The sequence below is a fragment of the Ranitomeya variabilis genome, chromosome 4 (assembly GCF_051348905.1).
Source record: "Ranitomeya variabilis isolate aRanVar5 chromosome 4, aRanVar5.hap1, whole genome shotgun sequence".
NCBI classification, from domain to species: Eukaryota; Metazoa; Chordata; class Amphibia; order Anura; family Dendrobatidae; genus Ranitomeya; species Ranitomeya variabilis.
Genome location: NC_135235.1, coordinates 712,244,409 through 712,388,587, shown reverse-complemented (window position 1 = coordinate 712,388,587; position 144,179 = coordinate 712,244,409). Strand labels below are relative to the sequence as shown.

General features: G+C 45.6%; 1 protein-coding gene across 2 annotated transcripts; it reads right to left on the bottom strand.

Annotated features, from left to right (window-relative positions):
- Nucleotides 1–42,613: 42,613 nt before the first annotated feature.
- On the bottom strand, nucleotides 42,614–127,174 carry LOC143766550 (uncharacterized). 2 transcript variants are annotated; one of them, XM_077254323.1, is made up of 7 exons: nucleotides 127,015–127,174; nucleotides 89,354–89,501; nucleotides 89,045–89,224; nucleotides 88,838–88,961; nucleotides 88,657–88,754; nucleotides 76,250–76,340; nucleotides 42,614–45,411 (listed from the first exon to the last, which is right to left on the bottom strand). In XM_077254323.1, the coding sequence occupies exons 2-7, from the start codon at nucleotides 89,429–89,431 to the stop codon at nucleotides 43,886–43,888; spliced, it is 2,097 nt and encodes a 698-aa protein (XP_077110438.1). In that variant the 5' UTR covers nucleotides 89,432–89,501; nucleotides 127,015–127,174; the 3' UTR covers nucleotides 42,614–43,885. The 2 variants fall into 2 exon arrangements, with proteins under 2 accessions (XP_077110438.1, XP_077110437.1); XM_077254322.1 differs by having other exon boundaries at nucleotides 42,623–45,414; nucleotides 127,015–127,135.
- Between the last annotated feature and the right edge of the window lie 17,005 nt (nucleotides 127,175–144,179).

Here is a 144,179-nt window from a genome sequence, read left to right as displayed (position 1 = left end):
CTGTCCATAGAGTCCATACAAGGTCCAAAGCCAGTTGACACGAGACACCACCTCGCTTATCTGACCATCTCCATGGAACCAGGTGACCAGCGGGTCCCAAACCTGGCTTTCTCTAAACATATCCTTGGTTCAGAGATGGTCACTGGATCAGACCTGTGTCCTTCCAACCAGAGCTGAAAACCCCTAGGTTGTTTCCTATAGAATCATAGATCAGTGTCCCTCGTGATGATGCCATGATTAATTGGCTGCAGTCCTTTCTCTTGTCTGTTGGGTGGTTTGCAGAATGTCTGGCTGGTAGCTCTGTCTTACTTCAGTCTCCAATGATGTGATCTCTGAGTCTTTTTATACCCAAGGCATGTAAGCTATTTTTAGAATTACCCAAAAAAATCAATATATGCGGAAATAGCATATATATGTATTCGCGCTGATTCTAGCCCTTATGGGGAAAAAGACAATGTGCAATAAATGTAATTAAATACGCACTCTGACATAGATCCAGAACGTTTTTCCTGAATAGAATGAACAGCACAAGTAAAAACAAGAGGACTCCTGCTATATGAATAAAGTTCTTACCCTACCCGGAAGTCCATGCAGGTGCAGACAGTCTCATTGAACAAATGTCGATGAAATCCAATGTCCAAATGTCAATCGATAGCTGCCCCGGCTGGTGGCAGCATATCGCTCCTCTAAACACAACTTGCGGCGGCGTGCCGGCCAGCAGGCGTCCCGCCCAGTGTATGAGTAATCAGAGCGGCGCTCGCGAAGGACCTACATGCCGGAGTGAGCAGTGTGACCGCGCATATGACTAGAGGCAAAGGTACGGATGGCGATAGGGACCAGAATTACCGACGCGTTTCGGACACGTCTGTCTCCTTCTTCAGGGATGGCCCCTACTCCCAGCAGCAGTCCTTATATCCGCCATCTGCAAATTGGGATTATTGGAAGCCAAACAATTCAATTCCACTGTTCAATCCCTTAGGAGTAACAGTGTCCAGTACGAAAATCCACTTAAGGTACCTTCACACTGAGCGACTTAACAACGATATCGCTAGCGATCCGTGACATTGCAGCGTCCTGGATAGCGATATCGTTGTGTTTGACACGCAGCAGCGATCTGGATCCTGCTGTGAAATCGTTGGTCGGAGCTAGAAGGCCAGCACCTTATTTCGTCGCTGGATCTCCCGCAGACATCGCTGAATCGGTGTGTGTGACATGGATTCAGCGATGTCTTCACTGGTAACCCCGTAAAGCACAGCGATGACGTCACCGCTCTGCTGTTAGGGCCGGTGCTGAGACAGTGCAGGGAAGCTGACGGCGAGGGGACAGACACCGGAATGTATGTACTGTTTGTTTTTTTTTACATTTACAATGGTAACCAGGGTAAATATCGGGTTACTAAGCGCGGCCCTGCGCTTAGTAACCCGATGTTTACCCTGGTTACCAGGGGACTTCGGCATCGTTGGTCGCTGGAGAGCTGTCTGTGTGACAGCTCTCCAGTGACCACACAGCGACGAAACAGCGATGCTGCAGCGATCGGCATCGTTGTCTATATCGCTGCAGCATTGCTTAATGTGACGGTACCTTTAGTCTCTGCCCTCGACACATATTTAATATAATTGCCTCCTCTCCAATGTGGGTGTATTTTTTCAATGCCTGCAATTTCCATCTGTTGAATCTTTCCATTATGATATTCAATAAAATGTTTTGAAAGGGGGTGACCCAGAAACTTTTTCTTGATGTTTTGAATGTGCTCACCAATTCTCATTCGTAGGGGTCTGAAACATTAACTAAAAAATTTTTGGAAAAGGGGTATGATGAAGAAACATTGGGGGGAGCTAAGAGAGCTGCCTTTTCTAAACCCCGCCCAATCCGATAATTAAATCAAAGGACAATTTAGATTTCACTCCAATTATTACACAATTTAATGCCAATGCAAATATTCTGCGTAGAATAGTAAAAAAATACTGGCATATACTCAAGGATGATAAGGTCCTGGGGGAGAAAATGCCTGAATATCCCCGCTTTGTGTATAGAAGATGCCGGAATCAGGGCAATTTAATCGCCCCTACCGTACAAAACAAATCCCGTTTTACACAAATCACTCTCTCGCAGGACACTTTGAAAGGTTTTTTCCATGCCAGAAATGCAATATGTGCAAACAAGTTCAAACGTGCAAACAAACAAAGATCATAAAAGATGACACCGAGTTTTTGATTAAAGAATTAATTACTTGTTCTACTACAGGGGTCATCTACACTATAACATGCCCGTGTAAAAAGGTGTACGTGAGGCACACTAAAAGACCCCTACGAATGAGAATCGGTGAGCACATTCGAAACATCAAGAAAAGGTTTCTGGGTCACCCCCTTTCAAAACATTTTATTGAATATCATAATGGAAAGATTCAACAGATGGAAATTGCAGGCATTGAAAAAATACACCCACATTGGAGAGGAGGCAATTATATTAAATCTATGTCGAGGGCAGAGACTAAGTGGATTTTCGTACTAGACACTGTTATTCCTAAGGGATTGAACAGTGGAATTGAATTGTTTGGCTTCCAATAATCCAATTTGCGGATGGCGGATATAAGGACTGCCACTAGGGGGTAGGGGCCATCCCTGAAGGAGACAGACGTCTCCGAAACGCGTCGGTAATTCTGGTCCCTATCGTCATCTGTACCTTTGCCTCTAAGTCACGTGTGCGGTCACGCTGCTCACTCCGGCACGTAGGTCCTTCGCGAGCGCCGCTCTGATTACCCATACACTGGGCGGGACGCCTGTTGGCCGGCACGCCGCCGCGAGTTGTGCTTAGAGGAGTGATATGCTGCCACCGGCCGGGGCAGCTATCGATTGACATTTGGACATTGGATTTCATCGACATTTGTTCAATGAGACTGTCTGCACCTGCATGGACTTCCCGGTAGGGTAAGAACTTTATTCATATAGCAGGAGTCCTCTTGTTTTTACTTGTGCTGTTCTTTCTATTCAGGAAAAACGTTCCGGATCTATGTCAGAGTGCGTATTTAATTACATTTATTGCCCGTTGTCTTTTTTCCCATAAGGGCTAGAATCAGCACGAATACATATATATGCTATTTCCGCATATATTAATTTTTTTTGGCATTTCTTAACAATACAATCTGAGGTGGTGATTGTTGTAGTCGCAGCAGTTTCAATTAGCCCTGCAGTATTCGGCGACACTCTTATTTTCATTTTTTATATTTTTAGAATTACCCAGGGTCCTTCAGTCCAACATCAAGATAAGGTAAACAATGGTGATGGGATCAAGTAGCACTATTAGCATATCAGCACACATCAATAAACAAAGCTTAACACACCCTGTGTACAGTCACTATTATAGACTTAGGCCATGTGCACACGTTCAGGATTGTTAGCGTTTTTTTCGCGTTTTTTCGCTATAAAAACGTGATAAAAACGCGAAAAAAAACGCTTACATAAGCCTCCTATTATTTACAGGGTATTCCGCATTTTTTGTGCAAATGTTGCGATTTTTTCCGCGAAAAAATCGCATAGCGGAAAAAAAAGCAACATGTTCATTAAAAATGCGGAATTGCAGGGATTCCGCACACCTAGGGGTCCATTGATCTGCTTACTTCCCGCACGGGGCTGTGCACACCATGCGGGAAGTAAGCAGATTATATGCGGTTGGTACCCAGGGTGGAGGAGAGGAGACTCTCCTCCACGCACTGGGCACCATATAAGTGGTCAAAAAATAAGAAATAAAATAATAAACAGTCCTATACTCACCCTCGATGTATTCCCGCCTCCTCGCACGCTGCCGTTCGGTTCCTGTAGCTGGTGTGCGCTGAAGGACCTCGCCGAATGACGTCACTGTCCTGTGATTGGTCGTGAGCGGTCATGTGACCGCTCACGTGACCGTGACGTCACGGGAGGTCCTGTGCGCACAGACCAGCTAGAAGAGGAGCCGGACGGCCGCTGAGGAGATGTCTGGGTGAGTATAAGCATTTTTTTTATTTTTTTTATTATTTTTAAACATTCTATCTTTTACTATAGATGCTGCATAAGCTGCATCTATAGTAAAAAGTTGGTCACACTTGTCAAACGCTATGTTTGACAAGTGTGACCAACCTGTCAGTCAGTTTTCCAAGCGATGCTACAGATCGCTTGGAAAACTTTAGCATTCTGCAAGCTAATTACGCTTGCAGAATGCTAAAAAAACGCGAAAAAAACGGAAAAAAAACGCAAAAAAAAAATGCGGATTTCTTGCAGAAAATTTCCGGTTTTCTTTAGGAATTTTCTGCAAGAAATCCGCAACGTGTGCACATACCCTTAAGGTACCGTCACACTAAACGATATAGCTAGCGATCCGTGACGTTGCAGCGTCCTGGCTAGCGACATCGTTAAGTTTGACACGCAGCAGCGATCAGGATCCTGCTGTGATATCGCTGGTCGTTGAACAAAGTTCAGAACTTTATTTGGTCGTCAGACCGGCGTATATCGTCGTGTTTGACACCAAAAGCAACGATACCAGCGATGTTTTACACTGGTAACCAGGGTAAACATCGGGTTACTAAGCGCAGGGCCGCGCTTAGTAACCCGATGTATACCCTGGTTACCAGTGTAAAATGTAAAAAAAAAAAAACAGTACATACTCACCTTCACGTCCCCTGCTGTCCGCTTCCTGCACTGACTGAGCGCCGTAAAGTGAAAGTGAAAGTACAGCACAGCGGTGACGTCACCGCTCTGCTGTTGGGGCCGGCGCTCAGTCAGTCCAGGAAGCGGACGGCAGGGGACGTGAATGTGAGTATGTGCGGTTTGTTTTTTTTACATTTTACGCTGGTAACCAGGGTAAACATCGGGTTACTAAGCGCGGCCCTGCGCTTAGCAACCCGATGTTTACCCTGGTTACCCGGGGACCTCGGCATCGTTGGTCGCTGGAGAGCGGTCTGTGTGACAGCTCTCCAGCGACCACACAGCGACACTGCAGCGATCGGCATCGTTGTCGCTATCGCTGCAGCGTCGCTAAATGTGAAGGTACCTTTACACAGTATGTTAGATAGTATATCAGTTGGCAAGTCTTCTTGACCCACCAGACATAAACACTTAAATTTACAAGCCAATATACAGATAAAAAGCCAATTCCTTTGGTTTGCAAAAACATGGTTGTCTGGGAAATTAAGATACAATTCCTCACAATCTGCGGGTGTCATGTTGCATTTTAAGAGCCCCTGATGTACCTAAACAGTAGAAACCCCCCACAAGTGACCCTATTTTGGAAACTAGACACCCAAGGAACTTATCTAGATATGTGGTGAGCATTTTGAACACCCAAGTGCTTCACAGAAGTTTGATGCAGAGCCGTGAAAATAAAAAATCATTTTTATTCCACAAAATAATTTTTTAGCGCCCAATTTTTTTTATTTTCGCAAGGGTAACAGGAGAAACTGGACTTCAAACGTTGTTGTCCAATTACTCCTGAGTACGCTGATGCCCCATATGTGGGGTAAACCACTGTTTGGGCACACGGCAGAGCTCAGAAGGAAGGGAGCACCATTTGACTTTTTGAGCGCAAAATTGGCTGTTGTGTTTGGAGACTCCCGATGTACCTAAACAGTTGAAACCCCCCAACCCTAACCCCAACACACCTCTAACCCAATCCCAACCCAATACAAAATCCTAATCATAACCCCATCCATAACCCTAATCACAACCCTAACCTCAAAACACCCCTAGCCCTAATCCCAACCGTAACCCTAATCAAAACCCTAAGCCCAACACACCCCTAATCATAATCTCAACCCTAACCTCAAACCTAACCCTAATCCCAACCCTAATCCCAATACACCCCTGTTGTGAACTCTGTTTTCGGGCTCCCTCTTGTGGTCACAGGTGGTACTGTGTGTTTTCTTTTTGGGCTCCCCCTGGTGGCTCTGTTTGTTATCCTGCGGGTCTGTGGCTGGGATCAGCTGTCTCGTTATCCACTAGGGAGGTTTCCTATTTAGCTCTGCTACACCTTCACTTGTTGCCTGCTGTCGATGTATTCAGTGCTATTCTGATTGCTCCTGACTATCTTCGTTTTCAGTCTCTTCTGTTGTGAACTCTATTTTTGGGCTCCCTCTAGTGGTCACAAGCGGTACTGTGTAGTTTTGTCTTTCTGCAGGTTGGCTGCATCAGCTGGTTCGTTATCCTTGGTTGGTTTCCTATTTAGCTCACCTGGATACTCAGTTCCTTGCCTGCTATCAATGTATTCAGTGCTCTTCAGATTCCTTGTGACTACCTTGCTCCCAGTCTCTCCAAGACAAGCTAAGTCCTTGTTTGTTTACTTTCTGATTATCAGCATTCATCATGTTTTTTTGTCCAGCTTGCTAAAATGTGATTTCCTTGCTTGCTGGTTGCTCTAGGGGACTGAGGTTCTCCCCCCACACCGTTACTTGGTGCGGGGGGTTCTTGAAATCTCAGTGTGGATATTTTGTAAGGGTTTTTTACTGACCGCATAGATCACTTTTCTATTTTCTGCTATCTAGTATTAGTGGGCCTCATTTGCTGAATCTGCTTTCACCCCTATGTATGTGCCTTCCTCTTACCTCACCGTTATTATCTGTTGGGGGCTTCTATATCTTTGGGGATTATTTCTCTGGAGGCAAGAGAGGTATTTCTTTCTCTCTAGGGGTAGTTAGTTCCTCAGGCTGGCTCGAGACGTCTAGGATTTCAGGCACGTTCACCGGCTACCTCTAGTGTGTTTGGATAGGTTCAGATTTGCGGTCAGTCCAGTTTTCCACCTCCCTAGAGCTTGTCCTATGTTTAGTCACCTTGCTGAGTAACTTGTGATCCTCTACCACTAAGGATCATAACAGTATAGCAGGCCAAAAAGTGTTTTATGCATCGCAGAAGTGGGATAAAAAGAAGACCTGAGTACATTTTTTTTTTTTCTTTTCCTCCCGCTTTCCATTTGCTGCAGTCTGTTTAGCTTCTTTCATCCCCTTGAACTCTGGGTGGTTTTGAGCTCAGCTGCAGACATGAATATTCAGACTCTGACTTCTGGTGTGGATCATCTTACTGCACGGGTGCAAAGTATTCAGGATTTTGTTATTCATAGCCCTATGTCAGAACCTAAGATACCCATTCCTGAGTTGTTTTCTGGAGATAGATCTAGGTTTCTAAATTTTAAGAATAATTGTAAGTTATTTCTATCTCTGAGACCTCGTTCCTCTGGTGATTCCGCTCAGCAAGTTAAAATTGTTATCTCCTTGTTGCGTGGCGACCCTCAGGATTGGGCTTTCTCTCTGGCGCCAGGAGAACCTGCATTGCTTAATGTAGATGCATTTTTTCTGGCTCTTGGACTGCTGTATGAGGAGCCTAATCTTGAGAATCAGGCAGAAAAAGCGTTGTTGGCCCTCTCTCAAGGTCAGGATGAAGCAGAGGTGTATTGTCAAAAATTTCGGAAATGGTCAGTGCTTACTCAATGGAATGAGTGTGCCCTGGCTGCAAATTTCAGAGGTGGTCTTTCTGAAGCCATTAAGAATGTTATGGTGGGGTTCCCCACCCCTACCAGTCTGAGTGATTCAATGGCTTTAGCCATTCAGGTTGATCGGCGTTTGCTGGAGCGCAAATCTGCTCATCCTTTGGCGGTATTTTCTGAACAGAGACCTGAGTCTATGCAATGTGACCAAACTCTGACCAGAATTGAGCGACAAAGTCATAGACGTCAAAATGGGTTGTGCTTTTACTGTGGTGATTCTACTCATGTTATCTCAGCATGCTCTAAACGCTTAAAAAAGATCGCTAAACCTGTCACCATTGGTACTATACAGCCTAAATTTATTTTGTCTGTTACTTTGATTTGTTCTTTGTCGTCCTACTCGTTTATGGCTTTTGTGGATTCAGGTGCTGCCCTGAATCTGATGGATTTGTCGTTTGCCAGGCGCTGTGGTTTTGTCCTGGAGCCTTTGGAATTTCCTATTCCTCTGAGTGGAATTGATGCTACGCCATTGGCTGAGAATAAGCCTCAGTATTGGACGCAAATGACCATGTGCATGACTCTCGTTCATCAGGAGGAGATTCGCTTTCTTGTTCTGCATAATTTGCATGATGTTGTCGTTTTGGGTCTGCCATGGCTGCAGGCTCATAATCCAGTTTTAGATTGGAAAGCTATGTCTGTGTCAAGTTGGGGTTGTCAGGGAATTCATGGCGATACTCCGTTGGTGTCTATTGCTTCTTCCACTCCTTCTGAGGTCCCTGAGTTTTTGTCTGACTACCAGGATGTATTTGATGAGCCCAGGTCCAGTGCCCTGCCCCCTCATAGGGATTGTGACTGTGCTATAAATTTAATTCCTGGTAGTAAATTCCCTAAGGGACGACTTTTTAATTTGTCTATACCAGAGCATGCCGCAATGCGGAGTTATATAAAGGAGTCTTTGGAGAAGGGACATATTCGCCCATCCTCTTCCCCTCTTGGTGCAGGATTCTTTTTTGTGGCCAAGAAGGACGGTTCTTTGAGACCTTGTATAGATTATCGTCTTCTGAATAAAATCACAGTCAAATTTCAGTATCCTTTGCCACTATTGTCTGATTTGTTTGCTCGGATTAAGGGTGCCAGTTGGTTCACCAAGATAGATCTCCGTGGTGCGTATAACCTTGTGCGCATTAAGCAGGGAGATGAATGGAAAACAGCATTTAATACGCCCGAAGGCCATTTTGAGTACTTGGTGATGCCTTTTGGACTCTCTAATGCTCCTTCTGTGTTTCAGTCCTTCATGCATGACATTTTCCGAGAATATCTGGATAAATTTATGATTGTTTATCTGGATGACACTTTGGTCTTTTCTGATGATTGGGAGTCCCATGTGAAGCAGGTCAGGATGGTGTTTCAGGTCCTGCGTGCTAATGCTTTATTTGTGAAGGGCTCAAAATGCCTCTTCGGAGTACAGAAGGTCTCCTTTTTGGGTTTTATTTTTTCTCCTTCTACTGTGGAGATGGACCCAGTCAAGGTCCAGGCTATTCATGACTGGACTCAGCCCACGTCTGTTAAGAGTCTTCAGAAGTTCTTGGGTTTTGCTAATTTTTACCGTCGTTTCATCGCTAATTTTTCTAGCATAGTTAAACCTTTGACGGATTTGACCAAGAAGGGTTCTGATGTGACTAATTGGTCTCCTGCAGCCGTGGAGGCCTTTCGGGAGCTGAAGCACCGGTTTTCTTCGGCTCCAGTCTTATGTCAGCCAGATGTCTCTCTCCCCTTCCAGGTCGAGGTTGATGCTTCTGAGATTGGAGCAGGGGCTGTTTTGTCGCAGAGAAGCTCTGATGGCTCTGTGATGAAGCCGTGTGCTTTCTTTTCAAGAAAGTTTTCGCCTGCCGAGCGAAATTATGATGTTGGTAATCGAGAGTTGTTGGCTATGAAGTGGGCATTTGAGGAGTGGCGACATTGGCTCGAAGGAGCTAAACATCGTGTGGTGGTCCTGACTGATCACAAAAATCTGATTTACCTCAAATCTGCCAAGCGCCTGAATCCTAGACAGGCTCGTTGTTTTTCTCCCGTTTCAACTTCGTGGTCTCATACCTGCCTGGTTCGAAGAACGTGAAAGCTGATGCACTATCTAGGAGCTTTGTGCCTGACTCTCCGGGAGTTTCTGAGCCGGCTGGTATTCTCAGAGAGGGAGTGATTTTGTCTGCCATTTCTCCAGATTTGCGACGAGTGCTGCAGAAATTTCAGGCGGATAGACCTGACCGTTGCCCACCAGAGAGACTGTTTGTCCCGGATAGATGGACCAGCAGAGTTATTTCCGAGGTTCATTCTTCGGTGTTGGCGGGTCATCCTGGGATTTTTGGTACCAGAGATTTGGTGGCTAGGTCCTTCTGGTGGCCTTCCTTGTTGCGGGATGTGCGTTCCTTTGTGCAGTCTTGTGGGATTTCTGCTCGGGCTAAGCCTTGCTGTTCTCGTGCCAGCGGTTTGCTTTTGCCTTTGCCTGTCCCGAAAAGGCCTTGGCCGCACATTTCCATGGATTTTATTTCGGATCTTCCAGTATCTCAGAAAATGTCTGTCATCTGGGTGGTGTGTGATCGTTTTTCCAAGATGGTCCATTTGGTGCCCTTGCCTAAGTTGCCTTCCTCCTCCGATTTGGTTCCTCTATTTTTTCAGAATGTGGTTTGCTTGCACGGCATTCCTGAAAATATTGTGTCTGATAGAGGATCCCAGTTTGTGTCCAGGTTTTGGCGAACTTTTTGTGCTAAGATGGGCATTGATTTGTCTTTTTTGTCGGCCTTCTATCCTCAGACTAATGGCCAAACCGAGCGAACTAATCAGACGTTGGAAACTTATTTGAGATGTTTTGTTTCTGCTGATCAGGATGATTGGGTGACTTTTTTTGCCATTGGCCGAGTTTGCCCTTAATAATCGGGCTAGTTCTGCTACCTTGGTTTCGCCTTTTTTCTGCAATTCTGGTTTCCATCCTCGTTTTTCCTCGGGTCAGGTTGAGTCTTCTGACTGTCCTGGGGTGGATTCTGTGGTGGATAGGTTGCAGCAGATTTGGAACCATGTGGTGGACAATCTGAAATTGTCACAGGAGAAGGCTCAGCGTTTTGCCAACCGCCGCCGCGGTGTGGGTCCCCGACTTCGTGTTGGGGATTTGGTGTGGCTGTCTTCTTGGTATGTTCCTATGAATGTCTCATCTCCTAAATTCAAGCCACGCTTCATCGGTCCTTATAAGATCTTGGAAATCCTTAACCCGGTGTCTTTTCGTTTGGATCTCCCAGCATCGTTTGCCATCCATAATGTGTTCCATAGGTCTTTGTTGCGGAGGTATGTGGTGCCTGTGGTTCCTTCTGTTGAGCCTCCGGCTCCGGTGCTGGTCGAGGGCAAATTGGAGTACGTGGTGGAGAAGATTTTGGATTCTCGTATCTCTAGATGGCGACTTCAGTATCTGGTTAAGTGGAAGGGCTATGGTCAGGAGGATAATTCCTGGGTTGTCGCCTCTGATGTTCATGCGGCTGATTTGGTTCGTGCCTTCCACGCGGCTCATCCTGATCGCCCTGGGGTCTTGATGAGGGTTCGGTGACCCCTCCTCAAGGGGGGGTACTGTTGTGAACTCTATTTTTGGGCTCCCTCTAGTGGTCACAAGCGGTACTGTGTAGTGTTGTCTTTCTGCAGGTTGGCTGCATCAGCTGGTTTGTTATCCTTGGTTGGTTTCCTATTTAGCTCACCTGGATACTCAGTTCCTTGCCTGCTATCAATGTATTCAGTGCTCTTCAGATTCCTTGTGACTACCTTGCTCCCAGTCTCTCCAAGACAAGCTAAGTTCTTGTTTGTTTACTTTCTGATTATCAGCATTCATCATGTTTTTTTGTCCAGCTTGCTAAAATGTGATTTCCTTGCTTGCTGGTTGCTCTAGGGGACTGAGGTTCTCCCCCCACACCGTTAGTTGGTGCGGGGGTTCTTGAAATCTCAGTGTGGATATTTTGTAAGGGTTTTTTACTGACCGCATAGATCACTTTTCTATTTTCTGCTATCTAGTATTAGTGGGCCTCATTTGCTGAATCTGCTTTCACCCCTATGTATGTGCCTTCCTCTTACCTCACCGTTATTATCTGTTGGGGGCTTCTATATCTTTGGGGATTATTTCTCTGGAGGCAAGAGAGGTCTTTCTTTCTCTCTAGGGGTAGTTAGTTCCTCAGGCTGGCTCGAGACGTCTAGGATTTCAGGCACGTTCACAGGCTACCTCTAGTGTGTTTGGATAGGTTCAGATTTGCGGTCAGTCCAGTTTTCCACCTCCCTAGAGCTTGTCCTATGTTTAGTCACCTTGCTGAGTAACTTGTGATCCTCTACCACTAAGGATCATAACACTCTTCACTAGACGCTAAGTTTTCTGTTTGATTATTTTTTGCTCATCAGTCTGCAATATGATTTCTGTGTATGATGAGTTTAGTCCTGCTTGCTAATATGTGATTTATTGCTGCTGGTAAGCTCTGGGTTACGGAGTTGCTTCCCCCGCATCGTTAGTTGGTGCGGGGGCTCGAGCTATCTCTGCGTGGATAATTTGTATAGGGTTTTCTATTGACCGCACAGTTCCCTTCCTATTTTCTGCTATCTAGTGTTAGCGGGCCTCATTTGCTAAATCTATTTCATCTCTACGTTTGTGTTTTCCCCTTAACTCACCGTTAATATTTGTGGGGGGCTTTTCTATATCTTTGGGGTCATTTCTCTGAGGCAAGAGAGGTCTTTGCTTTCCCTCTAGGGATAGTCAGTTTCTCAGGCCGTGAAGAGACGTCTAGGATTTCCAGGTAACGTTCCACGGCTACCTATAGTTGTGTGCGGATAGGATCAGGCTGCGGTCAATCCAGTTACCACATCCCCAGAGCTAGTCCTCGGTTTAGTTCCTTAGCTAGTCAGACTTGTGATCCTAGCCACTAGGATCATAACACACCCCTAATTCAAACCCTAACCTTAACCCTAATCCCAAACGTAACCCTAATGCCAACCCTAACCCTAATCCAAACCCTAATCCCAAGTCTAACCCTAACTTTAGCCCCAACCCTAACCCTAACTTTAGCCCCAACCCTAACTTTAGCCCCAGGTTATATGGGGAAATGGTCTAGTATCTCCAATCCCTAGTGGTGGGTTTTGAAGTAAATGGGGATCTTTGTTTATCCACCCCAACCCCCCGTATTATCAGAATTACCACTGGAGCCGTTTCAGAGACCAGGATGAACTGATGCACATGAACCCGGGTGAGATCGTTCTATTACATTACACAGATGTCTTTTTTGTTCACAGGTTTATAGCTTTTTGATATTGGTCATTGTGCCATACAGTGATAAAGGCTACTGCTGTGGGATAACTCAGGTTGCGCAAGTCAAAGGCTACTGCTGTGAGATTACTCAGGTTGCACAAGTCTACTATCTGATAGACATAAATGAGGAATTGAACTTGGGCAATCTGGTAGTTGACCGATATTTACAAGATTCTGTGTTTTGGCCCTTTTGGCGTGTTTTTGTAGTGTTTGTTGTGGTCTTTGTCAATATTCGGAATTTTAAAGTATTATTAATAAAAGTATTTTTTATTAGTTCACCACTACCTTGCTGCATTATCAATACTGGATTGGTAGATATCGTTTAATCCAATCCCAAACCTAACCCTAATCCCAAACGTAACCCTAATGCCAACCCTAACCCTAATCCCAACTCTAACCCTAACTTTAGCCCCAACCCTAACCCTATTTGGAAAATGGAAATACATACTTTTTTATTTTATTGTTTTTTCCTAACTAAGGGGATGATAAAGGAGGGGGAATTTATTTTTTCTATTTTGATCACTGTGATAGGATCTCACTGTGACCAAAGTAAAACAAAAGAAAGAATCTTCCTCTGCTGGCCGGCAGATCACAGCGAGCACACTGCGCATGCGCCCATTTTCTTACCGGAGGAAGAAGCCGGCGGCCAGGAGGGGACGCAGGAGGACCCAGGGACACCGGTAAGTATAACAGGGTCCCCGATCCCCCTTTTTTTCTGTCCTCTGATATGCGATCACATCAGAGGACAGAGAATGACAGACATCGCTTTTTTTTTTTGCAGTCGCCGGTAAATGGTTAATTACTGGCGATCGCAAAACAGGGGTAAAAAAATGACCCTGATCATGTTCTTTGGGGTCTCGGCTACCCCCGGCAGCCGAGACCCCAAAGATCTGCCGGGTGCCGGCCGGCAGGCGCACTGCGCATGTGTCCGCCATTTTTTTCTCGGAAGATGGCGGCGCCCATCGGGAGTCACGAGGAGCACCGGGCGACACAGGTAAGTATCGGGAGGTGATCAGGGACAACATTTCTCTGTCCTCTGATGTGCAATCACATCGGAGGACAGAGAAATGACATGGGAAATCACGTTTTTGTTTTTGCGGCTGCCGGTAAACGGTTAATTACCGGCAATCGCAACCCGGGGGTGGGTAAAAACCGACCCGAATCATGTTCTCTGGGGTCTCGGCTACCCCCGGCAACCGAGACCCCGGAGAAAATCCAACTCTGGGGGGCGCTATACACTTAAATACCCTTAACTGCCGTCGTTAAAAGTCATATCGGCGGTCGTTAAGGGGTTAACAGGACCCCTAACACACATCCCTTCCCCCTCCAATGGGTCAGGTAACAAGCTCCGACGACCACTTCTGCTAGAACGGTTACCTTTTTCACCAAAAAATAGCTCCAAAAGTAAAAAAGCGGTGTACTTTAGAGGGGGAGGCTCAATAGGGAGTATGTTTATATTGATATGAAATCATTCATTGCTTGCAGACCATTAACAGGGAAAAATAGCAACATTTATCCCTGACATCCTGCAAATAAGTGTCAAACCAAAGGACAGTCATGGGAACTAATATTACTTAACTGTAATGGGGGCCATTTGGTTACAAATAGGTGTGCAGCACAGCATTTGATGGGTAATCCAATGGAGCTAAACAGACCCCATCATGCAACAAATACAGTTTGCAACTAAGTGGATGGTGGTTTTGGTGCCATATTCCTCTATGGATAGTGATTCTGGTGTCATATTCATGTACTGATGGCAATAGTGGTGACCTCTTCATGTAGTGATAGTTGTTCTGGTGCTGTATTCATTTACTATTGATGATTCTTGTGAGGTATTCATGTAATGGTTCTGGTTTTGGTGCTGTATTCATCACCAGAACCATCATCAGTAGAGATGGGTGAACCTCAACAGTAAAATCTGGCGTCAGCACCTAACACCTACTGTTCGGGTACGGACACCGAACACCTACTCTTTGGGCACGGACACCGAACACTGACTTCACAAACACCGGGTGTCATGCACATGACAGCGCAGCAAACACTGCTTCTGATCAGTGGTGAAATTATCCCCGCTGGTCAGAGAGCCACAGTTCCCACACTGTCAAAATACAGCGTGAGCACTCAGCTGTGATCGGAGGTATAAAGTTTACCTCTGGTCATGTTATATTTATTTCGTATATATTTATTTATTCAGGACTCTTTACCAGATGCGATAAAGATGATTTTTCTTATAAAAAAATGTAGTGATTTATTGGATTATCCTCCAAAAAGCATCATTGTAGCAAAACATAAAATAGGTGAAATAATTACAAAGAAATTGTCCATTTGTCCATATCAAAGTTTGTCCATATCAAAGTTTGTTCCCCATCTTTCCTGGGATCTTGAATGGTAAATGGAATCTGTTTCTGTCAAGAGCATGGTTGAAGAAACACATGTTTAACTCACATATCAGCTGTCCATCTGATGTCTGTGTGAAGTGTGAGCGAAGTGTCCGAGGAGAGCCAAGAGACCTCCCTTCTTGTGGGTCATGTGTTATATCTGTCCCACAGAGCACGTGTTCTGTCTATATGGTGTCACCATTTACTCTGAGCTAAATATACAGGAATAAATCAGTCCATAAATTCAAATGCTGATAAGAAAAGAAAGTCCATAGATGAAATGTGGTTGTAATATCTGTGCAGTGTCACGTTTAGAGACCTGGACTTACATTGGCTCGCCTTGGATATTTCAGGAATCCTCCATGTCATCCGCATTGGTCTTGGAACAGATGTGACGTATTTGGTCAGCACAGCAACGGTTAAATTGACTCTTCCTTGCTAAGCATAGCACCATAACCAGTCCTTAGTCCTAATGCACAGTACAAATATCAGGGTTGTAGCTTCCTGACAATTACCTTATTGTTCACCAGCTTTCCTGGAAGCTTTAGGCCATGTTCACACTTTGCGGTTTTTACCGCGGAACCGCCGTGATTTTGCCGCTGCGGGTCCGCTGCAGTTTCCATTGCATTTATATTTACATGTAAACCTATGGAAACTGCAAATCGCTGTGCACATGCTGCAGAAAAAAACGCGCAGAAACGCAGCGGTTTACATTCCGCAGCATGTCACACTTCTTTGTGCGGAACTGCAGCGGTTCTGCACCCATAGACCTCCATTGTAAGGGTCAAACCCACAGTAAAACCCGCAGGAGAAAAAATATCTGCGGGTTTTCTGCGGTTTTGGGTGTAGAAACCGCTGCAGCAGGAAGTGCGGGGAAGCGGGAGGAAGTGCATGGGCGGAAGTGCGTGGGCGGAGTTTGGCTGTCAGCATGGAGGCATATCGTCGCATGGGGATCGATGTCGGTCGTTTGATCGATCTGGTATGTATGTGTGTGTGTCTGTCTATGTGTGTGTGTCTGTGTACATGTGTGAAGTGTGTGTGTGTGTGTGTGTGTGTGTGTGTGTGTGTGTGTGTCCCCATGCGACGATAGTGCCACCCAATTGTGCTAAGTCGCCGTATGGGATTACTACTCCCATCCGGTATTAGGATGGGAGAGTTGTCCCTGTGTCCGGCGACTTAGCACAATTGTTAGTAACACACAAAACACAAACACATACAATACACATACAATAAATGTAACATACATGACACACAGTACATACAACATAGAGTATATACTCACCATACAGCACACTGGTACGCGAAGCCCTCGTTCCCCTAGGAAAAAAAACCCAAAAAATAAACCAAATCCATACTCCCTGTCCGCAGAATCCAAAACCGAGTGTCCCACGCCGATCGCTTGCTCTACGGCGATACACTACCAGGAGCGAAGCTCCTAGCAGTGTATCGCGTACTTTACCGGAGTTCAGCGGCTCCGGCGTCTCTATTTACGGCACTAGAGCTGCGTGTGAACCTTTCCCACGCAGTAGTGCCTTAAAGCGAGAGTACCGGGGTCAATGAACGCCGGTAAACTCTCGCGCATGCGCAGTAACACAGCGGCAGGTGCCGGAGCACCTGTCAGTGTGTTGCTGCAGCCGTGGAGAGCAGACACATCTCCGGATGTGTCTGTTCTCCATGGCAGATCGTCGTGGGACCCTCGTTATGGGATTTCTGCAGACAGGGCCAGGGAGTATGAATTTGTTTTGTTTTTTTATTTCTTTTGCAGGTCGAGGGTCTTCAGATGGATTGAGCGCATAATAAAGGAATTGTCAAAAAGTGTGTATCTTTATTTCATTAAAATATTTTTTCCTAGTCTCTGTGTTTTTTTTAACCATTTAATAGGATTAATAATGGATAGGCGTCTTATTGACGCCTCTCCATTATTAACCGGGCTTAATGCCACCTTACAATAGCAAGGTGGCATTAACCCCTCATTACCCCATATCCAACCGCTACACGGGAGTGGGAAGAGAGGGGCTAAGTGCCGGAATTGGCGCATCTTTTTGATGCGCCTTTTCTGGGGGGCTGCGGGCTTCTATTTGTAGCCATGGGGGGGGGGAAATATCCATGGCCCCTTTCCTAGGCTATGAATATAAGCCCACGGCTGTCTGAGTAGCCTTTCTGGCCTCAAATTATAGGGGAACCCCAACACTTTTTGGGGGAGGCACTCCCTATATGTGAGAGCAAGAAAGGCTACGCAGACAACTGTGGGCTTAATATTCATGGCCTGGGAACAGCCAGGGGTATTTTAACCCCTTCCCAGGCCACAAATATTGGCCCACAGCTGTCTGCCTAGCCTTAAAATATAGGGGGACCCTACGCAATTTTTTTTTTCGGGGCACGTGTGTGGGATCCGTATGATGACAGTGTGTCTGCTTCTGTGTCTGTGTGCTGTGCGTGTTTCCGTGTTCGTATCCAGCAACAATTTTTAAAATGTTAACACTATGACAAGTAAAATGCACACGGACAGCACACGGATGGCACACAGACAGCATCTGTGTGCGGTACGTGTTCACACGGATCCATTGACTTTATGGGTCCGTGTGATCCGTGCGCTCCCACAAACACAGACATGTCTCCGTGTTTTGCAATCGGACACGGTGCGTGATATCACACTGACATCTGCAGAGACACATTTATTTTTATGTGTCTACGTGTTTCATTGTCTGTACGTGAGGAAACTGTCACCACACGTACCCGAGCCACTGATGTGTCAAACTGGCATAATTTCGTGTTTGCCTTGCTTGTTTGACTTTGGGTTAGGGTAGGGGTGATGTTAATATAGATCCAAATTTCTGTACATTTTGGCTGTAAAAGGTAACCTCAAACCTCCAACATGGAAGTAGAGCAAAGCCCACTGGCATGTGCTTATCTACCCATTCTGGTATACTGTAGCTAAGCCCCCCATTGTATCCTCAAAGATGATTAAAAGAGGTTAGATTATACACACCCAGGGGCGGTACCGGTCCGATGGGCGTCGCGGTACGGTCCAGTGCCTCCCATCTTGTTATGATGACGTCCTCCTGTATTCACGCTGCGGCTCTGGCGCAGGCGAACTTTATCTCCCTGTTGAGGGCACAGCAACGTACTGCAGTGCGGAAGTGCTGGGCCTCTCTGACCTTTCCCGGCGCATGCGCACTGCAGTACTTTGCTCTGCCCTCAACAGGGAGATAAAGAATGCCTGCACCGGAGCCGCAGCATGAAGACAAGAGGACGTCATCACAACAAGATGGGAGATGCTGGACCGGACCGCGATGCCCATCGGAACGGTACCGCCCCTGTGTGAGTATACTCTAACCTCTTTTGATCATCTTTGAGAATACATCGGGGCTTATCTACAGCATTACAGAATGCATTCCAGAATGCTGTAGATAAGCCCCTGATGCTGGTGGGCTTAGGTCATCTTCGATTTTGTGGGTGACAGGTTCCCTTTAAGATTACTTAGCAGTTGGATATAGTATGTAATGACACTATTCTATTCATTGTAGGTTCGCGATACACCTGCTATATGGGATGCCGCTGTCCTACAAGGACAAATATTTCCATGACCATTGCTGGACCAAGATTTGCAGGGACCTTTATCCGGAGTGGGATTCCCTGTCCATTGCCAACCAATTGGAAATTGGTAATTATAATGTTACCGATTATTATTAGAGTTTATTATAAATTTACTTTGACTATATATATATATATTATTTTTTTTCTTAGAAAAACATGTCAGGCAAAGATGGAGGTCAGTTCGGGACTGGTTCAACAAATTTATAACTTCATGTGACCGGAGTGGATCATCACCAAGCCGCAAAACCTTTCCATTTTATGATGAGCTGCAATTCCTGCTCACAAGCCGGACTTTGCGGAGGTAGATTATAAACCACTAATATATGTAGCCTCATCAATGTTGCCATGTGGTGTAGCACAGTTGGCTGCGTATTGAACGCTGTGTCCTGCCGCAGCGTTCAATACACAGCATCCAGATGTTATACCATAGTGAAGAGAGGATTTTCTGAAATCCTGTCTGCACTATGGTTCCATAGATGGAGTTGAGAGAGCTATGGCACCACACCGTGTCTATTTTTCTTGTGTTGGCACTTTGACTGCGCAAGATAACTAGCACATTGTTTGGATAGCATGTGGTGATAACGCATGTCTTAAATGAAAACATGCATTATCAGCACAAATGCAAAAAAGTGAACAGCGTTTTGGACTAAGCAGCCTTTATGCTGTTCCAAAAATGTTGCTCCTCCGCAGCGGTCATAATTAATTATTTTTTTCCTTTTCTCACACAAGACTGAGGGAAACCTTTCAAGCCCGCCTCTTGTGGATGACAGCTCTGAAGATGGAGCAGGCACTGATGGAGCAGGCACTTCCTCGGGAGCAGGTGTAATAGGGTGCAGGGTTGCATATGTCACCACGGAACAGACAGACCAACTGTTGAAGGGGATTAACAGGGGTAAAATTCTCCTCGCAGGGAGTAAACAGGGGGTTAATAGAGTAAAACAGTTAACAGTTAAGCAGAATCGAAAGGGTTAACGAGTGTTCTTGTAACTTATCAGCCCAGGGAGGTCCTGACTGGAGGGTCCTTTTTCCAACGTGGATACAGTCACCAGCAGAGCTTGAGATCCTGAAGTCTCTTCTGTGTCTCCTGGAAAGTCCGGGGTTAAGCCTCTGCAGCCTGTTCTTCTCAAAGTGAAACTGGAACCAGGAAATAGCACAGTCTCTGCGTAAGCCTGGCAGCTTCTATGTAGTAACGATGTCACACACACACTGGGCAGTTACTTATCACACTCAGGGATCTTTGCTTGTCACTGCGGTCACCAGGGCTGCACTGAGTCACTGTCTCTGCACTGTCAGGGGAAGAGTCTTCTCAGATTATGGAGGCTTCCAAGTCCCCACTCTCACTCCAGCCTTAGTGCCCTCATGGGGAGCACTCTGTCATGGGGAGCGCGGCGCTGCAGCCTGCTTTCTCTCTGGCACGCTGTCCCATCTCTGGCGCGCTCTCTCTCCCACACTTTTCTGACCACTGCCCTCTCTTTTCCCAGCAGTCACCACGTCCCCTCTGTCCAGGGCAGAAAGTCTGCCCCCCAACCACCCAGCTGTCTGACTAAGTGGTTGCAGGCAAGGAGTAGGGAAAGCAACCTCCTTACATTCCCCCTCTCTTAAAGCTCGCCATTCCATGGGCGAGGACTTTTCGTGCTTCTTTTTGTTCTTTGGAGGGGAGTCAGATACCTGCGATTCTCGCATCTCCTTCTGCCTTTCTTCTTGTACATACTCCCAGACTAAATGGTTTAGGAGCTGCTCATCAGTCAGGTTGAGATTTGCTTTCTCCGCTTCATCAACAACTGCTGTCTTCTTCTTTTTCTTCTTCTTCTTAGCTTTGCGCTAGCAGATGTCTGCGTAGATGATTCATCCTCTTCCTTGTCGTTATCGGAAACTTTAGGGACTTCTTGTTCGGGCTCCTCAGTTTGGGGGCTTAGTACAAGCAATTCTTCTCCATAGCTCCCCCTCTCTTTGACAGGAGCATTCTCGTCAAAGCTTGAGTCAGATGAATTAAGACCATGCAGGCCGGACTCTTTGTCATCTGTGCCGGGCTCTGCGGGCATCATTTCCCAGGGTTTCTCAGCCACATGCCCTGTCTCACACAGCTGCTCCATTTCCCCTGTCCGATCAGGAACTGGTGAGCTGACAGCCAGCACATTCTTCACCTCAGGGGACGACATCAGTGGTTCCTCCTTCTCATCGGCTCGGACCTTGAAAACGAGTGTCGCAGGAACACTTGGCACTTTCTCTCCTTCTTCAGGACCTCGTGCTGGGCAGGGTAGTAAAGCACTTTGGTGGTCCTCTCGAGTGAACGTCACTTTCTTCCCGCCGGACAAAGTCTCACCAACAAAACCTTCAGACCCAGGCTGTAGATCCACCAGGTTCACCTTTACGTGTTGGGACAGCGCAGTCATTTCACCAGAGATGCCTGACACCTTCTCCACCTCTCCTTGGTGTCCGACATTGTGGTACTGTCTTGCCCTAGGTGGAACTCTTCTCTTCCTGCCATAACATTCCCTCCAGGGGCGACGTTCCCTCCAGTTAGCAGGACCCTCAGAGGGGTGAGCGGATCTCTGCCACCGCTCTTCTCGGGTAGGGCAATTTCTGGACATGTGTCCCACCTTTCTGCACGACCAGCACTCACGTCTGCGTCTGTCTGGAGGGCGCTTCAGTCTGGATCGTCGATCTCGGCGGGGGACATCTCTCATCTGCGGTTGCTCTTCACCCCAGGGTACGGAGTTACACTCTGGGGCCACCACTGAAGCATTCTTCATGCTGCGCACCTCTCCTCTATCTCTTTCTGGTGGCTTCCTGCTCGTTACCTCGGGGTATGCCGCTGGTCCCCAAAATGGCAGTAAGGGCTTTCCCCAGACTCTCAATCTCCTCCCAGATTCTTCTAATCTTCAGCTGGGAATCTCGGGTCCACATCGCCTCTTCTTCATTTTGACTGGGTGCTCCGCAGTTGTAGCATCTAGGCAGTCTTCTTTGCCGAGCGGCACTAGTCTCACTTTGGGGGGCGGTCTCTCTTTCTCGCACCGAAGGGCTGTACTCTGCAGCAGGGATCTTCTTATATTCAGCCACCTCCTCATGGACTCGCTTAACCTCCTTCTTCAAGTCTTCTACCCATTGAGGGGCTGTTACCTCCCTGCTCCATACCTTTCCCACTGGCCCTACCACCCCTTGGTCTTGCTCGCGCGTGCGTGCGTGCCTCACTCCCGACCTCAGAGAAAGTCATATCTAGCTTTACGTGCATGCGCTCTCGCAGGGCCTGTTCCATCAACACATCTCGCAAGCCTGTCACCAGTTGGTCTCGCAGCACGTCAACTGACCCCACACCTACGCCGTCCTTCCGTAAAATGGCAGTATAAAGCTCCTGCAGTGCGTTCATATATTGCGTCATGGTCTCCCCCTCTCTTTGCACTCGGCAGAACAGTCGCATGCGCAGCTCCCCTACGTCAGTGGGGTCCCCATGCGTCTCCTCAAGTATACGTAATACTTTGTCCAGGGTATCTCTCGCCTGGGGGGGTCTGAGCATAAGAGTCCTGTGCATCCCCCTCTAGGGCCATCACAGCTATTTCCGCCTGCAGAGCCGGTGTCATAGGATGCATCCGCATCATCCCTCGGATGCGCTCCATCCAACCCCACAACATGACATTACTCCCTGAAAATTTTGGCAGGTTAGCTAACATGGCTCCCAGGGAGATGCTAGTCTGGGACCTCCCTCAACTGCTTGGTCTGCCCCTTCCGCGCTACCATGTGACATCCTGCCGACTAAGCCAAGTGTAATAGGGTGCAGGGTTGCGTATGTCACCACGGAACAGACAGGCCAACTGTTGAAGGGGATTTATTAACAGGGGTAAAATTCTCCTCGCAGGGAGTAAACAGGGGGTTAATAGAGTAAAACAGTAAACAGTTAAGCGGAATCGAAAGGGTTAACGAGTGTTCTTGTAACTTATCAGACCAGGGAGGTCCTGACTGGAGGGTCCTTTTTCCAACGTGGATACAGTCACCAGCAGGGCTTGAGATCCTGAAGTCTCTTCTGTGTCTCCTGGAAAGTCCGGGGTTAAGCCTCTGCAGCCTGTTCTTCTCAAAGTGAAACTGAAACCAGGAAATAGCAGTCTCTCCCTCACTGCTGCAGGAGTCTCCGTAAGCCTGGCAGCTTCTATGTAGTAACGATGTCACACACACACTGGGCAGTTACTTATCACACTCAGGGATCTTTGCTTGTCACTGCGGTCACCAGGGCTGCACTGAGTCACTGTCTCTGCACTGTCAGGGGAAGAGTCTTCTCAGATTATGGAGGCTTCCAAGTCCCCACTCTCACTCCAGCCTTAGTGCCCTCACGGGGAGCACTCTGTCATGGGGAGCACGGCGCTGCAGCCTGCTTTCTCTCTGGCACGCTGTCCCCTCTCTGGCGCGCTCTCTCTCCCGCACTTTTCTGATCACTCCCCTCTCTTTTCCCAGCAGTCACCGCGTCCCCTCTGTCCAGGGCAGAAAGTCTTCCCCCCAACAACCCAGCTGTCTGACTAAGTGGTTCCAGGCAAGGAGCAGGGAAAGCAACCTCCTTACACAGGCACTTCCTCGGGAGCGGGAGGGACAATTTCTCCATTACCACAGCTTCTGCTGGTGCCACATCAACTGCAGCAGCTGTTGGATCATCTGGTACGGCAGAAGCTGTGGTAACGGAGAAGAGAGCTGCGTGTCCGGTGGCAGGAGAGTCCAGTAAAAAAAAAAAAAAAAAGAATGAGGATAAAACTGAGAAGATCGCAAGTGACACACTCGATTTACTAAAACAATCCTCAACTGAGGATCAATGTGATTTTTTTGCCTTGACCATTGCCCGAAAGGCACGCTCACTGCCACCGGATAGGCAGTCTCTCTTTATGTCTCTGTGCCAACGTCCCTCACTGCTCTGGAGGACCCTGCTCCAATTCAGTCATATCAGGATGTATTGACAGGGGTTTTTGGACTCTTTCGCCCACCACTGAAACCCAGAGAACCTCAATCTATAGCGTCTTTCTACACCCAACCAGGATTACATTTTTCGGGAGGAGGAAACACAAGCCTGGGACTATCTGCAAGTCAAAATTTCATCACAGACCCAACTAGCTCCTATGGGTATTCGCAGGAATACACCTACTTGCATTAAGATCCAATTGTTTGTCAAAAAATTTATAGTTTCACTGGGCACGTTGCCACCAAATTCTGTTTTTCATATTGAAAAAATCTTTACAACTGTTTGTCAAAATTTAGTTGCTTGTTAAATAAATTAATGTTGATCAAATGTCATCTCTGATTTTTATATACTTAACGTACTTAGCGGACAAGGCCTCTATGTTTGATGGTGTCATGGGTATAAGGACGCAGGACTATGGGATGGACATAGTGTGATGGGTGTATGGGCACTGGACAATGGGATGGAGAAGAATCAATCATTAAAAATTTTCTAAAAACTACTTATTTGATTGAAAAATAACCACATTAAAGTAACAATTTTTTTTATTAACTAGAAATAAAAATTAATAATTTTTTGGTTCCCCAAAAAAATTACAATAAAAATTGAATATCGATCTTGAATTAGATCAATAGGGATCTTGACTTCTTCTAGCTTTTGGTATAGATCGTGGCATCTTTTATTGGTCGGTTAATGTTCTTCCATCCTTCTCTGCTGCTCAGGCTGCCCAACACCAGCACAGGAGTATTGCCAGTGCACGGCACCCTCTGGACTCATAGTCAGTGAAGGATTCTCTCACACGCACACCCGAGTTGGACGGCCTGCCCAGACCCACGTTGACCACTGGATTAAATACTGGCTGCTGGTACTCCACATCTACGTCAGTGTTGTACTCACGAGCATAGTTGTGGAGTACACAGCAAGCCTTAATCACAGTGTCAATGGTGTCAGTATCCAGCTGGATGGGTGTGTGAAAGATCCTCCACTGACTAGTCATGATCCCAAAGGTGCATTCCACATATCTGCGTGCACGACTCAGCCGATAATTAAAAATCCTTCGCCGGGCATTCAGTCCCCTTCGTGGGTATGGGCGCAGCAGGGTTGTCGTTAAGGGAAACGCCTCATCCGATACCATCACAAAGGGCACTGGATGTGTGGAACCCGGCAAAGGTCTTGGGGCTGGGAGCATTCCGCCATCTTGAAGAATTTGCATCCCAATCTGTGACGTTCGCAACACCTGAGAATCCCCAGTACTACCATAGGCACCAACGTCAATGGCAACAAATTTGTAATGGGCATCAGCCACCGCCAGGGCCGGACTGGCCATCGGGCACTTCTGGCAAATGCCAGAAGGGCCGGTGCCAGTGGTGGGCCGCTCAATCCGCCGCCCCCGCCGTCGCATTCAACTATACCGGCGTATAGACGCCGGTACAGTTGAATGCAATGATGGAGGAGAGAGCGTCTACAGACGCTCCTCTCCCATCATTCCCCGCTCTGCCTCTGACACTGCGGGTGCGCGATGATGTCATATCATCGCGCACCTGCTGTGTCCCGGGCAGACTGCAGCTGCTGAGACAGAGACAGGAGCAGGAAGGCGGAAGCAACGCTGGCAAGAGGAGAGGTGAGGAGAGTTTTTTTTTTTTCTGGACTGTGGGGCCATTCTCGGAGGAGGTGAGGGGAGGGGGTGGAGGAAGAGAAGAGATGTGGGCTGTGCTCTGTGCTGTATACTACTGTGCTATATATAGTACTCTGTGGCTGTGCTCTGTGCTGTATACCACTGTGGGCTGTATATAGTTCTCTGTGGGCTGTGCTCTGTGCTGTATACTACTGTGCTATATATAGTACTCTGTGGCTGTGCTCTGTGCTGTATACCACTGCGGGCTGTATATAGTTCTCTGTGGGCTGTGCTCTGTGCTGTATACTACTGTGCTATATATAGTACTCTGTGGGCTGTGCTCTGTGCTGTATACTACTGTGGGCTGTATATAGTTCTCTGTGGGCTGTGCTCTGTGCTGTATACTACTGTGCTATATATAGTACTCTGTGGGCTGTGCTCTGTGCTGTATACTACTGTGGGCTGTATATAGTTCTCTGTGGGCTGTGCTCTGTGCTGTATACTACTGTGTGCTATGTGCTGTATCTAGTACTCTGTGGGCTGTGCTGTATCTAGTACTCTGTGGGCTGTGCTGTATCTAGTACTCTGTGGGCTGTGCTGTATATAGTACTCTGTGGGCTGTGCTGTATCTAGTACTCTGTGGGCTGTGCTGTATCTAGTACTCTGTGGGCTGTGCTGTATATAGTACTCTGTGGGCTGTGCTGTATATAGTACTCTGTGGGCTGTGCTGTATATAGTACTCTGTGGGCTGTGCTATATATAGTGCTCTGTGGGCTGTGCTGTATATATTGCTCTGTGGGCTGTGCTATATATAGTACTCTGGGCTGTGCTGTATATAGTACTCTGTGGGCTGTGCTGTATATAGTACTCTGGGCTGTGCTGTATATAGTACTCTGTGGGCTGTGCTGTATATAGTACTCTGTGGGCTGTGCTGTATATAGTACTCTGGGCTGTGCTATATATAGTACTCTGGGCTGTGCTGTATATAGTACTCTGTGGGCTGTGCTGTATATAGTACTCTGGGCTGTGCTGTATATAGTACTCTCTGGGCTGTGCTGTATATAGTACTCTGTGGGCTGTGCTGTATCTAGTACTCTGTGGGCTGTGCTGTATATAGTACTCTGTGGGCTGTGCTGTGTATAGTACTCTGTGGGCTGTGCTGTATATAGTACTCTGTGGGCTGTGCTGTATATAGTACTCTGTGGGCTGTGCTCTGTGCTGTATACCACTGTGGGCTGTATATAGTTCTCTGTGGGCTGTGCTCTGTGCTGTATACTACTGTGCTATATATAGTACTCTGTGGCTGTGCTCTGTGCTGTATACCACTGTGGGCTGTATATAGTTCTCTGTGGGCTGTGCTCTGTGCTGTATACTACTGTGCTATATATAGTACTCTGTGGCTGTGCTCTGTGCTGTATACCACTGTGGGCTGTATATAGTTCTCTGTGGGCTGTGCTCTGTGCTGTATACTACTGTGCGCTGTGCTCTGTGCTGTATACCACTGTGGGCTGTATATAGTTCTCTGTGGGCTGTGCTCTGTGCTGTATACTACTGTGGGCTGTATATATTTCTCTGTGGGCTGTGCTCTGTGCTGTATACCACTGTGGGCTGTATATAGTTCTCTGTGGGCTGTGCTCTGTGCTGTATACTACTGTGCTATATATAGTACTCTGTGGCTGTGCTCTGTGCTGTATACCACTGTGGGCTGTATATAGTTCTCTGTGGGCTGTGCTCTGTGCTGTATACTACTGTGCTATATATAGTACTCTGTGGCTGTGCTCTGTGCTGTATACCACTGTGGGCTGTATATAGTTCTCTGTGGGCTGTGCTCTGTGCTGTATACTACTGTGCGCTGTGCTCTGTGCTGTATACCACTGTGGGCTGTATATAGTTCTCTGTGGGCTGTGCTCTGTGCTGTATACTACTGTGGGCTGTATATATTTCTCTGTGGGCTGTGCTCTGTGCTGTATACTACTGTGGGCTGTATATAGTTCTCTGTGGGCTGTGCTCTGTGCTGTATACTACTGTGTGCTATGTGCTGTATCTAGTACTCTGTGGGCTGTGCTGTATCTAGTACTCTGTGGGCTGTGCTGTATCTAGTACTCTGTGGGCTGTGCTGTATATAGTACTCTGTGGGCTGTGCTGTATCTAGTACTCTGTGGGCTGTGCTGTATCTAGTACTCTGTGGGCTGTGCTGTATATAGTACTCTGTGGGCTGTGCTGTATATAGTACTCTGTGGGCTGTGCTGTATATAGTACTCTGTGGGCTGTGCTATATATAGTACTCTGGGCTGTGCTGTATATAGTACTCTGTGGGCTGTGCTGTATATAGTACTCTGTGGGCTGTGCTGTATATAGTACTCTGTGGGCTGTGCTGTATATAGTACTCTGTGGGCTGTGCTGTATATAGTACTCTGTGGGCTGTGCTGTATATAGTACTCTGTGGGCTGTGCTGTATATAGTACTCTGTGGGCTGTGCTGTATATAGTACTCTGTGGGCTGTGCTGTATATAGTACTCTGTGGGCTGTGCTGTATATAGTACTCTGTGGGCTGTGCTGTATATAGTACTCTGTGGGCTGTGCTGTATATAGTTCTCTGTGGGCTGTGCTGTATATAGTTCTCTGTGGGCTGTGCTGTATATAGTTCTCTGTGGGCTGTGCTGTATATATTACTCTGTGGGCTGTGCTGTATACTACTGTGTGGTCTGTGCTGTATACAACTGTGTGGTCTGTGCTGAATACTGCTCTGTGGGCTGTGTTATCTACTACACGGGCTGTGCTATAGTATGCAGGCTGTGCTGTATACTATGCGGTTTGTGCTATATAATATGCGGGCTTTGCTATACACTATGGGGAGTATATTATATTCTATACTATGGGGGGCTACATTATATATTATGGGGAGGTGAGCTGTATTATATTCTATGGGGGTTACATACTCTGGGGTGGCTGCATTATACTCTGGGGTGGCTGCATTATACTCTGTGGTTGGTGTATTATACTCTGGGGTGGCTGCATTATACTATATGTGGGCTGCATGATACTGTATCGAGGACTATGGGGAATACGTTATACTATATGAAGAACTATGGGGTGCATTATACTATGGGAAGTGAATTGTACTACATGGATGACTGTGGCGGTGCATTATACTATATGGAGCACTATGAGGAGTGTATTATGCTATATGGAGGACTATGAGGAGTGTATTATACTATGTTGAGGACTGAGCAGTGTATTTTAATATATGGAGGACTATAGGTAGTGTATTATACTATATGGAGGACTATGGAGCACATTATAATATATGGAGGACTATGGGGTGTATTTTACTAAACAAGTAAAATGCTGCATATTCAGATTGTTTTTGCTGGAACAAAAAGCCTTGTTGTCAGCAGCACATTGCCAGTGTAAACTGTAGATGTGCTGCTGAAAACATGATACTGTATGGTGATCTGTTAGTGATCTATTAGTGATCGTTCTGTCCCATCATTATTCCTCAGCTGGTGGAAAGAGGCCGGGAAACAAGCGTTGAACAACTTCCGTATTGTCGATCAAACTCATTTAGCGGCCTGAACTCAGCGCACGTAAATACAACAGAAAGGCTTCTGTGTGATGTGGAATATGTTAGCTTTTGGGGCCCCATTTTAAACTTTGCCTAGGGCCCCACTTTGCCTAAAACCGGCCCTGCCTACAAGTGTACAAAGATATTATACAGTCACCATGTGACAAGTGGGCCTGTGTAACTTCAAATGCCAGGGCTGAATTTTAGTCCCAGTCCGGCCCTGGCCACCGCCATCAGTACCACTGAAAAATACTTCTTATAATTAAAGAAGCGTGATCCTGATCGTGGTGGCTTCAGCACTCTCACATGTTTACCATCGACTGCACCTATGCAGTTTGGGAAATTGGCCACAGACTGAAAGCCTGCTGCAACCTGCAGCCAAGTCTCCTCGGATGGGGAAGGCATCACCATGGGCTGCAACTTCTGCCAGGTGACGGTACATGTGCACCTCACAATTTTAGAGATGGTGGATTTACCAACCCTAAATTGGAGGTGCAGGGATGTATAGCTCTCTCCTGTGGCCAAAAATCTGCAAAAAAACAAAAATGAATATTAGAAATGTCACACAAAAATACAATGAAACATGTCAGCAGTTATGGTCGCTATAATATGCGTCCAGCAACTTTCATGTTTTATCTAAAGCATTCTATAATGCTGCCCATAGCAACTCGGCACTACACAAAGGGTATTAATAAATAAACCGCCAGTCACATCAGATGGGACTTGCAGGTCCGTGTCTAGCCACTCCAATGTTTAGCCAACGCCGCCGCCCTCCTGCTTGCTTCAACGCACTAATCCGGCCTGTTGAGGGCAGAAGTAAGTCCTGCAGTAAGTGAAGACAAGGAAAGGTGAGAGGCCCAGCGCATGCTCATCTGCGCACTTAGCTCTATCCTCATCAGGACAATAAAGTACGTCTGCGCAGAAGAGTTGAATCGCAAGAAGGGAGGCGCAGGACCTGGGCACAGCAAGATGGGATAACATTACACGATAGCACCCCACACACGGGTATGATCTATCTCCACTGACCCAGGGCCTTAATTATAGAATGCTGTAGATAAGGCGTAAAATACAGTGGGCACATCTGCTAGCAAGCAAAAATGGTTACAGTTTACTGGTGTGTTTTAAACATGATATATCCGGTACCGTAAAACACAGTACCTGAGATATCCATGTGTGTGTGCGGCCCATGTGCTGAATCCTTCCCGTACGGATGGCTAGCAGGGATCAAAGCAATACAGTAAGCGCAGTTAGTGGCGGCAGGTGATGAAGACAAATCCCATTCTTCCCGGATGGCGCTGAAATCATGCAGAGCAGGGAAGAATGCTGACAGCATCTTCATCACCTGCCGCCAGGGAACAGCGCTTCCTGTAGCACTTCTTCACCAGTGCAATGCGTGTCACACAGAGGACATTTAGGTGTGTTCTCCGTGTGCACGTGTGCGGGACACTTTGTTGAACATGTAAATGTAAAAAAAGGGCATGGCCGCGTGTTTTGCCCGCAGTCATATGGCAGACGAAAACGCACTGACATGTGCATAGATGACTGTGTCTAAGTTTGTCAGTGTCTCCGGGACATGTGAAAACTTTCATCTCACATACCGGACACACTGACATGTGAAAGAGCCCTAATGACATTCAACCCAAAAATGAGTTACTTACCGCAAGGTGATGAGCAGCCTTTCCTCAGCAGAGATGGCCTTCCTCATAAAAGTGTCATGCAGTGTGAGATGGGGCGAAACTATTGCCAGAAGTCGGTCAAACGCTGGGATCGGTAGACGGCAGAATGATATGAACATTTCAGGGTATCTGAAAATAAAAAAAGAAAACAAATGCTTAAATAAAATATCATAACATTTGTGGACAAAAATTATTTGTCTTTTCATGTATTTCAACTTACTTCCTCAAATCATTGTAAAGGACATAAAAGTGGCCCTTTTTTGGACGTTCGGCGACAAGCGGGTGCACCCAGAGTCTTTTCCGTTGACATCTTCTCTCCTGCCTCTAAAATAAAAACAAATATATATATTTTTTAGAACAGAACACTGAAAAAAAACAAACAAACAAAAAAACCGTTATAGCTTACCTGCTGTCTATGATTATTCAATATTTGCAGCAGCAACCCCAGCATAAGTATACGGTGTGGCCTGCGGAGCTGTATCTGCGGCATGCTGTGGTTGCTTCCACTCATTATATTTTCACAACATGGAGGATGAAAGAAGAAGGGGTTGGACAAGGAAATGACATTTCTTTGTTTTTTGTTCATGAAGATTGTCATGTTTCAAAAGCTTTATTTATGTCAAAAACGCAGACAATCTGCTTAAAAAAACGCACTGAAAACTGCACTAAAAACGCACCAAAAACTCACCTGCGTTTTCTGCCAAGAGCTGCGGATTTAGTGCAGAAAAATCCACAGGGAAATCTGCAAAGTGTGCACATAGCCTTAGAGTCCCTCACAACCTCGGTGTTCCGGCTACCAGTAATCTGCGCCAGCCAGGGAGGTAGCTAATTCACTGCTCTGCTCCACTGGTATCACTTTCCTGTGCTTTGGCTCTCCTGCACGATCACTGCAATCTGTTCTGCCTTCGGTATAATCTCTGTCCAGGAGCTGCAGCACTTTCTTGTGGCTGCACGGCCCCTCATATGTTCTTCCTGCCTCAGACTGCTCCAGTCTGCTGTCCGGCACTATCTGACTCACTTTTCTTGCAATCCACAATATATATACAGGGGAGTCACCTAGAAATAGGATCAAAAGCTCCCCCTTGTGGCCTGGAGTGTGAACATGTTGTGTGTATTGTGATTACCTGATAAAAGATATCCTTCATCGCTTCCAAGTGTGACATCACTCTCCCCATGAGGAAAGCAATGCCACTGTAACAACCAGGACCCTGTGGTGTTACACCCCCCCCCCCCGTTAAATCCAGTGTTCCCGGACTGGGAAAAGAAGAACAACAATATAAATTAGCAGAAAGACATACAAATTGTTACATGCTGTAAACAGATGAAACAAGTTAATGTAAACTTTGGCTTCCCTTTATGGGAGGATTTGATGCTTGAACGATGCTAAACATATATACATTGTATGCATACTTTCAGAAATAGAACTTATCCTATAAATGGCAACTACCCTTAACAGGTATACTATCTAGATTTCTCTTTACTCAAAGTGCAAAACTGAACATTAGCTTTATTTTCAATTTTTAAACTTTTTGCTATAATATTTAACCCCTTCACCCCGAAGCCTGTTTTCAACTTCCTGACCAGGCCATTTTTTCAATTCTGACCACTGTCACTTTATGAGGTCATAACTCTAAAATGCTGGTGATTCTGAGACTGTTTTCTCGTGACATATTGTACTTTATGATAGTGGTAAAATTTCTTAGATTTGACTTGCGATTATTTGGGGAAAAAATGGAAACTTGGCGAAAATTTTGGAAATTTTGCAATTTTTAAACTTTGTTTTTATGCCCTTAAATTAGAGAGTCACATCATACAAAATAGTTAATAAATAACATTACCCACATGTCTGCTTTACATTACCACAATTTTGGAAAAAAAATTTTTGTTAGGAAGTTATAAGGGTTAAAATTTGACCAGCGATTTCTCATTTTTACAACAAAATTTGCAAAACCATTTTCTTTTAGGGACCACCTCACACTTGAAGTGACTTTGAGGGGTCTGTATGACAGAAAATGCCCAAACGTGACACCATTCTAAAAACTGCACCCCTCAAGGTACGCAAAACCCCATTCAAAAAGTTTATTAACCCTTCAGGTGCTTCACAGGAATTTTTGGAATGTTTAAAAAAAATTGAACATTTAACTTTTTTTCACACAATTTTAGCTTCAGATCCAATTTGTTTTATTTTATCAAGGGTAACAGGAGAAATTGAACCACAAAAATCATTGCACCATTTGTCCTGAGTACGCCAATATCCCATATTTTGGGGTAAACCATTGTTTGGGCACATGGCAGAGCTCGGAAGGGAAGGAGCGCCATTTGACTTTTCAATGCAAAATTTGCTGGAATTGAGATAGGACACCATGTCGCGTTTGGAGAGCCCCTGATGTGCCTAAACAGTGGAAGCCCCCCACAAGTGACACCATATTGGAAAGTAGACCCCCTAAGGAACTAATCTAGATGTGTGGTGAGCACTTTGAACCTCCAAGTGCTCACAGAAGTTTATAATTAAGAACCATAAAAAAAATCATATTTTTTTCACAAAAATGATCTTTTCGCCCCAAATGTTTTATTTTCCCAAGGGTAAGAGGACAAATTGGACCCCAAAAGTTGTTCAATTTATCCTGAGTATGCTGATACCCCATATGGGGGGGGGGGGGTAAACCACTGTTTGGGCGCATGGTAGAGCTCGGAAGAAGAGCTTGGAAAGAAGACCCCCTAAAGAACTTATCTAGATGTGTGGTGATCACTTTTAACCCCCAATTGTTTCACTAAAGTTTAGAATGTAGAGCTGTGAAAATTAAAAAATAATTTTTTCTTTCCACAAAATGAACTTCTAGCCAGCAATTTTTTCCCCCAAGGGTAACAGGAGAAATTGGACAACAAAAGTTATTGTCCAATTTGTCCTGAGTATGCTGATACCCCATATGTGGGGGTGAACCACTGTTTGGGCGCACGGCAGAGCTCGGAAGGGAAGGAGCGCCATTTGGTCTGCAGGCATCACGTTTCATTTGCAGAGCCCCTGATGTACCTAAACAGAAGAACCCCCCCACAAGTGACCCCATATTGGAAACTAGACCACCCAAGGAACTTATCTAGATGTGTTGTGGGAACTTTGAACCTCCATATGTTTCACTACAGTTTATAACACAGAGCCGTGAAAATAAATTTATTTATTTTTTCCACAAAAATTATTTTTTAGCCCCCGGTTTTGTATTTTCCCAAGGGTAACAGGAGAAATTGGACCCCAAAATTTGTTCTCCAGTTTGTCCTGAGTACGCTTATACTCCATATGTGTGGGTATGTGTGTGTTTGGGCACACGGGAGAGCTCGGAAGGGAAGGAGCACTGTTTTAGTTTTTCAACGCAGAATTGGCTGGAACTGAGATCGGATGCCATGTCGCGTTTGGAGAGCCCCTGATGTGCCTAAACAGTGGAAACCCCCCAATTCTAACTGAAACCCTAACCCAAACACACCCCTAACCTTAATCCCAACCATAACCCTAACCACACTCCTAACCCTAATCCCAACCCTTAATCCCAACTGTAAATGTAATCCAAACCCTAAAGGTACCGTCACATTAAGCGACGCTGCAGCGATATAGACAACTATGCCGATCGCTGCAGCGTCGCTGTTTCGTCGTTGTGTGGTCGCTGGAGAGCTGTCACACAGACAGCTCTCCAGCGACCAACGATGCCGAAGTCCCCGGGTACCCAGGGTAAACATCGGGTAACTAAGCGCAGGGCCGCGCTTAGTAACCCGATGTTTACCCTGGTTACCAGTGTAAATGTTAAAAAAAACAAACACTACATACTTACATTCCGGTGTCTGCCGTGTCCCCCGGCGTCCGCTTCCCTGCACTGTGTAAGCGCCAGCCCCAAAGCAGAGCGGTGGCGCTCACAGTCAGTGCGGGAAGCCGCCGGCGGGGGACGTGACAGACATCAGAAGGTGAGTATGTAGTGGTTTTTTTTTACATTTACAATGGTGACCAGGGTAAATATCGGGTTACTAAGCGCGGCCCTGCGCTTAGTAACCCGATGTTTACCCTGGTTACCAGTGAAGACATCGCTGAATCCACGTCACACACACAGATTCAGCGATATCAGCGGGAGATCCAGCGACGAAATAAGGTGCTGGCCTTCTAGCACCGACCAACGACATCACAGCAGGATCCAGATCTCTGCTGTGTGTCAAACACAACGATATCGCTATCCAGGACGCTGCAACGTCACGGATCGCTATCGTTGTTAAGTTGTTCAGTGTGAAGGTACCTTACTTTAGCCCCAACCCTAACCCTAACTTTAGCCCCAACCCAAACTTTAGCCCCAACCTTAACCCCAACCCTATCTTTAGCCCCAACCCTGACCCTAATGGGAAAAATGGAAATAAATACATTTTTTAAAATTTTATTATTTTTCCCTAACTAAGGGGGTGATGAAGGGGGGTTTGATTTACTTTTATAGTGTTTTTTGGCAGATTTTAATGATTGGCAGCTGTCACACTAAAAGACGATTTTTATTGCAAAATAGTTTTTGCATCACCACATTTTGAGAGCTATAATTTATCCATATTTTGGCCCACAGAGTCATGTGAGGTCTTGTTTTTTGTGGGACGAGTTGACGTTGTTAATGGTACCATTTTCGGGCATATGACATTTTTTGATCGCTTTTTATTCTGATTTTTGTGAGGCAGAATGAACAAAAACCAGCAATTCCTGAATTTCTTTTTTTGGGGGGGGGGGGGGCGTTTATACCATTCCACGTGTGGTAAAATTGATAAAGCAGCTTTATTCTTCAGGTCAGTACGATTACAGCGATACCTCATTTATATCTGTTTTTATGTTTTGGCGCTTTTTCCCAATAAATACTATTTTATGTAAAAAAATAATTGTTTTTGCATCGTTTTATTCTGAGAGCTATAACTTTTTTATTTTTCTGCTGATGATGCTGTATGGTGGCTTTTTTTCTGTGGGATAAGATGACGTTTTCAGTGGTACCATGTTTATATCAGTCTTTTTAATCGTGTGTTATTCCACTTTTTGTTCGCCGGTATGATAATAAAGCGGTTTTTTACCTCGCTTTTTATTTTTATTTTTTGTGGTGTTCACTGAAGGGGTTATCTAGTAGTGGGATAGTTTTATAGAGCGGGTTGTTACGGACGTGCCGATACCAAATATGTGTACTTTTATTGTTTGGTTTTTTTTTATTTACATAAATAAATGGATTTATTGGGGAAATTTTTTTTTTTTATTTGGGGATTTTTTTAATTTTTTTTTATATACATTCTATATATTTTTTTTTTACTTTATAACATTGTCCCAGGGTGGGACATCATTATATTAGATCGCTGATCTGACACTTTGCATAGCACTGTGTGAGCAGGCGCCGGCTAGCCATTTCACTTCAGGACCCGGAAGGAGCCCCGCGGCCATCTTGGATTCGGGGACTCCTTCCAGAACACCGGAACAACGCGATCTTCAGGTCTCTGTAAACAAATCAATATTCAAGGCAACATTTGAAACAGTTCTTTTAAAGCTTCTTTGTAAAACCAGTAGAAAGCACCTAAATAGGTGCCAACTATATACAATAAAGTTTGTGAATCATTCACTGTCCATGATTCGAATGTCCTTTAAACAATTTAACTCTTTAGTGCAAAAACCTTGGCCAGGTAAAACGAACTTTCAAACAGTTAACTTATTCACAGTCATATTCAAGCTTATCTATTTTGGCTGCTTTCAAGGCAACACTTGGCACTGATTACTTCCTGGCCTGGGAAGATCATAAGTCAAGGTTACGCCTGGAGACAGGTAGACATCATGTGTCTTGTATTCGTGTACAGTCAGGTCATGTCCTGCAATAGGAGTTTGCATGGCCTGGGTACGCGTGATCACTGGTACTGTAGCCACTGCTGTTTCAGTTGTGGTAATGGTACACACTGTGGTCTTGGTGAAGGCTTTAGGGGTTGGTGTTGAAATTGGAGCAGTAGTGGTGACCACTTTGGCTCTAGGTGGCACTGCTGGTGTCTTAGGTTGGGTACCCTTTAAATTAGAAGCTGCGTCTTTGTTTCCTTACGTTTAAGGCATACCATCACTTGTCACCAAAATGCTGAGTGAAAGTTACAATGTCTCCTGGATATAAGTCCCTGTCCGGGTGTCCTTCTCCGAGGTGAGATTCCACATCTCCCCGGTTGACAAACACCTCAGCATACAAGCCTGGCTCCTTGATGAACCCACAAACTCTTTTTAGCTTAAAGGCCACTACAGTGCCCTGCCTCAGCGGGGGCCTGGTTAGTCTGTTTGTCCTTGCAGGCCTGAGCCTTAGCGCATAGATCTTTCATCAAATGCTTTGCGACCACCCTGGTACGCCTTGTCCTTTTCCTTCCACTTATAGGCGAGCTGCTGCGGATACTCCTCCCAGCTATGGACCTCCATTATTTCTCCTTCTTGCCTTTCTGCCCCAGGGAACCCCATTAGACCTGTCCCAGGGTTCTTCCAGTGATACACTGTCTGTTCGGCTTATTATCTCACCTGGCATACTGGTGGGTGGGATCGGGGCTCTCACAAGGCTTTCCATCCCATTGGCTTGGTCCCATTCCCCCAGGATATGAATCCGTCACGATCCATAACATGGTGGTGCAGCTAGCGGGCCCACTAGGAGTTCCTCAATGAATCGGTCTCCTTACCTGCTGCTGTGGTGTCTCTGGTGCCGGTCTCCTCCGCTGTCATCAGGGGCCACCGGATAGGACTCTGCTCCTACAGTTTAACTCCCAGCGCCGCCTTCCATTTGGTCTTGGCGCTCAGCTGCATCCGCAGGAGTTTGTCGCTCAGCTCCTTCACCTCCTCTTTCAGGAACTCTGGGACTTCAGGTGACAGCTCGCCGCGGCTTCCATCCTGGTGGCTGGGGGAGTCCTCACATTCCACCCCACGCTCCGGGTCCGGTCTGCTCGCCATGTCGTCCTTCATGTTTCTTGCTGCGTTCTCATCTGGTTCCTGCTCTTTCCATTGGGGGCGGAGCTTCATCTTCCTCCTGCCATTCAGGATCAGGAGGCGGATCTCATTTGCTGACAGGCATGTCCTCATGGTGCAAAAGTATTTGGAGTGGGCGGCCATTGCTTTCGCTCCCCACAGCTAGTCCCCCCCCATTATGGTGCACCTTTCTTCTCCAGCGCTCCTCGTGGCGCTATAATGGTGGCAGTTTTGGCAGCAATTCACAATTAACAGTCTTTCAGCACAAGTCTCTTAGGCACACATGACCCGATTCTCAGGGTTGGTCCATCCTGTTCGTGATGTTAAAATAAGTAACCCTCCAGGGCCTTGGGGTACCCGTTACCGGGTCCGGTGTTCACAGGGGGATGTCACGGTGGCGACACAGTTCGTGGCCCTGGGCGCCCATGTAAAAGGGAAATTGATTAAAGTTCATATTCGTGATGCCACCTGTGGTATTCTGTCAGTGGGCACCAACGCTGCTTTAAGGGGTCCTCTGGGGTGATGTTAGGGCAGCTAGATGGTATAACTTCCCACAGGTGAAGTATTCCCCAGGGCTCCCGGTGTGTAGATGGAAGATGGTGAATGGTGCAGTAAAGAACGAGGACACATGTTTGCAGTCTCTTTACCTGGTTTACTGAAGACTTCAGGCAGCCACAGTCCAGGGCACCAGATCACAGGACAGGCAGGGTCCCACTGGCTTGGAAGCGAACAGAGTCCCCTTTATCAGGTGGAGTTAAAAGCCTTCCTCATAGCGCGGTGGTGGTGTAGTCCCTTACTGCCTATGACTTCTGATAAGGTCCTCACAGTTCTCTCTGTCCTCCATGAAGGTGGGACATAAACCCATATGGCAGGTGACTCGAGTCTTTTTACAGGATCTCTATCATGACCCGGGCTCTATGTGTCACTGTGCCTCCTGGGTATTAGGGCGAACAGGTGATATATAATCCAGCTGTCCTGCCGGTTTCTGCTCTCTTAGAGTCCCTCACAACTTCGGTGTTCCGGCTACTTGTAATCTGCGCCAGCCAGGGAGGTAGCTAATTCACTGCTCTGTTCCACTGGTATCACTCTCCTGTGCTTCTCTCTCCTGCACTCTCACTGCAATCTGTTCTGCTTTCAGTATAATCTCATTTAATCCCGTAGAATGTAAGTCCGCAAGGACAGGGTCCTCTCCCCTCTGCACTAGTCTGTCATTGTAAATTTGTTTACTGTAAACGTTATCTGGAACCCCTTTTCTCATGTATAGCACCATGGAATTAATGGCACTATATAAATAAACAATAATAATAACCTCTGTCCAGGAGCTGCAGCACTTTCTCGTGGCTGCACGGCCCCTCATATGTTCTTCCTGCCTCAGACTGCACCAGCCTGCTGTCCGGCACTATCTGAAAATCATCATGATGACTGTTATTTCTGTGCAGTGCAAGTGCAAGGATTCAATAAGCATAAGAAACGAAAATGGGAGTAACATGGAATCTGCAAGAAGGCCTGTCCCTCATTGTGAAGATGTGCCTGTACCTGTGTTTACCATAAATAACAGTCATCATGATGATTTTTTGGCTCTCTCCACACCATTGGAACACCAAATTTGAAGCTTTTTCTTTGTCATTTGCTCCATTTTCGTAATAATTCGATACATGCTTTGCACACTATGTGTGGTGCCCAAAACTTGTCTTGGTCCCCAAGCATAACCCCAAAATAGGCAAAATACACTTTTTTTACGAAGTCTGTTATGTTTCTTCTATGTTTTGGCAGTGTGTATTCACCACAAATGTAACAGAATGAGTCTGGACCGTTAAGACAACTTCTTCTTGAGGAGTTCATGCTTTTCACTGAAAAACAGACAACAACATAAAGTTAGTGCAAAAATCAAGCTATGAACAAACTTTTAGCACACTAATTAACACAAAACTATATTGAGAACTGCTCAGTTCAAGTACTAATCCAAAGAAATTAATGAGATGATGCGTCGCATTTACCAACAAGTGCTATAAATAAGATACCAAAAATCTCAAAAACTTGAGCCAATCTGGCAAAACTGATGACATATTCAGAATCAGCACCCCAAAAATACCCTAAATTCGATGAAATATCTTTGGCACCAAAAATGCTGTTGACCAGTGTAATGTACAACGTGGGGGACAGAGGAGAGACTGTTGGGGATAAGGGAATACTCTAATTTTACCCCATTATGGCAAAATCAGCGACTGGTGGACTTTGACAAATTTACTGGTTTCAGAGGTTGGGAATCAAGGGGAATTCAGACTTTAGATCAGTTAGTAGGAAATGGAACACTTAAAAGCTTTAACAAACTACAAAAAGAGTTTGCATTGCCTCACAGCCTCTTCTTTCGATACCTACAACTTAGATCTGCATGCCTAACTCAGTTTAGTGCTGTGGCACCGGATATACTAAATAAATATTTACTAGACTCAATAGCAGCGACAAAATACACGACCGGCTTAATTTCAAACATCTATCAGAAACTCTCTCAGTCTCACATGGGAGACCATCCCCTGACCGCTACATTAAAATAGGAAGCAGATGTGATGCGGATTATGGAAGTTTTGAATCCCCAATGGCTGTAGATCTTGCGCGAACATTGTATCAAGCTTACAAACTTATTGCACAACATTGGCCAGATGCTCAACCACCGACAGTTAATGAGTTAATACAGGGGTCAGGAACCTTTTTGGCTAAGAGAGCCGTAAACGCCACATATTTTGAAATATAATTCCGCGAGAGCCGTACAATATGTTTAAAGGGCCATTGACAGATCAATTGCTCCAATGTTCACTTAGTACAGCAAGGAATGCTCCTCCCTGCTGTATAAAGCCACAACTGGACTGAAACAATGGTAATTAGCAGTAAAAAAATTAAATAAATAACTTACATTGTGAGCTTGCGATGCATGACATCAGTCCAGCAGTCTGGCTTCTTTTTCCTGCGCATGACTGGAAGCTGGCATTCTTCCCACCTGATGTTGAGAGAATGCCAGCTTTGAGGCATTCGCAGAAGAAGCTGGAATGTTGGACATGTCACACAACGCATTGTCAGTTATGTCAATTATCTATTTTATTATTTTACAGCGAATTATTGTTTAGGTCCAGCGGTGGCTTAGTGCAGCAGAGAGGAACACTCCTTTGTGTACTAAGTGACCGCTGGAGCAATTGTATCTGTCAGTGGCCCTTTTAAAAGTGTTGGTCTTACAGAAAATGAACAAAAAAAGAGAGGCTCAGACCCATAGGGAACTAAAGCATTTACTACTTAAAGTGGTACATATGCGCTGATTTTATCTGCTATCCATAGAAGTCTATGGAGACTTGCGGATTCTGCATCCATGCCACAGTTGCAGAATCTGCTGCGATTCAACCTATTGCAGTGTCCTATATTTGGCGGAAGTCCCATAGACTTCTACGGGGCTGCAGATTGCATTCCCGTAAATATAAATAAGCATCAGCATAATGCAGTGAAATCTGCATAGAGAAAATTTTGATTACGGCAGATGTTATCTGCCGCTGATTCAGCGACAGATAAAATCTGTTCTACAGTGTGAACATAGCCATTTCCCCAAATAAAACCTCTCCCTCAGGACTCCCCTGGAATTAAAGGACTTCTGCCACCTATATTTCATGCTTGGGGGCTTTTAAATCATCTCTTGGGGGTATAAGAAACTGATTTAAAGCCCCCCAAGAGTGAACTAGCAGCGATCGGTACCTGCCGAATATGTAGTTATATTCGTTGTGCTCTGCAGCTCCGACTACCGGGTTGATCCCTGCATCTTACGTCACGCTGCTCCCTCTCTCAGAGGTAAATGGAATCTGCTGGCAGCGTATGCGCACCAGTGGCAGCACGACGTAAGATGCACGGTTCAACGCGGAAGTAAGAGCTGCGGAGCACAACGAATATAAATGGAGGGGGTTATGAAGCTCATGTCTCCTCGGTTCAGCAAGCGCCGAGGAGGCAGAGCCGGCGGCGCATGCGTGCTAGAGTGAAAGTATATGCAGCGATCCCACACAGATCATCGGGTGGAATTGCTGCATTATGGGAGAAGGTAAAAACAGCTAGCGCCCCAATAACATATAGCACGGGCGCCGTTCCTGAGCGCTTTATTACAGCTCTGGGAGACCTCCAGAACTGTAAAGAAGCGCTCAGAACAGATTTTTGCCCTGATAGTGGTCCTTTAAATCAGTTTCTTATGCCCACAAGAGATTAATTTAAAGCCCCCAAGAGTGTAATATGGGTGGCAGATGTTTTTTAAGGCCATATTTTTTTTTGGGGGGGGGCTATATAATGGATTATGTGGGATTATTTTCAGGGGTGACGTGGGAAGGGGGGGTTGGTGGGACACACTGTATTACACAGCCCCTTTATTGATGCAGCTCACTGCTGCTGACCATGAGGCTGTGTAACAATTTCCATGTTATAATGTTCACCTTCAAAGCAGCAGCACAGCCAGGGGTTTCTGGAACGTCCAAGGGAGACACAAGGGAGGAGGCAGATGCCGCTTCACTAGGGGACGCAGGTGCGTGCTTGCAGACGGCGCGGCTATGCAGGGAGTTATGGGAAATGTAGTCCATGCTCCCTGCCGCTCACCACTGCCGCCAATGCTTATCAGGCCATCAAAGAACGACCAATATCAGCGTGCACCGCGGCCTGATGGAGCGCGGTGCATGCATCCTTCCCATAGACAGGTAGGAGCCCTGTCTGCGAGCCAGATACGGCCATCAAAAGAGCCATATCTGGCTCGCGAGCCATAGGTTTCCGACCCCTGAGTTAATAAATAAGCAAAACAATATTATTTGGTTGGAAATTTGACAACATCTGGGGAACCTGGTTGAATGTTCCATGTCTACCATCTGGAGTACTCCAGAGAAATAACATATGGCAATTTCTGGCTTCATGAACACTTGTAGTATCATCAATCCAGGTTAAATGAGATAAGTAGGGCGAGTACACATGCAAACTATTTATGATAACTGAATGGCAGATATTCTAATGTATACACACACCACAAAAAAATAATATGAATACATATTTCTCTGGAGTATTATCGGGGAGGGATGGTTGTATTAGTTTGAATGAAAAAATATAAATAAATCGAATCCTTGGAAGATGACAACTTTATTATATTTTATGTAGAACAATAACATATAAGGATACCATGTAACATTGAAAATATTTGTCCTACTGATGTCTCTTTGTAAAAACTATTGTGTAATTTTCTTAATAAAAATTATCTAATAAAAAAGTGTGTATTATAGACCATGAAATATAGTAATTTCTAAAGTAATTTCCCTTTCTCATTCAATAACAAGTCTGTCTTTTATATGTTTTTGTACAATTTGTCAATAATGTATATAGTTTGAGTTATTTTTGATGGTCAACAAAATACTATTTTCCAGTAATTCATTTTTCACACTCTAGGTATGATAATGTAATTTCCTCTATGTGGGATTTTGACTTCTCATTCCTCATGTTTGGTCCTGTTAAAATATAAACACTTCTATAAACCTCCCATGCTGGCGCGGTTCCAGCAGTGTCAGCACTTGCATTTCGGGGGCTCAGGTTTTTATGTCATATGAGCCCTGCTTCCAATTAGCGCTGGCTTCATTGTTCTCACCTTCAAACGAATCGAACAATAAGGGGAAGTCAAAGAGAAGTCACAGCACTGGCTTCCAGGGTTGAGCGACTTTTACTTTTTTAGGATCGAGTTGGGTTTCACGAAACCCGACTTTCTCAAAAGTCGAGTCGATTGAAATCGGCCGATTATCGCGAAAAGTCAGGGATCGACCGAAACCCGATATAAGTCAATGGGAAATCAAAGTCTCTCTCTCTCTCCCCTCCGTGCAAAGCATTGGTTGTGTTGGACTGTGGAAATCGCTACATCCCAAATGGTAATATGGCAGTTATACCCCCTGTGACGCCGCAGAAAGCAAGCCGGAACCTATGTCATCACGTTGCCCACACTCCTTCATTGGCTGAAAAAATGGCGGGGAAAGCGTCATACGAAACGCGACTTTGGCGCGAAGATCACGGACCGCATGGCCGAACTCACAGTGGGATCGGGTCGGGTTTCATGAAACCCGACTTTGCTGAAAGTCGGCGATTTTTGAAAATGTCCGATCCGTTTCGCTCAACCCTACTGGCTTCATGTTCAATACATCGAGGGCGGGGACAGTGAAGCTGGGGCTGATTGGGCACAGGGCTTGTGTGATGCAACAACCTCATGAGCCCCAGGAATGTGAGTGACGATACCACTGGAACAGCACTGGTAAGGAAGGTGAATATGATTTTTTTTTTTAATTTTAACAAGGCAAAACATGACGACAACTCCTTTAAGAAAATACAATTTCCGTTTAAAACATTTCCCACATTAAGAACAGGAAAAAGGCTTCTCCCCTGTGTGGGTTCTCTGGTGGTAATCAAGAGCCGATTTCTGGATAAAACATTTCCCACATTCTGAACAGGAAAAAGGCTTCTCCCCTGTGTGAATTCTCTGGTGCTTAAGCAAATCTGATTTCTGGATAAAACATTTCCCACATTCTGAACAGGAAAAAGGCTTCTCCCCTGTGTGGGTTCTCTGGTGGTAATCAAGAGCCGATTTCTGGATAAAACATTTCCCACATTCTGAACAGGAAAAAGGCTTCTCCCCTGTGTGAATTCTCTGGTGCTTAAGCAAATCTGATTTCTGGCTAAAACAATTCCCACATTCTGAACATGAAAAAGGCTTCTCCCCTGTGTGAATTCTCTGGTGCTTAAGCAGATCTGATTTCTGGATAAAACATTTCCCACATTCTGAACATGAAAAAGGCTTCTCCCCTGTGTGAATTCTCTGGTGGTAAAGCAAATCTGATTTCTGGCTAAAACATTTCCCACAATCTGAACAAGAAAAAGGCTTCTCACCTGTGTGGGTTCTCTGGTGCTGATCAAGATGCACTTTCAGGTTAAAACACTTCCCACATTCTGAACAGGAAAAAGGCTTCTCACCTGTGTGGGTTCTCTGGTGCTTATCAAGATGCACTTTCTGGCTAAAACATTTCCCACATTCTGAACATGAAAAAGGCTTCTCCCCTGTGTGAATTCTCTGGTGCTTAAGCAAATATGATTTATCGTTAAAACATTTCCCACATTCTGAACAAGAAAAAGGCTTCTCCCCTGTGTGAATTCTCTGGTGGTAATCAAGAACTGATTTTCGGTTAAAACATTTCCCACAATCTGAACAAGAAAAAGGCTTCTCCCCTGTGTGACTTCTCTGGTGCGTACGCAAATCTGATTTATGGTTAAAACATTTCCCACAATCTGAACAAGAAAAAGGTTTCTCCCCTGTGTGAATTCTCTGGTGTTGAAGCAGAGCTGATTTCTGGCTAAAACATTTCCCACATTCTGAACAGGAAAAAGGCTTCTCCCCTGTGTGAATTCTCTGGTGCCTAAGCAAATGTGATTTCTGGCAAAAACATTTCCCACATTGTGAACATGAAAAAGGCTTCTCCCCTGTGTGAATTCTCTGGTGCTTAAGCAAATTTGATTTATGGTTAAAACATTTCCCACATTTTGAACAAGAACATCTGTTCTCTGCTGTGTGAATTGTTTGATGTTTAAGAAAATGCTTTTCAAGCGGAAAGCTATTTCCATATTCGGAAGGTGAAAACGGCTTCTTTGATTTAGGAGCAGTTCGTTTTTTAATGCTTATTTTGTGACTTTGATTTTCCTTAGTAGTTGGTAAGGAATCAGAAGACAGGACCCATTTCAAAGGATCAGATGGCAGATCTTTGCTGTGAAGGCATGATGGTATATCTGGCGTAATGACATTCACTTCAATTGTATCCCGTGTGATCTCAAGATCCTCTGATTTAAAAATTGAAGATGAAAGCTGCCCCTCTGATCTCCTGGTACAGTAATCTGCTAAGAATAAAACCAATTATTTTTCCACGAAATATCAACAATTTAATATTTTTTGAACATTTCAACTTAAACGGTCATTAAAAATGGCAACTTATGTAATATATTTGAATTATTCACCAACAAAATGACAGTTCACAGCCTAATAGAAAACATCATAGGATGAACCAGTGGAGCGTGGGGTTCAACAGTCAGTTTGTTCATGCTGCCTCCCAAATATGGAATAAAAAGCCACCAAACAATGTTATGTAGACAAAATAATACCAATGAAAAGTTCTACTCATCTTACAAAAAACAAGTCCCCTCTCAGGTCCATCATCTGTCAATGGAAAAACAGAGGTTTCTACATTATTAGTGGCTTGAAAAGCAACATCACTTCCATAAACCAATCTAGCAAAATCCACTCTTCCAAAGTTAAATCTCCCCCTCGCTTACTAGCCTTGCAGTGTGCTCAAACCACATTTAGCATCCATGTATTTGGCATTACTATAGCGAGAAGAACCCACTTAATTTATGGTGCGTGTGTCTTCTGGAGCACAATCTGGGCACTATGTGTTGGAGAGTAAAAATGGAAAATTTACCGTTTTATTACCCAACATCCACTGTGCGCTAATTAACGGAAAGTGGCTGTGGAGTCAAAATTGTCACTACTCCTAAAGATTAATTCACAGAGGGTTATACTGTCCAAAATGGAGTCACTTTATAGGGATTTCTACTGCTCTGGTTTTCTGACATTTTGTCATATTAGGGCTTTTACAAATGCTGTGTCCCAGCTTCTCTGGGATCTGCTCTTATGCCGTCTGCTTTTTTACTATATTCACTAAATACTAAAACTGACCTGCCAGAATGATTCTGCAGATTACCACAAATTCATAGACACCAAACATGTCTACGTTCTTTTTTATCCAAGTGGTAAAAAAAAAAATCCAAACTTTGTTAAAAAATAAATAAATAAATAGCACCATTTTCCGATACCCGTAGCTTCTCCATTTTTCGTGATCTTGGGTTGGGTGAGGGCTGATTTTTTGCGCACTGAGCTGACATTTTTAATTATACCATTTTGGTGCATATATGATGTTTTGATCGTCAGTTATTGCATTTTAATGCAATGTCATGGAGACCAAAAAAAAGAAAGTAATTCTGGCACTGACTTTTTGTCGCTACGCCATTTAGAAATCAGGTTAATTCTTTTTTAACCCCTTCACGACCTTTGACGCAGCGTATGCGTCATGGAATGATCGCATCCCTGCAGATCGGGTGAAAGGGTTAATTCCTATTTTACCCGATCTGCAGGGAGAGGGGGAGTTGTACTTCAGCCTAGGGGGGGTGGCTTTGCCCCCACGTGGCTACGATCGCTCTGATTGGCTGTTGAAAGTGCAACAGCCAATCAGAGCAATTTGCAATATTTCACCTATGAAAATGGTGAAATATTGCAATCCAGCCATGGCCGATGCTGCAATAGCATCTGCCATGGCTGGAAATCATGTTCTGGCCCCCCCCACCGCCCCCGATCTCCTCCCCAGTCGTCCGTTATGTGGCCCGGTCCTCTCCGTCCTCCTGTCCGCTTCCCCGTCCTCCTGCCCGCTCCCCCGTGCTCCTGTCCGCTCCCCCCGTCCTCCGATCCCCCCCCCTGTGCTCCGATCCACCCCCCCACCATCCCCTCATACTTACCGATCCTCCCGAAGTCGGTCCGTTTTCTCCCTGGGCGCCGCCATCTTCCAAGATGGCGGGCGCATGCTCAGTACGCCCGCCGAATCTGCAGGCTGGCAGATTCGTTACAGGTACATTTTGATCGCTGTGGTAGGTTCTACCACAGCGATCAAAATAAAAAAATAATAAAAAAAAACCCCCTTTATCACCCCCATAGGTAGGGACAATAATAAAATAAAGAAAATATTTTTTTTTCTTTTTCCACTAGGGTTAGGGTTAGAACTAGGGTTAGAACTAGGGGTAGGGTTAGGGGTAGGGTTAGGGTTACGGGTAGGGTTAGGGGTAGGGTTATGGCATGTGCACACAGAGCGGATCCGCAGCGGATCGGCCGCGGATCGGCAGCGGATCGGCCGCGGATTGGCCGCGGATTGGCCGCGGATCGGCAGCGGATCCGCAGCGGATCCGCAGCGGATTGGCCGCGGATCTGCAGCGGATTGGTAGCGGATTGGCCGCGGATCCGCAGCGGATTGGCAGCGGATTGGCCACGGATCCGCAGCGGATTGGCCGCTGCGAATTCGAAGCAGTTTTCCATCAGGTTTACAGTACCATGTACACCTAAGGAAAACCAAATCCGCTGTGCCCATGGTGCGGAAAATTCCGTGCAGAAACGCTGCATTGTATTTTCCGCAGCATGTCAATTCTTTGTGCGGATTCCGCAGCGTTTTACACCTGTTCCTCAATAGGAATCCGCAGGTGAAATCCACACAAAAAAACAGTGGAAATCTGCTGTAAATCCGCAGGCAAAACGCGGTGCCTTTTACCTGCAGATTTTTCAAAAATCGTGTGGAAAAATCTCACACGAATCCGCAACGTGGGCACATAGCCTTAGGGTTAGGGTTGGAATTAGGGCTAGGGTTTGAAATAGGGTTAAGATTAGGCTTGTGGTTAGGGTTACGGATAGGGTTAGGGGTGTGTTGGGGTTACAGTTGTGGTTAGGGTTGGGATTAGGGTTACGGTTGGGATTAGGGTTAGGATTAGGGTTGGAATTAGGGTTACGGTTGTGTTGCGGTTAGGGGTGTGTTGGGGTTAGGGGTGTGATTAGGGTTATGGCTACAGTTGGGATTAGGATTAGGGGTGTGTTGGGGTTAGTGTTGAAGTTAGAATTGAGGGGTTTCCACTGTTTAGGCACATCAGGGGTCTCCAAACGCAACATGGCGCCACCATTGATTCCAGCCAATCTTGCGTTCAAAAAGTCAAATGGTGCTCCCTCCCTTCCAAGCCCCGACGTGCGCCCAAACAGTGGTTTACCCCCACATTTGGGGTACCAGCGTACTCAGGACAAACTGGGCAACAACTGTTGGGGTCCAATTTCTCCTGTTACCCTTGCAAAAATAAAAAATTACTTGCTAAAACATAATTTTTGAGGAAAGAACAATTATTTTTTATTTTCACGGCTCTGCGTTATAAACTTCTGTGAAGCACTTGGGGGTTGAAAGTGCTCACCACACATCTAGATAAGTTCCTTCGGGGGTCTAGTTTCCAAAATGGGGTCACTTGTGGGGTGTTTCTACTGTTTAGGCACATCAGGGGCTCTGCAAATGCAATGTGACGCCCGCAGACCATTCCATCAAAGTCTGCATTTCAAATGTCACTACTTCCCTTCCGAGCCCTGACGTGTGCCCAAACAGTGGTTTACCCCCACATATGGGGTATCAGCGTACTCACAACAAACTGGGCAACAAATATTTGGGTCCAAATTCTCCTGTTACCCTTGTGAAAATAAAAAATTGCTTGCTAAAACATCTTTTTTGAGGAAAGAAAAATGATTTTTTATTTTCACGGCTCTGCGTTGTAAACTTCTGTGAAGCACTTGGGGGTTGAACGTGCTCACCACACATCTAGATAAGTTCCTTGGGGGTCTAGTTTCCAAAATGGGGTCAGTTGTGGGGGGTTTCTACTGTTTAGGCATATCAGGGGCTCTGCAAACGTAACATGATGCCCGCAGACCATTCCATCAAAGTCTGCATTCCAAAACGTCACTACTTCCCTTCCGAGCCCTGGCATGTACCCAAACAGTGGTTTACCCCCACACAGGGCCGTATTTGCCACTAGGCACTTGAGGGCACGTGCCTAGGGCGGGGACAGGCGGGGGGGCGGCACCTGAGCAAGTGTATTTTTTTTTTTTTTCGGTTTTTTTTTTTTTTTGAATACTAGTTCTGTGGGTCCCTTCCTGAAGACAGGGGGCGGCAGAGCGGCAGCCAGAACACGTGGTGCTGGTGCCGACTCTCCCTACTCCCCCTCACAGTGACCTCACTGACCCCATGCTCACAGCCTCACTGGTGGTGCCGGCCGGAATGTGACTGCTGAGGTGGAGCGGCGGCGCCCTGTGTGCCGACCCTGTGTCCTGTCCTGGACTCGCACATTGCTGGCCAGGAGCTGGAGGACTCGCAGACAGTAGAGCAGTACATGCACAGTAAGTAGTGTACTGTCTCTGTGACTCTGTCTGTAACGATCTCCCTCCTGGCTCCTGCCCGCGCGCTGCCTGCTGCACGGCTGTCTGTGACTCACCTCACGGTGCTCACTTCTTCCCTCACATTCCTCCTCAGCCTCATTACTTCCTGTAGTGCCTGAGGCTGGAGGAGCCGTGCAAACACAGCAGACCTGAATGTATGATATCTGTTTGATCTTTCCTCCCGGCAGACGGACCCAGAGAGTGAGTGGTGGGGGTGGGGTATAATACACCCTCACTCACTATCTGGGTCCTGGGAGCAATCATTGCCACTGCTGGTGTGCAGAGCTGTCTGTGTGTGCGGAGCTGTCTGTGTGTGTGTAGCTCTGTGTGTGCGGAGCTGTCTGTGTGTGCGGAGCTGTCTGTGTGTGCGGAGCTCTGTGTGCGCGGAGCTGTATGTGTGTGTGTGTGTGTGCGGAGCTCTGTGTGCGGAGCTGTATGTATGTGTGTCTGTGCGGTGCTGTATGTGTGTGTGCGGAGCTCTGTGTGTGCGGAGCTGTATGTGTGTGTCTGTGTGTGCGGAGCTCTGTGTGCGGGGAACTCTGTGTGCGGAGCTGTATGTATGTGTCTGTGCGGAGCTGTATGTATGTGTGTGTGCGCGGAGCTGTCTGTGTATGCGGAGCTCTGTGTGTGCGGAGCTGTATGTATGTGTCTGTGTGCGGAGCTGTATGTATGTCTGTGTATGCGGAGCTCTGTGTGCGCGGAGCTGTCTGTGTATGCGGAGCTCTGTGTGTGCGGAGCTGTATGTATGTGTCTGTGTGCGGAGCTGTATGTATGTCTGTGTATGCGGAGCTCTGTGTGCGCGGAGCTGTCTGTGTATGCGGAGCTCTGTGTGTGCGGAGCTGTATGTATGTGTCTGTGTGCGGAGCTGTATGTATGTCTGTGTATGCAGAGCTCTGTGTGTGCGGAGCTCTGTGTGTGCGGAGCTCTGTGTGTGCGGAGCTCTGTGTGTGCGGAGCTGTATGTGTGTGTCTGTGTGTGGAGCTCTGTGTGTGCGGAGCTGTATGTATGTGTGTCTGCGGTGCTGTATGTGTGTGTGTGTGGAGCTCTGTGTGTGTGGTGCTGTATGTGTGTGCGGGCAGCGGAGCTGTATGTGTGTGTGTGCGGGCAGCAGAGCTTTATGTGTGTGTTGGCTGGCAGCGGAGCTGGCTGTGTGTCTGTGCGGTGCTGTATGTATGTGGGGCTGTATGTGTGTGTGTGCAAGCAGCGGAGCTGTATGTGTGTGTGGGGCTGTGTGTGGAGCTGTATGTGTGTGGAGCTGTATGTGTGTGTCTGTGCGGTGCTGTATGTGTGTGGGGCTGTATGTGTGTGTGCAAGGAGCGGAGCTGTATGTGTGTGTGCGCAGAGCTGTATGTGTGTGTGGGGCTGTGTGTGTGTGTGCGGAGCTGTATGTATGTGTGTGTCTGTGTGGAGCTGTACGTATGTGCGGAGCTGTCAGTGCCAGTGTGTCGCCCCATCCCGGACCAACTTTTTACTATTGATGCTGCCTATGCAGCGTCAATAATAAAAAGATATAATGTTAAAAATAAGTAAAAAATTTAAAAATTGTGCTATTCTCACCTTCCGCCGTCCACCGATGCGCACGATGCTGCCGCCAGCTTCCGTTCCCAGTGATGCATTGCAAAATTACCCAGATGACTAAGTCATCTGGGTAATTTCGCAATGCATCACTGGGAACAGAAGCTGGTGGCAGCATCGTGCGCATCGGGACAGCTTCGGTGGACGCCGGAGGGTGAGTATATAACTTTTTTATTTTAATTCTTTTTTTAACAGGGATATGGTGCCTATACTGCTATATATTACGTGGGCTGTTATATTCTACGTGGGCTGTTATATTCTACGTGGCTGTGTTATACACTGCGTGGGCTGTGTTATACACTGCGTGGGCTGTGTTATACACTGCGTGGGCTGTGTTATACACTGCGTGGGCTGTGTTATACACTGCGTGGGCTGTGTTATACACTGTGTGGGCTGTGCTATATACTACGTGGCTCTTATATACTATGTGGCTGTGTTATATACTATATAATACAGCACTGAGGGGGTATAGAGCTGGAGTAACAGATCTACTCCCTCATTTGCATATGTATGCAAACTGATTTCAGATGAATGGACTGAACATGTAAAAAAATTGCTGGAATTGTCTTTGAAAGAGCTACATGGGCATATACATAGATTTGGACCCCTTACTGATTCCCTATGGGACTTGCGAACATGTGCAGCACTTGCGGTTTTACACTTACGATGAGACAAAAAAACACTGCTAGCAGCGTTTTTTTCCGTTGCTGCAAGTACCGCATTTATCGGATCGCGGCAAAACTGCAAGTGCGGCACATGTCCGCAAGTCCCACAGGGAATGAATGAGACCGAACGCAGTGTTGCCGTAAGTGATGCGTTACGTGGCAGATGCAGAAAAACTGCCGGATCGGTCACGAATGGTAAAAATCGCTGATGTGAAAGTAGCCCAAGTCACTGCCGACAGTGTCTGCATTAGTCATACTGACCAGTGGGGGAGGCAGCACGAAAAGTGCCTAGGGCAGCAGAAACTCTAAATACGGCCCTGCCCCCACATATGGGGTATCAGCGTACTCAGGAGAAACTGGACAACAACTTTTGGGGTCCAATTTCTCCTGTTACTCTTGCAAAAATAAAAAATTCTGGGCTAAAAAAATATTTTTGAGGAAAGGAAACACATTTATTATTTTCACGGCTCTGCGTTATAAACTTCTGTGAAGCACTTGGGGGTTCAAAGTGCTCACCACACATCTAGATAAGTTCCCTTGGGGGTCTAGTTTCCAAAATGGAGTCACTTGTGGGGAGTTCCTACTGTTTAGGCACATCAGGGGCTCTGCAAACGCAACCTGATGCCCGCAGAGCATTCCATCAAAGTCTGCATTTCAAAACGTCACTACTTCCCTTCCGAACCCCGACGTGTGCCAAAACAGTGGTTTACCCCCACATATGGGGTATCATCGTACTCAGGAGAAACTGGAAAACAACTTTTGGGGTCCAATTTCTCCTATTACCCTTGGGTAAATAAAAAATTGTGGGCTAAAAAATCATTTTTGAGAAAAGAAAAATTATTTTTTATTTTCATGGCTCTGCGTTATAAACTTCTGTGAAGCACTTGGGGGTTCAAAGTGCTCACCACACATCTAGATTAGTTCCTTGGGAGGTCTAGTTTCCAAAATGGGGTCACTTGTGCGGGAGCTCCAATGTTTAGGCACACAGGGGCTCTCCAAACGCGACATGGTGTCCGCTAATGATTGGAGCTAATTTTCCATTCAAAAAGCCAAATGGCGTGCCTTCCCTTCCGAGCCCTGCCGTGCGCCCAAACAGTGGTTTACCCCCACATATGGGGTATCATCGTACTCAGGACAAACTGGAAAACAACATTTGGGGTCCAATTTCTCCTATTACCCTTGGGAAAATAAAAAATTCTGGGCTAAAAATCATTTTTGAGGAAAGAAAAATTATTTTTTTTATTTTCACGGCTCTGCGTTATAAACTTCTGTGAAGCACCTGGGGGTTATAAGTGCTCACTATGCATCTAGATAAGTTCCTAGGGGGGTCTAGTTTCCAAAATGGGGTCACTTGTAGGGGAGCTCCAATGTTTAGGCACACAGGGGCTCTCCAAACGCGACATGGTGTCCGCTAACGATTGGAGCTAATTTTCCATTCAAAAAGTCAAATGGCACGCCTCCCCTTCCGAGCCTTGCCGTGCACCCAAACAGTGGTTTACCCCCACATATGAGGTATCGGCATACTCAGGAGAAATTGCCCAACAAATTTTAGGATCCATTTTATCCTGTTGCCCATGTGAAAATGAAAGAATTGAGGCTAAAAGAAATTTTGTGTGAAAAAAAAGTACTTTTTCATTTTTGCGGATCAATTTGTGAAGCACCTGGGGGTTTAAAGTGCTCACTATGCCTCTAGATGAGTTCCTTGGGGGGTCTAGTTTCCAAAATGGGGTCACTTGTGGAGGAGCTCCAATGTTTAGGCACACAGGGGCTTTCCAAACGTGACATGGTGTCCGCTAACGATGGAGATTTTTTCATTCAAAAAGTCAAATGGCGCTCCTTCCCTTCCGAGCCTTACCATGTGCCCAAACAGTGGTTTACCCCCACATGTGAGGTATTGGTGTACTCAGGAGAAATTGCCAAATAAAATTTAGGATCCATTTTATCCTGTTGCCCATGTGAAAATGAAAAAATTGAGGCTAAAATAATTTTTTTGTGAAAAAAAAGTACTTTTTCATTTTTACGGATCAATTTGTGAAGCACCTTGGGGTTTAAAGTGCTCACTATTCTTCTAGATAAGTTCCTTGGGGGGTCTAGTTTCCAAAATGGGGTCACTTGTGGGGGAGCTCCAATGTTTAGGCACACGGGGGCTCTCCAAACGCGACATGGTGTCCGCTAAAGATTGGAGCCAATTTTTCATTGAAAAAGTCAAATGGCGCTCCTTCCCTTCCGAGCCCTGCCGTGCGCCCAAACAGTGGTTTACCCCCACATATGAGGTATCAGCGTACTCAGGACAAATTGGACAACAACGTCCGTGGTCCAGTTTCTCCTTTTACCCTTGGGAAAATAAAAAAAATTTCGCTAAAATATCATTTTTGTGACTAAAAAGTTAAATGTTCATTTTTTACTTCCATGTTGCTTCTGCTGCTGTGAAACACCTGAAGGGTTAATAAACTTCTTGAATGTGGTTTTGAGCACCTTGAGGGGTGCAGTTTTTAGAATGGTGTCACTTTTGGGTATTTTCAGCCATATAGAACCCTCAAACTGACTTCAAATGTGAGGTGGTCCCTAAAAAAAATGGTTTTGTAAATTTTGTTGTAAAAATGAGAAATCACTGGTCAAATTTTAACCCTTATAACTTCCTAGCAAAAAAAAAATTTGTTTCCAAAATTGTGCTGATGTAAAGTAGACATGTGGGAAATGTTATTTATTAACTATTTTGTGTCACATAACTCTCTGGTTTAACAGAATAAAAATTCAAAATGTGAAAATTGCGAAATTTTCAAAATTTTTGCCAAATTTCCGTTTTTTTCACAAATAAACTCAGAAATTATCGACCTAAATTTACCACTAACATGAAGCCCAATATGTCACGAAAAAACAATCTCAGAATCGCTAGGATCCGTTGAAGCGTTCCTGAGTTATTACTGGTCAGAATTGCAAAAAACGGCAAGGTCATGAAGGGGTTAATATTGATATATTGGGTGATTCTGAACCCGGCGATATCAAATAGGTTTATGTTTGATTTTTTTATTGTTTTAAATAGGGCAAAAGGGGGTGATATTAACTTTTCTTTTTTTTTTATATTTTTAAAAACATTTTTTTTCTACTTTTGGCATGCTTGAATAGTCTCCATGGACATTTCTATTTTGGACTAGAAGCTGCCATAACCCGATCGGCTCAGCTACATACAAGCGATGATCAGATCACCTGGATGTAGCAGGATTACTCACTTGTATGTGCTCCCACCACGTGCAAGCCAGCAGTGACAACCATAGAGGTCTCCAGGAGACCACTGGTTGTTATGCCAACCCATCGCTGACCCGATGTCAGAAACTGGTTAAGGACTACCACGGAGTTACAGACTCAGATAACTGAGGCAGGGTGATCCCACCACAATCAAAATATCATACAGATGAACAGGTAAAAAAATAGACAGTTTTTTTATTCTATGATACATCCCCAACAACAACGTATGTATGAGGGGAGAGCTCAAACACTAAACCAGAGCACCCATTTATGGTGAACCACTGGAGAAATTATGAGAGTCCTGTCTAGAAGAGTAGAGAAAGTATTAGTGCCCCCCATTTCAGGAGAGATTGTACATTAATCAGAATTATTGAGGATTGAAAGCCTAATGTACCGCATATACTCGAGTATAAGCCGACCCCCCCTAATTTTGCCACAAAAAAACTGGGAAAGCTTAATGACTCGAGTATAAGCCTAGGGTGGGAAATGCAGCAGCTACCGGTAAATGTCAAAAGTAAAAATAGATACCAATAAAAGTAAAATTAATTGAGACATCAGTAGGTTAAGTGTTTTTGAAAATCCTTATTGAATCAGGAGCCCCATAAAGTTTATGATGGCCCCATAAGATGCTCCATATTAAAAATATGCCCCATACAATCCTGCATAAAGGTTAATAATGGCCCCATAAGATGCTCCATACAGACACTTGCCACATATAATGCTGCACAAACCTTGATTATGGCCCCATAAGATGCTCCATAAAGATATTTGCCCCATATAATGCTGCACAAACGTTAATTATGGCCTCATAAGATACTCCATATAGACACCACTTGCCCCATACAGTACTGCACAAACGTTATGGCCCCATAAGATGATCCATACAGACACTTGCCCCATATAGTGCTGCACAAACGTTGATTATGGCCCCATACAGACACTTGCCCCATATATTGGTGAACAAACGTTGATTATGGCCCCATACAGACACTTGCCCCATATAGTGCTGCACAAACGTTATGGCCCCATAAGATGCTCCATACAGACACTTGCCCCATTTGCTGTTGCTGCGATTTAAAAAACAAACCAAAAAAAAAAAAAAAACACAACATACCTCTCCGTCGCTCAGGCCCCCGGCACTTTCAATTTTCACCTGACTTCGATCCGGCGCCACTCCATCTTAAGCGTCTTCTGCATTGACATTCAGGTAGAGGGCGCGCACTAACCATGTCATCGCGCCCTATTACCTGAGCGTCACTGCAGAAGACGCTGAAGACGGAGCGGCGCCCGGAACGGGGAGGTGAATATCGCGCAACGCTGCGCTCCCCGTTATACTCACCTGCTCCTGGCGCTGTGAAGTCCCTGTTTCCCCGGCGCCGCAGCTTCTTCCTGTACTGAACGGTCACCGTTACCGCTCATTACAGTAATGAATATGCGGCTCCACCCCTATGGGAGGTAGAGCAGCATATTCATTACTGTAATGAGCGGTACCATGTGACCGCTCAGTACAGGAAGAAGCTGGGGCGCCAGAGAGACAGGGACCTGCAGGGACCGCACCAGGAGCAGGTGAGTATAAATAGACGCCACCGTTCCCCCTCCCTGCCAACCCCTGGGTATGACTCGAGTATAAGCCGAGAGGGGGACTTTCAGCCCCCAAAAATGGGCTGAAAATCTCGGCTTATATTCAAGTATATACGGTAATTTATGATGTGGAGTGAATCCATGAAACCAGGGCTCGAGCCATGCCAACACATCTCCTGCAGGGGTGAATAAATGTACAGTACAGACCCAAAGTTTTGACACACCTTCTCATTTAAAGATTTTTCTGTATTTTCATGACTATGAAAATTGTACATTCACACTGAAGGCATCAAAACTATAAATAAACACATGTGGAATTATATACTTAACAAAAAAGTGTGAAACTACTGAAAATATGTCTTATATTCTAGGTTAGTAGCCACCTTTTGCTGTGATGACTGCTTTGCACACTCTTGGCATTCTCTTGATGAGCTTCAAGAGGTAGTCACCGGGAATGGTCTTCCAACAATCTTGAAGGAGTTCCCAGAGATGCTTAGCACTTGTTGGCCCTTTTGCCTTCACTCTGCGATCCAGCTCACCCCGAACCATCAATTGGGTTCAGGTCTGGTGACTGTGGAGGCCAGGTTATTTGGCGTAGCACCCCATCACTCTCCTGCTTGGTCAATTAGCCCTTACACAGCCTGGAGGTGTGTTTGGGGTCATTGTCCTGTTGAAAAATAAACGATGGTCCAACTAAACGTAAACTGGATGGAATAGCATGCCGCTGCAAGATGCTGTGGTAGCCATGCTGGATCAGTATGCCTTCAATTTTGAATAAATCCCCAATAGTGTCACCAGCAAAGCACTCCCATACCATCACACCCCCTCCTCCATGCTTCACGGTGGGAACCAGGCATGTAGAGTCCATCCGTTCACCTTTTCTGCGTCGCACAAAGACACGGTGGATGGAACCAAAGATCTCAAATTTGGACTCATCAGACCAAAGCACAGATTTCCACTGGTCTAATGTCCATTCCTTGTGTTCTTTAGCCCAAACAAGTCTCTTCTGCTTGTTGCCTGTCCTTAGCAGTGGTTTCCTAGCAGCTATTTTACCATGAAGGCCTGCTGCACAAAGTCTCCTCTTAACAGTTGTTGTAGAGATGTGTCTGCTGCTGGAACTCTGTGTGGCATTGACCTGGTCTCTAATCTGAGCTGCTGTTAACCTGTGATTTCTGAGGCTGGTGACTTGGATAAACTTATCCTCAGAAGCAGAGGTGACTCTTGGTCTTCCTTTCCTGGGGCAGTCCTTATGTGAGCCAGTTTCCTTGTAGCGCTTGATGGTTTTTCCCACTGCACTTGGGGACACTTTCAAAGTTTTCCCAATTTTTCTGACTAACTGACCTTCATTTCTTAAAGTAATGATGGCCACTCGTTTTTCTTTACTTAGCTGCTTTTTTCTTGCCATAATACAAATTCGAACAGTCTATTCAGTAGGACTGTCAGCTGTGTATCCACCAGACTTCTGCACAACACAACTGATGGTCCCAACCAAGGCAAGAAATCCCACTTATTAAACCTGACAGGGCACACCTGTGAAGTGAAAACCATTTCCGGTGACTACCTCTTGAAGCTCATCAAGAGAATGCCAAGAGTATGCAAAGCAGTCATCAAAGCAAAAGGTGGCTACTTTGAATAACCTAGAATATAAGACATAACAAAAAAGTGTGAAACAACTGAAATTAAGTATATAATGCCACGTGTTAATTCATAGTTTTGATGCCTTTAGTGTGAATGTACAAATTTCATAGTCATGAAAATACAGAAAAATCTTTAAATGAGAAGGTGTGTCCAAACTTCTAGTCTGTACTGTATATTACAGCCATCAGCGCCACACAGCTTAGAGATATATCATGGCACAGGTGTAATGTTTTTTATGTAGTTTATCACAATTCTCCTTGAAGTTATTTGGTTTTAAAAGAAAAGCCGGATTACTTACCGGTAATGCCCTTTTAATGAACCATGAAAGCACCCACTTGAGAGAGGGACCCGCCCATAGGAACAGGAAACCTACAGAGATAAAAAGGGTCCCCCTCAATTGTTTTTCAGAGTACGAGAGGAACCGCCGTTCTTAAATTAATATATATCCGTAAACTTTTGTACGTTTTATCTTATTTATATTCACCCATGAACAAAATATACCGTATATGCAACCATACATAACAACTAGGGTGGGAAGTGACAGGGTGCTGTCGAGGCTCATCAAAAGGGCATTACCTGTAAGTAATCCGGCTTTTTACCCTTCGCCACGGCAGCACCCACTTGAGAGATTTAGAGAACCTTCACCTGGGTGGGATCACCGTGCTGAGGACAGCTCTCCCGAATGCCAAGTCAGATGTAGAAGATAGATCAAGTCTATAATGCTTATAAAAGGTCAAGGGTGACGACCAGGTTGCGGCCTTATATATGAGCTCGATGGAGATGTCATCCTCTGCCCACGAGGATGATACAGCCTGGGCCGAATGTGCTTTCACTCCTTCTGAAGGATTTTTGCTTTTTGATAAGTAGGCCAGACAGATGGCATCTCTGATCCAGCAGGACAAGGTAGCCTTCGTAACCCTGTGGCCTTTTCTGTGACCCTGAAAACATACAAACAGAGCCCTACTCTGTCTGCAGGACTGGGTTCTCTCTTTGTAATTTAAGACTGCTCTTTTCACATCCAACATATGTAGCTTCTCTTCCTCTGGATTTGATGGATTGTCATAAAAGGAAGGCAACACGATCTCTTGAGATCTATGGTAATAGGATGCTATTTTGGGAAGATATGATGGATCAGGCTTGAGAACCACCCTGTCCTGGTATATCATTAAGAAAGAAGGGTCTATGGAGAGAGCTTGGATGTCCCCTAATCTTCTGGCCGAGATCAAGGCTATCAATAAGGCTACCTTAGATGTGAGATTTTTTTAGAGGAATAAAATGTAAAGGCTCAAAAGGGGGTTCACTTAAAGCATCAAGAACTAGATTCAAGTCCCAGGGAGGTAAACGTGGGATATGTACTAGGGTACATCTTTTGCATGCTCTAATGAATCTTGCTATCCACCTGTCCCCCGCTATGTTAGCACTATAGAGGGCTCCTAAAGCGGACACCTGAACCCTTAACGTATTGACTGACAAACCCAATGCATAGCCTTTTTGTAGGAACTCTAGGATGGCTTTAATAGGAACCTTGCTAGAGAAGGGTTTTGTATAGAAAGTCAGGAACTTTTTCCATACTCTACTGTATATTAAAGTTGTAGATTTCTTCCTGCTTAACATTAACCCCTTTCTGTCATTAGACGTACTATTCCGTCCATGTGGGGTGGGCCCTACTTCCCAAGGACGGAATAGTACGTCCAGCACGATTGGCCGCGCTCACGGGGGGAGCGCGGCCGAGTGTCAGCTGACTATCACAGCTGACATCCGGCACTATGTGCCAGGAGCGGTCACGGACCGCTCCCGGCACATTAACCCCCGGCACACCGCGATCAAACATGAGTGTACCGGCGGTATAGGGAAGCATCGCGCAGGGAGGGGGCTCCCTCCTCGCCGCAGGTCCCGGATCTAAGATGGCCGCGGCATCCGGGTCCTGCAGGGAGGGAGGTGGCTTACCGAGCGCCTGCTCAGTGCAGGCGCTGGTAAGCTTGCTGCACTCTAAGTGAGATCGCCGATTTGACAGAGTGCTGTGCACACTGTCAAATCACCGATCTGTAATGTCCCCCCCTGGGACAAAGTAAAAAAGTTAAAAAAAAAAAAAATGTCCACATGTGTAAAAAAAAAAATCCTAAATAAATAAATAAAAAAATTATTCCCATAAATACATTTCTTTATCTAAATAAAAAAAAAAATCAAACAATAAAAGTACACATATTTAGTATCGCCGCGTCCGTAATAACCCCACCTATTAAACTATATCACTAGTTAACCCCTTCAGTGAACACCGTAAAAAAAAAAAAAAAAAACCTAGGCAAAAAAGCTTTATTCTCATACCGCCAAACAAAAAGTGGAATAACACGCGATCAAAAAGACGGATATAAATAACCATGGTACCGCTGAAAACGTCATCTTGTCCCGCAAAAAACGAGTTAGGGGTGTGTCTGGGTTAGAGATGTGGTTAGGGTTACCGTTGGGATTAGGGTTAGGGGTGTGTTTGGATTAGGGTTTCAGTTATAATTGGGTGGTTTCCACTGTTTAGGCACATCAGGGGCTCTCCAAAGGTGACATGGTGTCCGATTTCAATTCCAGCCAATTCTGCGTTGAAAAAGTAAAACAGTGCTTCTTCTCTTCCAAGCTCTCCCGTGCGCCCAAACAGGGGTTTACCCCAACATATGGGGTATCAGCGTACTCGGAACACATTGGAGAACAACGTTTGGGGTCCAATTTCTCCTGTTACCTTTGGGAAAATACGAAACTAGGGGCTAAAAAATAATTTTTGTGGAAAAAATTTTTTTTTTTATTTGCATGGCTCTGCGTTATAAACTGTAGTGAAACACTTGGGGGTTCAAAGCTCTCACAACACATCTAGATGAGTTCCTTAGGGGGTCTACTTTCCAAAATGGTGTCACTTGTGGGGGTTTCTACTGTTTAGGTACATTAGGGGCTCTGCAAACGCAATGTGACGCCTGCTGACCATTCCATCTAAGTCTGCATTCCAAATGGCGCTCCTTCCCTTCCGAGTCCTCCCATGCGCCCAAACGGTGGTTCCCCCCCACATATGGGGTATCAGCGTACTCAGGACAAATTGGACAACAACTTTTGTGGTCCAATTTCTCCTGTTACCATTGGGAAAATACAAAACTGGGGGCTAAAAAATAATTTTTTGGGGAAATTTTTTATTTTTTTTATCTTCACGGCTCTGCGTTATAAACTGTAGTGAAACACTTGGGGGTTCAAAGTTCTCACAACACAACTAGATAAGTTCCTTGGGGGGTCTAGTTTCCAATATTGGGTCACTTGTTGAGGGTTTCTACTGTTTAGGTACATTAGGGGCTCTGCAAATGCAATGTGACGCCTGCAGACCAATCCATCTAAGTCTGCATTGCAAATGATGATCCTTCCCTTCCGAGCTCTGCCATGCGCTCAAACGGTGGTTCCCCCCCACATATGGGGTATCAGCGTACTCAGGACAAATTGGACAACAACTTTTGTGGTCCAATTTCTTCTCTTACCCTTGGGAAAATAAAAAATTGGGGGCGAAAAGATCATTTTTGTGAAAAAATATGATTTTTTATTTTTACGGTTCTGCATTATAAACTTCTGTGAAGCACTTGGTGGGTCAAAGTGCTCACAACACATCTAGATAAGTTCCTTAGGGGGTCTACTTTCCAAAATCGTGTCACTTGTGGGGGGTTTCAATGTTTAGGCACATCAGTGGCTCTCCAAACGCAACATGGCGTCCCATCTCAATTCCAGTCAATTTTGCATTGAAAAGTCAAATGGCGCTCGTTCGCTTTCGAGCTCTGTCATGCGCACAAACAGTGGTTTACCCTCACATATGGGGTATCGGCGTACTCAGGACAAATTGTATAACATCTTTTGGGGTCCATTTTCTCCTGTTACCCTTGGTAAAATAAAACAAATTGGAGCTGAAGTAAATTTTGTGTGAAAAAAAGTTAAATGTTCATTTTTATTTAAACATTCCAAAAATTCCTGTGAAACACCTGAAGGGTTAATAAACTTTTTGAATGTGGTTTTGAGCACCTTGAGGGGTGCAGTTTTTAGAATGGTGTCACACTTGGGTATTTTCTATCATATAGACCCCTCAAAATGACTTCAAATGAGATGTGGTCCCTAAAAAAAAATGGTGTTGTAAAAATGAGAAATTGCTGGTCAACTTTTAACCCTTATAACTCCCTAACAAAAAAAAATTTTGGTTCCAAAATGGTGCTGATGTAAAGTAGACATGTGGGAAATGTTACTTATTAAGTATTTTGTGTGACATATCACTGTGATTTAATTGCATAAAAATTCAAATTTGGAAAATTGTGAAATTTTCAAAATTTTCGCCAAATTTCCATTTTTTTCACAAATAAACGCAGGTAATATCAAAGAAATTTTACCACTATCATGAAGTACAGTATGTCACGAGAAAACAATGTCAGAATCACCAGGATCCGTTGAAGCGTTCTAGAGTTATAACCTCATAAAGGGACAGTGGTCAGAATTGTAAAAATTGGCCCGGTCCATAACGTGCAAACCACCCTTGGGGGTGAAGGGGTTAAGGTGTTAATTAGTTCTTGAGAAAACCCTCTTAATGTCAGTATTTGCCTCTCAAGTTCCACGCCGTTAGGTGAAGACCTTTCACTTGTGAATGGTAAAATGGACCCCGAGACAGTAGGTCTGGGATCACTGGCAGAATCCAGGGATCGCAAACTGACATCGCTCGAAGACAAAAGAACCAAAGCCTTTTTGGCCAGAATGGTGCTATCAGAATGATCCTGGCCTTTTCTTCCCTTATCTTCTTGATGACCAATGGAATCAGCATCATTGGAGGAAAGGCATAGGCTAGGTCGTAGTTCCACGGGTACTGGAGTGAGTCTATTATGTCTGGATGATCTACTACATTTAAGGAGGCGAACAACTGCACTTGTCTGTTTTTTCTGGTGGCGAACAGGTCTATTTGTGGAAGACCCCATATCTTCACTATGCTCCTGAATATTTGAGGATTGAGAGTCTATTCTCCTTGGCGGAGTGCATGGCGACTTAGGAAGTCGGCATTTGAATTTTCTACTCCTCTAATATGGAGAGCCGTGAGTGACAGAAAATTGGGTTCTGCTAGGTTGAAAATGTTTGCCGCTGAAGACATTAGACTTCCTGATCGCGTTCCGCCTTGACGATTTAAATATGCGACGGATGTTGTGTTGTCTGATAGGATTCTCATATGGGATCCTTGGAGCTGAGGAAGGAAAGCATTTAAGGCATAATTAACCGCTTTTAGTTCCTTCCAGTTGGAGGACTGCTGAATCTCTACCGTATTCCAGCAACCTTGAGCTATATTTTTACTGAAATGGGCTCCCCACACCTCTGGGCCTGCGTCAGTGGTGACTATTTTAGAGGGGATTATTGTCCATGAGACACCTCTGGACAAATGATTTTTATCTAACCACCAATGCAGTGAATTAATCACGTCTTTCGATAGGGTCATTTAAATACAAAAATTACCCTGACAATGTGATTGTGCATACAGAATCTCATGTTGCAAGGCCCTAGTATGATATTGGGCCCATTGAACCGCAGGGATGCATGACCCTGGTAATGTCGAGCCGTTGGGGTATAAAAACGATACATCGCTTACCTTTAGCTAACACCTCCCACGTAACCCATACCCTCCTACCCATAAATAAAAACTCCAACTACGTATTCTTTTGGAATAATGTCGGCCACAGCAGCCTTTTTATTTAAATACAAACAACATCATAAATAATAACATCCAATAACTTTTTTGCGCTAGGAGGGGTCCTTGGAGCTCCCCATGGATCTGGTGATCAAAACACAACACAACGTGAACGTTACCAAAACCAAATTACTCCCAGCCGATACCGCCTGGCTCGGGAGCACCAAAACCCCAGAGGGTTCCCTGTTCACGTTACAATTCCCGGGGAACCGACTACCCCCGCCGGAACCCCCAAGTCACCAGATCCAAAACCAGTTTTAACACAAAATACCGGGGAGCCATAAGCCAATGACTCCCCCCAACCCAATTTCCAACAACTCCAAGGATTCCCCCCAGCCACCACAGCCACAATGACCCATAGTACATAACATACCACCCCAAAAAATTGAAACAAAAACCCACCTAAACCCAAACTATTAGGGCGGGAGGGCGGGACACTTGCTGTCTGGAGAGCGGGAACTAACAGGCCCCACCCCTCTACAGCTTAATTAAACTAACCGACTCCACTATCCCCACCCCTTACTCATTAACCCCTCCCTCCATCCCATGGTCATGATGTGCCTCCCCTTACGCCGCGGGGGGAGGGGCAGCTCCGGCCATTACTTGACCCTGGTAATGTCGAGCCGTTGGGGTATAAAAACGATACATCGCTTACCTTTAGCTAACACCTCCCACGTAACCCATACCCTCCTACCCATAAATAAAAACTCCAACTACGTATTCTTTTGGAATAATGTCGGCCACAGCAGCCTTTTTATTTAAATACAAACAACATCATAAATAATAACATCCAATAACTTTTTTGAGCTAGGAGGGGTCCTTGGAGCTCCCCATGGATCTGGTGATCAAAACACAACACAACGTGAACGTTACCAAAACCAAATTACTCCCAGCCGATACCGCCTGGCTCGGGAGCACCAAAACCCCAGAGGGTTCCCTGTTCACGTTACAATTCCCGGGGAACCGACTACCCCCGCCGGAACCCCCAAGTCACCAGATCCAAAACCAGTTTTAACACAAAATACCGGGGAGCCATAAGCCAATGACTCCCCCCAACCCAATTTCCAACAACTCCAAGGATTCCCCCCAGCCACCACAACGAGGGACTTTGAAACCTTAAAGACCCGAGACCCCACCACTCCTAAAAGCTATGGCCTTTTCCACACCTTCTTGCAGTCCAAGTGCCCAAAAATCGATTCCAACAGCATTCAGATGCACACCGTCTGCAAGCCAAAATGCTCCGTCACCCTTCTCCAACTCAAAATGCCTTACGGCTACTCCACCATTCCTGGCCACAAACGCGGACACCGCTCTGTTAACCTTAATTCTGGCCTTATTAAGTTTATCCAATGACCGCATGTTCCTCCACCGTTTTCGCGGTACAATCTCCGACCAAACTACTGATATCCCTGGATATAACCGCCACAAGCGCAACAAGTCCTGCTTGATATCTTTGATTAGTTCTCTAAATGGGCGCGAACCCAAGTCATTTCCTCCAGCATGCAGCACCAAGATATCCGGAGATCTGTCTAAAAGTACCGCAGCATTGATCTCCTTCAGCACCCTGTTCCAGGCCAAACCTCTAAAACCGATCCACCGGACCACCGCTACCGACCGATCGAAACCGAGCTGTCTACCCTCCGGCCGTACATCAGCGCGTCGTGCTCCCCAATGAACATAGGAATGGCCGAAAATCCATACCAAAAACGGTAAGGAACCTAAAAATACAAAAAACAAAAGTCAATCAACCAACGAAGAAAAAACCACCAACTTCCTAAACGCACCTCTTCAGGATGAGAAACGCACACCACCCCTAACATCTAACATAGCTGCGATATCTATTCGACTGCCATCTCCCAATACGCTTGATAGCATCCACATCCAAACCTCCAGCGGCCGCATCCGTAGCTGCCCCAATCCGAAACGAATGAGAAGTAAAACGCAAATCATCCAACCCCAACAAAACAACCGCTCTCCGGAAAATCGTCTGAAACTGATATCTGGACAAAGCCGAACCGTCCTCATGACACAGTAAAGATCCCTCCCTGCGAGGCCCAAGCCCCCAAAAACCTTTTAAACAACTAACTGGGCACATCAGAGAACCAGCTACTCCACCCAGCTCAATTTTCTTACCGCGCCCCACTTGATCCGTCTTGGATCGACGCAACCAGAACTCCACACGTCCTTCGGCCAAGAGAACATCCCTTGCCAAAACTCCACCAGCTGTACTCTTATTAGGAGACACCAATTCACTAATTCTCATTGCACCAAAATACGCCCACGAGAAAGCCAAGCTGAAAAGACGTTGTTCAAACAGCGACCCACAACAGTCACCCAAAATCTCACCTAATCGCTCCAACATCGCGAAAGAAACAGGACGCCTAGAATCCAACCTACCATATTGTCTCCGGAAACCTTTTACAGCTTGCCTCACTAGGAAGGCTTTAGTCAAATCACACTGCCCCCTCAGCTTGACACCAAAAGCCAAAGCAGCCAGTAGACGCGACACCTTTGCCCACGACCAACCTTCATCAAAACCACGGCTAATCCAGGACAACAGAAGCCCAACCTGATCATCGGCATTATCTCCACCAGGGCAGGATGCCAAGACCCCTTCCCAAGAAGACCAAACCAACTGATAAGTCTCCCATGTTTTTGGAGCCAACGACGATCTTATGAGATCTCCAGCGTCCCCGATGCCACGAGCCAAAGGTCCGCTGGGCAATCCAAACCGATGGTTTCTGCTTCCGGAGCCAACGACCGAAAACGCTCGAACTGGAAACGAGAAAGGGAATCAGCTATTAAATTCCTCGCCCCGGGCACGTGCGTCGCAGTGACCTGCGAATTCAATTCCAAACAAGATAGGACCAATCGCCTGAGAACCCGGACCACAGGCGGTGATGAAGCAGTAAGTTCATTGACCGCACACACCACTCCCATGTTATCACAGTTAAAGCGAATCCGCCTGTTGCGAAATTCGTGCTTCCACAAATGAACCGCCACCAGGATCGGAAAAATTTCCTATAGCGCTATGTTACGAACCAGCCCTGATGAAACCCACTCCACCGGCCAGGGTGCAGCACACCATTGCCCTTTGAAGTAAGCCCCAAAACCACTGCTACCCGCCGCGTCCGTAAACAAATCCAACGAATCATTGTCCACCGCTTTTTCCATAAACAAAGACCGACAATTGTAAGAACCCAAAAAGGAACTCCAAACCGCCAAATCTTCCTTCAACTCTGCTGACAAACGAATGAAATGATGCGGCGCACGGACTCCGGCCGTAGCACTCGCCAACCTTCTGGAAAAAACTCTCCCCATTGGCATCACCCGACACGCGAAGTTGAGTTTTCCCAACAGCGACTGTAATTCTCTCAAAGTCAATTTCTTTACACGCCTTGCTCGAGCCAAATCTTCCTTCAATCCTTCAATCTTGTCAACAGGAAGCCGAAACTCCCACCCGACCGTATCAATAACAATCCTCAGAAAACTCAAGCACGTACACGGCCCTTCCGTCTTCCCGGGTGCCAATGGAACTCCGAAACGCTCACACACCCATTCAACAGCCCGTAGAAGGCGCAAACAATGATCTGACCCAGCCGGGCCCACACATAGGAAATCATCCAGATAGTGTAACACCGAATCACAATCAGAAACATCCTTAACCGCCCACTCCAAAAACGAGCTAAACATCTCAAACAAAGCGCAAGAAAGGGAACAACCCATAGGTAAACACCTATCCACGAAAACCCCCCCCTCCCAAAAACAACCCAAAAGCTTAACACTATCAGGATGAACTGGCAACAGCCTAAACGCAGCTTCAATATCCGTCTTGGCCAACAAGGCCCCACGACCAAACTTGCCAACCCACGCAACGGCTTCATCAAAAGACGCGTACACCACTGAACAAAGCTCGGGTGCAATACCGTCGTTAACGGACAACCCCCGCGGGTAAGACAAGTGGTGAATCAGACGGAATTTTCCAGCTTCCTTCTTAGGAACCACACCTAGAGGTGATACAACCAAATCCTCAAACGGAGGAGACAAAAAGGGGCCCGCCATCCTTCCCAACGCAACTTCCTTCTTCAACTTCTCTGAAACCACATCCCCCTGTAACACCGCCGACCTCAAATTCTTAAGCGTCCGAGGAACCACAAACGAAGGGGCCGGAATAACAAAACCGTCCTGAAAACCTCGATGTAGTACCCCCGCCGCCTCCCTCAGGGGGTATCTATTTAGAAAGGGGGCCATCTTTTCCAGACTCACTGGCGTCACCCCCTTGAGAATTCCCTGACCCTGACTTGGACTTAGATTTTTTAAAACACTTCGAGGCCCCATGGGAAGAGCCGCTACAGTGTGAACACAAGTGCTTGAACTTGCAGTTAACCCCGAACTTACATTGCCCGTCGTTAAACTGCCAGCACAAGCCCGCTTTATGACCCCCCCGCCTGACTGGACTGTCCGGCCGATCCCGCCGAACTGGATTGACTACTCTGACCGGAACTACCGGCCCCCCCCCTGAAAGGAATGGCCAAATTTGTACTGCGCCATCACCCGCAGCCAAAGCCCGATATCCTTCTGATCCCAACGAAGCGTTGGTCGTATAGCCTTCCTCTGCCGGAATTGCTCGTCATACCTCAACCAAGCCTGACCGCCATAAACCCTATGTGCCTCTCCAATGGAATCCATGTAGCAAAAAAGGCCCGAACACTTCTCAGGCGCCTTCTCCTCAATCACACTCGCCAAAATGGCAAACGCCTGTAGCCAATTTGTGAAAGTCTGAGGAATCAAACGCCACCTACGTTTTTCCTCCTCCTCCTTTTTACTATCCTCCTTCTTCCCTTTGTCCAAGTTGAATTTTTCTAACGGGAGCAGCGAAAAAATTTCAACATACTCATCCTTCATGATCTTTTCTTTTACCTCCTTTTTAAGATGCGCCCCCAAAGGGCCCTCAAAACAAACATACACCTCCCCATGAGCCCTATCATCTAAATGGACCCGACACTCCTTCTCTTTCTCCGTTTGTACCGAAACCGACACCGGCGCCCAAGAGCCCGACGCCACTTGAGTCGAACCTGTAACCCTCTGCGACCCTATCCACGCCGCCAAATGCCGTTGATCACTCATTCCTCTCTCCAATCGCACCAACAAATCCCTCACATTTTCCAACACCGCCCCGACACCCCCCACATCAGCCCCGACAACGCCACTAACCCCAAAACTCGTAGCCAAACCCCCTTGTGCCTCCACACGCACTGGAGACGGCAAATACTGCACAGGTAGCAAAGACATGGACAAACACTCACCAGGCTGCGGGGGAGCTGTGATCCCCCCAGCCGGAGTCCCAGGATCCAACCGCTGCTGTCCGTGGAGATCTAGTGCCCCAGGAGGCAACTGTCGCGTGGGAGTCTGCGTTGCGTCTTGCTGTGAAGATCCAGCCTGAGGTGAAAGTAGCGCAGCCTGTACTGTCCCAGCTTGCTGGTGCTGGTCTGTCCTCCAAACGGCCGGGCCCCCCATCACCACTGTGTGAGGCCGCTGCTGTGTCCATCAATCCAGCTGCAGGGACAAACCCTGCTGATGCTGCCGGGGCCACACACGTAACCGCAGGGCTACCCGCCACCGCTCCTCTCCCACGTCCTGCTGCAAGTAGGCCAGAGGCAGGCCGCGCGGAAGGAGCATCCCCGCCGTGGCCCCCCGATGTGCTAGGCCTCAGACGCTGCCTGGCTCGCACTGGCCCCGCCCCCGCAATGCCGCGAGGTGAAGGCCTTGCAGCCGCCGCCGGACCCCGCCCGGCAGTAGGATTCCTCCCAGGCCGGGACCTACTGGCGCTGCTATTTAAGGGTGCCCGGCCTGGAGGGTCCCTGGAGGGGCTCCTGCGCCGACGTGGGGCCCGAGGAGCTGAGTCGGGCGACAGCCGGTCCGGAGGCCTTGACCGACGCGCGCGCCTCACCGGAGACACCGCCGTCGTCGCTGCTGCTCCCGAACCTCCGCTCCCGATGATTCCTGCTACCTGCCGTTCCAACCAGCCTGGAGGGTGCACTGCTGCCGCAGCCCTCAGGCTCTCCAGAATGCTGTCCACGGTGGCCATAGTAGGTGCTCACTTGCTGTCTGGAGAGCGGGAACTAACAGGCCCCACCCCTCTACAGCTTAATTAAACTAACCGACTCCACTATCCCCACCCCTTACTCATTAACCCCTCCCTCCATCCCATGGTCATGATGTGCCTCCCCTTACGCCACGGGGGGGGGAGGGGCGGCTCCAGCTCCGGCCATTACTGGAGGAGAGTAAGCCTAAAAGAGACATGGCATCTCTTAGGGACATTTGAGGATTAGACCTTGCCATAGTAACTTTTGAAATTATGGTTAATTTTTTGGATTCTGGTAAGAAACATTTTTGACTTACAGAGTCCAAGATTAGTCCTAGGAAGGACTGAAGTGTTTCTGGTTGAAGCCTGGATTTTTTGAAGTTCACAATTCAACCTAAAGCCTGCAAAGATGAAATGGTATTAGCCAAATGTTCTTTACATTGCGAGGCTGAATTTCCAATTATTAAAAAGTCATCTAGGTAAGGTACGATTAACGTATCCTGATGACACAGATAAGCCATCACCACGAGCATGACTTTTGTGAAAACCCGAGGAGCCATGGAAAGGCCGAATGGCATAGCCGTAAATTGGAAGTGACGGATCCGGCCCTGTAGGTTGACCGCCACTCTGAGGTATTGTTGATGTTCTGCATAGATGGGAAGATGGTAGTACGCATCCTTCAAATCTAGACCCGTCATGAAACATCTAGGAAACAAAAGTTTAACAGTGGACCTTATTGACTCCATCTTGAAGGTGTGGTCATGCAAAAAGGAATTTAATCTTTTTAGGTTAATTATAGTACGAAAAGAACCATTCGGTTTAGGAACCAGAAACAAAGAGGAATAAAATCCTCTCCCTTCCTGATCCTTTGGTACTTCTATAAGAACATTCTTAGCCAAAAGACTCAGAATTTCTGACTGAAGCGCTTCTTGCTGTTCCGGCGCTCTCAGTGATGTTACAATAAAATTATCCCTTGGTAGTTGGGAAAATTCTAATTTTAGTCCGGATTTTACTAGACGAAGGATCCACTGGTTTGAAGTTATGCATTCCCATTTGTGGTGAAAATATTTCAGTCTTCCACCCACTGGGATTTCATTACTGACGGTATCTACCACGTCTGGATGTTTCGGGATAACTAAATAAGGCACCTTTCTGTTTTGTTTCCTTTGTTTCCCAGCGATCCCTTTGTGGCTCATACGGCCTTCTCCTGTTAAATGGCCGTCTTCTAAGCGCTCTCCTATAAGTAAACATCACCAAAACGCAGTTAAATGCTCCCATAAAATGTATAAGTTTATTTAGAAACCAATAAAACATATCAAAACAGAGGACAGATTAATGGACAACAATGAGGGGAAATGAAGCACTATGTGGCGGTACAAGTTGCCCAAGGACTACAAGGCCTCATCCCTGCACAACCATACCAATGATTATAATTACCTTACATACTCGAGTATAAGCCGACCCCCCTAATTTTGCCACAAAAAACTGGGAAAACTTCAATAGTCACCCGCACCTCGTTCCGGCGCCACTCCATGTTCAGCACCGACGTTCAGCAGAGGGCGCACACTAACTACATCACCGTGCCCTCTGACCTGAGCGTCACTGCTGAAGACAGAGCGGCGCCCGGAACGAGGAAAGGTGACTATCGCACAGCGCTGCGCTCCCCTCCCCGTATATTCACCTGGTCCTGGCGCTGTGCAGTCCCTGCTTCCCCGGCGCCGCAGCTTCTAACTGTACTGAGCGGTCACCGTTACCGCCCATTTCAGTCATGAATATGCGGCTCCACCCCCAATCACCAATGGAGAGAAAAACCCAATCACCTTACCTACAGATCGCCCAAGAGTAACCACAGCAAGAAATTATATTGCAATATATTTTTATTTACCATATGTGGCAACAACAATACATATAAATATTCAGCAATAAAATTATATATTAAAAACAATAACTGTACGCACCACAGTTTTATCATAAAACACCGTGCAAAATACTAGAACTGTAATCTACTCCAATTACTGAAAAGTGCAATAGTGTAATCAAAATACTAAAGTGCAAATGTGCTAATGTATTCAGGTCCTGACGAAGGAAACAGTCCGAAACGCGCGTTAGGGCGCGGCACCACAGGATACGGCTATCCCAAGGTATACATCCGCATATTTTATATATATGGTCTCTACCGTTTTTTTCTGCACATTGCTGCACTTTAAGCATGGAAGTTAGCTGCCTGAGTGCAGCCTGAATACATTAGCACATTTGCACTTTAGTATTTTGATTACACTATTGCACTTTTCAGTAATTGGAGTAGAATACAGTTCTAGTATTTTGCACGGTGTTTTATGATAATATTTTTTCAGCACTGTTTACATTTTGAGTTATTTAATGCTTTGTTTGCACATTTATATAGGAGCAATAGGCTTAATATAGCCTGTTCCTAGTAGGGACCTCTTTATACAGGAGTGGGACAGCCGTTATATATATATATTATCATTTGTCCTGTGGTGCGTACAGTTATTGTTTTTAATATATAATTTTATTGATGAATATTTATATGTATTGTTGTTGCCACATATGGTAAATAAAAATATATTGCAATATAATTTCTTGCTGTGGTTACTCTTGGGTGATCTGTAGGTAAGGTGATTGGGTTTTTCTCTCTCCACTAGGTGGCGTATGTCACCAACTTACATAGCATACCACAATTTGGTGAATTCTAGTATTGGGAATAAAATAGATGTATATATCCCCTGTATCAGTGGTATTGCTGTGTTCTAACACTGGACTAGGTGAGTATTTTTAGACAGCCCCCGCTCCCCCTCCCCTGCCGACCTCTGGGTATGACTCGAGTATAAGCCGAGAGGGGGCCTTTCAGCCCAAAAAAGTGGGCTGAAAATCTCGGCTTATACTCCAGTATATACGGTAATAAATAAACGACCCATGGCCATATGAAGTAGAAAGGATCAATATCCCTATGTATGGAAGCATAATAGCAATACACCGGGGTCCGGGGTGGACTCTAGGCTTCCCGCTGTAACACATACCAGGTATTATTATTGTTGCATATTTAGATGCATGTGGCCATGATTTGTGTATTGCTATTATGCTTCCATACATAGGGATATTGACCCTTTCTACTTGATATGGCCATGGGTCGTTTATTTATTAATTATAATCATTGGTATGGTTGTGCAGTGATGGGGCCTTGTAGTCCTTGGGCAACTTGTACCGCCACATAGCGCTTCACTTCCCCTCATTGTTATCGATTAATCTGTCCTCTGTTTTGATATATGTTTTATTGGTTTCTAAATAAACTTATACATTTTATGGGAGCATTTAACTGCGTTTTTTGTGATGTTTATATATGGAGTTTTGGCACTTTTCCTGATTATAGTCCTGACATGCATGCAGGTGACATTCACAGTAAATTTTCTTCTGATATAATCAATATTCTATATTCGTACATGTAAAATGTTTGTGACTACTCTATTAACGCTCTCCTATAAGAAGGAAGAAACTGTTTAGGAAATCCCTTCCTTCTTTCTCCTGCTTTATTGAGTAGGTCGTCAAGAACCTTTGCAAACAGGAACTCACCCTGGCACGGGATTGTACATAGTCTGGATTTTGACTGTGCATCCCCCTTCCATCCTTTCAGCCAGAGGGCTCGACGAGCCGCGTTGACCAGGCCTGCTGATCTTGCTGCCAAAGGAGAGAATCCGCTGAAGCGTCCGCTAAAAATGCCACAGCACTTCTGATCAGTGGAACTGTCTGGAGAATTTTTTCTCTTGTGATCTTGCCTTTTACCTGTTGCTCCAGCTGGTCTATCCAACTAATAGTGACCTAGCTGTGCATGTGCCTGATATGGCCGGTTTAAAGGCTCCCGTGTTCGTCTCCCAAGATCTTTTAAGGAGAGCTGCAGTCTTACGATCTAGTGGATCTAGTAAGATTCCTGCATCTTCTACCAGAAGGGAAGATTGCTTTGAGGTGGATGCTACCGCTGCATCTACCTTAGGGACTTTAGACCACACTGCTAATTCCTCATCACTAAAAGGGTAACGCCTTTTGGAAGATGATGGGAGAAACCCTTTGCCCTGTTTGTCCCATTCTTTTTTGACAAGGTCTTTAATAGTGGATATGACCAGAAAGGCACGCCGTTTTTTCTGGCCTAGTCCTGCAAACATGATGTCCTGAACCGACCTGACCTCCTTAGTATCTGGACACCCCATAGTGTTCCTAACGGATTTTATAAGGTTGTCTATACTGTCGACTGGAAAACTTGCTCCGCCTTCATCCTCAGAAGAGCTGGGAGATGATCCTGAGGTATTGAAGGATCAGATTAAGCCCTCTTCAGACTCTGAACTGGAAACGGGAGAAAGGCGCTTACTTCCATGTTTCTTTAGGGATTTTGATCCCAGAGACTGGATCTCCTGCCTTATTATGGCTCTGATATTTGTGGTCGTAACAGCCGCCTCATCCTGTAAGGTCTGATCTATACAGCTTTGACACAACCTTTTAAGATACGTGTCGGGCACGGGTTGCATACACAGGGCACACTCCTTATACTTAGATTTATTGGTCTTCTTAGCCTAAGGGGAGAGGCAGAGAAGGAAGGGATCAGCTTATAGGTAGAGGATCATAAACACTCACCCAGTGAAGCTATCATCTTCTTCATCATCATACCGGTTTTGGAGGTGGAGACACTGTGTGAGGTCTGAGTAGATCTGCATCTCTACTCCTCGTTTTACTTCTCATGTGAGTGTCAGATCCTTCCATGGAATGACCACTCCTTTTTGCCGATGATTTTGAGCCCTTAGCGCTGATTTTGACAGCGCTATCTTGCTCCACCGCTGGTGGATGCTCATCATGCGCCGGGGACAGCATACTGAGCGAATAGCTCTGTGCCCCGGCCTGCCATTTGAATTGTGCGGTCATCTGCAGCGCGCCGCCCGCCGCGAACCGGAAGTGCTCCAACCACTTCCGGTTCAATGAAGCAGCATGGACTTACCCGCACGACGCAGCCTCCGCCGCCTTCTAGCACTGCACTCCACCGCTGGTAACTGGAAGAACGGCCCCACACACATGCCTCCTCCATAGGCTGGGCTTTGTTGCCCGGAACCTGCCGAATGGTGAACAGACGAGGGGGGGGGCTGCATGCAGTGGCTCCCCCGCCGCTACTACTGATGCCGCAGCCCCTGCTGTCATCGAGAGGACCACACAGGCGGGTGCACAGGCTCAGGTAATCTGCAGGTGCTCCAACCACCTCCATCTGTAGGAATCCAGGGATTTCCGATAGGAACAGGAAACCAACTGAGGAGGAGAGGGGGACAGCCCTTTTTATCTCTGTAGGTTTCCTGTTCCTATGGGCGGATCCCTCTCTCAAGTGGGTGCTGTCGTGGCGAGAGGTAAAATTGAAAATTCAGTATAAAAGGGAAACTGTTAGGGTATGTGTCCACGTTCAGGATTGCATCAGGATTTTACATCAGTATTTGTAAGCCAAAACCAGGAGTGGAACAGATAGAGGAAAAGTATAATAGAAACATATGCACCACTTCTGCATTTATCACCCACTCCTGGTTTTGGCTTACAAATACTGATGCAATCCTGAACGTGGACACATACCCTTACAGTACAGAAATTCACACTTGGCCCTCACTGCACATTTAATGTTGTCGATCATAAAAGCAAAGTTTGTCCAGAAAGACTGGACCTGGTCTTGTGGGGACCATATGAGCACATTCAGCAGCACAGAAGGGGAAGAAGGTAGATTCATCCAATAAGATAACAGGTTATAGGAAGCCAACAGCATCATTACCCTCCAATTTCTCTTACAGGCCCATCATAGTATTTTTCTTCAAGTGATTTTCTAACTTGTCAGCACATTCTACGTACACTGTCATTTGAGTTTACAGATCTGGGCAGGTTACGACCATCATCTTTTAATTTCAGGGTGTAGGTTGGCCCTCCAGGCTATATATTCTATAGAAAAGGGCTTTTAAAGTCCAAAGTCATTTGAACAGTTTTGGGTGGAGGAGAATGTTGTGGTCTAGAGGCAAAACGGTGATCACACGATTGTGATCCAGCCAGACTACACCACCGATAAAGCAGCCACAGACAGTGGCTGAGAAGAATCTGTGACTTCTCTGCATTTAGTGGTTACTACTCACCTGGGTAGTCATATGTAGGAATCTCCTCTTTACACCACTCATCACCCCTCACATATGTCTCTGTAGTATTAATACGGGTCAGATCTTCACACTGAAACAAATATTGTAAAAGTCACAGACAGATGGAGAAGTCACATCTATGATCAGCTCTAATCCTGCCATCTCCACCGTTCTCATTACAAACTGGATAAACCGGATTACTTACCAGTAATCGTATTTTATGGAGTCCACGATAGCACCCACTGAGAGAGGGGATCCACCCCCAGGAACAAGAAGCCTACAGATAAAAAGGGGTAGTCCCCCTCCCCTCCTCAGTTGGATTACAGAGTACAAGAGGAACCGCCAAGAAAACATTAGAACATCGTCATAAAAACTACTCAATATGTATAAACATATACTTCAACGTATACTACCATCACCCGAGTGAAATACATACACATCTCTATTATGTGCGACTAAGGGAGGGAAGTGGGTTCTGTCGTGGACTCCATAAAATACAATTACCGGTAAGTAATCCTTTTTTATTCTCGCCATGACAGCACCCACTGAGAGACTTACAGAGAACCATCATCTGGGAGGGACCACCGTATTGAGGACAGGTCTCCCGAAAACCAAGTCAGAAGATGACAAATTGAGTCTATAGTGGCTGTAAAAGATAGATGGTGAAGACCATATTGCAGCATTACATATCAGATCAATCGAGATGTCTGCCTTCTTAGCCCAGGAGAATGCCATAGCCCGTGCCGAATGTGCCCTTATTCCATCCAGAGGACCTTCACCCTTTGCTGAATAAGCCAGACAGATTGTATCTGTGATCCAACATGATAAAGTGCTCCTTGTGACTCCAAACCCTTTCCTGTGGCTCTCAAAAGACACAAACAGAGCCGTACTCTGCCTTCAGGGATATTTAATATGTACTTTAATGATATGTACTTTCATGCGACAAGACAGAAGACGGACCTATCAGGTGCATCAAGGACCAGATTCAGGTCCTAGGGAGGCAAGCGAGCAATGTGTACAGAGTCGCTACGCTCACACGCTGAAATAAACCGTGCAACCCATCTATCTCCTGCAATATTACGACTAGATAGGGCTCCCAAAAGCTGATATCTGATCCTTTAATGTGTTAACTGAAAAACCCAGCTCCCAACCCTCGAAAATTGCAGCAACTGGAACCTCACTAGAGAAAGGCCCAGTATGAAAATTAAGGAACTTCCTCCACACTCTACTGTATATCTTGGTCGTGGATTCTTTCCTACTCTGCAGACTGGTACTAATCAGGTTGTCAGAAAACCCCCTTAATTTCAACAACTGCCTCAAGTTCCACGCCGTCAAGTGGAGACCTCTCACCCAAGGATGACAGAATGGACTGCAAGAGAGCAGGCCCAGATCTGATGGGAAGATCCAGGGGTCAGATATGGACATGGCTCTGAGCCATGAAAACCAAGGTCTCTTGGGCCAGAAAGGAGCGAAGAGAATTACCCTTTTCTATTCACCACGACAGCACCCACTGAGAGAGGGGATCCGCCCCTAGGAACAGGAAACCTACAGAGAGATAAAAGGGGCGGCCCCCCCTTGCTCCTCAGTTGGTTTCCTGTTCCTAAAGGGGAACCCACAGAGAAGATTCTCTGAAGCTAATGTCAAGAGGAAAACTTGCCTGGATGCCGCCTGTGCGTCTCTGCTGAGCAACAGGGGCTCCAGAGCGAGTGAACAGGGTCGGGCGTTCCTGCTGGTTCCCCCCTCATCTGTTATAGTCGGTGGTGAACAACGATCTCCCTGCTGGGACATCGTTGTAAGGGACGGCCGGTGATGCGGTGTGCCTGGGCCGACCGAGTTACCTGAAAGAAGCAGGTTTCCGGAGCCAGGTGACGATACCCTCCAGAGTGTGTGGAGCGGTCATCAGCTGTTTCCCCAGTCCCTCAGGTATGGCGGCGACGTGGGTAGAAGAAGCGCTTGAAAAGCCGGCCGGCTGGGACGCCGGCGCATGCGCAGTGGAGCCGCATCACGGAAGTAGATCCCTGCCCCCAGGAGTTCAGCAGTCTATTTCCGGGGGAACCGCCATATTGGTTTCCTCTAGGCGGTTTTCTCCTTGTCCCCCTGACGCTGCACCAATGGATCAGGTAATAAAAAAAAAAAAAAAAAAAAAGAGGGGGGTGTGTGTGTAAATCCTGCACTATAAATTGCACATGAGCGGGACAGACAGCGCGCTATCATGTCGTCCCAAGAGGAAGTCTCTGTGCGCCCTATGGAGGACCCACTGATACCCGGTGGTGATACCAGAAATAAGAATAGTGGACACTCAAAGAGGAGTGATTCCACTGTGAAATCAGGAGGCAGATCGTCCCGTTCCACACCCCAGGCCAGGCAAACCCAGCAACCGGTAGATACATGTGCTTCTGGGTGAGTGTGGTATAGCTTCAAGAAAGTTTATAAGTATTTCCTCTGCTTATGTTTTAGGCAAAGAGGACGGGGAAAACAAAGCATAAACAGTGTGCTATATGTACTGAGCCCCTGCCTGACTCTTATCTTAAAAACCTGTGTCAGGCCTGTATAAACAACACCTTGCGGCAGGAGGAGTCTGTCAAAATGAATGACATACGGCTTATAATTCGTGAGGAGCTGCAGTCGTTAGGAGGGGGCCCCTCTGTTAATGTGGAAAAGTCCTCATGGAGCGCCCCCACACCGCCGCTGGGCCGAGGGGTACCCGGCACCGGGTCTCTGAGTCTCTGTTCTGGGGTTGTCACGGTGGCTAGACCCGGTCCGTGGCCCTGCCGGTCAGTGGGGGACATCCGGTGCAATGAGTGGTGATAGTGGTGCAGTTGTGGGGTGCAGGTCGCAGTAAATAACGAGGACACCAGGTTGCAGTCTCTTTACCTCTTTACTGAAGGTCTCTGAGTCCTCAGTCCAGAATACAGTTCACCAGGCTGCGCAAGTCCGGCCGGTCCAATGACACCTCCAGAGTTCTCTTCACAGGTGGAGATCTGTGCCTTCCTGCTTGCGCTATGTGTTGTGGTCCTTCCCTGCTGTGCTTACGGAAAGTCCCCACAACTGTTGTGTCTGTTTCTTAAGTTCCCTCACAACTCGATTAGATGATGTTCTGCTAATCCTCCGTCCCTCCCTGATGTTCTGGTTGGGACGGCACCCGTTTGACGGGTAGGCTCGGAGCTCTTCCGGGACCCTAAAGTCGCCCCTCTCCACAAGTTGCCCCCCAAGACTGCATAGGTGATTTGTGTGAGACAGCCCGCCTTAGACTGACTGTCCTGCCGCTGTTTAGAGTATTGCTTGAAGCTGAACGGTATAATACTCCCTCGGCGTTCCGGCCACCGGTTGTGCGCCTCAATAGGATGTTGCCTCGGTCTTACGCACGACTCCTACTGGTATTCTCCTATCGCTTCGATCTCGTTTCTCACTCAGCACAATCTATCTCGCTTCTGATCCTTCCTTGGGCACCGCCGCTATGCTGAGCAGGCACGGTCCCGTTACGTTCGCTCAATTTGCCAAGCCTCTGTCAGGATCCCACCCCTGACAGAGACCCTACTGTCTCTTCCCCCACAACACCCTCTGCCACAAGGTGTTGTCTGGTCTAATCCAGTCAGCTTTCTCTCCTAACTTCCTGCCTGACCCCCAGTTTACCCACAATGGTGGGGAGTGGCCTAGTGAATAGAACCCTTAGCTTCCCCTGGAGGCCCGGCTGTGAAATGTATTGGTGTCTGTGATACCTGGTCAGATGAACTCCTTCAGTGCCATCAGACGTACCATAGCTCCCCTTAGCGGCGGAGCCACAGTACTGCAACGACCAGGACTCTGGGGCGCTGCACTCACCTAGAGCTGACACGTCAGCAGAGAGTGGAGAGGTGGATTCGGATGTGTCTCAATCGTCTGAGTCATCAGGGGAACAGAACTAAGTCTGTTTTCCTACTGACGGTGTCAACAACTTAATAAAGTCAGTAAGAAGTACGATGGGGTTGGCTGAATCAAAAGAACCCCAAACGCCACAGGAACTTATGTTCGCTGGTCTTTCTCAGCGGAAGGGCCAGGTATTTCCCGTAAATCAGGCCATAAAAGACCTCATTAAAAAAGAATGGGGTAAAGGGCAAAAGGGGTTTGTGCCAATACCCTGCAAGATCAAAGATAAAGCCGTGTGCACTACTACTGGTGGTGCCCAGGTAGGTTCCCACACCATGTGATACTAAAAGAAAGAACCTGGCACTCAACTTAATGCTTGTGAGATTTTAATCGTAGTAGCCAAAACGTTTCGGTCCTATATCCCGGGGATTCCGTGTCTGGACACAAGCACAGCACCTATCAGCGTGAATAAGTCCATTCTGTGTGCCTAAACCTATCTGCGCAAATACCAGACGCAGACCATGCTGTGCCTTATATGACACTACAGTCATTTACTTTTTTCATCATAGTACGTAACTGATGAAGGTCCAGATATAGGACCGAAACGTTTTGGCTACTACGATTAAAATCTCACAAGCATTAAGTTGAGTGCCAGGTTCTTTCTTTTAATACCCTGCAAGAGACGCTACCCCTTTGATGACGAGGATATGGATTCCTGGGCTAAAGTACCGAAAGTCGATGCGGCAGTAGCATCTACATCTCGCCGTTCCTCTTTACCTGTAGAGGATGCAGGTTCCTTATCCGATCCCATGGACAGGAAATCGGATGCACTCCTTAAAAAATCATGGGAGGCCTGTGTCACTGCTTTCAAGCCAGCAATCTCAGCCACATGTACCAGTAGGTCTATGCTGGTTTGGTTAGAGCAGCTGGACCAAAATATCAGAAACGGTGTTTCTAGAGAGAAATTACGTGCGTCAATTCCCTTGATAAAAGGTGCTGCGGCATTTATATCCGATGCCTCCGTGGATTCTCTCCGCCTGGCGGCCAGAACAGCTAGCCTCTCCAATACTGCTCGCCGAGCCTTATGGCTAAAAAACTGGAAGGGAGATGCCCAATCTAGATCCAAATTATGTGCCATACCCTGTCAGGGTGAGTACCTCTTTGGAAGTGTGTTGGATGAAATTCTCACTAAGGCGGGTGAGCGAAAAAAGGGCTTCCCTAATCCATTTGTTCCTTCTTACAGAAGGGCATTCAGGAAGCCATCATTTGGCAGAAAGGGAGGCTTTAAAGAATGGAGGCACAAAGAGTTCAGGCAAAAGGGCAATTTGTTCAACAAACGTCCCTTCAAACCAGCTGAAAAATTCCGGGAACCCTATTCCACCAGTGGGCGGTAGACTTCTAGGATTTATAAATCAGTGGAATAAAATAACTGTTAATCCATGGGCCTTAAAATTAATATCCTCAGGCCTCACCCTAGACTTTATCCGAAAACCTCCGGATTCCTTCCTGCTCACCTCCCTAAAATCCAGACTACAACAGGAAGCACTGGAGATAGAAATTAAGTCCCTTCTTGCCAAACGGGTTTTGATAGACGTTCCGTCATCTCAAACAGGGGTGGGGTTCTACTCCCCCTTGTTTCTGATTACTAAACCTGACGGATCCTATAGAACTATATTTAATTTGAGAAAACTGAACACGTTCATAAGACCCACAACATTTAAAATGGAATCTGTTCGATCAGCCATTAAAAATCTGTTCCCAAACTGTTACATGGTAGTACTGGATCTTAAGGATGCGTATTACCATCTTCCTATACACCAGTCACACCAGCAGTTTCTTCGGGTAGCAGTATTTATAGACGGGCAAATTCGTCATTTACAATATAGGGCAATGCCCTTTGGCCTATCTATGGCGCCTAGGGTCTTTACTAAATTGCTATTGGAGGTAATGTCTTTTCTGCGATTAAAAGACACTCTGGTCATTCCATATCTGGATGATCTACTAATTGTGGGAAAAAACTCCTTACAGTGTGAACAAAGGTTGGAGGAGGTGGCGTTTTCCTTACAAACGCTGGGCTGGATTGTCAACTGGGAAAAATCCAGACTCCAACCCGTCACTTGTCAGAGATTCCTAGGACTCCTTCTGGATTCAGTGGACCAAATTTGTCGGTTACCTGATGATAAGAAGTCTTCTATTGTTGGCAAAGTAAGCCTGGCAATCAAAAGACGTAGTATGTCACTGAGAAATGCCATGTCATTACTAGGTTCACTGTCATCATGTATCCCTGCGGTTAAATGGGCACAATTCCATACCAGGCAGCTCCAGAAATTCATATTGCAGGAGGACATTAAAAATAAAGGACATTTAGACCGAACAATTTACTTTACATCAGAGGTAGTACACTCCCTTACATGGTGGTTAGATTGGGGAAATCTATCAGAGGGGGTACCTTGGGTCATCACCCCTTCTACCATAGTAACCACAGATGCTAGTCCGGAAGGCTGAGGAGCACATTTTAAAGATCAGGTGGTTCAGGGCCTTTGGTCCAGGTCAGAACTGGCTAATTCCTCTAATGTAAAAGAATTAAGAGCCATATATTATTCCCTACTCCACTTTCTTCCCCAGCTACGAGGCTCTCACACAAGGGTCCTCTCAGACAACACCTCGGCAGTAGCCTATTTGAATCATCAAGGAGGTACACGGTCAGAAAATCTTATGGAAATCTCATCAGACATCATGACCTTAGCCGAAAGTCATCTGTTGTCCTTATCAGCGGTGCACATCAGAGGCATAGACAACGTTCAGGCCGATTTCCTCAGTCGCCATACCCTTCATCAGGGGGAGTGGATGCTCAGCAGAAAGATTTTCAGATTGATAACAGACCGATGGGGAGTACCTCAAATAGACCTATTCGCAACAAGGTCCAACCGTCAGGTCAAAACTTTTGCCTCCCTTTGCAGACTGGACAACCCCGACATATTCGATGCCCTTCAGGTGCCATGGACATTCGACCTAGCCTATGCATCCCCTCCATGGAATCTATTACCTATAGTAATAAGAAAAATAAGGGAGGAGGGGGCAAGAGTTCTGTTGGTGGCCCCATTCTGGCCCAAAAGGCCATGGTTCTCCTGGCTCAGGGCGATGTCAACTACAGACCCTTGGATCCTGCCTCAGTCCAAGGACCTGTTGTCTCAGGGACCGTTTTTCCATCCTCGGGTAAAAGGCATGAATCTGACTGTATGGAATTTGAGAGGCACTTACTAACTGTAAGGGGTTTTTCCAGTGGGCTTATAGATACTCTTATGAAGAGTAGGAAGCCTTCTACTACCCAAATCTATGTCAGGGTTTGGAAAAAATTCCTCCAATTTCATACTGCACAACTTTCCGCTGAGGTACCTATATTTTCAATATTGGAGTTCTTACAAAAAGGGCTTGAATTGGGACTGTCTGTAAATACCCTAAGAGTCCAGGTCTCAGCTCTGGGAGCACTCTTTAGTTATGATGTGGCAGAGATAGATGGGTTTCTCGTTTTATATCAGCATGTGAACGATCAAAACCTATTCATATTCCACAGGTGCCTCAGTGGGATCTATCTCTGGTTCTAGATGCCTTGACACAAAGCCCGTTTGAGCCTCTAGATGCGGCCTCACTAAAGAACATCTCGCTAAAAACAATACTGTTAGTAGCGTTAGTATCCGCTAGAAGAGTGAGTGACCTCCATGCCTTGTCAATTGACCCTCCTTATCTATCCGTGACATCCGATAGAATAATTTTGAAAACGGACCCTTGTTATCTCCCTAAGGTAGCCACTAGTTTTCATAGATCCCAGGAGATCTTATTACCTACCTTTTATAAAGACCACTCGACTCCAGAAGAAGCCAGGCTTCATACCCTAGATGTTAAGAGAACTATTCTAGCCTATTTAGAGAAGACTAGGGACTGGAGGAAGAGTATGGCTCTCTGTGTCTTTCCAGGGAAAAACCAAGGGTTCCAGAGTTACAAAGAACACGCTATCGCGCTGGATAAGAGATGCCATAGTCCTGGCGTATAAAGCTGGAGGAAGAGATCCTCCAATGCATGTGGGAGCACACTCCACAAGAGCCGTATCGACCTCCTGGGCAGAAAGGGCGAATGTGCCGATAGATCTTATATGTAAGGCTGCAACTTGGTCTTCACCAAATACCTTCTATAGACACTATAGATTAGATCTATCTGCTGCTTCTGACCTAACCTTTGGGCTTTCGGTTCTTGATTCAGTTAACCCACCCAGTATATAGTCTCTGAAAATCTCTCAGTGGGTGCTGTCGTGGCGAATAGAAAATATCGGATTACTCACCGGTAATGCTCTTTTATAGAGCCCACGACAGCACCCATTCAAATCCCTCCCTTTTCTTTATTTAGTTGCACGTGGTGTCTTAATAGGGAGATGTATATAATAGAGTAATATGGTATGAAGTTGTAAATATGTATATATGCCTAAAACCTGTTAAACTAAAAAACCTGGCGGCGGTTCCTCCTTTTTCTCTGTAAAACAACTGAGGAGCTAGGGGGGGCCGCCCCTTTTATCTCTCTGTAGGTTTCCTGTTCCTAGGGGCGGATCCCCTCTCAGTGGGTGCTGTCGTGGGCTCTATAAAAGAGCATTACCCTTGAGTAATCCGATATTTCTCTCTCGTCCCTGATCTTCCTGATGACTTGTGGAAGCACCATCATTGGAGGAAACGCATAGGCCAGACTGAAGCGACAAGGGAACTGGAGGGAGTCGACCAACTCCGGCTGATCTGCTCTGTCCAGGGAGGCAAATCTTTGGACCTTTCTGTTGTCCCTGGTAGCAAACAAGTCTATTTCCGGAAGTCCCCACAAGTCCACTAAATTCCTGAATACTTGGTGACAGACCCCATTCTCTCTGATAGAACGTATGGCGACTGAGGAAGCCGCTTTAAGATTTTCCACTCCCCTGATGTGAAGGGCTGAGAGGGACAAGAGATGGGCTTCGGCCAGATCGAGAACATCCACCACAGTAGACATCAGCAATTTTGATCAAGTTCCGCCTTGCCAATTTACGTATGCAACTGACATGGTATTGTCCGACAAAACTCTCACATGCGTCCCCCGCAGCTGTGGGAGAAAGCGATGTAAAGCATGACTGACTGCCTTTAATTCCTTTAGATTTGAGGAGTCAACCGCCTCCTCCATGGACCTCTGCCCCTGGGCCAGGTTATCGTCCATATGAGCTCCCCATCCATCAGGGCTAGCATTCGTAGTAACTATCCTGGACGGTTTCACTACCCATGGAATCCCCTTCCCTCCTGGTCTCCCGGGACCTCCACCAGGACATGCTTAGATAATAGACATAAAACCTCCAACTCAAGAGCCTCCTGTTGTGCCGGGGATCTAAGAGAGGTGATGACAAAGGAATCTGAGGGGATTCAACAAAACTCTAGTTTCAACCCCGATGTTACTAAGCCCATGGTCCAGGGATTAGAAGTGATCTCCCGCCATCTGTGGCAAAACATTTTTAACCTGCCGCCCACAGGAGGTCAGGGTCAATGGAATTTATTACTCTTCCTGGGAGAGGATCCGCTAAAATGGGCACCTTTTTGTTTGGTCACCTTTGTCACCCAGCGATCTCGGTTTTCATAAGGCCACCTTCTACCGAATGGTCACTTTCTGAAGGCCCTCCTGTAGGACGGAACAGACTGTTTAGGGAACCCCTTCTTTCTCTTTCCCGCCTTGGTGAGGATCTAATCGAGCACACTGCCAAACAGGAACTCACCTTGGCATGGAATTGTGCACAATTTAGACTTTGTACAATTTTATCCAGAACATGTACAATTTTTGTACATGTTCTGGATATAGCCGGTCTAAAGGCTCTGGTGCAGGACTCCCATGATCTTTTAAGTAATGTCTCTGCTTTGCCGTCTAGAGCAATGTTTCTCAACTCCAGTCCTCAAGACCCACCAACAGGTCATGTTTTCAGGATTTACTTAGTATTGCACAGGTGATAATTTCATTACCTGCTCAAGCATTAATTCCATCACCTGGGCAATACTAAGGAAATCCTGAAAACATGACCTGTTGGTGGGTCTTGAGGATTGGAGTTGAGAAACACTTGTCTAGAGGGTCAGATAGGACCACAGAATCTTCTACAGGCAGGACAAAATGTCTAGAAGTCGAGGCCACTGCGGAGTCCACCTTGGACCAAGCTGTCCGGTCATCTTCCTCAAAGGGACAAAGATATACCTCCTCCTGGAAGATGAAGGGAGGAACCCTCGCGCTGTCCCTGCTTGCTCCATTCCATCCTGACCAAATCCTTCACCACACCAATAACCGGGAAAGCTCGTCTCTTTTTCTGCGAGAGACCTGCAAACATAATTTCCTTTGTAGATCTAACCTCTTTCACCTCTAAAAGCCCCATGGTATTTCTAACTATTTCTAACTGATTTCACCAGGTTATCCATACTCTCTATGGGAAAAAAAAAGATAGCCCTTCTTCACCAGATGACAATGAATCAGAAGCACCAGAGAATCCAGCCTGGTCACTACTGGAAGCAGAACTGGAGACAGGGGTAACACTCCTTGCTTTAGACTTATGTTTCTTAGGCCTGTTTGAACATCCTAAGGACTGAAGTTCCTCTCTTATCATTAATCATATATCAGCGGATCTAACTGAGGACTCCTCCTCTAAAGTCTGGCTGATACAACTCTGAGGGTATGTGCACACGTCCGGATTTCTTGCAGAAATTTCCTGAAGAAAACCGGAAATTTTCTGCAAGAAATCCGCATTTTTTTTTTCCGGTTTTTTTCGCGTTTTTTTAGCATTCTGCAAGCGTAATTAGCTTGCAGAATGCTAAAGTTTTCCAAGCGATCTGTAGCATCGCTTGGAAAACTGACTGACAGGTTGGTCACACTTCTCAAACATAGCGTTTGACAAGTGTGACCATCTTTTTACTATAGATGCTGCCTATGCAGCATCTATAGTAAAAGATAGAATGTTTAAAAATAATAAAAAAAATAAAAAAAATGGTTATACTCACCTGCAGGCGTCCGTTCCTATAGATGCCGGTGTGCTTTAGGACCTTCCATGACGCCCCGGTCACATGAGCGTTCACATGACCGGTCTCGACCAATCACAAGACAGTGACGTCACCGCAGGTCCTTCACCGCACAGCAGCTACAGGAGCTGAAGCGGCAGCATGCAGCGGTGAGGCGGGAACACTGCGGAGGACATCGAAGGTGAGTATAGGACTATTTTTTATTTTAATTCTTTTTTTTTTTACCAATTATGTGGTGCCCAGTCCGTGGAGGAGAGTCTCCGCTCCTCCACCCTGGGTACCAACCGCACATAATCTGCTTACTTCCCGCATGGTGTGCACAGCCCTGTGCAGGAAGTAAGCAGATCAATGCACTCCTAGGTGTGCGGAATCCCCTGCAATTCCGCATTTTAATGAACATGTTGCTTTTTTTTCCGCGATGCGATTTTTTCGCGCAAAAAAAGGCTACATTTGCACAAAAAATGCGGAATCCACTGAAAATAATGGGAGGCTTAGGTTAGCGTTTTTATCGCGTTTTTATCACGGTTTTATAGTGAAAAAACGCGAAAAATACTGAACGTGTGCACATGGCCTGACACAGTCTTTTAAGATAGAGGTCAGGAAGGGGTTGTGAGCACAAGGCACATTCTTTGTGCTTGGCTTTTTTAGTTTTCTTAGCCTGATAGGGAGGTACACAGAAAGAAGGTGAGTCAGCTTAGTAGGCAGAGTCATGTAACACTCACCCAGTGAAGCTGTGATGTGGTACCGGTTCTGGAAGCGGAGGCACAGCACGAGTTCTAGATGGTACAGCTTACTCCGTACACTCTTGTTAGTGGAGTTGCCCTCTTGGGAGAGCCCACTGCTGTTATTGGGATTGCTGTCCGGCTGCACTTCCACCACCTGTGGGTGCACCTCAGATTCTCCTGGAGAGGACATCTTTGGGACACATTGGCAGCAGGAGGCCACCGGATCTTATACTTACTGGAAGTGAACCCAAGCAATTTCAGTTCAGTAATGTTGAATGGGTAGTGCGCATGCATGGGCTTAAACCCGGAAGCACTGCCCGATGGAAGAGAAGGGCAGCCGATGCACGCATCCCCCTCCACAAGATGAGTGCCGGTCTGGTCCTACTGCACCGCGTGAGCCAGGACAGCCTCTTCCGGATCCTGGCCTCACATCATCCACCATCAGACGAGGGTGAAGACTGACAGGCAGGGATCTCCAGACGCTGCTTCTGGTGCCGCAGCCCCAGCCGTTCCCCAGACACCGCACAGGTGGCAGGAACAGGCCAAGGTAATCTTTCCTGTGCAGGTTCCCGCAGGAACAAAAAACCAACTGAGGAGGTGAGCCCCTTTTCATCTGTAGGTTTCCTGTTACTGGGGACGGATCCCTTCTCTCAGTGGGTGCGGTCAGCGATAATTAAAAAAAAAAAAAAACACATAATAATGGTGGATAAAACAAAACTGAGCACAAAACCTTCACAGTTGTCTACACATCATAGGGGAGAGCTCATGACACCTCTCTATCTACCTGATGATCCTGAGGAACATTGGGATCTTCTTGTTTACAGTCCTGTGGAAGAAGAGGATGGGGACATCTCTCTGGTGTTGTCATCTTACTGGATAGATCTGGAAGAAACACATACAGGGACTGAATTTATTCTTTACATACAGATAATTATAGGCCGTGTGTATTTAGTCCAGTCCATTACCTGGTGATTTAAGGGGCTGGGGAACCTCCATCATGACGTCCTTGTACACATCTTTGTGTCCTTCTAAATACTCCCACTCCTCCATTGAGAAATAGACGGCGACATCCTGACACCTTATAGGAACCTGACACATACAATGACACCGTCATCCCCCCGATCCCTTCATAGCGTTACTGTATAATGTCCCAGCATTCCCAGCAGTGTCACCTCTCCAGTCAGCAGCTCAATCATCTTGTAGGTGAGTTCTAGGATCTTCTGGTCATTGATGTCCTCATGTATCAGGGGGTGAGGTTGAGGCCCCGTGATTGGGCTCAGGGGTCTTCCGCATCCCTCAGACACAGGGTCCTGACAGCGTTCACTAGAGGTCTTCTTCACTACTGTGTATTCCTGGTTATGGAGAGACACATTAATAAATCTCACTACAGACATTTCCAGAGTCCTCACCTCTCCAGTTCTGTCCATCTGTTATTTCCATAGATAAGAATGGTGTAATGTGACGTCATCAGAATCTCTCACCTCTCCAGTAAGCCGGAAGAGGATCTCTAGGGTGAGGTGTAATATCCTCTCCGCCATCTTGTCTCTGTCCATATCCATCCTTGATGGGTAAATCAGGAAAATTCTCTTCTATAGTAGATCTTCACAGAGGATCGGATATTGTAGAGACCTGAATGAGAAAAAGATGAGCCGATGTAACATCATAAAAATCCTGGCGATAATAAGGGGAAACACATAAAAAGATAAAACTTGTAGATGTTGTACTCTCTAGTCTTGTATGGACTGGAACGTATCACTGCCTATGTTGCTCACTGCTTTGGTGACTGGTTGGCTGTAAGAATCATAACTTCGTTAGGACTGAGCAGAAAATAGAGAGACTGGCGGGGACCCAAGCAGCAATGGTATATTTGCTATTTTACAGTGTTTAGTTTTCTTCTTTCCATCTACTAATAAAACCTATATATTTAGGCCACAGACAACAAGCAGTTTCTCCCTCGGAGTCGGCAGCTGAATACGTTCCTCATAGACTCATCTTCCATAACGCTAATTCTCGTCTCATTTACCGACCCTGGAATCGGCATTAGTAATACTGCAGGAGATATTCATTACACGTGACAAGAGAATTAACGACTTCATGGTGAGGACGACATCTTCATCTTCTACTACGGCTCTAGGAACATATTTGTCCAGAGTCGGTCACTGACTCCATCCCCACCGGCCTCTATATGAAGGTTTCCTGACAATACTGTGTGGAGGCCCCGTACTATGAGAGTAATACATGTTTCCTTGGTTCCCGTCTTTCATAGTCGTTTGTATCTATCAGCGAAAAGGAACAAAACCATTGTGATTCTTATAAGGAGACAACACAAAACCCCCTAAATATAACATTTTACAACAACCCCAAAATCTGCGACTCTTCAGGGTAAATCGCTCTCTCACCATTGGATTAGAGCTGATACTATGGAGCTAAAGGGACTAAACAGACTTTCTGTCACCTCCATAAAGGGGCACTTTTCCGTGTTTGTCAGAACTGTCCGAGGATTATTAGGGGTGATAGCTTCCCCTCCAATTAGAAGGGACACCTGTGGATATTGGGGTCTTTACCTGCTACAGTTCTGGTGTGGAAACTCCACCCGCAGAGCCGCACTCCACATAGAGAATAATGGAGCCTCCAGCACTGACCTCCACCCGCAGAGCTGCACTCCACATAGAGAATAATGGAGCCTCCAGCACCGACCTCCACCCGCACTCCACAGAGAATAATGGAGCCTCCGGCACCGACCTCCACCCGCAGAGCCGCTCTCCTATAGAGAATAATGGAGCCTCCAGCACCGACCTCCACCCGCAGAGCCGCACTCCACATAGAGAATAATGGGAGCCTCCGGCACCGACCTCCACCCGCAGAGCCGCACTCCACAGAGAATAATGGAGCCTCCAGCACCGACCTCCACTCGCAGAGCCGCACTCCACATAGAGAATAATGGAGCCTCCAGCACCGACCTCCACCCGCACTCCACATAGAGAATAATGGTAAATGCTAGAGTGTATGGGCTCCTTCCAGGTGTGACGTCGTTTCCGGGGGCGTGTCCTATCGTGAGGGGGCGCGTTCTGAGTTCACATCATAGGCCGGAGACACACTGGTGCGAGATACGGCAGAGTCTCGCTGGTTAAAAGCAAGCTGTGGCACCGGCACTCCAGAGCGGAGCGTGCAGCTGCATAGCAATACATGGAGCTGCACGCTCCGCTCCGGAGTGCCGGTGCCACAGCTTGCTTTTAACCAGCGAGACTATGCCGTATCTCGCACCAGTGTGTCTCCGGCCATGGGCGTAGTCTCTTTTTACCAAGGCGGCAAATGAAAGCAGCATGATAGCTTGTGGACGCCATGGAGGTTAGTGGTTTCAGGGTGAAAAAATGCTACTTGCTGATCGCTATTGGGGGGAGGCCCTGTGGTGGTCGACCTACTTGTCTGTGTGGGGAGTGACCTGCGGTGGGATTTTGAAGGGTTCCGCTGCTGCTGGCTATTGGGGGAACCCCTGTGGTGAGATTTGAGGGCGACCTGCTTGTGGGGTGCGACCTGCTTGTCGTGGAATGTGGGGAGGCGACCTGCTTGTCGTGGAATGTGGGGTGCGACCTGCTTGTCGTGGAATGTGGGGAGGCGACCTGCTCGTCGTGGAATGTGGGGAGGCGACCTGCTGCTGGCTATTGGGGGGGATCCCGTGGTGGGATTTGGGGACGACCTGCTGCTTACGGATGGAACCCTTTTATTAGGGGGTGACCTGCTTACTGGGGGATCCCTTTTATTGGGGGGGGCAACCTGCTTATGGGTTGGGTTTGGGGGGGCTGAAGAGGGTTTAAGCTGGGTGGGGGGGTGGACATCCGAAGGGGGGGTGTGCTGGGTGGGGGGGTCTACGTCTGATGGGGGTTTGTGCTGGGTGGGTGGGGTCCACATCTGATAGGGGTTTGTGCTGGGTGGAGGTCTGCATCTGGGGGTTTGTGCTGGGTGGGGGGTCCGCCTCTGGGGGTTTGTGCTGGTTGGGGGGGTCGGGGTCCGATGTGGGTTTGTGGGGGTTGGACATCCGATGGGGGTTGGACGTCAGATGGTGATTTGTGGGGGTTGGACGTCCGATGAGAGTTTAAGCTGGGGTGGAGTTCGATTGGGTGGGTGTCTGATGGGATTTATGGTTGGGGCAGGGGGAGTCATATTTGGATTTACGCTTGAGGGGAGGGAATGTCTGGTGGGCTTTGGATTTATCCTGTGGGGTCCGCTGGTTAAGGTGAGATGGAGGTTTCTGACTGGGGGAGCGAGGTTATGCTGTGTGGCCATCTGGTTGATGTGGGGGGGGGTGCTAATGCTTCATTGGGGTACACAAAAAAAAAACATGAGTGTATGCTGCTTATGCTATGCAAAAAAAAAAAAATTAGGTATTTCCCTGTAGAGTAGGCTACACCACCAACTGGCACGAAGCTAATCCTTTTTAGCTTAATGTCAGTAGGAGGCAGACATGGGTCTGGACCGCCTAGCCCAGTTTCTGACTTAGGTTTTGGGGGTTTTTTTATTAATGATTTTACTTTTTCTTTTTAATTTTTTTTTTTTCAGATACGGCTTTTGAGGGCGACAGTGGAATTGTCACTCTAATCTCCCACCTAGAATTGTCACTACCTTATCATCTGTGGTCTACGAGGCAAGGCCCTAACACATCAAGAGTGTTTGTGGTTCCCCAGAGGACGGTCAATCCCCCTACCCTCTCGCCCCCCCAGAGCCAGATAGAGTAGGGAGGGAAGACGAATCCGTTATGTGCCAGCCGCCGAAAGGTCTGCGTCCAGGTTATTCCATGCCCATCTTCATCATCGGTCTGCGAAGAATGATGTGTGATCTTCAGGACAGGTATATCCTACCAGGCAGTGAGGGGGCTACTTTAAAAAAAAGAAAAAATGGAAAGGACAGGACAAATATGTCCTAGTTTGCCCCTGAGCAATATGGACGTCTCCTGAGGAAAGCTTCCTATTCATGCAGCCTCCATGTTTTCCAGAGGCTCCTGTGACCCTGCTCTTAAAATATCCAGGCTTCGGTCTAGGCCTTCTCTGGTGGCCGGTCCACACCGCCAGTGCCCTGAACAATCATGCACGCCAACTTTCTAGTGCATCCTACTCTGCGCCTATCAGTTTAAGAGTACTTTGCTTCTGCAACAGAAGACTAAAGTCTGCCTCCCAAGAGATCTGCTGTTCAATTTTGGTTGTTTTGGAAATGGTTTTGGTATTATGATCTCTGGTCCGGGACACAGAAACCTCAGACACCGGAGGCAGGCCTGGGGGGGGGGGGGGGGGGGGCAGAGCCACATACCAACCCGACAGTCCAGCCCACATGCACAAACAGCATATTACAGTTTTACAATACTTTAGAAATGCATAAAATGAAACAAGCAAAGGCATACAGTTATTTAATGCAAAAAAATGCAGTTTTATAAAATTAGAAATGTTTCTATATCTAATGTTAAAATGATATTTATCCAGTATTTCTATAAGTAAAAGTCTGAGATTTCTGTGGGAAATGGTAATTTGTTCCTCTTAAACCAGTTCTGAATGTAAATAAAACATTGCTCTGATGAAGTCGCCACATTGTATTTTAGCCTTTCATTTCATGCGTAGGGCAGGACAAGCCCATGATGTATCTGTGTAACACATGGAAGGTGCTATAATAACAGCCTTAGGCTGGTTTCACACCAGCATTCGGCAGAGCTGCGGATGGCAGCCTTCTTCCTCCGTTAAAGGTACCTTCACACGAAGCGACGCTGCAGCGATAGCGACAGCGATGCCGATCGCTGCAGCGTCGCTGTTTGATCGCTGGAGAGCTGTCACACAGACCGCTCTCCAGCGACCAACGATGCCGAGGTCCCCGGGTAACCAGGGTAAACATCGGGTTGCTAAGCGCAGGGCCGCGCTTAGTAACCCGATGTTTACCCTGGTTACCAGCGTAAAAGTAAAAAAAACAAACAGCACATACTTACATGCGTCCCCCAGCGTCTGCTTCCTGACACTGACTGAGCTCCGGCCCTAACAGCACAGCGGTGACGTCACCGCTGTACTTTCACTTTAGGTGCCGGCGCTCAGTAAGTGTCAGGAAGCAGACGCTGGGGGACGCATGTAAGTATGTGCTGTTTGTTTTTTTTTACTTTTACGCTGGTAACCAGGGTAAACATCGGGTTACTAAGCGCGGCCCTGCGCTTGGTAACCCGATGTTTACCCTGGTTACCAGTGTAAAACATCGCTGGGTATCGTTGCTTTTGCTTTCAAACACAACGATACACAGCGATCGGACGACCAAATAAAGTTCTGGACTTTATTCAGCGACCAGCGACATCACAGCAGGATCCTGATCGCTGCTGCGTGTCAAACGAAACGATATCGCTAGCCAGGACGCTGCAACGTCACGGATCGCTAGCGATGTCGTTTCGTGTGAAGGTACCTTAAGGCTACTTTCACATTAGCGTCATGTGAGGCACGTCTCATTGCATCGTTTTGGAGAAAAAACGCAACATGCAAAGTTGCCTGCATGATGCGTTTTTTCTCCATAGACTTTCATTAGCGACGCATTGGGACGGATTGCCACACGTCGCATCCGTCGTGTTTTGGCGGACTGTCGGCACAAAAAAAAAGTTCCATGTAACTTTTTTTTGTGCGTCGAGTCCGCCATTTTCGACTGCGCATGCGCGGCCGAAACTCCGCCCCCTCCTCCCCGGAACTCACAATGGGCCAAGGATGCGTTGTAAAACTGCCTCCGCTGCCCACGTTGTGCTACATAAAACACACTGTCCGTCAGGCCGACGGACTAGTGGGAAAGTAGCCTAAGCCCCGCTCACTGCCACACCTCTTCCTTCAGTTCCGCCTACGTCTGCATGCGTCCTGCATACCCTGTCTTTAACATTGGGTACGCAGGCCAAGCGGATGCGCCGACCGCAATACAATGCAACATGTTGCGTTCCACGCAGTTCTCCGCATCGTCAAAATGAGGCATGCCTGCGTACCCAATGTTAAAGATAGGGGACGCATGCAGACTTAGGCGGAGCTGAAGGAAGAGGTGCAGCAGGGGTCAGGGCTTAACGGAGGAAGAAGGCTGCCGAACGCTGGTGTGAAACCTGCCTGAGACAGGTAAACCACTTTTGAAACAATGTTCACTTGTACAAGCTCTTTGTGGCGGGGCCAATTTTTTTAAATCTGACCAGTGTCACTTTATATAGTAATAACTCTGGAATGCTTCAACATCCCATTGCTTTTGAGATTATTTTTTTTTTTTTCGTGACATATTAGACTTTATGATAATGGTAAACTTGAGTTGATATGTTTTGCTTTATTTTGTAAGAAATCAGAAAATTTTACAAATTGTAAAAAATAGAATTTTGAATGATTTTCCCTTGAAGGCCGGAGTCACACTAGAGAGGAATACGGACGAGTGCTATGCGAGAAAAAAAAAAAAAAAAAAAAAAATCGAATAGCACTCAGACCAATGTTAATCTCCCATCACTTTTTTTTTTTTCACGGCCCTATTATATGTGCGAGTGAAATTGCAGTATGCTGTGATTTGCACCGTATATCAGCCGAGACTCGCCAATGAAAGTCTATTTGTGCAAGAAAAACTCGCACCACATGGGCCATCAGTGTGACTTGCGAGAAATACGCAACGGTGTCCTTTGAAAGGCCCGACAATTCAGGTGCAGTGTACAGTAAAATCACACTGACAGGATACAATAGAATAGATATATATACACAGTATAGGTGTATATAAAATCTAAAGAGATACACTACAGACCAAAAGTTGGACACACCTCATTTAAAGATTTTTCTGTATTTTCATGACTATGAAAATTGTACATTCACACTGAAGGCATCAAAACTATGAATTAACACATGTGGAATTATATACTTAACAAAAAGGGTGAAACAACTGAAAATGTCTTATATTCTAGGTTCTTCAAAGTAGCCACCTTTTGCTTTGATGACTGCTTTCGACACTCTTGGCATTCTCTTGATGAGCTGCAAGAGGTTGTCACCGTAAATGGTTTTCACTTCACAGGTGTGCCCTGTCAGGTTTCAGAAGTGGGATTTCATGCCTTATAAATGGGGTTGGGACCATCAGTTGTGTTGTGCAGAAGTCTGGTGGATACACAGCTGATAGTCCTACTGAATAGACTGTTAGAATTTGTATTATGGCAAGAAAAAAAGCAGCTAAGTAAAGAAAAACGAGTGGCCATCATTACTTTAAGAAATGAAGGTCAGTCGGTCCGAAAAATTGGGAAAACTTTGAAAGTGTCCCCAAGTGCAGTGGCTAAAACCACCCAGCGCTACAAAGAAACTGGCTCACATAAGGACCGCCCCAGGAAAGGAAGACCAAGAGTCACCTCTGCTTCTGAGGATAAGTTTATCCGAGTCACCAGCCTCAGAAATCGCAGGTTAACAGCAGCTCAGATTAGAGACCAGGTCAATGCCACACAGAGTTCTAGCAGCAGATGCATCTCTACAACAACTGTTAGGGCTTGTTTCCATTTGCGAGAAAAACATCCGTATCTCGCATGTGGAAACCAAGCTGTGGCGCCGGCACTTTGGAGCGGAGCGTGCAGCTCCATGTGTTCGTATGCAGCCGCACGCTCCGCTTTGGAGTGCCGGCGCCACAGCTTGGTTTCCACATGCGACATACGGACGTGTTTCTCGCAAATGGAAACAAGCCCTTAAGAGGAGACTTTGTGCAGCAGGCCTTCATGGTAATATAGCTGCTAGGAAACCACTGCTAAGGACAGGGAACAAGCAGAAGAGACTTGTTTGGGCTAAATAACACAAGGAATGGACATTAGATCAGTGGAAATCTGTGCTTTGGTCAGATGAGTCCAAATTTGAGATCTTTGGTTCCAACCACCGTGTCTTTGTGCAACACAGAAAAGGTGAACGGATGGACTCTACATGCCTGGTTCCCACCGTGAAGCATGGAGGAGGAGATGTAATGGTTTGGGGGTGCTTTGCTGGTGACACTGTTGGGGATTTATTCAAAATTGAAGGCATACTGACCCTGCATGGCTACCACAGCTTCTTGCAGCGGCATGCTATTCCATCCTATTTGCGTTTAGTTGGACCATCATTTATTTTTCAACAGGACAATGACCCCAAACACACCTCCAGGCTGTGTAAGGGCTATTTGACCAAGAAGATGAGTGATGGGGTGCTACGCCAGATGACCTGGTCTCCACAGTCACCAAACCTGAACCCAATCGAGATGGTTTGGGGTAAGCTGGACCGCAGAGTGAAGGCAAAAAGGGCCAACAAGTGCTAAGCATCTCTGGGAACTCCTTCAAGATTGTTGGAAGACCATTCCCGGTGACTACCTCTTGAAGCTCATCAAGAAAATGCCAAGAGTGTGCAAAGCAGCCATCAAAGCAAAAAGGTGGCTACTTTGAAAAACCTAGAATATAAGACATATTTTCAGTTGTCTTACACTTTTATTAAGTATATAATTCCACATAGTTTTGATGCCTTCAGTGTGAATGTACAATTTTACCGAAAATACAGAAAAATCTTTAAATTAGGTGTGTCTAAACATTTGGTGTGTGTGTGTGTGTGTGTGTGTGTGTGTGTGTGTGTGTGTGTGTGTGTGTGTGTAAAATTTGGGGCCTGTATGTATTTAATAAAAATGCTTCACTGAAAAAAATGGCGTGGGCTCCCGCACAATTTTCTGTGCCACAGAGGGAAAGCCAGTGACTGAGGACAGATGCCTAGAGAGGTACCATGGTTATTACCACCCCAGAAAAGGTGCATCTGCATGATGCGCCAATTCTGGCACTCAGCCTCTGTCTTCTCACTGCCCTGTAGCGGTGGCATATGGGGTAATAAGGGGTTAATGTCACCTTTGTATTGTAAGGTGACATTAGGCCAGCGTAGTAATGGAGAGATGTCTGATAGATGCCTCTCCATTACTAACCTGTGGGCTTGATGTTACTTGACAATAAAAAGGTGACATCAACCGCACAAATATGAACCCCACTGCTACAGGGCAAGTAGGAGGAGCGAGGCTAAATGCCAAAATTGGCACATCTATAATATGCGCCATTTCTGGGACGGCTGAGAGCTGATGGTTTTTAGCCTGTGGGGCTGCCAATATCCATGGCCTCTTCACAGGCTATTAATATCAGCCTACAGCTGTCTGCCTAACCTTTGCTGGTTGGATTTGATAGAGGGACCCCATGTCAATATTTTGTGTCTCCCTGTAAAATAGCCAGTAAAGGCTAAGCAAACAGCTGTGAGCTGATATTAATAGCCTGGGAACCTTTATGGTTATTGGCTCCTTTCCAGAATAGTAACATCAGCTGTCAGCTTTCCCTCTGCTGGTTATGAAAATTATGCGGGAGCCCATGCAGGTTTTATTTTTATTTTTTGAAAAATAAACATTGCATTTCACGCAGGTTTCTTAGTTGTTTTTTTTTACAGCATATGTAGGTTAATTATGTTAATGCTCCTACAAGCCTGTGTGTGTGTGTGTGTCTTTAGTTAATATTAATGAGGGTATCTCGTGAAGAGTTTGAATAAATAAAGGAATTGTGATGCATTTTCCTTATTTTTATTTTTTTATATATATTTAGCGCTCACGATTTATAGAAACGCATCAAATCCGCATAAAAAAGTACAGAATTTCCACTGTGTTTTCTGCTAAGAGACGCAGTAACCATGCAGAAATTTCCTCAAGCAAATCTGCAACGTGCGCACATAGCCTTAACCATTTAGGTGCTTAAGTCACTTGACAGCAGCATTTAAGGGGTTTAAACAGCCAAGGTCAGTGCCAACACTGATTGTGGCTGATGCTTTGTCAGCTATATTGTACTGCATTCCTCGAGGGCCGCAAACAGGTCATGTTTTCAGGATTTCCTTGTATTGCACAGGTGATAATTTAACCACCTGCACAGATAATGATTCCAGCACTTTGTGCAATGCTAAGGAAATCTTGAAAACATGCATGGTTTGAGGCCCTCGAGGAATGCAGTTTGACACCCCTGTCGTACAGACAACAGCTGCAGGGTTGCCACCTGTCTGGGGATGGTATTCTCTTAGATCTTAGATCAGTAAAAAGGTGTATTGGTTATTAAGGAGTTAACCCCTTCATGACCCAGCCTATTTTGGCCTTAATGACCTTGCCGTTTTTTGAAATTCTGACCAGTGTCCCTTTATGAGGTAATAACTCAGGAACGCTTCAACGGATCCTAGCGATTCTGAGACTGTTTTTTCGTGACATATTGGGCTTCATGTTAGTGGTAAATTTAAGTCGATAATTTTTTAGTTTATCTGTAAAAAAAACGGAAATTTGGCGAAAATTTTGAAAATTTCGCAATTTTCACATTTTGAATTTTTATTCTGTTAAACCAGAGAGTTATGTGACACAAAATAGTTAATAAATAACATTTCCCACATGTCTACTTTACATCAGCACAATTTTGGAAACAAATTATTTTTTTGCTAGGAAGTTATAAGGGTTAAAATTTGACCAGTGATTTCTCATTTTTACAACAAAATTTACAAAACCATTTTTTTTAGGGACCACCTCACATTTGAAGTTAGTTTGAGGGTTCTATATGGCTGAAAATACCCAAAAGTGACACCATTCTAAAAACTGCACCCCTCAAGGTGCTCAAAACCACATTCAAGAAGTTTATTAACCCTTCAGGTGTTTCACAGCAGCAGAAGCAACATGGAAGGAAAAAATGAACTTTTAGCGAATTTTTTTTTATTTTCCCAAGGGTAAAAGGAGAAACTGGACCATGAACGTTGTTGTCCAATTTGTCCTGAGTACGCTGATACCTCATATGTGGGGGTAAACCACTGTTTGGGCGCACGGCAGGGCTCGGAAGGGAAGGAGCGCCATTTGACTTTTTCAATGAAAAATTGGCTCCAATCTTTAGCGGACACCATGTCGCGTTTGGAGAGCCCCCGTGTGCCTAAACATTGGAGCTCCCCCACAAGTGACCCCATTTTGGAAACTAGACCCCCCAAGGAACTTATCTAGAAGCATAGTGAGCAATTTAAACCCTCAGGTGCTTCACAAATTGATCCGTAAAAATGAAAAAGTACTTTTTTTTCACACAAAATTTCTTTTAGCCTCAATTTTTTCATTTTCACATGGGCAACAGGATAAAATGGATCCTAAAATTTATTGGGCAATTTCTCCTGAGTACGCCGATACCTCATATGTGGGGGTAAACCACTGTTTGGGTGCACGGCAAGGCTCAGAATGGGAGGCGTGCCATTTGACTTTTTGAATGGAAAGTTAGCTCCAATCGTTAGCGGACACCATGTCGCGTTTGGAGAGCCCCTGTGTGCCTAAACATTGGAGCTCCCCTACAAGTGAGCCCATTTTGGAAACTAGACCCCCCCCAAGGAACTTATCTAGAAGCATAGTGAGCACTTATAACCCCCAGGTGCTTCACAGAAGTTTATAACGCAGAGCCGTGAAAATAAAAAAATAATTTTTCTTTCCTCAAAAATGATTTTTAGCCCAGAATTTTTTATTTTCCCAAGGGTAATGGGAGAAATTGGACCCAAAATGTTGTTGTCCAGTTTGTCCTGAGTACGATGATACCCCATATGTGGGGGTAAACCACTGTTTGGGCACACGTCAGGGCTCGGAAGGGAAGTAGTGACATTTGAAATGCAGACTTTGATGGAATGGTCTCCAGGCGTCACGTTGCATTTGCAGAGCCCCTGATGGTCCTAAACAGTAGAAACACCCCACAAGTGACCCCATTTTGGAAAATAGACCCCCCCAAGGAACTTATCTAGATGTGTGGTGAGCACTTTCAACCCCCAAGTGCTTCACAGAAGTTTAAAACGCAGAGCCGTGAACATAAAAAATAATTGTTCTTTACTCAAAAATTATGTTTTAGCAAGTAATTTTTTATTTTTGCAAGGGTAACAGGAGAAATTGGACCCCAACAGTTGTTGCCCAGTTTGTCCTGAGTACACTGGTACCCCATATGTGGGGGTAAACCACTGTTTGGGCACACGTCGGGGCTTGGAAGGGAGGGAGCACCATTTGACTTTTTGAACGCAAGATTGGCTGGAATCAATGGTGGCGCCATGTTGCGTTTGGAGACCCCTGATGTGCCTAAACAGTGGAAACCCCTCAATTCTAACTTCAACACTAACCCCAACACACCCCTAATCCTAATCCCAACTGTAGCCATAACCCTAATCACAACCCTAACCCCAACACACCCCTAACCACAACCCTAACCCCAACACACCCGTAACCCTAATTCCAACCCTAACCCTAACCCTAATCCCAACCCTAACCCTAATCCCAACCCTAACCACAACTGTAACGCCAACACACCCCTAACCCTATCCGTAACCCTAACCACAAGCCTAATCTTAACCCTATTTCCAACCCTAGCCCTAATTCCAACCCTAACTCTTATTCCAACCCTAACCCTAAGGCTATGTGCCCACGTTGCGGATTCGTGTGAGATTTTGCCACACGATTTTTGAAAAATCTGCAGGTAAAAGGCACTGCGTTTTACCTGCGGATTTACAGCGGATTTCCAGTTTTTTTGTGCGGATTTCACCTGCGGATTCCTATTGAGGAACAGGTGTAAAACGCTGCGGAATCCGCACAAAGAATTGACATGCTGCGGAAAATACAACGCAGCGTTTCTGAACGGAATTTTCCGCACCATGGGCACAGCGGATTTGGTTTTCCATAGGTGTACATGGTACTGTAAACCTGATGGAAAACTGCTACGAATTCGCAGCGGCCAAATCCGCACTGTGTGCACATGCCATAACCCTAACCCTACCCGTAACCCTAACCCTACCCCTAACCCTAGTTCTAACCCTAACCCTAGTTCTAACCCTAACCCTAGTTCTAACCCTAACCCTAGTGGAAAAAGAAAAAAAATATATTTTCTTTATTTTATTATTGTCCCTACCTATGGGGGTGATAAAGGGGGGGGTTAATTTATTATTTTTTTATTTTGATCGCTGTGATAGAACCTATCACAGCGATCAAAATGTACTTTTAACGAATCTGCCGACCGGCAGATTCGGCGGGCGCACTGAGCATGCGCCCGCCATTTTGGAAGATGGCGGCGCCCAGCGAGGAGGCGGACGGACACCGGGAGCCTCGGTGAGTATAAGGGGGGGGGGGAGATCGGGGCACGGGGGGGCGTCGGAGCACAGGGGGGTGGCATAGCAGCACGGGGGGGAGCTGGCAGGAGCACAGGGCAGCGGAGCACAGGACCGAGGGGAGCGGAGCACAGTTCGGTCGCTTGGGGGGGCGATCGGTGGGGTGGGGGGGGGGGGTCACATTAGTATTTCCAGCCATGGCCGATGATATTGCAGCATCGGCCATGGCTGGATTGTAATATTTCACCAGTTTTTCAGGTGAAATATTACAAATCGCTCTCATTGGCAGTTTCACTTTCAACAGCCAATCAGAGCGATCATAGGAGCCACCCCCCCTGGGCTGAAGCACCACTCCCCCTGTCTCTGCAGATCGGGTGAAATCGGAGTTAACCCCTTCACCCGATCTGCAGGGACGCGATCATTCCATGACGCCACATAGGCGTCATGGGTCGGATTGGCACGGGTTTTCATGACGCCTACGTGGCGTCATGGGTCGGGAAGGGGTTAAAGGGAATCTGTGACCAGGTGTTTGCATGCAGCGTGTAAGTACACATTCACACTGGCCTCTTGTCACGATTCACACCGTGACCGTCACCCCTACGTCACGGATCGGGGTGACTTTAGGCCAATAGACGGCTATCACATGCGCAGGGGGGCTTATCTTAGTTATCCCTCCACTGCTACAATGTGATGAAAAAACACACACAAGGCTATTGACCTCTTAGTTTACAGCAGGGGCTTATTTTAGTTATCCCCCTGCTCTTCAATATACCACGAACTGCAGGGATTTATGTATATCCTGCTTTACAGTTACACTTGAACTTGCAGCTCTCTGGCACCCCCTTACCCTCAGGTCAGGTTAGGTACTGCACCTAGGGTAATTAGTCGCCAGAAAGGCTGCCTGCTTTGTACTGGCTATTGGGCAAGCTGCAGCGAGGCGATATAACTACTCCCACTCAGGCAGGAACAATAATTATCAACGCTGCCGTCGCTACAGTGACTCCCAAAGGCACAGAACAAAGGTATGCTGCCACCTGCTTCGATTAAATGGGTCCGAAGCTAACCCAAAACAGTAGCGTAACTCCCTTCAGAAGACTTAGGGTACATTTTAGAACAGGAGAACGAAACTAGTATTTAGATATTTTACTCCGTAAAAAATTAATGCAGTGTTTACAAAAAGGCATATAAAGATGTTACAATATGAGACAATTGAAAATATGTACAAGGTAATTATAAAAATAACGGGTTAAATGAGACATTAACACTTACATGTGTTCAGGGCATTGCAGGCAACCAGGCTAGTGGGTGGAGTTCCCATATGTCCCAGTTCATCAGGGCTAGCAGTCAGGGCTCCTCAGGTAAAACCAACTGCTGGGGGCCTGCCAGAGACTTATAGACTGCAGCCCGTGACATCACCAAAAGGGCTGGCTTTCCCAGTCCGTCCTCTCCCTTCAAACTTACCAAATTTAACTCTAATTCTTATAAGTCTCGTATTTTCATTTCCAAACATGTCAGAATCATAACACACCCAGCATTCTTCTTATTCTACAATTGGCTTTCTAATGATACTAAATTCGGGCTCGTTGTGACACCCGGTTCCGGAGAAATCTGTACTCTGTCCCTGTTTGAACTAGAGGCTCATGCTTACAGTGTTTGACAGATCCGCCGATGGACCTTAGCAATATGTACTTATTATTTTCCTAGGCTAAATTGTTGGCCCAATATCTTACAGTATTGTAACAAAGGACTTCATGGATTTGGGGAAATTCTATACCAGTTCTAGCGGATTATAGATGGGAGGAGGGATGAGTGAGTTGCCCAGAGCCTGGAATTTACAGCTAGCAATAAAAACTTTTATACACGTCCACATCTCAGCAAACACAAACACAGAGAGAAGGGGGGGGTTTTAGCCTGCAGCATGGGTCTGACAGGCAAAGCTACAAAATCATATTACATGTCATACAATATCGTGACACCTCTGAACAGAAAAAAAAACAGACTGAAACATGATTGAATACCCTGCAGTAAATAAATAGCATAGTGCATGAAAATAATATAGGGTATTTAGTTAAAAAAAAAAAAAAGTGTTATGTAACAAAACAAAAAAAAAGCCGAAGCCATCCCACCACTTCACGGTGACCGTAATTTGGACAGTCCTAAGTCTAAAATTAAAAACACTATTTTGTCATGTAACATGCATGTGGATAAGGGATGAGAAGGATTGGGCCCACCTACTGGACACAGCAATGGAAAACCACATCAATATACACTGCTCAAAAAACTAAAGGGAACAATTAAACAACAGAATATAACTCCAAGTACATTAAACGTCTGTGAAATCAAACTGTCCATTTAGGAAGCAACACTGACAATCAATTTCACATGCTTTTGTGCAAATGGAAAATATAACAGATGGAATTGATTGCCAATTATCAAGACACTCAATAAAGGAGTGGTTCTGCAGGTGGGGACCACAGACCACATCTCGGTAACAATGCTTTCTGGCTGATGTTTTGGTCACTTTTGAATGCTGGTTGTTCTTTCACATTCGTGGTAGCATGAGACGGACTCTACACCCCACACAAGTGGCTCAGGTAGTGCAGCTCATCAAGGATGGCACATCAATGCGAGCTGTGGCAAGAAGGTTTGCTGTGTCTGTCAGCGTAGTGTCCAGATGCTGGAGGCGCTACCAGGAGACAGGCCAGTACACCAGGAGACGTGGAGGGGGCCGTAGGAAGGCAACAACCCAGCAGCAGGACTACTACCTCAGCAAGGAGGAACAGGAGGAGCACTGCCAGAACCCCGCAAAATGACCTCCAGCAGGCCACAAATGTGCATGTGTCTGCACAAATGGTTAGAAACCCACTCCATGAGGATGGTCTGAGTGCCCGACGACCACAGATGGGAGTTGTGCTCACAGCCCAACACCGTGCAGGACGCTTCGCATTTGCCACAGAGCACCAGGATTGGCAAATTCACTACAGGCGCCCTGTGCTCTTCACAGATGAAAGCAGGTTCACACTGAGCACATGTGACAGACGTAACAGAGTCTGAAGACACCATGGAGAGAGATCTGCCTGCAACATCCTTCAGCATGACCGGTTTGGCAGTGGGTCAGTAATGGTGTGGGGTGGCATTTCTTTGGAGGGCCACACAGCCCTCCATGTGCTCGCCATAGGTAGCCTGACTGCCATTAAGTACCGAGATGAGATCCTCAGACCCCTTCTGAGACCATATGCTGGTGCATTGGGCCCTGGGTTCCTTCTGATGCATGACAATGCCAGACCTCATGTGGCTGGAGTGTGTCAGTAGTTCCTGCAAGATGAAGGCATTGATGCTAAGGACTGGCCTGCCCGTCCACTAGCCCTTAATCCTATCGCGCACATCTTTGACATGTTGTCTTGCTCCATCCACCAATGTCACGTTGCACCACAGACTGGCCAGGAGTTGGCGGATGCTTTATTCCAGGTCTGAGAGGACATCCCTCAGGATAACATCCACCGCCTCATTAGGAGAATGCCCAGGCATTGTAGGGAGATCATGCACGCACGTGGAGGCAACACACATTACTGAGCATCATTTCCTTGTCTTGAGACATTTCCGCTGAAGTTGGATCAGCCATAACTTCATTTTCCACTTTGATTTTGAGCATCATTCCAACTCCAGACCTCCGTGCTATATTAGTTGTGATTTACGTTGTTCTTTTTTAGCTTTTATTGTTCTCAACAATTTCCACTATGTAATGAATAAAGATTTACAACTGGAATATTTCATTCAGTGATATCTAGGATGTGGGATTTTAGTGTTCCGTTTTTATATTTTTGAGCAGTGTATATTAAGGTTTTTAATATTAGTTAGAACTGTCCCAATTAGGTTCACCAAGAAGTGGTGGGATTGCTTTTGCAATTTTTTTTTAATCAAACAAACGTGTTAACTAAGTACCCTATATTTTCTTGCACCATAGCCGTTTACTTAGTACAAGTTATTCAATCATTGTTTCTGTCCCCCCCCATATAAAGTACAGCCACCATCTATATGCACATATATACAGCATTCTAAAATGCTGTGTATACAGGTCCTTCTCAAAAAATTAGCATATAGTGTTAAATTTCATTATTTACCATAATGTAATGATTACAATTAAACTTTCATATATTATAGATTCATTATCCACCAACTGAAATTTGTCAGGTCTTATATTGTTTTAATACTGATGATTTTGGCATACAACTCCTGATAACCCAAAAAACCTGTCTCAATAAATTAGCATATCAAGAAAAGGTTCTCTAAATGACCTATTACCCTAATCTTCTGAATCAACTAATTAACTCTAAACACATGCAAAAGATACCTGAGGCTTTTAAAAACTCCCTGCCTGGTTCATTACTCAAAACCCCCATCATGGGTAAGACTAGCGACCTGACAGATGTCAAGAAGGCCATCATTGACACCCTCAAGCAAGAGGGTAAAGGCCCCGTCTCACATAGCGAGATCGCTAGCGAGATCGCTGCTGAGTCACAAGTTTTGTGACGCAACAGCGACCTCCATAGCGATCTCGCTATGTGTGACACGTACCAGCGATCAGGCCCCTGCTGCGAGATCGCTGGTCGTGTCGGAATGGCCTGGACCTTTTTTTGGTCGTTGAGGCCCCGCTGACATCGCTGAATCGGTGTGTGTGACACCGATCCAGCGATGTCTTCACTGGTAACCAGGGTAAACATCGGGTTACTAAGCGCAGGGCCGCGCTTAGTAACCCGATGTTTACCCTGGTTACCAGCGTAAATGTAAAAAAAAACAAACAGTACATACTCGCCTTCTGATGTCCGTCAGGTCCCTTGCCGTCTGCTTCCTGCTCTCACTGACTCCCGGCCGTACAGTGAGAAGTGAGAGCACAGCAGTGACGTCACCGCTGCGCTCTGCTCTCAGTGTACGGCGGCTCAGTCAGAGCAGGAAGCAGACGGCAAGGGACCTGGACACCGAAAGGCGAGTATGTAGTGTTTGTTTTTTTTGGTAACCAGGGTAAACATCGGGTTACTAAGCGCGGCCCTGCGCTTAGTAACCCGATGTTTACCCTGGTTACCCGGGTGCTGCAGGGGGACTTCGGCATCGTTGAAGACAGTTTCAACGATGCCGAAGTCGTTCCCCTGATCGTTGGTCGCTGGGGAGAGCGGTCTGTGTGACAGCTCCCCAGCGACCACACAGCGACTTACCAACGATCACGGCCAGGTCGTATCGCTGGTCGTGATCGTTGGTAAATCGCTTAGTGAGACGGGGCCTTAAGACCCAGAAAGAAATTTCTCAACAAATAGGCTGTTCCCAGAGTGCTGTATCAAGGCACCTCAATGGTAAGTCTGTTGGAAGGAAACAATGTGGCAGAAAACGCTGTACAACGAGAAGAGGTGACCGGACCCTGAGGAAGATTGTGGAGAAGGACCGATTCCAGACCTTGGGGAACCTGAGGAAGCAGTGGACTGAGTCTGGTGTGGAAACATCCAGAGCCACCGTGCACAGGTGTGTGCAGGAAATGGGCTACAGGTGCCGCATTCCCCAGGTAAAGCCACTTTTGAACCATAAACAGCGGCAGAAGCGCCTGACCTGGGCTACAGAGAAGCAGCACTGGACTGTTGCTAAGTGGTCCCAAGTACTTTTTTCTGATGAAAGCAAATTTTGCATGTCATTCGGAAATCAAGGTGCCAGAGTCTGGAGGAAGACTGGGGAGAAGGAAATGCCAAAATGCCTGAAGTCCAGTGTCAAGTACCCACAGTCAGTGATGTTGTGGGGTGCCATGTCAGCTGCTGTTGTTGGTCCACTGTGTTTCATCAAGGGCAGGGTCAATGCAGCTAGCTATCAGGAGATTTTGGAGCACTTCATGCTTCCATCGGCTGAAATGCTTTATGGAGATGAAGATTTCATTTTTCAGCACGACCTGGCACCTGCTCACAGTGCCAAAACCACTGGTAAATGGTTTACTGACCATGGTATTACTGTGCTCAATTGGCCTGCCAACTCTCCTGACCTGAACCCCATAGAGAATCTGTGGGATATTGTGAAGAGAAAGTTGAGAGACACAAGACCCAACACTCTGGATGAGCTTAAGGCCGCTATTGAAGCATCCTGGGCCTCCATAACATCTCAGCAGTGTCACAGGCTGATTGCCTCCATGCCACGCCGCATTGAAGCAGTCATTTCTGCCAAAGGATTCCCGACCAAGTATTGAGTGCATAACTGAACATTATTATTTGATGTTTTTTTTGTTTGTTATTAAAAAACACTTTTATTTGATTGGACGGGTGAAATATGCTAATTTATTGAGACAGGTTTTTTGGGTTATCAGGAGTTGTATGCCAAAATCATCAGTATTAAAACAATAAAAGACCTGACAAATTTCAGTTGGTGGATAATGAATCTATAATATATGAAAGTTTAATTGTAATCATTACATTATGGTAAATAATGAAATTTAACACTATATGCTAATTTTTTGAGAAGGACCTGTATATAGTAGGCCAACTGCCTGTATACCCTTATATACAGCATTTTATAAGGCACAACCACTATCTGTATGCCCTTAAGATAGTGGCATATTAGACTTGCCTAGCCCCATCCAATGGGCTTCGCTAGTCTTAATCCGGTGCCTTCTCTTCTATCACCATCCTTCTTTCTTTGAGTCGATGACGCGTCCTATGTCATCCACATGGTGTCTTCCATCGCGCTCCTTTGCAAGTGCACTTCTTTCTGCCCTTTGCAGTACTTTGCTTTGTGCTCGGCAGAGAAATGTTCCTGCACAGAAGCGTGATGAGGGAGGGAGTGTGGATGATGTAGAACACATCATCCACGGGAAGGACTGCGCCGGATGAAGACCAGCGCCAAACATAACACCGAACCGCCCCGTAGGTGAGTATAAGAAGTTAATTACATTATGCACATTGGCTTACAGACATACCGTATATACTCGAGTATAAGCCGATCTGAGTATAAGCCGACCCCCCTAATTTTGCCACAAAAAACTGGGAAAACTTATTGACTCGAGTATAAGCCTTGGGTGGAAAATGCAGCAGAAACCGGTAAATTTCAAAAATAAAAATAGATACCAATAAAAGTAAAATTAATTGAGACATCAGTAGGTTAAGTGTTTTTGAATATCCATATTGAATCAGGAGCCCCATATAATGCTCAGTACAGTTCATGATGGCCCCATAAGATGCTCCATATTAAAATATGCCCCATATAATGCTGCACAAATGTTAATGGCACCATCAGATGCTCCATAGAAACTTTTGCCCCATACAATGCTGCATAAAGGTTGATGGCCCCATAAGATGCTCCATAGATTATACCCCATGAGATGCTCCACACATTATTCCCTATATGCTGCTGCTGCGATTAAAATAAAAAAATCTCATACTCACCTCTCTTCGCTCAGGCCCCCGGCACTTGCGATAGTCACCTTCCACATTCCACCGCTGCACGCTGCTCTGTCTTCCATCCTCTGCACTGACTGTTCAGGCAGAGGGCGTCGCGCACACTAACTACGTCATTGTGCCGTCTGACCTGAACAGCCATAGCCAGAGGACGGAAGACAGAGCAGCGCCCTGCGTTGGAACGGGGGAGAGGTGAATATCGCGCAATGCTCAACTCCCCCCTTCATACTCACCTGCTCCCGGCACAGTCCCTGGCAGCTTCTCACTGTCAGATGGTCTCCGGGAGCCAGCAGCGTCTTCCTATGTTCAGCAGTCATGTTCCGCCCAAAAAAGTGGGCTGAAAATTTTGGCTTCTACTCGAGTATATACGGTACAGCATTCTAGAAGGGTGTGTATAAGGGCATATAGGTGCTGGTGGTACTATATATGGGGAAAACCTGGTGACAGGTTCCCTTTAAGAAACCTATTGAACTAGGTTTTGGATGGTGAAAAACTTGTAATTTAAATATTGATGGTGGCTGAACTGCAGGTGGTCTGTGTCGCTTCATAAGTTTAAGGCCGGGGTCACACTAGCGTAGAATACGGACGAGCGCTATGTGAGAAAACATCGCATGGCACTCGGACCAGTGTTAACCCCTTCATGACCCAGCCTATTTTGGCCTTAATGACGTTGCCGTTTTTTGCAATTCTGACCAGTGTCCCTTTATGAGGTAATAACTCAGGAACGCTTCAACGGATCCTAGCGATTCTGAGATTGTTTTTTCGTGACATATTGGGCTTCATGATAGTGGTAAATTTAGGTCGATAATTTCTGAGTTTATTTGTGAAAAAAGCGGAAATTTGGCAAAAATTTTGAAAATTTCACAATTTTCACATTTTGAATTTTTATTCTGTTAAACCAGAGAGTTATGTGACACAAAATAGTTAATAAATAACATTTCCCACATGTCTACTTTACATCAGCACAATTTTGGAAACAAATTTTTTTTTTGCTAGGAAGTTATAAGGGTTAAAATTTGACCAGTGATTTCTCATTTTTACAACAAAATTTACAAAACCATTTTTTTTAGGGACCACCTCACATTTTAAGTCAGTTTGAGGGTTCTATATGGCTGAAAATACCCAAAAGTGACACCATTCTAAAAACTGCACCCCTCAAGGTGCTCAAAACCACATTCAAGAAGTTTATTAACCCTTCAGGTGTTTCACAGCAGCAGAAGAAACATGGAAGTAAAAAATGAACATTTAACTTTTTAGTCACAAAAATGATCTTTTAGCAACAATTTTTTTATTTTCCCAAGGGTAAAAGGAGAAACTGGACCACGGACATTGTTGTCCAATTTGTCCTGAGTACGCTGATACCTCATATGTGGGGGTAAACCACTGTTTGGGCGCACGGCAGGGCTCGGAAGGGAAGGAGCGCCATTTGACTTTTTCAATGAAAAATTGGCTCCAATCTTTAGCGGACACCATGTCGCGTTTGGAGAGCCCCCGTGTGCCTAAACATTGGAGCTCCCCCACAAGTGACCCCATTTTGGAAACTAGACCCCTCAAGGAACTTATCTAGAAGCATAGTGAGCACTTTAAACCCCCAGGTGCTTCACAAATTGATCCGTAAAAATGATAAAGTACTTTTTTTTCTCAAAAAAATTATTTTAGCCTCAATTTTTTCATTTTCACATGGGCAACAGGATAAAATGGATCCTAAATTTTGTTGGGCAATTTCTCCTGAGTACACCAATACCTCACATGTGGGGGTAAACCACTGTTTGGGCACATGGTAAGGCTCGGAAGGGAAGGAGCGCCATTTGACTTTTTGAATGAAAAATTATCTCCATCGTTAGCGGACACCATGTCGCGTTTGGAAAGCCCCTGTGTGCCTAAACATTGGAGCTCCTCCACAAGTGACCCCATTTTGGAAACTAGACCCCCCAAGGAACTCATCTAGAGGCATAGTGAGCACTTTAAACCCATAGGTGCTTCACAAATTGATCCGCAAAAATGAAAGTACTTTTTTTTCACACAAAATTTCTTTTAGCCTCAATTCTTTCATTTTCACATGGGCAACAGGATAAAATGGATCCTAAAATTAGTTGGGCAATTTCTCCTGAGTATGCCGATACCTCATATGTGGGGGTAAACCACTGTTTGGGTGCACGGCAAGGCTCGGAAGGGGAGGCGTGCCATTTGACTTTTTGAATGGAAAATTAGCTCCAATCGTTAGCGGACACCATGTCGCGTTTGGAGAGCCCCTGTGTGCCTAAACATTGGAGCTCCCGCACAAGTGAACTCATTTTGGAAACTAGACCTCCCAAGGAACTAATCTAGATGTGTGGTGAGCACTTTGAACCCCCAAGTGCTTCACAGAAGTTTATAACGCAGAGCCATGAAAATAAAAAATAATTTTTCTTTTCTCAAAAATGATTTTTTAGCCCACAATTTTTTATTTTCCCAAGGGTAACAGGAGAAATTGGACCCCAAAAGTTGTTGTCCAGTTTCTCCTGAGTACGCTGATACCCCATATGTGGGGGTAAACCACTGTTTTGGCACACGTCGGGGTTCGGAAGGGAAGTAGTGACGTTTTAAAATGCAGACTTTGATGGAATGCTCTGCGGGCGTCACGTTGCATTTGCAGAGCCCCTGATGTGCCTAAACAGTAGGAACTCCCCACAAGTGACTTCATTTTGGAAACTAGACCCCCAAGGGAACTTATCTAGATGTGTAGTGAGCACTTTGAACCCCCAAGTGCTTCACAGAAGTTTATAACGCAGAGCCGTGAAAATAATAAATGTGTTTCCTTTCCTCAAAAATATTTTTTTAGCCAAGAATTTTTTATTTTTGCAAGAGTAACAGGAGAAATTGGACCCCAAAAGTTGTTGTCCAGTTTCTCCTGAGTACGCTGATACCCCATATGTGGGGGTAAACCACTGTTTGCGCACATGCCGGGGCTCGGAAGGGAAGTAGTGACGTTTTGGAATGCAGACTTTGATGGAATGGTCTGCGGGCATCATGTTACGTTTGCAGAGCCCCTGATATGCCTAAACAGTAGAAACCCCCCACAAGTGACCCCATTTTGGAAACTAGACCCCCCAAGGAACTTATCTAGATGTGTGATGAGCATGTTCAACCCCCAAGTGCTTCACAGAAGTTTATAACGCAGAGCCGTGAAAATAAAAAATAATTGTTCTTTCCTCAAAAATTATGTTTTAGCAAGTAATTTTTTATTTTTGCAAGGGTAACAGGAGAAATTGGACCCCAACAGTTGTTGCCCAGTTTGTCCTGAGTACGCTGGTACCCCAAATGTGGGGGTAAACCACTGTTTGGGCGGACGTCGGGGATTGGAAGGGCGGGAGCACCATTTGACTTTTTGAACGCAAGATTGGCTGGAATCAATGGTGGCACCATGTTGCGTTTGGAGACCCCTGATGTGCCTAAAACAGTGGAAACCCCTCAATTCTAACTTCAACACTAACCCCAACAGACCCCTAATCCTAATCCCAACTGTAGCCATAACCCTAATCACAACCCTAACCCCAACACACCCCTAACCACAACCCTAACCGCAACACACCCGTAACCCTAATTCCAAACCTAATCCTAACCCTAATCCCAACCGTAACCCTAATCCCAACCCTAACCACAACTGTAACCCCAACACACCCCTAACCCTATCCGTAACCCTAACCACAAGCCTAATCTTAACCCTATTTCAAACCCTAACTCTAATTCCAACCCTAACCCTAAGGCTATGTGCCCACGTTGCGGATTCGTGTGAGATCTTTCCGCACGATTTTTGAAAAATCTGCAGGTAAAAGGCACTGCGTTTTACCTGTGGATTTACAGCAGATTTCCAGTGTTTTTTTGTGCGGATTTCACCTGCGGATTCCTATTGAGGAACAGGTGTAAAACGCTGCGGAATCCGCACAAAGAATTGACATGCTGCGGAAAATACAATGCAGCGTTTCTGCACGGAATTTTCTGCACCATGGGCACAGCGGATTTGGTTTTCCTTAGGTGTACATGGTACTGTAAACCTGATGGAAAACTGCTTCGAATTCGCAGCGGCCAATCCGCTGCGGATCCGCGGCCAATCCGCTGCCAATCCGCGGCCAATCCGCTGCGGATCCGCGGCCAATCCGCTGCGGATCCGCTGCCAATCCGCTGCGGATCCGCGGCCGATCCGCTGCGGATCCGCGGCCGATCCGCTGCGGATCCGCGGCCAATCCGCTGCGGATCCGCGGCCGATCCGCTGCGGATCCGCGGCCGATCCGCTCTGTGTGCACATGCCATAACCCTAACCCGTAACCCTAACCCTACCCCTAGTTCTAACCCTAGTTCTAACCCTAACCCTAGTGGAAAAAGAAAAAAAAATATTTTCTTTATTTTATTATTGTCCCTACCTATGGGGGTGATAAAGGGGGGGGTTTATTTATTATTTTTTTATTTTGATCGCTGTGTTAGAACCTACCACAGCGATCAAAATGTACCTGTAATGAATCAGCCAGCCGGCTGATTCGGCGGGCGCACTGAGCATGCGCCCGCCATTTTGGAAGATGGCGGCGCCCAGCGAGGAGACGGACCGACACCGGGAGCCTAGGTAAGTATAAGGGGGGGGAGATCGGGGCACGGGGGGGGGGGGCGTCGGAGCACCGGGGGGTGACATAGGAGCAGGGGGGGAGCGGGCAGGAGGACGGGGGAGCGGAGCACAGGACGGAGGGGACCGGACCCCATAACGGAGCACTGGGGGGGCGATCGGTGGGGTGGGGGGGTTACATTAGTGTTTCCAGCAATGGCCGATGGTATTGCAGCATCGGCCATGGCTGGATTGTAATATTTCACCAGTTTTTTAGGTGAAATATTACAAATCGCTCTGATTGGCAGTTTCACTTTCAACAGCCAATCAGAGCGATCGTAGCCACGGGGGGGGTGAAGCCACCCCCCCTGGGCTGAAGTACCACTCCCCCTCTCCCTGCAGATCGGGTAAAATAGGAGTTAACCCCTTCACCCGATCTGCAGGGACGCGATCATTCCATGACACCACATAGGCGTCATGGGTCGGATTGGCACCGGTTTTCATGACGCCTACGTGGCGTCAAAGGTCGGGAAGGGGTTAATCTATGGGGCAGATCACATCTGTGATTATTTTTACATGCCGAATCAGCATACGAGAACAATCGCAGCATATATACCTGACAGGGGCCTATACAGTCTATATCTACAATAATATATACCTGACAGGAGCCCGTACAGTCTGTATCTACAATAATATATACCTGACAGGAGCCCGTACAGTCTGTATATACAATAATATATACCTGACAGGAGCCCGTATAGTCTGTATCTACAATAATATATACCTGACAGGAGCCTGTACAGTCTATATCTACAATAATATATACCTGACAGGAGCCCATACAGTCTATATCTACAATAATATATACCTGACAGGAGCCCGTACAGTCTGTATCTACAATAATATATACCTGACAGGAGCCCATACAGTCTATATCTACAATAATATATACCTGACAGGAGCCCGTACAGTCTATATCTACAATAATATATACCTGACAGGAGCCCGTACAGTCTGTATCTACAATAATATATACCTGACAGGAGCCCGTACAGTCTGTATCTACAATAATATATACCTGACAGGAGCCCGTACAGTCTGTATCTACAATAATATATACCTGACAGGGGCCCATACATTCTGATATCATCACTAATATATATACCTGATAGGAGCCCATATATTCTGATATCATCACTAATATATATACCTGACAGGAGCCCGTACATTCTGATATCATCACTAATATACACCTGACAGGGACCCATACATTCTGATATCATCACTACTGTAATACTGTATATACCTCACAGAGGCCCAAACATTCTGATATCACTAATATATACCTGACAGGAGCCCATACATTCTGATATCATCACTAATATATATACCTGACAGGAGCCCATACATTCTGATATCATCACTACTGTAATACTGTATATACCTCACAGAGGCCCAAACATTCTGATATCACTAATATATACCTGACAGGGGCCCATACATTCTGATATCATCACTAATATATATACCTGATAGGAGCCCATATATTCTGATATCATCACTAATATATATACCTGACAGGAGCCCATACATTCTGATATCATCACTACTGTAATACTGTATATACCTCACAGAGGCCCAAACATTCTGATATCACTAATATACACCTGACAGGGGCCCATACATTCTGATATCATCACTAATATACACCTGACAGAGGCCCATACATTCTGATATCATCACTAATATATACCTGATAGGAGCCCATACATTCTGATATCATCACTAATATACACCTGACAGAGGCCCATACATTCTGATATCATCACTAATATATACCTGACAGGAGCCCGTACATTCTGATATCATCACTACTGTAATATACACCTGACAGGGGCCCGTACATTCTGATATCATCACTAATATATACCTGACGGGGCCCATACATTCTGATATCACTAATATATACCTGATAGGAGCCCATACATTCTGATATCATCACTAATATATACCTGACAGGGGCCCATACATTCTGATATCATCACTAATATATACCTGACGGGGCCCATACATTCTGATATCATCACTAATATATACCTGACGGGGCCCATACATTCTGATATCATCACTAATATATACCTGACAGGGGCCCATACATTCTGATATTATCACTAATATATACCTGACGGGGCCCATACATTCTGATATCATCACTAATATATACCTGACAGGAGCCCATACATTCTGATATCATCACTAATATATACCTGACAGGAGCCCATACATTCTGATATCATCACTAATATATACCTGACGGGGCCCATACATTCTGATATCATCACTAATATATACCTGACGGGGCCCATACATTCTGATATCATCAGTAATATATACCTGACAGGGGCCCATACATTCTGATATTATCACTAATATATACCTGACGGGGCCCATACATTCTGATATCATCACTAATATATACCTGACAGGAGCCCATACATTCTGATATCATCACTAATATATACCTGACAGGAGCCCATACATTCTGATATCATCACTACTGTAATATATACCTGACAGGGGCCCGTACATTCTGATATCATCATTAACCCCTTCACCCCCAAGGGTGGTTTGCACGTTAATGACCGGGCCAATTTTTACAATTCTGACCACTGTCCCTTTATGAGGTTATAACTCTGGAACGCTTCAACGGATCTTGGCGATTCTGACATTGTTTTCTCGTGACATATTGTACTTCATGATAGTGGTAAAATTTCTTTGATATTACCTGCGTTTATTTGCAGAAAAAATGGAAATTTGGCGAAAATTTTGAATATTTTGCAATTTTCCAACTTTGAATTTTTATGCCCTTAAATCACAGAGATATGTCATGCAAAATACTTAATAAGTAACATTTCCCACATGTCTACTTTACATCAGCACAATTTTGGAACCAAAATTTTTTTTTGTTAGGGAGTTATAAGGGTTAAAAGTTGACCAGCAATTTCTCATTTTTACAACACCATTTTTTTTTAGGGACCACATCTCATTTGAAGTCATTTTGAGGGGTCTATATGATAGAAAATACCCAAGTGTGACTCCATTCTAAAAACTGCACCCCTCAAGGTGCTCAAAACCATATTCAAGAAGTTTATTAACCCTTCTGGTGCTTCACAGGAATTTTTGGAATGTTTAAATAAAAATGAACATTTAACTTTTTTTCACAAAAAATTTACTTCAGCTCCAATTTGTTTTATTTTACCAAGGGTAACAGGAGAAAATGGACCCCAACAGTTGTTGTACAATTTGTCCTGAGTACGCCGATACCCCATATGTGGGGGTAAACCACTGTTTGGGCGCATGACAGAGCTCGGAAGCGAAGGAGCGCCATTTGACTTTTCAATGCAAAATTGACTGGAATTGAGATGGGACGCCATGTTGCGTTTGGGGAGCCCCTGATGTGCCTAAACATTGAAACCCCCCACAAGTGACACCATTTTGGAAAGTAGACCCCCTAAGGAACTTATCTAGATGTGTTTTGAGCGCTTTGACCCACCAAGGGCTTCACAGAAGTTAATAATACAGAGTCGTAAAAATAAAACAAACATTTTTTCCCACAAAAATTATTATTTTAGCCCCCAGTTTTGTATTTTTCCGAGGGTAGCAGGAGAAATTGGACCCCAAAATCTGTTGTCCAAGTTGTCCTGAGTGCGATGATATACCATATGTGGGGAGAACCACTGTTTGGGCGCATGGGAGGGCTCGGAAAGGAAGGAGCGCCATTTGGAATGCAGACTTAGATGGAATGGTCTGCAGGCGTCACATTGCGTTTGCAGAGCCCCTAATGTACCTAAACAGTAGAAACCCCCCACAAGTGACACCATGTTGGAAAGTAGACCCCCTAAGGAACTTATCTAGATGTGTGGTGAGCGCTTTGACCCACCAAGGGCTTCACAGAAGTTTATAATGCAGAGCCGTAAAAATAAAACAAAAATTTTTTCCCACAAAAATTATTTTTCAGCCCCCAGTTTTGTATTTTCCCGAGGGTAACAGGAGAAATTGGACCCCAAAAGTTGTTGTCCAATTTGTCCTGAGTGCGCTGATACCCCATATGTGGGGGGAAACCACCGTTTGGACGCATGGAAGGGCTCGGAAGTGAAGGAGCGCCATTTGGAATGCAGACTTAGATGGAATGGTCTGCAGGCGTCACATTGCGTTTGCAGAGCCCCTAATGTACTTAAACAGTAGAAACCCCCCACAAGTGACACCATGTTGGAAAGTAGACCCCCTAAGGAACTTATCTAGATGTGTGGTGAGCGCTTTGACCCACCAAGGGCTTCACAGAAGTTTATAATGCAGAGCCGTAAAAATAAAACAAAAATTTTTTCCCACAAAAACTATTTTTCAGCCCCCAGTTTTGTATTTTCCCGAGGGTAACAGGAGAAATTGGACCCCAAAAGTTGTTGTCCAATTTGTCCTGAGTGCGCTGATACCCCATATGTGGGGGGAACCACCGTTTGGATGCATGGGAGGGCTCGGAAGGGAAGGAGCGCCATTTGGAATGCAGACTTAGATGGAATGGTCTGCAGGCGTCACATTGCGTTTGCAGAGCCCCTAATGTACCTAAACAGTAGAAGCCCCGCACAAGTGACCCCATTTTGGAAACTAGACCCCCCAAGGAACTTATCTAGATGTGTTGTAAGAACTTTGAACCCCCAAGTGTTTCACTACAGTTTATAACGCAGAGCCGTGAAAATAAAAAATCCTTTTTTTTCCCACAAAAATTATTTTTTAGCCCCCAGTTTTGTATTTTCCTAGGGGTAACAGGAGAAATTGGACCCCAAAGGTTGTTGTCCTATTTGTCCTGAGTACGCTGATACCCCATATGTTGGGGTAAACCCCTGTTTGGGCACACGGGAGAGCTCGGAAGGGAAGGAGCACTGTTTTACTTTTTCAACGCAGAATTGGCTGGAATTGAGATCGGACGCCATGTCGCGTTTGGAGAGCCCCTGATGTGCCGAAACAGTGGAAACCCCCCAATTATAACTGAAACCCTAATCCAAACACACCCCTAACCCTAATCCCAACAGTAACCCTAACCACACCTCTAACCCTGACACACCCCTAACCCTAATCCCAACCCTATTCCCAACCGTAAATGTAATCTAAACCCTAACCGTAACTTTAGCCCCAACCCTAACCCTAACTTTAGCCCCAACCCTAACTGTAGCCTTAACCCTAGCCCCAACCCTAGCCCTAACCCTAATGGGAAAATGGAAATAAATACTTTTTTTTTATTTTTCCCTAACTAAGGGGGTGATGAAGGGGGGTTTGATTTACTTTTATAGCGGGTTTTTTAGCGGATTTTTATGATTGGCAGCCGTCACACACTGAAAGACGCTTTTTATTGCAAAAAATATTTTTTGCGTTACCACATTTTGAGAGCTATAAATTTTCCATATTTTGGTCCACAGAGTCATGTGAGGTCTTGTTTTTTGCGGGACGAGTTGACGTTTTTATTGGTAACACTTTTGGGCACGTCACATTTTTTGATCGCTTTTTATTCCGATTTTTGTGAGGCAGAATGACCAAAAACCAGCTATTCATGAATTTCTTTTGGGGGAGGCGTTTATACCGTTCCGCGTTTGGTAAAATTGATAAAGCAGTTTTATTCTTCGGGTCAGTACGATTACAGCGATATCTCATTTATATTATTTTTTTATGTTTTGGCGCTTTTATACGATAAAAACTATTTTACGGAAAAAATAATTATTTTTGCATCGCTTTATTCTCAGGACTATAACTTTTTTATTTTTCTGCTGATGATGCTGTATGGTGGCTCGTTATTTGCGGGACAAGATGACGCTTTCAGCGGTACCATGGTTATTTATATCTGTCTTTTTGATCGCGTGTTATTCCACTTTTTGTTTGGCGGTATGATAATAAAGCGTTGTTTTTTGCCTCGTTTTTTTTTTTTTTTTTCTTACGGTGTTTACTGAAGGGGTTAACTAGTGGGCCAGTTTTATAGGTCGGGTCGTTACGGACGCGGCGATACTAAATATGTGTACTTTTATTGTTTTGTTTTTTTTATTTAGGTAAAGAAATGTATATATGGGAATAATATTTTTTTTTTTCATTATTTTGGAATATTTTTTTTATTTTTTTTTTTTACACATTTGGAAATTTTTTTTTTTACTTTTTTACCTTGCCCCAGGGGGGGGACAATACAGATCGGTGATCTGCCAGTTTGCATAGCACTCTGACAGATCACCGATCTGATTGAAGTGCAGGCTGCTTCACAGTGCCTGCTCTGAGCAGGCTTCTGTGAAGCCACCTCCCTCCCTGCAGGACCCGGATCCGCGGCCATCTTGGATCCGGGTCTGGAGCAGGCAGGGAGGGAGGTAAGACCCTCGCAGCAACGCGATCACATCGCGTTGCTGCGGGGGGCTCAGGGAAGCCCGCAGGGTGCCCTCTCCCTGCGCGATGCTTCCCTGCATCGCCGGCACATCGCGATCATGTTTGATCGCGGTGTGCCGGGGGTTAATGTGCCGGGGGCGGTCCGTGACCGCTCCTGGCACATAGTGCCGGATGTCAGCTGCGATAGTCAGCTGACACCCGGCCGCGATCGGCCGCGCTCCACCCGTGAGCGCGGCCGATCGGCTATGACGTACTATCCCGTCGAGGGTCAGATAGGCCCAGGTCACCTCGACGGGATAGTACGTCAAAGGTCACAGAGGGGTTAATATATACCTGACAGGGGCCCGTACATTCTGATATCATCAGTAATATATACCTGACAGGGGCCCATACATTCTGATATCATCATTAATATATACCCGACAGGGGCCCGTACATTCTGATATCATCAGTAATATATACCTGACAGGGGCCCATACATTCTGATATCATCACTAATATACACCTGACAGGGGCCCGTACATTCTGATATTATCACTAATATATACCTGACAGGCGCCCATACATTCTGATATCATCACTAATATATACCTGACAGGCGCCCATACATTCTGATATCATCACTAATATATACCTGACAGGAGCCCATACATTCTGATATCATCACTGATATACACCTGACAGGGGCCCATACATTCTGATATCATAACTAATATACACCTGACAGGAGCCCATACATTCTGATATCATCACTAATATCCACCTGACAGGGGCCCATGCATTCTGATATCATCACTAATATATATACCTGACAGGGGCCCGTACATTCTGATACCATCACTAATATATATACCTGACAGGGGCCCATACATTCTGATATCATCAGTAATATATACGTGACAGGGGCCCATACATTCTGATATCATCACTAATATATATACCTGACAGGGGCCCATACATTCTGATATCATCACTAATATATACCTGACAGGGGCCCATACATTCTGATATTATCACTAATATATACCTGACAGGAGCCCATACATTCTGATCATCACTAATATATATACCTGACGGGGCCCATACATTCTGATATCATCACTAATATACACCTGACAGGAGCCCGTACATTCTGATATCATCACTAATATATACCTGACAGGAGCCCGTACAATCTACAGTATATCTACAATAATATATACCTGACAGGAGCCCGTACAGTCTATATCTACAATAATATATACCTGACAGGAGCCCGTACAGTCTATATCTACAATAATATATACCAGGCAGGAGTCCGTACAGTCTATATCTACAATAATATATACCTGACAGGAGCCCGTACAGTCAGTATCTACAATAATATATACCTGACAGGAGCCCGTACATTCTGATATCATCACTAATATATACCTGATAGGGGCCCATACATTCTGATATCATCACTAATATATACCTGACAGGAGCCCGTACAATCTACAGTATATCTACAATAATATATACCTGACAGGAGCCCGTACAGTCTATATCTACAATAATATATACCTGACAGGAGTCCGTACAGTCTGTATCTACAATAATATATACCTGACAGGAGCCCGTACAGTCTATATCTACAATAATATATACCTGACAGGAGTCCGTACAGTCTGTATCTACAATAATATATACCTGACAGGAGCCCATACAGTCTGTATCTACAATAATATATACCTGACAGGAGCCCGTACAGTCTATATCTACAATAATATATACCAGGCAGGAGTCCGTACAGTCTATATCTACAATAATATATACCTGACAGGAGCCCGTACAGTCTATATCTACAATAATATATACCAGGCAGGAGTCCGTACAGTCTATATCTACAATAATATATACCTGACAGGAGCCCGTACAGTTTGTATCTACAATAATATATACCTGACAGGAGCCCGTACAGTCTGTATCTACAATAATATATACCTGACAGGAGCCCGTACAGTCTATATCTACAATAATATATACCTGACAGGAGCCCGTACAGTCTGTATCTACAATAATATATACCTGACAGGAGCCCGTACAGTCTATATCTACAATAATATATGCCTGACAGGAGCCCGTACAGTCTGTATCTACAATAATATATACCTGACAGGAGCCCGTACAGTCTATATCTACAATAATATATACCTGACAGGAGCCCATACAGTCTATATCTACAATAATATATACCTGACAGGAGCCCGTACAGTCTGTATCTACAATAATATATACCTGACAGGAGCCCGTACAGTCTGTATCTACAGTAATATATACCTGACAGGAGCCCGTACAGTCTGTATCTACAATAATATATACCTGACAGGAGTCCGTACAGTCTGTATCTACAATAATATATACCTGACAGGAGCTCGTACAGTCTGTATCTACAATAATATATACCTGACAGGAGTCCATACAGTCTATATCTACAATAATATATACCTGACAGGAGCCCGTACAGTCTATATCTACAATAATATATACCTGGAAGGAGCCCATACAGTCTATACCTCCAATAATATATACCTGACAGGAGCCCATACAGTCTATATCTACAATAATATATACCTGACAGGAGCTCGTACAGTCTGTATCTACAATAATATATACCTGACAGGAGTCCGTACAGTCTATATCTACAATAATATATACCTGACAGGAGCCCGTACAGTCTATATCTACAATAATATATACCTGGAAGGAGCCCATACAGTCTATACCTCCAATAATATATACCTGACAGGAGCCCGTACAGTCTATATCTACAATAATATATACCTGACAGGAGCCCATACAGTCTATATCTACAATAATATATACCTGACAGGAGCTCGTACAGTCTGTATCTACAATAATATATACCTGACAGGAGTCCGTACAGTCTATATCTACAATAATATATACCTGACAGGAGCCCGTACAGTCTATATCTACAATAATATATACCTGGAAGGAGCCCATACAGTCTATACCTCCAATAATATATACCTGACAGGAGCCCATACAGTCTATATCTACAATAATATATACCTGACAGGAGCTCGTACAGTCTGTATCTACAATAATATATACCTGACAGGAGTCCGTACAGTCTATATCTACAATAATATATACCTGACAGGAGCCCATACAGTCTATATCTACAATAATATATACCTGACAGGAGCCCGTACAGTCTGTATCTACAATAATATATACCTGACAGGAGCCCGTACAGTCTATATCTACAATAATATATACCTGACAGGAGCCCGTACAGTCTATATCTACAATAATATATACCTGGAAGGAGCCCATACAGTCTATACCTCCAATAATATATACCTGACAGGAGCCCGTACAGTCTATATCTACAATAATATATACCTGACAGGAGCCCATACAGTCTGTATCTACAATAATATATACCTGACAGGGGCCCGTACAGTCTATATCTACAATAATATATACCTGACAGGAGTCCGTACAGTCTATATCTACAATAATATATACCTGACAGGAGCCCGTACAGTCTGTATCTACAATAATATATACCTGACAGGAGCTCGTACAGTCTATATCTACAATAATATATACCTGGAAGGAGCCCATACAGTCTATATCTACAATAATATATACCTGACAGGAGCCCGTACAGTCTATATCTACAATAATATATACCTGGAAGGAGCCCATACAGTCTATACCTCCAATAATATATACCTGACAGGAGCCCGTACAGTCTATATCTACAATAATATATACCTGGAAGGAGCCCATACAGTCTATACCTCCAATAATATATACCTGACAGGAGTCCGTACAGTCTATATCTACAATAATATATACCTGACAGGAGCCCGTACAGTCTATATCTACAATAATATATACCTGACAGGAGTCCGTACAGTCTATATCTACAATAATATATACCTGACAGGAGCCCGTACAGTCTGTATCTACAATAATATATACCTGACAGGAGCCCGTACAGTCTATATCTACAATAATATATACCTGGAAGGAGCCCATACAGTCTATACCTCCAATAATATATACCTGACAGGAGCCCGTACAGTCTGTATCTACAATAATATATACCTGACAGGAGCCCATACAGTCTGTATCTACAATAATATATACCTGACAGGAGCCCGTACAGTCTGTATCTACAATAATATATACCTGACAGGAGCCTGTACCGTGTGTATCTACAATAATATATACCTGACAGGAGCCCGTACAGTCTATATCTACAATAATATATACCTGACAGGAGCCCGTACAGTCTATATCTACAATAATATATACCTGACAGGAGCCCGTACAGTCTATATCTACAATAATATATACCTGACAGGAGCCCGTACAGTCTATATCTACAATAATATATACCTGACAGGAGCCCGTACAGTCTATATCTACAATAATATATACCTGACAGGAGCCCGTACAGTCTATATCTACAATAATATATACCTGACAGGAGCCCGTACAGTCTGTATCTACAATAATATATACCTGACAGGAGCCCGTACAGTCTATATCTACAATAATATATACCTGACAGGAGCCCGTACAGTCTATATCTACAATAATATATACCTGGAAGGAGCCCATACAGTCTATACCTCCAATAATATATACCTGACAGGAGCCCATACAGTCTATATCTACAATAATATATACCTGACAGGAGCTCGTACAGTCTGTATCTACAATAATATATACCTGACAGGAGTCCATACAGTCTATATCTACAATAATATATACCTGACAGGAGCCCGTACAGTCTATATCTACAATAATATATACCTGACAGGAGCCCATACAGTCTATACCTCCAATAATATATACCTGACAGGAGCCCGTACAGTCTATATCTACAATAATATATACCTGACAGGAGCCCATACAGTCTATATCTACAATAATATATACCTGACAGGAGCTCGTACAGTCTGTATCTACAATAATATATACCTGACAGGAGCCCGTACAGTCTATATCTACAATAATATATACCTGGAAGGAGCCCATACAGTCTATACCTCCAATAATATATACCTGACAGGAGCCCATACAGTCTATATCTACAATAATATATACCTGACAGGAGCTCGTACAGTCTGTATCTACAATAATATATACCTGACAGGAGTCCGTACAGTCTATATCTACAATAATATATACCTGACAGGAGCCCGTACAGTCTGTATCTACAATAATATATACCTGGAAGGAGCCCATACAGTCTATACCTCCAATAATATATACCTGACAGGAGCCCGTACAGTCTATATCTACAATAATATATACCTGTCAGGAGCCCATACAGTCTGTATCTACAATAATATATACCTGACAGGGGCCCGTACAGTCTGTATCTACAATAATATATACCTGACAGGAGCCTGTACAGTCTATATCTACAATAATATATACCTGACAGGAGCTCGTACAGTCTGTATCTACAATAATATATACCTGACAGGAGCCCGTACAGTCTATATCTACAATAATATATACCTGACAGGAGCCCGTACAGTCTATATCTACAATAATATATACCTGACAGGAGCCCGTACAGTCTATATCTACAGTAATATATACCTGACAGGAGCCTGTACAGTCTGTATCTACAATAATATATACCTGACAGGAGCCCATACAGTCTATATCTACAATAATATATACCTGACAGGAGCCCGTACAGTCTATATCTACAATAATATATACCTGACAGGAGCCCGTACAGTCTATATCTACAATAATATATACCTGGCAGGAGCCCGTACAGTCTGTATCTACAATAATATATACCTGACAGGAGCCCGTACAGTCTGTATCTACAATAATATATACCTGACAGGAGCCGTACAGTCTATATCTACAATAATATATACCTGACAGGAGTCCGTACAGTCTATATCTACAATAATATATACCTGACAGGAGCCCGTACAGTCTATATCTACAATAATATATACCTGACAGGAGCCCGTACAGTCTATATCTACAATAATATATACCTGACAGGAGCCTGTACAGTCTGTATCTACAATAATATATACCTGACAGGAGCTCGTACAGTCTGTATCTACAATAATATATACCTGACAGGAGCCCGTACAGTCTGTATCTACAGTAATATATACCTGACAGGAGCCCGTACAGTCTGTATCTACAGTAATATATACCTGACAGGAGCCCGTACAGTCTGTATCTACAATAATATATACCTGACAGGAGCCTGTACAGTCTGTATCTACAATAATATATACCTGACAGGAGTCCGTACAGTCTATATCTACAATAATATATACCTGACAGGAGCCCGTACAGTCTATATCTACAATAATATATACCTGACAGGAGCCCGTACAGTCTATATCTACAATAATATATACCTGACAGGAGCCCGTACAGTCTAGTGTCTTCACCAGTGAGCCGGCTAGACTGTATGGGCTGCAGTCAGGACCTGGAAGGAGCCCATATATTCTGCTGGCATTAATAATTTATACCTTGAAGGAGCACATACATTCTAGTGTCATGTATAGGCAGCAGTCAGGGCCAGGCAGCAGCCCATAAAGTCTGCTATGTTCAAGAATATATACCTGGAAGGAGCCCATACATTCTAGGCTCAACCAGAGAATAATGGAGCCTCCAGCACCGACCTCCACCCGCAGAGCCGCACTCCACCTGTATGGCTGCTCTGTGCACAGGACCTGTGATGAGGTCACAGGAAGGGGAGGAGTCAGTGGTCACATGATCGGGGGGGCCTCAGTGTATGGTAGAGGCTAAATCCAAGTCGGCTAAAGGACCTCTGCCCATGTGACCGGAAGGGGCGGCGCCTCTTCCTCCATAGAACAGACACGAGGAAGCTGTGGATGTCATGGCGGGATTTCGAGGATTTTTGTGCAAGATTTGGACGATGCTGAAGTTGGTTTCTTATTCAGCAGTTTCTTATTCGGCTATTTTTTATTTTCTGTTTTTTTCAGGTTTTTCAATAAAAATAAACCATTCTAAGTATATAATATTATGCGGTCATGTGCCCTCTTGTGAATACACTTAAAAACAGATAAAAATATTAGAAGGCTGGCACAAAAATGGGCATCAAAGTGGGCACTGAGGTATGGTATTAAAGGTGTTAAATGGCTTTGTGCCACTGATCTGACACCTGACTTGCATACCTTGTGATGCCACACATCAAGTTCCTGTCAATCCAGCCTGGCACAAATGGGTTCTGGGCATCAGAACTGGCATCAAAGTGGGCAGAGAACCAATTTTCACACATGCGAATAAGTAACAGCTATTTTTAAGGGGTTAAATGCCTTTGTGCCACTTATTAAACACCTGATTTACATACGTATTGATGCCCCACATGAAATCCATGTCACTCCAGCCTGGCACAAATGTGTTCTGGGCATCAAAACTGGCATCAAATGGGGCAAATCGCCCATTTTCACTGATTTGAATAAGTAACAGCTATTTTTAAGGGGTTAAATGCCTTTGTGCCACTAATCTAACACCTGATTTACATACCTACTGATGCCCCACATGAAATCCAAGTCAATCCAGCCTGGCACAAATGGGTTCTGGGCATCAGAACTGGCATCAAAGGGGGCAAATAGCACATTTTCACAGATTTGAATAAGTAACAGCAATTTTTAAGGGGTTAAATGCCTTTGTGCCACTAATCTAACACTTGATTTACATACCTAGTGATGCCCCACATCAAAGTCAAATCACTTCAGCCTGGCACAAATGGGTTCTGGGCATCAAAACTGGCATCAAAGGGGGCAAATCGCCCATTTTCACAGATTTGAATAAGTAACAGCTATTTTTAAGGGGTTAAATAGCTTTGTGCCACTGATCTAACACCTGATTTACATAACTACTGATGCCCCACATGAAATCCAAGTCACTGCAGCCTGGCACAAATCGGTTCGGGGCATCAAAACTGGCATCAAAGTGGGCAAATCACCCATTTTCACAGATTTGAATAAGTAACAGCTATTTTTAAGGGGTTAAATGCCTTTGTGCCACTGATTTAACACCTGATTTACATACCTACTGATGCCCCACATGAAATACATGTCACTCCAGCCTGGCACAAATGGGTTCTGGGCATCAAAACTGGCATCAAAGTGGGCAAATCGCTCATTTTCACAGATTTGAATAAGTAACAGCTATTTTTGAGGGGTTAAATGCCTTTGTGCCACTGATCTAACACCTGATTTACATACCTACTGATGCCCCACATGAAATCCATGTCACTGCAACCTGGCACAAATGGGTTCTGGGCATCAGAACTGGCATCAAAGTGGGCAAATCGTACATTTTCACAGATTTGAATAAGTAACAGCAATTTTTAAGAGGTTAAATGCCTTTGTGACACTAATCTAACACCTGATTTACATACCTAGTGATGCCCCACATCAAAGTCAAATCACTTCAGCCTGGCACAAATGGGTTCTGGGCATCAAAACTGGCATCAAAGGGGGCAAATCGCCCATTTTCACAGATTTGAATAAGTAACAGCTATTTTTAAGGGGTTAAATAGCTTTGTGCCACTGATCTAACACCTGATTTACATAACTACTGATGCCCCACATGAAATCCAAGTCACTGCAGCCTGGCACAAATCGGTTCGGGGCATCAAAACTGGCATCAAAGTGGGCAAATCACCCATTTTCACAGATTTGAATAAGTAACAGCTATTTTTAAGGGGTTAAATGCCTTTGTGCCACTGATTTAACACCTGATTTACATACCTACTGATGCCCCACATGAAATACATGTCACTCCAGCCTGGCACAAATGGGTTCTGGGCATCAGAACTGGCATCAAAATGGTCAAATCGCCCATTTTCACAGATTTGAATAAGTAACAGCTATTTTTGAGGGGTTAAATGCCTTTGTGCCACTGATCTAACACCTGATTTACATACCTACTGATGCCCCACATGAAATCCATGTCACTGCAACCTGGCACAAATGGGTTCTGGGCATCAGAACTGGCATCAAAGTGGGCAAATCGTACATTTTCACAGATTTGAATAAGTAACAGCAATTTTTAAGAGGTTAAATGCCTTTGTGACACTAATCTAACACCTGATTTACATACCTAGTGATGCCCCACATCAAAGTCAAATCACTTCAGCCTGGCACAAATGGGTTCTGGGCATCAAAACTGGCATCAAAGGGGGCAAATCGCCCATTTTCACAGATTTGAATAAGTAACAGCTATTTTTAAGGGGTTAAATAGCTTTGTGCCACTGATCTAACACCTGATTTACATAACTACTGATGCCCCACATGAAATCCAAGTCACTGCAGCCTGGCACAAATCGGTTCGGGGCATCAAAACTGGCATCAAAGTGGGCAAATCACCCATTTTCACAGATTTGAATAAGTAACAGCTATTTTTAAGGGGTTAAATAGTTTTGTGCCACTGAACTAACACCTGATTTACATACCTACTGATGCCCCACATGAAATCCATGTCACTGCAGCCTGGCACAAATGGGTTCTGGGCATCAGAACTGGCATCAAAGTGGGCAAATCGTACATTTTCACATATTTGAATAAGTAACAGCTATTTTTAAGGGGTTAAATGCCTTTGTGCCACTGATTTAACACCTGATTTACATACCTACTGATGCCCCACATGAAATCCATGTCACTCCAGCCTGGCACAAATGGGTTCTGGGCATCAGAACTGGCATCAAAGTGGGCAAATTGCACATTTTCACAGATTTGAATAAGTAACAGCTATTTTTAAGGGGTTAAATGCCTTTGTGCCACTGATTTAACACCTGATTTACATATTTAATGATGCCCCACATGAAATCCATGTCACTCCAGCCTGGCACAAATGGGTTCTGGGCATCAAAACTGGCATCAAAGTGGTCAAATCGCCCATTTTCACAGATTTGAATAAGTAACAGCTATTTTTAAGGGGTTAAATGCCTTTGTGCCACTAATCTAACACCTGATTTACATACCTACTGGTACCCCACATGAAATACATGTCACTGCATCCTGGCACAAATGGGTTCTGGGCATCAGAACTGGCATCAAAGTGGGCAAACAGCCCATTTTCACAGATTTGAATAAGTAACTGATGTTTTTAAGGGGTTAAATGCCTTTGGGCCACTAATACGACACTTAAAATACACAGACAGTGATGCCCTGCATCAAACCCAGGTCTCTCCCGCCTGGCCCAAATGGGTTCTGGGCACCAGAACTGGCATCAAAGTGGGCAAACAGCCCATTTTCACAGATTTGAATAAGTAAGTGGTGTTTTTAAGGGGTTAAATTCCTTTGTGCCACTGATACCAGAGTGCATACATATAGAACAGGGAGCCCCACAATAAAACCAGGTCTCTTCAGCCTGGCCCTAATTAGTTCTGGGCATCAGAACTGTCATCAAACTGGGCAAACAGCCAATTTTAACAGATTTTAATAGGGACCTGCTGTTTTTAAGGGGTTAAATGGCTTTGGGCCACTGATCTGACAATTAAAATACACAAATAGCGATGCCCTGCATCAAACCCAGGTCCCTCCAGCCTAGCCCAAATGGGTTCTGGGCACCAGAATTAGCATCAAAGTGGGCAAATATAGTGGGTTGGTGTCGGGAATGCCTTGGTTACAGCATCAAAACCCTGTTATTAACTGGGTTACTGAGGAAATTGTTCAATGGTCCTTATCTAAGTCCTTGAAGTGTGTATCTGTGTTGTCTGTCGGTCTGGAAGCTATTCCGGAGTATCTGAAGGTCTTTGAAGACGTGTTCTCTGAAAGCGAGGCTGAGGTTCTACCGCCACATCCATCTTTTAATTGTGCCATCAATTTAATCTGTCTTGTCCTGAGCGGCTGGCCATGAAGGAGTATATTGCCGAGAGTCTTCGTAAGGGGCATATCCGCCCTTATGTTTCTCCTATGGCAGCTGGCTTTTTCTTTGTAAAGAAAAAAGATGGTGGTTTGAGTCCTTGCCTCGACTTTCGGGAACTCAACAAAATCACTGTGAGAAACACTTACCCACTTCCTCTCATTCCTGACTTGTGTAACCAATTGTCTGGGGCCAAATGATTTTCAAAGTTGGATTTGTGGGGAGCCTATAATTGGATAAGTGTTTGAGAGGGACACGAGTGGAAGATGGCGTTTCTCACGTGAGAAGTTCTTTTTGAGAATCTTTTTACGTCCTTCGGGCTAACAAACACCCCTGGCCATTTTTCAAAATTTTATTAATATTGTGTTTGCTGATCTGATCGGTCACTTTGCGATTATTTACCTTGACGACATCTTGGTTTACTCCCCTGACAGTGAAACCCATTTTCACTATTCGCGTACTGTCCTTCATAGACTCAGGGAAAAACTACTTTTTTCAAAATTTGAAATGTTAATTTTTTGTACAGGAGTTATCATTTTTGGGTTTGATTGTTTCCAATGAGGGGTTTCACATGGATCCCAAGAAGGTGCAGGCTATTAGTGATTGGGTTCAGCCCCGTGACTTGAAGGGTTTGCAACTAGTGATGAGTGAGTATACTCGTTACTTGGGTTTTCCCGAGCACACTCGGGTGGTCTCCAAGTATTTATGTCTGATCAGAGATTTAGTTTTCCTTGCCGCAGCTGCATGATTTACAGCTACTAGACAGCTTGATTACATGTGGGGATTCCCTGGCAAACAGGCAACCCCCACATGTACTCAGGCTGGCTAGCAGCCATACATTATGCAGCTGCATCAACAAAAACTAAATCTCTGAGCAGTCACAAATACTCGGGAGACCACCCGAGCGTGCTCGGGAAAGCCCGAGCAACGAGTATACTCGCTCATCACTATTTGCAACGCTTCTTGGGGGTTTGCAAACTACTATCGAAAGTTCATCAAGTGTTTTTTGCAGGTAGTTAATAGTGATGAGCGAATATACTTGTTGCTCGGGAAATCTCAGAGTATTTGTGACTGCTCAGAGATTTAGTTTTTGTTGACGCAGCTGCATGATTTATGGCAATTATGGCACTTAGCCTCTCTCTTCCCACTGCCCTGTAGCGGTGGCAATGGGGTAATAGTTGGGTGGTTGATGTGACCTTTGAATTGTAAGGTCACATCAAGCCCGGCTTAGTAATGGAGAGGTGTCAATAAGACAGCTGTCCATTACTAATCCTATAGATCTCCTGTAATGAATAAAAAAAAAAAAACAACAATATACCTGTCCGTTGTTCTGTCCCACGCAGTAATCCATATCTGGTGAAAATACAGTTTGCAACCAGGACTGTGCTAAGATGCTACCAGCCCAGCTGCAAACTACTGGGGAATGAGGAGATGCTGCCAGCGCAGCCTCAGTGACTAGCGGTGAAGTCACTGAGTCTACCCTCCCTGCTTGCCTGACCCGCGCTGAACTCTGGAGCGTGGGAAAATGCCAGTTCATTTTCCCACGCTGCAGAGTTCATTGCAGTTCAAGCCGGAAGGGAGGGCAGACTATGTGACATCAGCACTAGTCTCTGTAGCTGCACTGGCAGCATCTCCTCATTCCCCAGTAGTTTGCAGCCATGGCGGTTGCATTTCAGCACCGCTCCTAGTTGCAAACTGTATTTTCCCCAGATATTGATTACTGCGTGGGACAGAACGACTGACAGGTATGGTATATTGTTGGGTTTTTGGTTTTGGTTTTTTTTAATAACAGGAGAACAAGGGCGTTGTATGTATTAGCTGCATAATAAGGATGAAAAACTGTGTTTAGTGTTTTATTTCATTAAAATACTTTATCCTGGCTGCGTCTTTATTGAACCTGTAACAACTATAGGATTAGCAATGGATAGGTGTCTTCTTGACACTTCTCCATTACTAAGCCGGGCTTGATGTGACCTTACAATATAAAGGTCACATCAACCCCCAAACTATTACCCCATATACCACCGATACAGGGCAGCGGGAAGAGAGAGGCTAAGTGCTGAAATTGGTGAATCTTAAAAATGCGACATTTCTGGGGAGGCTGAGAGCTAGTGTTTGTAGCCATGAGGGGTCAATATCCATGGCCCCTTCCTAGGCTATGAATATCAGCCCGCAGCTGTCTGCATAGCTTTTTCTGGAATTTAATTATAAGGGTACCCCATGTCATTTTTGGGGGGCCACCCTATTTTAATAGCCAGTAAACACTAAAAATACAGCTGTGGGCTCATATTCATAGCCTGGGGAGATCCATGGGTATTAACCCCTTCTTAGGCTATAAACATTGGCCTCCAGTCGCTGGCTTTCCCTCTCTGGATTGGAAAATTATGCGGGAGCCCGCAACATTTTTTCCCCCCAAAATAATCTTTTATTAATTACATACATGTCCTCTAATTTGCACACACACTATACTAATTGTATTGATCACTGACATATACAGTACATATCTAACTATTCTGCATCTACTTAGTGTATGTAAACCATGTCTTCTATCCTGTCGGCTCCAGCAGTGATTTTAGAGAGGCTGACAAATGAATTACCGGCTATTCTTCTATGTATCTCTCTCTGCAATATAAAGACTATATATATACAGTGTATATATATATATATATATATATATATATATATATATATATATAAAACCATATGCAAGAAAAAAGAGAAGGCACTCACCGATCTAAATTTCCCAACTTTATTTCATCTTAATGTTAAAAAAATTCCATGGCCGGGGGAGTGAGGAGCGGAGTTCTTGTGAGCAGGGATAGACGATGGCCGTTTGTGCTTGCGCTTCCACGGGTCAGTATTTTTTTAACATGAAGATGAAATAAAGTTGGGAATTTTAGATCGGTGAGTGCCTTCTCTTTCTTCTTGCATATGGTCATGGATTTTCGTGTATTTTCAGAAGAGCACCTATGATCTTGATGCATGGCTGATGCTAGGACTATTATTCATTAATACCTGAACCCAAAATTTTTGGATAACCTCGTTTCACAGACAGTGCCGTTCGTTTTTGGTCTTCTTGGCGTTAGATATATATATATATATATATATACACACACCCACTAGCTATTGAACCTGTTCTACGCCCGGGTGGCGAGCATTTATATTGGTATATGGTCTCCATCCTGGTATGCGCCTCTTCCATCCTGCCCCCTAATCTTGTCATGTGCTGCTACCATCTTGCACCCCCATCCTGTCATACGCTGCTCCCATCCTGCGCCCCCTTCCTGTCATGTGCAGCCCCATCCTGCGCCCTCATCCTGTTTTGTGCGCCTCCATCTTGTCATGTGCTACTCTTTTCCTGTGCCCTCATCCTGTCATGTGCTGCTCCCATCCTGCGCCCCCATCCTGTCATGTGCTGCTTTCATCCTGCGCCGCATCCTGTCATGTGCTGCTCCCATTCTGCGCCCCCATTCTGTAATGTGCTGCTCCCATCCTGCGCCCCCATTCTGTCATGTGCTGCAACCATTCTGCGCCCCCATTCTGTCATGTGCTGTTCCCATCCTGTGCCCCCATTCTGTCATGTGCTGCTCCCAACCTGCGCCCCATTCTGTAATGTGCTGCACCCATTCTGCGCCCCCATTCTGTCATGTGCTGCTCCCATCGTTGATGGCCCCCATAAGATGCTCCATAGCATAATATGCCCCGTATGCTGATGCTGCGATTTAAAAAAAAAAAATGACAGACTCACCTCTCGTCGCTGGGCGCCGAGTGCCTAAGCAGGCGGGAACACCAGCGCACTATGGGGGTCAGGTGCTGGAGTCGCCGCTGGCTAAGGCCCCCGGTGTAACAGCGTGTCCCTCCCCCGGCCTGTGTCCCTGGACTGCTATGTAATCAGGCTTGAGTCAACAACCAGAAGGGGGAGCTTTCCCTCATGGAGGGATGGATCCCAGGACACAGAACAATAGACTCATGTGTTGGCTGATTCAATTGTGTGGTGACTTGCGAAGGGCTGGGATCGTATGCGGAGGCAAGATCCTGGTGCCCGTGTGTGGAGGATTAAAAGCTGCCACGTGGAATGGTGTTGTGTCCCTCATCTGCTGGATCCAGTAAACCCATCCCAGGATTATTTTTCTTTTCCCTGGCTTCAGATTGCCAGGTGGCGCCCCCGGATCTGCTCCCTTTGTGTGGACTCATTGTAGACTAATTACGGACGCTGCAGAATTACTTTGATTTGTGTTGTCCCAGTTCCCTGTTCCGATAAATTTTATTGGATTGATTACTGGCGTGGTGTCTCTTCCTGCTCTGTCGCATGCCCCGTCACACCCGGCACTTGCGATATTCACCTGTCCCTGTTCCACCGCCGCGCGCCACTCTGTCATCCGTGTCCTCTGGCTGTGACTGTTGAGGCAGGGGGCGCGCACTGACCACGTCATCGCGCCCTATGACCTGAACGTCACAGCCAGAGGATGCGGAAGACCCGGCGGTGGAACGGGGACAGGTGAATATAGCATGGCTCACCCTCCCCCTTCATACTCACCCTCCTGGTGCGTCTCTGCTTCTCCGTTGGAGATAGCGGTATGCGTTCAGTGCTTACTCATACCGCGATCTCCTGGGCCACAATCCTCCTCCCCGGATGTGTCACACTGTGGGATCCAGACTGTGCAGACGCGTCGCGCTTGCGCAGTCTATAAAGGCTTTGGACAGAGTGACGCTATCAGCGTTATAATATATATATATATATATATATATATATATATATATATATATATATACAATGGTGTTCAAAAGTCCTGCATAGGCGTGAAGAAAACTATATGTTTCATACTTCTGCATCTCTACAGTGAAACTGGTGGGACATATATGTTTTTGTAATCCCTCATCGTATGCCATACTCATTTTTGAATGTCCCAAGTGTATAAATAGTTATGGTATGCGCATTTTAGATAATTTTTTTTACAGCATAACCATACCTACACCAGTACAGTGTGTAGAATGGTGAACAGGTTTCTAAGTTCATTAACTTCCAATGCAAGTTCACACAGACTTAAATTTAACTTTTTAAGATTTATTATTTTTTATTTAATTCAGAGTCCTGAAAAGGGCCTTTAGAGTGCATCTTTAGCTTCTAATACTTTATTGGCCAGCCTTTGCTCTTGAGCACCAGCTTGCATCTCTGTGGCATTGAGTGAACAAGCTTCTGCAGATGTTCACGAGTGATGATGTGGTTCCAGGCCTGTATCAGAGCCTCAATCAACTCACTCTTGGTCCTTGGCTGTTTTCTAGATATCTCTAATGATACCTTGTGCCACAAATTTTCAATTGGATTGAGGTCCGGGGACTGAGCTGGCCAGTCAATAGTAGCCACCTTGTTCTTTTTTTTCCTTTCCGTTACTGTCTTAGCTCTGTGACAAGGAGCATTATCATCCTGGAAGATGTAATCCCCTGAAAAGAGGTGTTGAGCAGAAGGAAGCATTTTCTTATTAAGGATGTCTATGTATTTTTTTGCATTAACCATACCCTCCACAATATGAAGCCTTCCAACACCATTGGCTGCCATACAGCCCCAGACCATTACTTTCATCGGATGTTTCACAGAGAAGCTCAAACACTCTGGCTTTTACTCTTCATGTGGGAACCTTCTCACATAAGACTTGCCATCATTTCCTAAAATGCAAAAAGTGCTTTCATCACTAAATAGCACTTTTTCCCACTCCTCCTTCCTCCATTTTAAATATTTCAATGCCCACAGTTTTCGCCTTTGTCTTTGTATGGATGTCATCAATGGCTTCTTTCAGGCCTTGCACCCTCTCAATCCTGCTTCCAAACATCTCTTCCTAACAGTTGATGTTGCTACCTCAATATTGCACTTTTCTTGCCATTCTCGCAGAAGCTGAGGAGAGGTGAGTTTTCGATTGGCAAGGGATGTTCTTATGAGTACTCTATCCTCCCTTTTAGTTGACTTTCTGGGCCGACCAGATCTGGGCCTGTCCTGGGTAATTCCAAGCTGCTTATGTTTCTGCAAAATTCTTATGACTGTACTCTGATTACAGCCAACCTTCCTTGCGATCTGGGGGCCAGTATAACCCTCTTCATGTAGCACCACAACTCGCACACGATCCTCCGCTGACAAAAATCTGAAGGCTCCCATCATAAAACTCTACAGTATGATTCAGCTAGATAGACCAACAGATAAAACAAACAAACAAAGCAGCAGATGGGATGTAATGTGATTGGCTGCCATATCCAGGTTTTGATTGGTCACAAGAACCTCATCTGTGATTGGCTAATTTTGGATCTGAAGCTGTACAATATTTAGTTGTGCTTTCAATTCCCATATTGTTGCAATAATATCAGGCAAAACTGCTTCAAAAGCTAAAAATATTACAGGGAGAGAATGCAAAATTGTATTCTGAACAAAACCATATATAATATGTCATATTAGCATTGAAGATATTCGACAGAAAACGTTTAAAACTTGAAAAATCAATTTATCCTATGCCTATGCAGGACTTTTGAACACCACTGTATATATATACTGTATATATGTATACACACACACACACCACACATTTATTCTATGTGTATATCTCTATTCTATCGTAATCTAACCTGTCACTCTGATTAAAATGTACGTGGCTGATCATTTGCCGGCTTTTAATCTATCTATCTATCTAGAATATATATATACATTTTGAAGAATATTACGTTTTAAAACTATGTGTAAATGATTAATAACATTTCTGTATGTAAAATCTCATGTTAAAATCGCACTGCAGTCGGATGTAGATCGGGTGTTAGGTGTGAAAAGTCAGATTGTACTCGCACAAAAACCGCCTGACACTCACATGACACTTGCATTGCACTCGTCAGACTTTCCTAGTGTGTAAATCGCTAGTGTGTCTCCAGCCTGTGTATGTAATAGTGGTGTGAGATCAGTGGCCAAGGTCATTTAACCCCTTAAAATTCAGTTACTTATTCAAATCATTAAAATCAATGCCAACTTTGATGCCAATTCTCACGGCCAGAACCCATTTGGGAAAAGCTAAGGTGACATGAATTTCATGCAGGGCATCAAAATGCATGTAATAATGGTGTCAGATCAGTGGCCCAAAGGCATTTAACCTCTTAAAAAATCACTTACTTATTCAAATATGTGAAAATGGGCTGTTTGCCCACTTTGATGCCAGTTTTGATGCCCAGAACCCATTTGTGCCAGGCTGAAGTGATTTGACTTTGATGTGGGGCATCACTAGGTATGTAAATCAGGTGTTAGATTAGTGGCACAAAGGCATTTAACCCCTTAAAAATAGCTGTTACTTATTCAAATACGTGAAAATGGGCGATTTGACCATTTTGATGCCAGTTCTGATGCCCAGAACCCATTTGTGCCAGGCTGGAGTGACATGGATTTCATGTGGGGCATCAGTAGGTATGTAAATCAGGTGTTAGATTAGTGGCACAAAGGCATTTAACCCCTTAAAAATAGCTGTTACTTATTCAAATCTGTGAAAATGTGCAATTTGCCCACTTTGATGCAGTTCTGTTGCCCAGAACCCATTTGTGCCAGGCTGGAGTGACATGCATTTCATGTAGGGCATCAGTAGGTATGTAAATCAGGTGTTAAATCAGTGGCACAAAGGCATTTAACCCCTTAAAAATAGCTGTAACTTATTCAAATCTGTGAAAATGGGCGATTTGCCCACTTTGATGCCAGTTTTGATGCCCAGAACCCATTTGTGCCAGGCTGGAGTGACATGGATTTCATGTGGGGCATCAGTAAATATGTAAATCAGGTGTTAAATCAGTGGCACAAAGGCATTTAACCCCTTAAAAATAGCTGTTACTTATTCAAATCTGTGAAAATGTGCAATTTGCCCCCTTTGATGCCAGTTTTGATGCCCAGAACCCATTTGTGCCAGGCTGAAGTGATTTGACTTTGATGTGGGGCATGACTAGGTATGTAAATCAGGTGTTAGATTAGTGGCACAAAGGCATTTAACCCCTTAAAAATAGCTGTTACTTATTCAAATCTGTGAAAATGTGCAATTTGCCCCCTTTGATGCCAGTTCTGATGCCCAGAACCCATTTGTGCCAGGCTGGATTGACATGCATTTCATGAGGGGCATCAGTATGTATGTAAATCAGGTGTTAGATCAGTGGCACAAAGGCATTTAACCCCTCAAAAATAGCTGTTACTTATTCAAATCTGTGAAAATGGGCGATTTGACCATTTTGATGCCAGTTCTGATGCCCAGAACCCATTTGTGCCAGGCTGGAGTGACATGGATTTCATGTGGGGCATCAGTAGGTATGTAAATCAGGTGTTAGATTAGTGGCACAAAGGCATTTAACCCCTTAAAAATAGCTGTTACTTATTCAAATCTGTGAAAATGTGCAATTTGCCCCCTTTTGATGCCAGTTCTGATGCCCAGAACCCATTTGTGCCAGGCTGTATTGACATGCATTTCATGTAGGGCATCATTAGGTATGTTAATCAGGTGTTAGATCAGTGGCACAAAGGCATTTAACCCCTTAAAAATAGCTGTTACTTATTCAAATACGTGAAAATGGGTGATTTGTCCACTTTGATGCCAGTTTTGATGCCCAGAACCCATTTGTGCCAGGCTGGAGTGACATGGATTTCATGTGGGGCATCAGTAGGTATGTAAATCAGGTGTTAGATTAGTGGCACAAAGGCATTTAACCCCTTAAAAATAGCTGTTACTTATTCAAATACGTGAAAATGGGCGATTTGACCATTTTGATGCCAGTTCTGATGCCCAGAACCCATTTGTGCCAGGCTGGAGTGACATGGATTTCATGTGGGGCATCAGTAGGTATGTAAATCAGGTGTTAGATTAGTTGCACAAAGGCATTTAACCCCTTAAAAATAGCTGTTACTTATTCAAATCTGTGAAAATGGGCGATTTGCCCACTTTGATGCCAGTTTTGATGCCCAGAACCCATTTGTGCCAGGCTGGAGTGACATGGATTTCATGTGGGGCATCAGTAAATATGTAAATCAGGTGTTAAATCAGTGGCACAAAGGCATTTAACCCCTTAAAAATAGCTGTTACTTATTCAAATCTGTGAAAATGTGCAATTTGCCCCCTTTGATGCCAGTTCTGATGCCCAGAACCCATTTGTGCCAGGCTGTATTGACATGCATTTCATGTAGGGCATCATTAGGTATGTTAATCAGGTGTTAGATCAGTGGCACAAAGGCATTTAACCCCTTAAAAATAGCTGTTACTTATTCAAATACGTGAAAATGGGTGATTTGTCCACTTTGATGCCAGTTTTGATGCCCAGAACCCATTTGTGCCAGGCTGGAGTGACATGGATTTCATGTGGGGCATCAGTAGGTATGTAAATCAGGTGTTAGATTAGTGTCACAAAGGCATTTAACCCCTTAAAAATAGCTGTTACTTATTCAAATCTGTGAAAATGTGCAATTTGCCCACTTTGATGCCAGTTCTGATGCCCAGAACCCATTTGTGCCAGGCTGGTGTGACATGGATTTCATGTGGGGCATCAGTAGGTATGTAAATCAGGTGTTAGATCAGTGGCACAAAGCTATTTAACCCCTTAAAAATAGCTGTTACTTATTCAAATCTGTGAAAATGGGCGATTTGCCCCATTTGATGCCAGTTTTGATGCCCAGAACACATTTGTGCCAGGCTGGAGTGACATGGATTTCATGTGGGGCATCAGTAGGTATGTAAATCAGGTGTTTAATAAGTGGCACAAAGGCATTTAACCCCTTTAAAATAGCTGTTACTTATTCGCATGTGTGAAAATTGGTTCTCTGCCCACTTTGATGCCAGTTCTGATGCCCAGAACCCATTTGTGCCAGGCTGGAGTGACAGGAACTTGATGTGTGGCATCACAAGGTATGCAAGTCAGGTGTCAGATCAGTGGCACAAAGCCATTTAACACCTTTAATACCATACCTCAGTGCCCACTTTGATGCCCATTTTTGTGCCAGCCTTCTAAATTTTGTATCTGTTTTTAAGTGTATTCACAAAAGGACACATGACCGCATAATATTATATACTCAGAATGGTTTATTTTTATACAAAAACCTGAAAAAAACAGAAAATAAAAAATAGCCGAATAAGAAACTGCTGAATAAGAAACCAACTTCAGCCCGAATAAGAAACTGAACGAATAAGAAACCAACTTCAGCATCGTAAGATTTGGGGTCATTCTCCAAAGTCATAGATCAGGTAAGTGGGAGTCTGCCTGGGGAGAATGGGGTGATGTTGCTTGCATGGGGCTGCCTGGGGAGAATGGGGTGATGTTGCTTGCATGGGGCTGCCTGGGGAGAATGGGGTGGTGTTGCTTGCATGGGGCTGCCTGGGGAGAATGGGGTGGTGTTGCTTGCATGGGGCTGCCTGGGGAGAATGGGGTGGTGTTGCTTGCATGGGGCTGCCTGGGGAGAATGGGGTGGTGTTGCTTGCATGGGGCTGCCTGGGGAGAATGGGGTGGTGTTGCTTGCATGGGGCTGCCTGGGGAGAATGGGGTGGTGTTGCTTGCATGGGGCTGCCTGGGGAGAATGGGGTGGTGTTGCTTGCATGGGGCTGCCTGGGGAGAATGGGGTGCTGATGCTTGCATGGGGCTGCCTGGGGAGAATGGGGTGCTGATGCTTGCATGGGGCTGCATGTGTATGCTGGTGGGGGGGTCTGCCTGGGGAGAATGGGGTGGTGTTGCTTGCATGGGGCTGCCTGGGGAGAATGGGGTGGTGTTGCTTGCATGGGGCTGCCTGGGGAGAATGGGGTGGTGTTGCTTGCATGGGGCTGCCTGGGGAGAATGGGGTGGTGTTGCTTGCATGGGGCTGCCTGGGGAGAATGGGGTGGTGTTGCTTGCATGGGGCTGCCTGGGGAGAATGGGGTGCTGATGCTTGCATGGGGCTGCCTGGGGAGAATGGGGTGCTGATGCCTGCATGGGGCTGCCTGGGGAGAATGGGGTGCTGATGCCTGCATGGGGCTGCATGTGTATGCTGGTGGGGGGGTCTGCCTGGGGAGAATGGGGTGGTGTTGCTTGCATGGGGCTGCCTGGGGAGAATGGGGTGGTGATGCTTGCATGGGGCTGCCTGGGGAGAATGGGGTGCTGATGCTTGCATGGGGCTGCATGTGCATGCTGGGGGGGGATCTGCCTGGGGAGAAGGGGGAGATGTTGTTTGCATGGGACTGCGTTCTGGAGGGGCCTGCCTGGGGAAGGGTGACTGCATGCTAGGGGTCTCAGTGGGAAGGGGGTCATGTTCCTTGCTAGCGGAGCTGGGTGTCTGTTGGGAAGGGGGGCATGTTGCATGCGTGGGGGATCTACCTGCAGAATGGGGCTGATGTTACTCGCATGGGTCTGTGTGCTGTGCAGGTCAGTGTGTGTGATGTCACTTGCGGTGGGGGGTGCAGGGAAGTATAGAGCTACGTGTGTGGGGGCGAACAGGGGAGGGGATGAATGATGATGGAGATCTGAGGGATTGATATTACTTAGCATGAGAATCTCTGCCTGATGGTGAGGAGTCGGTCCTGTTATTATTATTATTATTGGGGGCACATGCTGTCAGGTTGATGACTGACCTATGACCTCTGGGAGCGAAACAGCTTTACAACAATGTCTCCAGATCCCTGGCTTTATTCTCCCCTCGCACGCTGTGCTGGTCAGTATTAGCCCGGTGGCCACTGGTGTCAGCCACTACTTGTATCCAGTTTTCTGCATGATTTTTTTTTTTCTGTTTTATTCTAGGTATTGTGACTTTTCCCCATCCGGTGCCCCCCAGAGCAGTGACCTCCCTGCAGATGTCATTTCATCACTGGACTTCTCTTCACCAAGTGGAATGGCGGTGCCCCCACAATCCATGTGAGGACCCAAAGGGATGACACTGTGGGCGTCTGATAATGTCAGATAGATGAGTATAATTACTAAATTGTCTCCCTCTGTCTCCCCCCGCTCTCCCTCTGTCTCCCCCTGCCCCAAAATCGATGGTAAGCTAAGCCCACCAGCGTCAGGGGCTTATCTACAGCATTCTGTAATGCATTCTGTAATGCTGTAGTTAAGCCTCCAATGTATCCTAAAAGATGAGAAAAAGAGGTTATATTATACTCACGTGGGCGGTCCGATCCAAGTCACGGTCCGGTCCTGGGCCTCCCATCTTGATAGGATGACTTCCTCTTCTTGTCTTCACGCTGCGGTGCGCAGGCGCCGGGAAAGGTCAGAGAGGCCTGCACACTGCAGTACTTTGTGCTGGAGCCGCAGCGTGAAGACACGAAGAGGACGTCATCTGATGAAGATAGGAGGCTCCGGACTGCGATGCCCATCAAACAGGACCGGGACTGTCCCTGGGTGAGTATAATATAACCTCTTTTTCTCATTTTTTAGGATACATCGGGGGCTTATCTACAGCATTACAGAATGCATTACAGAATGCTGTAGATAAGCCCCTCATGCTGGTGGGCTTAGCTCACCCTCGATTTTGGGGGTGACAGGTTGCCTTTAAGCACCACAATACAATTTTTGCAGCTAAAGCACAGGGACTTTAGTAAAAAATGTGTTTTTTCTCTTCGCCACGACAGCACCCACTGAGAGAGGGGATCCGCCCCTAGGAACAGGAAACCCTATGGAGAGATAAAAGGGGCGGTCCCCCTCGCTCCCACAGTTTGGTTTCCTGTTCCTACGGGAATCCATGGAGAGAAGAGGATACCCAGCCTGGATGCCGCTTGCGCGGTTTACCTTAGAGGACGGCAAGGGCTCCAGGGCTGGAAGCAGCATCGGGGGTCCTGGCTCAGTTTCCCCCCTCTGCTGGCAGACGCCGTGAGGCCAGGACGGGTGGTTGCTGGCTCACGGGATACCAGCCGGATTCGTCTGCGGGAGCAGCGCTGTAGTGCGG

Bases quoted from the DNA above. Each gene is read 5' to 3' on its own strand.
- LOC143766550 (XM_077254322.1), bottom strand. From the start codon at position 89,431: ATGGATATGGACAGAGACAAGATGGCGGAGAGGATATTACACCTCACC. The intron at 88,755-88,837 runs GTAATGGACTGG...TGTTTCTTCCAG, and splicing joins CCAGCCCCTTAAATCACCAG to ATCTATCCAGTAAGATGACA. The intron at 45,415-76,249 runs GTGAGTAGTAAC...TTTTATTCTTAG, and splicing joins TCCTACATATGACTACCCAG to CAGATTACTGTACCAGGAGA.